At 41.6% G+C, this 144,179-nt stretch overlaps 2 protein-coding genes across 5 annotated transcripts; one reads left to right on the top strand and one right to left on the bottom strand.

The window, feature by feature from the left end:
• The first annotated feature begins 10,386 nt into the window (after positions 1 to 10,386).
• On the top strand, positions 10,387 to 31,540 carry MDM2 (MDM2 proto-oncogene). Of its 3 annotated transcripts, none has more exons than XM_036251453.1 (11): positions 10,387 to 10,499; positions 11,288 to 11,372; positions 13,612 to 13,686; positions 14,022 to 14,155; positions 16,829 to 16,878; positions 19,709 to 19,776; positions 19,895 to 19,991; positions 21,742 to 21,902; positions 25,670 to 25,825; positions 26,433 to 26,510; positions 30,698 to 31,540. In XM_036251453.1, the coding sequence occupies exons 2-11, from the start codon at positions 11,292 to 11,294 to the stop codon at positions 31,271 to 31,273; spliced, it is 1,476 nt and encodes a 491-aa protein (XP_036107346.1). In that variant the 5' UTR covers positions 10,387 to 10,499; positions 11,288 to 11,291; the 3' UTR covers positions 31,274 to 31,540. The 3 variants fall into 3 exon arrangements, with proteins under 3 accessions (XP_036107346.1, XP_036107347.1, XP_036107348.1); XM_036251454.1 differs by lacking the exon at positions 10,387 to 10,499 and adding an exon at positions 10,751 to 11,184; XM_036251455.1 differs by lacking the exons at positions 10,387 to 10,499; positions 11,288 to 11,372 and adding an exon at positions 10,751 to 11,184.
• A 9,812-nt stretch (positions 31,541 to 41,352) lies between these two features.
• On the bottom strand, positions 41,353 to 110,678 carry CPM (carboxypeptidase M). Of its 2 annotated transcripts, none has more exons than XM_036253022.1 (9): positions 110,592 to 110,604; positions 110,115 to 110,277; positions 72,571 to 72,668; positions 62,755 to 62,927; positions 60,557 to 60,741; positions 59,714 to 59,884; positions 56,283 to 56,435; positions 45,593 to 45,741; positions 41,353 to 43,330 (listed from the first exon to the last, which is right to left on the bottom strand). In XM_036253022.1, exons 2-9 carry the CDS (start codon positions 110,272 to 110,274, stop codon positions 43,088 to 43,090), a joined length of 1,332 nt encoding a protein of 443 aa, XP_036108915.1. In that variant the 5' UTR covers positions 110,275 to 110,277; positions 110,592 to 110,604; the 3' UTR covers positions 41,353 to 43,087. The 2 variants fall into 2 exon arrangements, with proteins under 2 accessions (XP_036108915.1, XP_036108917.1); XM_036253024.1 differs by lacking the exon at positions 110,592 to 110,604 and adding an exon at positions 110,610 to 110,678 and having other exon boundaries at positions 42,689 to 43,330.
• Between the last annotated feature and the right edge of the window lie 33,501 nt (positions 110,679 to 144,179).

Raw genomic sequence — 144,179 nt, 5'->3', positions numbered from 1 at the left:
GTCATTCATTTCTGCTCTGATCTTTACTATTTCCTTTCTTCTACTTGCTCTGGGGTTTTCTTTTTGTTTGCTTTCTAGTTCTTTAAGTTATGAGGTTAGATAGTCAATTAGAAATTTTTCTTGTTTCTTGAGGTAGGCCTGTAGTGTTATGAATTTCCCTCTCAGAACTGTTTTCTTTGCATCCCATAGATTATGTGTTGTTTTGTGTTCATTTTCATTGGTTTCCAGGAAGTTTTTAATTTCTTTCTTGATCACCTTGGTAACCCATTCATTGTTTAATAACATGCTATTTAGCCTTCATGTGTTCCAATGTCTTTGTATGTTCTTGTTGCAATTGATTTCTAGTTTCATGCCATTGTGATCCGAGAAGATACTTGATATGATTTCAATCTTCTTGAACTTGTAGATATTTAGTTTGTGTCCTAAAATGTGGTCTATCTTTGAGAATGTCCCATGTGCACTTGAGAAGAATGTGAATACAGTTTTGGGGTGTAATTCTCTATAGATATCTATTAAATCCATTTGGTCTAGTGCTTCATTTAGAGTCTCTGTTTCCTTGCTAATTTTTTGTCTAGAGGGTCTATCTAGTGATGTCAGCGGGGTGTTGAAGTCCCCTGCTATGATTGTATTGCTGTTGATTTCTCCTTTAAAGTCCTCCAGAAGATTTTAATATATTTTGGTGCTCCTATATTGGGTGCATATATGTTTATCAAGGTTATATCTTCCTGTTGGATAGATCCTTTCAATATTATGTAGTGGCCTTCTTTGTCTCTAGTTATGGCCTTCATTTTGAAATCTATTTTATCAGATATGAGTATTGCTACCCCAGCTTTTTTTTCCTTTCTGTTTGCTTGGAAGATTTTTTTCCATCTCCTCACTTTCAACCTACATGAGTCTTTTGTTGTGAGGTGGGTCTCTTGCAAACAACATATATTTGAATCATGCTTTCTTATCCAATCAGCTACTCTGTGTCTTTTAATCAGGGTGTTCAGTCCATTTACATTTAAGCTTATTATTGATATGTACTTATTTATTGCCATTTTGGTTTATTGTGGTTATATTTTTCTTCCTATTTCTATTAATTACAGCAATTCTTTTAACATTTCTTGCAGTGCTGGTTTGGTGCTAATATATTCCCTTAACCTTATTTTGTCTGGGTAGTTCTTTATTTTGAATGATAGCCTTGCTGGATAGATTAGTCTTGGATTAAGATCTGTGTTTTTCATGACCTTGATTACTTCATGCCATTCCCTTCCAGCCTGTAGTGTTTCTGTTGAGAAGTCAGCTAATAGCCTAATAAGGGTTCCTTTGTAGGTAACCTGTTGCTTTTCTCTTGCTGCCTTTAGGATTCTCTGTCTTTAATTTTTGGCATTTTAATTACTATGTGTCTTGGTGTGGTCCTGTTTGGGTTCTTCCTACTTGGGGCTCTCTGTGCTTCTTGAACTTGAATGCCTTCTTCCTTCACCAAGTTAGGGAAATTTTCTGTCACTATATATATATTCTCTAACCCTTGCTCATTTTCTTCTTCTTCTGGCACTCCTCTGATGCGAATGTTGTTACATTCCAGTTGTCCTACAGTTCTCTTAAGCTCTCTTCCTGTTTTTTAATTGTTTTTTTCCTTTTGGTTTTTTTTTCTTCTACCTTGTCTTCTAATTCACTGATCTGGTCCTCAGCTTCCTCTACTCTGCTGGTTATTCCTTCCAATGTGTTCTTTATTTCTGCTATGTCATTCTTCATTCCCACTTGGTTGGTTTTCAATGTTTCTATATCTTCACTCGTGGTGTTGAGTTCCTTACTCATGCTGTTGAGCTTCCTCAAGATCATGGCTCTGAACTCCACCTCTGATAACTTGCTTAACTGCATTTCATTTATCTCATCTTCAGTAGAGTTCTCTTGTTCTTTCATTTGGGATTTGTTTTTTTGTTTCACCATTTCGGCTATCTCAGTGGGTTTCAGAGCCTGCCAAATTTTCCCTGTGGGTGTTGGTGTTTGTGGCTCCCTCTACTGGGTTTGGATGAGTGTGGGAGGACCCACGTTAAACACCACTGTCAAGTCTTACTTTCCTGGGTAGATTTGCAAGCTCAGGAAAGGTTCAGTTATCCTGTAGCTTTTTGCCTGGAGGCTATTAGTTTCAGTTACTTGATGAGCCCTCAGCTGAATGAAAAACTCCCTCAGGTGTTCAGCATAGGAGGATTTCCAGAGGGTGGGGCAAATACTGGTTGTTAATGAGACTCAGTTTGCATTTCTCTGGCCCAGCTGGGTGGTGTTAAATATCTGAGGGATGAACTGCTGCTTCTCCCCAGAGCAAGATGGCCACCGTCCTGTGTGGTCGTGACTCAGCAAAAACTCTGAGCACCCTCCAAATCCTTGGTGTCCCCACAGAGTTTCAGTCCAGTCTGCCCTCCCTCTGCCGGAGCCCAAGGTGAGTGGCTGTAGCTAATCTGTGCCGGCCCTCTGCACTGTGTAGCCAGCCTGGGATTTTAATCCGAAGGGAGCTGCTCACAGCTAAAAAAGCTGCTGTCCGTGGGATCCCAGCATGCACTCTCGAACCTCTGCAGGCCGACCAGGCTTGATTCAGTGACCTTTTTTCCTGTCCCTGGTTATATGGTTTTCTCCAGCTGCATTTCTGTTGCTTTTTCCTATTTGTCTTTATTTTAGTTGTAATTCCAGTTTGGTCCTGGGAGATGGTCTGTGTAGCTTCCATTCACTCCACCACCATTTTGGAATCCCAAGATTGGCTATTTTATTACGAATGGCACCAACCAGGAGAAAAGGAAGCTAGTGCTCAAAAGCTCAAACTTTCTGGTCCAGGGTTTGGGCAGGGTTTTTAAGTGTATAAGTGGAACACTATGGTATGTGGAAGTGTTGGCGGGGCAAGTTTTATCGGGGGACCTTGGAGCTTGGCCATTTATGGTAAGGAGCATCAACACAGGATCTTCCTGGACAACCAGACCTTCTGCTTCTGAAAGGGTTCTAGTGTTCAAGGTCTGGTTATATCTTGGTCCTTTGGTTTCATGTGGGAGGTGGTAGAGGAAGACTCTGGTTACCGACTGGTGGAAACTGTTCTCTCCTTTGCTCATGCTTTGGCTATATGACTTGAAGTTTTGGTCTGTTGTCTCTGAAAAGCAACTTGATATCTCATTGAATAGGATAGGACCATTTTGAGCTGGTTCTGAGGTTACATGAGTACAAGTGTTAGATTTGGTTGGGGGATATGGGAGGTTAAAAACTCCTCATTCCTTCAAAAGATGAACTATATAGTTCCTGGTCCTCCCTTAAAATGTTCCATAGTAAAAATCATCAAACCGATTGGGTTTATATTACCCTTGTGGGAACCAGACTGTCAAATCAATAATTTGGTTTTATTTGAACTTAATTTTGAAGAATAGAGTAATAGTTTTCAGTAGGACAATATCCCCAAAGAAATCCCTGAAATATTTGGTAACCTCTAATGACAGGATATGATATCAATTATGCTCCATATAATCCTACTACATTATTCTGTTTAAAATTTGAGTCATCTGTATCTTAAAAGAAAAAACACCACCCATTATAACTAAGTAGAGTTTATTGCAGTAAGTACAGGATAGTTCAATATTACAAAACCTATCACTATAATCTCACCATCTTAACAAATTAAGGAGAAAAGCCACATGATCATCTCCACATGCATAAAGAAGCATTAGATTGAATACTTATTCATATTTTTTTAATTTAAAAAATCAGGAATAGAAGGAAACTTATATAATATAATAAAAGGCATCTACCTAAACTTACAGCAAACATTAAACTTTAAAAGCATTTTTATTAAAGTCAGAAATAGAACAAAGATGCCCACTATCATTGCTACTATCCTACAAAGTAATAAATGTTCTAATGGTTATAAGACAAGAAAATGACATAAGATATAAGAAAGAAAAGATAATTTGATGATTTAAAAAAATATGTTTTTATTGATTTTTAGAGAGGAATATAGAGGGAGCGAGGGATAGAAACAATGATCGGCTGCTGCCTGCACACCCCCTATTGGGGATCAAGCCCACAACCCAGTCATGTGCCCTGACTGGCAATCAAACTGGCAGCCTCTTGGGGCATGGGATGATGCTCAACCACTGAGCCACACCGGCCAGACTCTTCTTAAATTTTCACCTGAGGATATATTTTTATTGATTTTGGAGAGAAAGGAAGGGAGAGAGAAAGTGAGAGAAACATTGATTGGTTGCCTCCCTTATCTGCCCCAACTGGGGACCAAACCTGAAACCTAAGTATGTGCTCTGACTGGGAATTGAATCCACCACCATTTGGATGCTCCAACCAACTGAACCACCCAGCCAGGGCAGACAAATTAATGATTTTTATAGACGATATTCTTTACATAGGAAATTTAAGAACATCTAGTGAAAAACTAGTAGTATTTATAAAACAAAATGCAGTAGTATTGCTGACTGTAAGATCAAAATACAAAAATCAATAATTGTCCCATATGTCAAACATAACTAAATAGAAATAAAATTTTAAAAAGATATAATTTACAATAGCAATAAAATTATGAATTACCTCCTTAAAAAATCTAGCTAAAGATACAAGAGCTTTAAGGAGAAATGATAAAATATTATTAAAGGATATAAAGTGAAATCAGAAAAAAAAATGGAGCAATATGTCACGTTCTTGTGTGAGGAAAAGTTCAGATGGAAAAGATGTCAAATTAATCCATTGAAAGTTGAATACAAATCCCAATAGGCTTCTTTTTTATGTATTAGACAAACTAATTCTAAAAGTGACATCCAAGAATAGCCAAACAATACTGGAAAAGGTAAGGAGAGCGTTTCCTGTTAGATATTGCAACTGATTATAAAGCTTAAAACCCTAGGGCCCAGCAGTTTCTTTTGTATGTATGTAGCCTGCTGTTTATGGAGTCACAAATTTATAGTCCATGTATAAAATCATGGACTCAATGAATGTACATGAAATTGATAATTATGGTTTCCTCAAGAGAGGGAGAGGATTGAGATTAAGAATGAGAACAAGGGGGGCCCTGGCCGGTTTGGCTCAGCGGTTAGAGCGTCGGCGGTCCTGAGAGACCCGGGTTCGGTTCCCGCTGGGGGCGCGTACCTCGGTTGCAGTTTGTCCCCTGCCCTGGTCGGTTGTGCGGGTGGCAGCCACTTGATGTGTCCCTTTCACGTCGATGTTTCTCTCTCTCTCTCTGTTCCTCTCTCTCCCTCCCACTCTACCTGAACAAAAAATGGAAAAATGTCCTTGGGTGAGGATAAAAAAAAAAGAATGAGAACAGGGGAATTGCAACTTTTTTTTTTATTGAGGTATAATTGACATACAACATTATATAGTTTCAGGTATACAGTAGTTATTTGATATTTGTATATATTGCAAAATGATCACATCCCTCACCATACATAGTTACAGAATTTATTTTCTTGTAATGAGAACTTTTAAGATTTACTTTCTCAGAAACTTTCAAATATGTAATACAGTATTATTAACTTTAATTGCCATGCTTTACATCCTCATGACTTATTTATTTTATAACTGGAGGTCTGTACCCTTTGACCACCATCACCAATTTTCTCCACCCCACCACCACCTGCTTCTCTGGCTACCGCCAATTAGTTCCCTGTATCTATGAGCTTGGTTTTTTCTTCTCTCTCTCTTTTTTTTTTTATGTTTCTATTTTTCTTTTTTTTTTAAAAAGTTAATTAATTTATTTTTGTTATAGATTTTTCTCCTTTTTTTTTCTTCTATTTTTTAAAATGTTTTTTATTGATTTTTTAGAGCGAGAGGAAGGGAGAGAGAGATAGAAACATCAATGTGAGAGAGATAACATCTGTTGGCTGCCTTCTGCACACCCCCTGCTGAGGATCGAGCCAGCAACCCAGGCATATGCCCTGACAGGGAATCCAACCAGGACTTCTTGGTCCATGGGACAGGGTTCAGTCCACTGAGCCACACCAGCCAGGCTCTTTTTTCTTTTTTTAAGAGCCCACCCATAAGAGAGATCATAGTGTCTTTCTCTGACTTATTTCAATTAACATAATACCCTCAAGATTCATCCATTTCACAAATGGCAAGATTTCATTATTTTTTTTATGGCTGAATAATTTCAAGTGTGTGTGTGTGTGTAATATTTTCTTTGCCATTTATCTGTTGATAGATACTTAGGTTGTTTCCATCACTTCCCTATTATAAATAATGCTGCAATGAGCAGGGACGTTCATATAATTTTTAGAGATTTTATTTTCTTCAGATAAATACTCAGAGTGGGATTGCTGGATTATATGGTAGTTCTATTTTTAATTTTTTAAGGAACCTCCATACTGTTTTCTGTAGTGGCTGCACCAATTTACATTCCCACAAACAGAGCACAAGGATTCCCTTCTTCACATCCTTACCATCATTTGTTATTCTTTGTCTTTTTGGTAATAGCCATTCTAACAGTGATAGATCATTGCGATTTTGACGTGCATTTTCCTGATGATTAGGAATATTGAACATCCTTTTATGTATCTTTTGGCCATCTATATATCTTCTATATCAACTTTTAAAAATATGTACCATTGTAAAAATATATCTGAAGCAGAAACAACAAATGTGAATTCTAGGCAGTGGTTACATTGGATATGAATTGTTCTGTGAACGCTTCTGCATATTTTAAACTTGTCAAAAAACAGAAACTTGTGAGGCATGGTACTGAATGTAAATTGTGGTCAAAAAATAAATAAATTAGAAACAAAAAACCTGTGTTTATATTCACCATTTGCTGGGATTTTGCTTTTTAAGTAACACTATTTATCTCTAGATGTTTGGAATTTGAACTACCTCTGTAATTTTAGATGGTCTCATAAAAATTGTGAAACCTTCAGCATTCTAAACATTCTAAACATTGTTTCTGAGATCATTTGTGGGGTTTTTTTGTTTTGTTTTGTTTTTTACCATTCTTTAAAGATTAAAGTTAATAAATACAAATATGAAATGCCCTTTGGACTAAGATAAAATTTTATTGTGGATGTATTTGCAGACTTTAGGTCCCATAGAATATAAAGATGCTCAAGGTATCTCCATCTCTTGGAACAAAGGAGGTGTCAACAATACTGCTAAAAATTAAGCAGAAGTTTACCCCCAAAAAAAGCCTTGAGTAAGCAGAAGGGCAGAGTGACATGGATAACTGTGGGATGCAGAGAAACAACAGCAGCTGGTCTGCATCTTTTTCTTGATGTTGAAGTCATAAACAAGAGCTACTTTTAGAGTGATCAGATCTGAGCTTTAGTGCCACATTTCCTAGCACTGAAGTGCATCCCCCAAAACTCAACCACCAACCAACTTTTCAAGTTCTCCAGACTATTTGTCAGCAGTATCATCATTCTGTTTGGGTGGAAATTAAAGAATCATCATGCTAGGTTCTTTCTAGTACTTAATACATATACATGGTAAATTCTCTTTCTTTCCTTTTTAATTGAATTTATTGGGGTGACCTTGGTTAATAAAATTTTCAACATGTTAAAAATATTTTTAACTTCCACAGTGTAAAGTTTTTTTTAAAGAAAGGGTTTATTAGGTCATTGCTAGCAAAAAAGACTGGTCTTAGCTCATGGAGTCTAAACCACCAGCAGCATGGCCAGGTGGGAAAGACAACATGTCTCATCCCAGAGGAGTTTGCAAAGGTTTTCTACACATCAAGTAGAAGGAAGAAAGCCTTTCTGAAAGAATTTCCATTAGCTATGAACAAAGGGACAGGGGAAGGTGAATTGGGTCTAGTTCTGGGATTGGGGCAGCAGAGTCTATAAAATTCCTGTGTAAACAAGAAGCAGAAGGTCCTTGGATTCTATGGTGCTTGGCTATTCTTGCTTTTTAGATAATTTCAGAAATAGCTACCTGGAGGTTTATTTAATAATTCAAACATATATTAAGGAGTGTTTGCAAGTCTTCTGTTGGTTTTGCATAGCAGTTGTTAATGATTAACTTCTTTTTGTCTCTTCCTTCCATCCTCTGGCCTGCTGTGATTTAATTTAGGACATCTCAGAATTTTCTCCTTGTCAGTGTCATTTCCTTCAAAGATAGAATCCTTGCCTCATCTATCTCTCTCTCTCCCCAACACTCTGAATACTATTACTTCTTCTTTCATTTATGGTTCCACTAGAAAAGGACTAATCCTATCAGTTCTGTCCTTTGTTTTTTGACTTTTGTGCAAATCAAACTCATTTACTGTTTTGCAAACAGGTCTTCACATTTTCACTTTTGGACTTTTTTAATAATATTTTTCTTGTGCCTGGAATATTCTCCTCTGTTTTAAGTCCTACCATCTTTCAAAGCACAAAATACTCTGATCCTCTCTGAGGCCTTTGTGAACTACCCATGTATTCACTGAACAATCCTGACTTTGAACTCTTACAGCACGTACTTGTTCCTTCACTTGGTATTAACAAATGCCAACTTGTGTAATTTATATTTTTATGCTTATTTTTCTTCATCTCTAGTGATTTTCTTTTATCCTGTGTCAAGCACAAGCTCTCACAACCAGAAACTTCATTATATTTGTTGTGATAAAGGTGAGAGCTTATAATTGTTTTAATAAAAATGTTTTAAAAAATAACTTTTACTTTTCAATTACAGTTGACATACAATGCTGTATTAGTTTCAGGTGTACAATAGAGTGATTAGACATTTATATACCTACAAAGGTATCACCCCAGTAAGTCTAATATCCATCTGACACCATACAAAGTTATTACAATGTTCTTGACTATATTCTTTGCTGTACTTTGCACCCCTGTGACCATTTTTATGACTGGTAATTTGTACTTCTTAATCCCTTTCACTTTTTTCACTCCCCTCCCCCAATCTGGGGACCACCAATTTGTTCTTTGTATGAGTTTTTTTTTTTTTTTTTTTTTATCCTCACCCGAGGATATTTTTCCATTTTTTGTACAGATAGAGTGGGAGGGAGAGAGAGAGAGAGAAACATCGATGTGAAGGGACACATCGAGTGGCTGCCACCCGCATGACCAACCAGGGCCGGGGACAAACTGCAACCGAAGTACGCGCCCTTAGCGGGAACCGAACCCGGGTCTCTCCGGACCACAGGCCGACGCTCTAACCGCTGAGCCAAACTGGCCAGGGCTGTATGAGTTTTTGTTTAGTTTTATTTTATTCTCCCCAAGGATACGCTTTTATTGATTTGAGAGAGAGAGAGAGAGAGAGAGAGAGAGAGAGAGAGAGAGAGAGAGAGAGATTGGTTGCCCCTGTACATGCCCCAACTGGTGATCGAACCTGCAACCCAGATAGGTGCCCTGACCTGGAATCCAAGGGCAACCTTTCTGGTGTAGGGGACATGCTCCATAGGAGCTAAGTTTATTTTTGTTTATTTAAACCAAACCGAATCATCCCTGAATAATGCTAATTAAATCAATCGAGTGGCCACTGTGTCTAAGAAAGATTCCTTTCTAGAAAGCTAAGGAGTGTAAGAAAGGAAAGACATAAAAAAAAAATACTTGTTCACAAGGGACTAATTGCTTCTGGCCAAAGAAGCAGCTGGTCTTTGCCAATGACTGTGCTTTCTGGGCTGAGCCAGATCAATTCTTATGTCCTTGTTCATTTTTGAGATCGCCAGGTCTGTGTGCCAAAAAGGGACGAGTAGGTGAGTCAATATTGAGTGTTTAATACATATATGTTTTAAATGTGAATGAATGCATATATTATGTAAACAAAGTCAAACATTCTAGCACCATAAAGTGAAAAGTAACCTGTCTTCTTTATCGCACCAACCTTTTATTTCTGTAACTGGAACATTTGTATGCATCCGTGGTACAAACCTACATTGTACTACTTTTAGTCGTACTGAAAAAACAAAATAAAAAAACAAGTCGTGAAATAACTTATTTGTATACGACTCCAGAAGCCGGCTGCGTAGGCTTAATATATCGCACAGCTGCTTATTTTGGTTTCATTTTTGGTAGCGGCACTTAGATACACATTTGCCTGCAGTTTCAACCGCTGTCGGGAGGTGTAAACACAAGAACTAGCCCAACGGAAAAAATACTCCCAAGCGTCCGGCGCCAAACCAGGCGGCTGCGGGCACAGCCGAGGCCCTGGGGAGCTAGCGACCCGGGCTGGCCGCTCGCGCGTGACAAGCACCCTTTCCCACCTGCCGGTGCCCAGGCCTCAGACAGCCCTGCGCCGAGGCGCCCGCGCCCAGCCCCCTGCCCCAATTGGCAGAGGCGGCGGGTCCCGGACGCGTGCTCGCGCTCGCGCTCGCGCAGGCGCGCGCGCACACAAAAAGGCCCGGATGGTCCGTGACTTCCGGCGCGCTGCCCTCGGGCAGCAGGGGTCGCGATTTCGGTGTCCCTTGTCCTGCACGGCTCCTCTCGGGGCATGTGCGGGCTTGTGTTTCTCGGACGGAAATGGAGCAAGAAGCTGAACCTGAGAGGCAGCCCTAAGCCCGCTGACCGAGGTCCTGCCGCCGCCTATGTCAGGACCCTCCTCCGCACATAGTAAGTTCCAGCGCCCCGCTGGCCGGGCCCGCGAGCGGAATAGTCGCCGAAGCTCTGGGTGGAGGGCTGCCATGTGCCCGTGACGGGAACTGGGCAGTCTTGGAGGAACCCCACCCCACTCCAGGCGGAAAACCTTGCTTGGTGACGAGCCGGTATCGGCTGGGAAGCGCGCGGGCAGTTCTGGGTTTGCGCCTTGACTTGGGTCCCTCAGCTCACAGTCGTTTCCAGCCTTCCCGCTGCACGCAGCCTTTGTGCATTTGGTGGTAGGGGCTGCAGAGCAGATGGGCTTGCGGAAGTTTTGGTGGAAAGAGGCGAGCTTGTCGCCCCCAGGGTTTCGGGCTGGGCGAGCTCCCGGCGGGCTCTGCGGGCATCTGTGTAAAGGTCACGTGGGCGGGGACGCTGCGGACCGACCCCCCTCCCCAGCCCCGACTCCTAGCCGGGGGTTGGAATAATGACAGGTGCCTGCTCTATGGCCAGTGTGAAGCGGGCGGGGAGTCTGGGCGAGATTGGACTGGTTCCGGGGCCAGGTTGACTCATGGGCTGGTCAAGTTCGGACACGTTCCGAGTCTGCAGTAAAAGGAGCTAAGCCCTGACTTGTCTCCAGCGGGGGTATTTAAATCACGACTTTTGCCAGCTGTATTCACTGTGGTAACGGGCAAACAGCACTCATTCTCTGGTGATCCAGGTAAGGACCCACTTGCATATGGCTTTAGCTTTACTAAACGCATTATTATTTAAAGGTCTTATTTTAAGTTTTTATGCTGTTTTATCTTTTTCCCTACTCTTAGGCAGATGTGCAATACCAGTATGTCTGTGTCTACTGATGGTGCCGTAAGCACCTCACAGATTCCAGCTTCGGAACAAGAGACCCTGGTTGGTATTTTTCGTCAAGGTGTAACTTTTAAAAAAATTTTACTTTTAACCAAATTTATTGACAGCCCCCGCCCATCATATCATGGCTCTTTAAGTGAAATTGTATGTGCATAGCTTAATTTTTGCTACACAGGCATAGCTATGTAGAGACAAAGTTAACTGTAAGAAATAGTATTTTCTTAGCTCTTTACCACACTGGATTTAAAAGTGAGTTTCATTATATTCTTAAGCATGGATGCGGAATTTTACTACGTGACAGTTTTTTCTGTTTTGACTCAGTATTTAACTTTTTTTTTTTAATCCTCACCCGAGGACATTTTTCCATTTTTTGTTCAGGTAGAGTGGGAGGGAGAGAGAGGAACAGAGAGAGGAACAGAGAGAGAGAGAGAAACATCGACGTGAAGGGACACAACGAGTGGCTGCCTCCCGCTCGACCCAACCAGGGCCGGGGACAAACCGCAACCGAGGTACGTGCCCTTAGCGGGAACCGAACCTGGGTCTCTCAGGACCGCAGGAGGACGCTCTAACCTCCTGGCCAGGGCTCAGTATTTAACTTTTTAAATGGTTTCTAAAAGTCACGAAAGCAACTTATACTTGTAGAGTTGAGACATTACTAAAATGTTGTAAAGTAAAAATGGAAAATTCTAGTCTTTTGATTGTGTCTTTTATATTTTTAAAAATGTATATACCCACCTGTATATGCGCATATGTGAATTTTAGTGCTATTGTCCTGTTCTAAAAAACAAGATTAAACTAGAGGTACATTCATGTCAAATAAAATTACAGAATTGTTTTTAATGGCTGCATAGTATTTCGTAACAGTATACCATTTTACAAATTTATGCCTTTACTAAGTTTTAATTGCCTTTAATTTTTGAGTATTACGAACAGTACTGCTTTGTACATGTATCCTAACACAAGTGTTACTTGAGTATTTCTTTAAAAAAGGTTTTGTAGGGAAACTCATCATGGGTCTTAAATTATATACATATTTGATTGCTACTGATAACTCGCTAACTCACCAAAAGGTTGTTAACAGTGTGGTGTTAAAAAAATATTAATACTTTTCCTCCCACCTTACAAGTTCTTCTGGCTGGGCTAATAAATGAACAGATAGATTAACAGGAGAAAATCAAAGTTTTAATATGTGGACATAAGTCTTTCACGTAATCATGAAAGTTCCAAAGACAGCAAGGCGACATCTTTGGACAAAGGAGAAAAGGGGTGGGGTCAGGTATTTGAGAAAGAGCAGAACATACTTCCCCTACTTTGAAGGAAAATTCTTGCTAGGCAACTCAGAAATAGTGGAGCATAGGGTGTACCTAGCTAACTGGCCCCTACCTGAAGCCCTCTAATTTACCATACTTAATTCATGTTAGGCTAAGGTGACATCCTATGATCTCCTTACTGAAGCAGGTTTTTCTGTCTGAATCTCTTGAGAAGGAAAGGGTGGGGTGGGGTGTAGAAATTCTTTCTGAATCTTTTGTTTCTTACTAAAACAGCTTAAAACCAGGTAATAAAACTTTGGTTCCCTTCAGTCTAGTTGGCTGGCCCCTGGAATACAGGTCATATATTTTTCTTTTTTTAGCAATACCTGTCACTCTGTTGCATGGTGGAAGCTCAGTAAATATTTATCAAGTAGGTAATTGAAATGGAGACCAACTAAGAGGTGGCTTGATATAGTAGGAGGAAAATGGTGGCTTGTAGTTGAGGGACATAAGTTACAGTCTCAGATCTGCTCTTAGTTATCTTGTCACCTTGGTTTGGCTATTTAAATTCTCCATTCTTCAGGAACCTAATCTGGAGAAGGAAAAATTGGCCCCATACTAAAGATTTATTTCTTTTTCTTGGAGTTTGTCCTTTAATTTACAGAAAGCTCATTGGAGTATTCCATTTATGGCTGAGTTTGTAAGGTAGTAAACAGATGACATTGGAGGAAAAAACATAATTTTTACTGCATTGGCATGGATACTAGTTTTGTTGACAACTGGCAATACTTGAGAAGTCTGATTATTTGCATAATAATTAGGTCCCAGCATTTTTTTCAAACTGTCTAGACTTCTGTGGTACACAGTTTATATAGTCAGTTACACTTAGTGAACACATTATGACTTGATTTTTGAAGTCAAATTGTTAAAAGTAGTATTTGCTACCTTTTTTTAAATTAAGGCATGTTTGCAGTGGGGCTTGTAGTTCTGTAATAATTTTGGAAATGTAATAGCAACTCTGTTTTTTATAGGTTAGACCAAAGCCATTGCTTTTGAAGTTGTTAAAATCTGTTGGTGCACAAAAAGACACTTATACTATGAAAGAGGTAAGCTGAACTAAGAGTTAAAGAGATAACTAATACCTTACTAGCATTTTGCTGTCTTTTCCCTTCCTAATGTGCCGTACCCAGACATCTGGGCAGAGTTAAGGTCTTAAAAAAATACATTTTAAGGTTTTATTGAACTAAATCAGAAGTAGTGTGTCTGCTTCCATCAAATTAAAAGGAAAAGATTTAAAAGCAGCTTTTTAAAGAGTTGTTAATCTAGGTGGTTGTGAATGTGATTGCTGGTTGTTTAAGCCTCTTCAGATTGATGATATTGAATGTATTTGAAACTAACATTTAATTTTCTTTAATACTCAGAAATCATATTTGTATTTCAGGTTATATTTTATCTTGGCCAGTATATTATGAATAAACGATTATACGATGAGAAACAACAGCATATTGTGTATTGTTCAAATGACCTTCTAGGGGATTTGTTTGGAGTGCCAAGTTTCTCTGTGAAGGAGCACAGGTAAATTCTTCAGTTTAGTCCATTGAAAAAAAACCAGCTGGGTAAACGTTTCAGTTCACCTCCACACTCACTCCCTTTTGTCAGAGAAAAATTGTTATATATGAAAGATACTAAAATTTAATTTCTTAGTAATATAGCATACAGGGTGGGGAAAAAGTAGGTTTATAGTTGTGAGTATGTAAAACAGTTCATTCTTGTATTATTTAGTAGTTATTGTATTATTTTTTATGCCAACAACCATAAACCTACTTTTGCCCCACCCTGTCTTAATAACCTGAGTTCAAGGATTGTAAAAACCTGGATTTCAGACCTAGCTCAGTAATTAGCTTTTGTGACTAGGTAAAGTAACTTAACCCTTTCTAAACCTTAGTTTCCCCTATTTGTAAAGTAGAAATAATATAAATATTTCACGTGGAGGTTATGAAAAGACCTTGTGTAAAAAGCATAGTGTTTGGGCACATAGAAAGTATTCAAATATTAGCTCCAGTTACTGCATATTAAAAAATATTATTGTAGTCACTTCCAAAAATTTTTATTCAACCCTGTAGTAAAGGCTTAACTTTGACCTTTAATTTGGAAATCATTTTCTTGTTATATACCTTTATGGTACTTAATTGGCTGAATTTAATTCGTATAACATTTTTAGAATTACTCTACTGGGAACTAAAGACTTTTCTAGAATTATTCTGCAAACTGAAGACTTTTTTTTCAGTTATGCATACTTTGTATTTGAAATTCTTTACCCATTTGGTTTAGCACAGTCTGTATGGGGCCTTAGCATGTGTATAAATAAAGGGGATGAATACTTTTCACCTGAAAGAATGAACTAGATTCTACTGGTATTTAATGCTCAATAATAATAAAGCTAAAAAGATGGCAATTAAATAGGATAATTATAACTTTAAAACAACTTCATTAATATAAGCATAATGTAAATTTATTATTAAACATTAAGAAGACAAAACTGAAAATAGGAATAAATGACTATAGGTTGTCATTGAAAGGTATTTTTACCTATCTTTGTAGTTTTGTTTTGTTTTTAGAGAGGAAGGGAGTGAGAGAGAAACATCAGTGTGAGAGTGGAACTTCAGTCGGCTGCTGCCTGCACGCCCCCTACTGGGGATTGAGCCCAAAACTCAGGCATATGCCCTGACCAGGAATAGAACCAGCAACCCTTCAGTGCGCTGGATGACACCCAACCAACTTAGCCACAGAGGCCAGGCTACCTGTCATTTTTATATTATGTGTACATATGTGTTTTAACCTAGTTGTGAATATAATATATTTAATTTTGCCCTGCATCTTAATGTAACATATAGGCATCTTTCCATTGATAAACCACTTCTGTTTAATATTTATTTATATTATCATTTTGTATTTTGACTTGGACTATAAGCTTTGATTTTATAAATTTAAGAAATAACTATCAGCCTTGGCTGGTGTGGCTCAGTTGGTTAGAGCATCTCATGCACTGGAAAGTCGTGGGTTTGATTTCTGGTTGGCACAAACCTACGTTGCAGGCTTGATCCCTCATTGGGATTGTTTGGGCGGCAATTGATTGATGTTTTCTCTCTCACATCAGTGTTCTCTCCCCCCCCCCCCCTTCTTCCCTCTGGTAAATAAAAATAAAAAAGAAATAACTATCAGTGATTTTTGTACCATTGAGTATTGAATCTTCTGATAATGTTTGGAAATGTAATTTATGGCATTAAAATTATCTTTTGAATTCTGGTGTGTTGAGAAGTTACACACTGGGAAATTACTGACTTAGAAAAAGGATATGAATAGGAATACTGATTTTTGTGAATTTCAGGAGCTGTATCACCAGTCCCAAGGGTAAAAAGAAATAGTTGGATTTGGCACTTTCCCCTTAACCTTGAGAATTAGAATGCTATCTTGTGACCAAAAAACATTCTTTGAAATCATTAGTTTAAAAAAAACATACTATGACATCAGTGAATAGTGGAATAAGTGAATTGTTTTCCTATATAAGGTCCATGAGAGCAGAGATTTGGTTCGATTGTATTCTTTTCTCCCAGTTTCTAGAACAGTGATTGGTATGCAGTAGGTTTTTAGTCTGTATTTATGAACAGAATGAATAGTGCTTTATCTTTAATAATTTTAAGATTAAGAAAGAAAATCCATTAGATGACTGGTCCAAGGTTGATGAAAGTCAAAATTATAATCAAGTTCCTATAGTGGGTTTTCTGTAACACTACTTTTTTTAGGAAGTCTAATTCTAAGCACAGAGCTTGAAAATTTCTGTCTGAAAATAAGTACATATATTAACTGACCTTCATTTATTCCCATTCTCTCAGATTGTTTGGTAAAGTCCAAACAAGGCACATTTCAGGAAATGGAGACATCTTTCAGCTAGAGAGACCTTAGTGATTTTTAAAAGTAGCTGTATGTAGTCTTTTTACAACTACTTGTGATTTTTAAGACCTAGAGGCTTGATATAATTTGAATGCAGTGATTTAAAATCTGGTTTGTGCCCTACCTTCTCCTCCCATCCATTTCACCCCCAACCTCCCCACAAAATAAATAAATTAATTAATTAATTAAAATTTGGTTTGTGTGTAGTAGTTCATATAATAAGGCACTTAAAAGTCTAAGTTCATTTTGTTACATTTTTATTTTAAAATATACATTTATTTTTTTTCTCCCTAAAAGGAAAATATATACAATGATATACAGAAACTTGGTGATAGTCAATCAGCAGGGTAAGTCAGTTTTTGAATGCCATAAATAGATGCCATAAAAATATTTTAGATATTTTGTGTATGTTCAGTTATGTAATATCCTCTTTAAAAGTTGCTTTAATTATATGTTGAATTATAAAAGAATATAATAAATTTTACAGGAAGAAATGCATATGAACTAAAACAACATAATACTAAGGCTCTAATGCAGATTTATGATATATAAGGTTAAATGTCTTGTTACATCAGTTTAAGCCTTGGGATATTAGAATTTGTTTTGAAGGGTAGATCATTTCAAAAATTCCTGCTTAGTAGAGATGTGATCAAACCTGAAATGTATTGAAAGGCTTTGGGAAGTAATATATATACCTAGATAGGACCATTTGAAAAGATGGCTATTTTTTGTTTTTCTGACTTTTATAATAGACAAAGCTTTGTTTACTAGTTTGTTTATGTAAGTGGCATTTTACTGTCCTACTTTTAGACTTGTTCTTAACTAGTTATTTTTGGGTCACTTATCTCTTTAATAATCTGACAAAAGCAATGGGTTCTCATTATAGAAAGATACACATATATAGTGGTATGCTGGTAAATGTTTAACAACCCACTCTGCAGGGGAAAAGACCTGACTTGTAGTGGTTACTGATTTCCATGGTGTAAATACTCCCACCATGGCTATTGTCAAGATACAAACATACAGAATTGGGAAGAGATAACACATTCTGCATTTAAGTGATGCTAGGAGCTGGTTCCAATACACCAAAGATTTCTTAAAGCCCATCCTAGAAAATCAATTGAGAACTATTCTCAGAAGCTTGTTTACTTCCCAGAATGAACTGACCACTCCTTTGTGCTCCTACTATTCTGTATTTAAATTTTATTGTTATATTGCTTTGTTACAATTGTTTATATTTCTTTTCCTTATGTCCTTTTCAGGTCTTCATTCTACATCACACACACACACACCCAATACAGTGTTTTATTAATATGGTGTTTAGTAAATGTGTTCAAGTCTTACTCTTCCAAAGTTAGCATTTAAGATGCAGTAAAGGTCATCACCATCTGTCTTATTCTGGAATAGAGGTGATTATTAGTCTGGTGACTTTAGTGTTTTACAAAGCTCTTTACAAAATCAAGTGAAGGCAAATAAACAGCTATAGTAGTATCTGTGGTAGTATTTTCAGTTTTCTGAAATATTACCTCTGATGTAATCATTCATTTAAATTATTTTGAAAAGAACAAAAAGTAAATAAGTACACCTTGGTAGATTACTGGGGAAATTATATTAATGAGATGCTAACTTCTAGATTATTTATGTTATTTCCATTCTGAGTTTGTTTCAGGTTTCAGTTTAGTAGCATTAGCTTTAGAACTCACAGTGTTCTAAACCTTGTCACACCTAGTGCTTCCTTTTTATTACATCTGCTTTATAATACCTATTATACCAAAACAAAGCATAACCTATGTATATGTACACTGTAAAGTAAATGTAATACTTGCTCATAATATAAAGAAGAAGTAAACTATTATGACATTGTACATACTTTCAAATTGTTAATGCTCAGGCCTTATTTCCCTATTAAGGTGAAAATTTCTCAGAGAGAACAGTAAAGTGCATTTGATTATGATATTTGGTCATTTCTGTACCTGAAACTGACTTTTTGAGCTCCGTGTCTACTCATCCAATTAAAAACTAAACTCTCCTACCTGAATGAGTTTTGTCCCCTTTAGTTCACTGTCTTCTGTAGTTACTGTCTTGGTGAATGGCACCACCCATTTATCCACCTAGGGTACATTCTTGGAATCCTTAACTCCTTTCTTCCTTGCCTTGTATTATCAGACGCCCTGATTTTTACCTTTTTAATTTCTCTGGAATTGATCTTTTTTTTATGCCTTCATTTAGGTTCTAATACTTTTTCATTTGTATTATTGCAGTTACTTTCCAATACTGGTTTTCCTGCTTCTCTCTTTTCCTTCTGTTTTGTCCGAGTGATTTGTCACTCTGTGCTTAACAAGACCATGTTCTTAGCAACATTTTTCTGGTTGACTACAGCAGGCACAGTTTACTTTGCCCCTGGATTTTATAGTTAGCCAGCTTTCTATTCAAGATAATAGAGGACAAGGATATAAACTATGTTACTCATTTCTTAGTCACCTTAGCAGTTAAAGTATTTAATGGTTTTAAATAAGTATTTAATAAGATACAATTATCTTATTCTCTGGATAAAATACTTGCTGTACACTAGCAAGTCAGTTTTATCTCTTGGATTAAATCTTTTTAATGAGGAACAGCTGCAACAGTGCCTTAGGGAAGATTCCGAAGTATCAGCTGGAAAGAGTGCAGTGACATGGGATTCCCAGCATGAGTGCTCCTTGCAGTTCACAACCTTGTGCTGTTTGTAAGACAGGATCCTTTGTGGTCCTGCTTTCATTCCAGTGATATGCTACCTGTAGTCTTCTGCAGCAAGCACTGATAGTTCACTTCTGGATGTTTGTTTACATGGTGTTCTCTCAGTCTGGAATGGCCTTTCCTAGTCTTTCTTTTACATCTTCTATGAAACCTTTCCTGATTCCTTGTTCCTCAGATCCTGCCCCTACCAAATAATCATTGTCCTTTGCCACTGATTTATCTTATACTTTTATTGTGTTTATTACAATTTATACTTATGTATCTTCCATGTTAAAATTGAATTATCTTATTTACATCTCCAGAATCTAGCACAGGGATGGCACTTGGGAGACACATGTTTAATGTTTGTTGAAAGGTTAAATTGTGGAAGGATTTTGTCTTGGACTATCTGTAGAGTAGCCCTTTCTTAGTTTGTGCTTTTCTGTTTTTATTTTCTATCAGAAACATCAAATTCAGGTACATCTGTGAGTGAAAACAGGTGTCATCTTGAAGGTGGGAGTGATCAAAAGGTAATATTGAAATTAAATCATTCTAGAATTCTTGAACATTGGAAAGGCTATTAAAATTGCAAATTAGCTTTTTGGAGTTGCAAGTTAAGTTTGTGTGTCTTTTCCCTTGAATGCTTAGGATTCTGTGCAAGAGCAGCAGGAAGAGAAACCTTCGTCTTCAGATGTGGTTTCTAGACCATCTACCTCATCTAGAAGGAGAACAATTAGTGAGACAGGTATGTATGCATATTTAATTGTCATTTTCAAACAGTTTTTTAGTGTTCATTTTCTAATGAAATTAGTGTAGTTAGGCTTAATGAAATTATTGTGCTTTTTTGGTATAGGTGAATTAATTTTTGAGTTTCATTCTCAGTTTTATGTTATTTATTTGGTTTAAAAATTGTTTTCTTAGCAACATTTTTCTGGTTGACTATAGCAGGCACAGTTTACTTTGCCTCTGGATTTTATAGTTAGCCGGGTTTCTATTCAAGATAATAGAGGACAAGGATATAAACTCTGTTTTACTCATTTCTTAGTCACCTTAGCAGGTAAAGTATTTAATTGTTTCTAATAAGTGATAAAACATCAGTGAGTGATAAGTGATAAAACATCACTAGCCATTGTGGCTCAGTGGTTGAGCATGGACCCATGTACCGAGAGGTCGTGGTTCGATTCCTGGTCAGGGCACATGCCCAGGTTGTAGACAGATCCCCAGTGGGGGAATGCAGGAGGCAGCCAATCCATGTTCTCGCTCATCAGTGTTTTTCTGTCTCTTTTTCTCTCTCCCTTCCGCTCTCTTTCAAATCAATAAAGAAGAAAAAAATAAAAATGGTAAATTGTGTCTTAGAAGTAAAGACAAGTTAAAGAAAATAGCTGAGCATTTTTGCAGAGAAAAGATTGTGGAGGAAGAAGCTGTTGCCTATTCAAAAGTCATCATAACTAAAACTGTATGAATCAGGTGAAAGATCAGTGAAACATATAAACCCAGACTAGAATCTTTTTTTTTTTTTAATCCTCACCCGAGGACATTTTTCCATTTTTTGTTCAGACAGAGTGTGAGGGAGAGAGAGGGAGAGAGAGAGAGAAACATCGATGTGAAAGGGACACATCGAGTGGCTGCCACCCGCATAACCAACCAGGGCCGGGGACAAACTGCAACTGAGGTACGTGCCCTTAGCAGGAACCGAACCCGGGTCTCTCAGGACCGCAGGCTGACGCTCTAACCGCTGAGCCAAACTGGTCAGGGCCAGACTAGAATCTTATATGTAAGGGCAGAGGATGTCTTATTAAATACATGGGACTAGAACAAAAGGGTTAGTTATTTGGGGAAAGAAATAAATTTATATTTGTAACTTATACTGAAGTGAATTCCAGATATGCCTTCTAAGTATATTCAACATTTGTGTGTGTGTGTGTGTATGTGTTTCTAGAAAAAAACTTTTAAAGTTTGATTTATGACAAATCCTAGATTGTCCCAACTTAACACAAGCTGTGGATAGATTAAATTGTGACTTAATTGAGATAATGTTCTGAAAGAAACTTAAAAAGCTTTTAAAAATAGTGTTCTGCTGTTACTCTGGACAGATCCAATAAAAGAGTGTTGACTTTGCCCTGGCCAGTTTGGCTCAGCAGTTAGAGTGTCAGCCTGCAGTCCAGAGAGACCCAGGTTCGGTTCCCGCTAAGGGCATGTACCTCGGTTGCAGTTTGTCCCCTGCCCTGGTTGGGTTGTGCGGGAGGCAGCCACTCGATGTGTCTCTTTCCTGTCGATGTTTCTCTTTCTCTCTCTTCCTCTCTTTCCCTCCCACTCTATCTGAAGAAAAATGGAAATATGTCCTTGGGTGAAGATAAAAAAAAAAGTGTTGACTTTTGAAGTAGCAGTTTAATTTCATTGGAACTAAATTTCAGTATAAATAGGTACTCATGACAGCTCAAGTTTTAAATAAATCTGTAGGAATCTAATTAACTTGTTTTCCCTTACATATCCAGAACCAAACTCAGATGAATTACCTGGTGAACGTCAAAGAAAGCGCCACAGATCTGATAGTATTTCCTTTTCCTTTGATGAAAGCCTTGCGCTCTGTGTAATAAGGGAGATACGCTGTGAAAGAAGCAGTAGCAGTGAATCAACAGGGACGCCATCAAATCCGGTAATCTTCTTGTTGAAATAAGACATAACTTATTTTAATAAGATTTACTTTTAAAATCTAACTTTGGCAGTTCTAATAAGCATTCAGATAGACATGTATGATATGTGGTTGCTGCCAAACAGAGAGGTAAATTTTTTCTTTCTTTCCTTTTTTTTTGGATTTTTATGAGTTTATTTAAGCCAAACTAGTGACATATGCCAGGGAGCAAGATCTTAAATGCTCTCGGTAAGTGTTTTTTGTTTTTCAAGTAAATGTATATAGATCATCCCCACCCCAAATCCAGGTTTGGGGAGAATGGTGTAAGATAGTGGAGTTGCACTGGGGTGTGTTGGTAAAATTAGTACTAATATTGTTATTAATGTCACCCTCTATATTGGAGAATCTTGTGGGCCACTGTACCAATAGTAAATTTAAATAAATTGGAGTTTAGAGTAGTCTAAGAATTTAGAAGCTTTTTAAAAAATAAGGGGCCTGGCCGGTGTGGCTTTGTGGATTGAGCATTGTCCTATGGAGTGAGAGGTTCTGGTTCCATTCCCGGTCAGGGCACTTGCCCGGGTTTTGGGTTTTGGGCATGATCCTCTGGGGGGGGCGTGCAGGAGGCAGCTGATTGAGGGCATGGATGTTTCTCTCTCTCCCTTTCCCTTCCTGTCTCTTTAAAAATCAATAAACTATTCTTTTAAAATAATAGTAATAATAAGAGAACAAAAATGAAAATTGGATTCAGTTAAATGTTTTAGGATTCTAAAGTAAATTTGTCTTGATTATTTAGAATAAAAATATTATTTTTACTATATTTGTCAGCAAATAAGTTGGTAGAGTCTGAGCTTCACATTTGCCATATATAGGTCTAGACATCAGGAAGTTATGTTTACTAATTCTTTGAAATGGGTATTTTATTGCATAGATGACAGATACAGTACTTTTTGGATGATAAAAATTCCAAAGGGTTAGCCAGGAGTAAAATTTTTGAGATGTCACTGAACGAAGTTTTATAAAGACATTTCTGCTAACAAAAGTACTTGAAAAATGGAATATTTTTTTCTTGTCATTAAACATTGTTCTTTAAAATATTACTAAAATTAGAGCATTTGTTTGTGATATGGCAGTGCCTCCTGGTCATTTTTCTGGAGCTGAGTGGTCATTTTTTAGTTCTCTAGAAGATGTATGGGACTGAACCAATTGTGATAGTAACCCTATTCTTTTATGTATTCTTTTTGCTTATATTTGTTTTCCAAAGCAGTGATTTTATGGATAGAGATGTGAACTCTACAGTTAGTATCTAATAGAGCTGTTACTTGTGTAGGCCACTAGATGGCATGGGTAGCACAAGTTTATTCAGTAGATATTTGGCTTTTCTATGCCAGGTTCTATTTGGCACTGGGAGTGCAGTGGTAGTTAAGGTAGATATAGTCCCTGCCCTCATAGGGAGATAGACCATCAACAGTTAAACAAATAATTAAAACATTTAGTAAATGCTATGAAAAAATACAGGTTCTTGAAAGCAGATATGTGTGATTGGAAAATTGAATTAAATAAAAGAAAACTTTGATAATTATATTCTTTACACTGTCCCATTACATTAGACTTAGTCTTTTTATTTATTTATTTTAAATATTGGGAGAGAGCGATAGAAACATCGATTGGCTGCCTCCTGCACGCCTCCTACTGGGGATTGAACCCAAAACCCAGGTATGTGCCCTGACTAGGAATTGAACAGCTGACCTCTTGGTGCATGGGTTGACACTCAACCACTGACCAGGTTGCAGGTTCAGTCTCCAGTCAGGGTGCATACAGGAGGCAACTAGTTGATGTTTCTCTCTCACATCAATGTTTTTCTCTCCCCCCTTCCTCTAAAATCATTAAAATAAAACAGTATACTTTGTTTTATTTTTATAAATGATGGAAATGTATTAGAGATAATTTCTTTCAAACTCCTTTCAGAGATGAAGTAACTATGACCTTTACAGGTTAAATATGTCCAAGGTTTAATAGCTACTTAGTGGCAAATTTAGAATAAGAATGTATGTATCTAAATTTAATGTACTTTGTTTAGTTCTAGCCTTCTGCTTTGCATAAATGTTCCTACCCTTAGCCACTGACAGCAGATACTAAGACTGCAGGGCTTATTAGGTTCTTAAACTATTTAAAAAATTTTGGGATGGGGCATTTCTAATGACTGAAACAAAAAAGATCTAAAACCACAGCTTCTGGAAGAACCCTTTCTTGCCAGTCATCAGACTTGACCTTGGCCCTCCCACGGGACTTGCATTTCAGAGCAGGGTCTCTGAAGATGTCCTTGTCAGTGGCAGTTTTGTCCAAGGGGATATCCACAGAGTACCTTGTGGACATGAGGTGATTGTAGTTATAAACTTTCACAAAAGACTTGATCTTTGATTTCTTGCCTATGGCAGCTGTTACTTTAAGGGGATAACGATTAAGTCCAGCCACCAGAACATGGCTGTGGGGACAGTCTGAGGTGCCATCATCAGTGTTCTTCACGTTGACCACTTTGTGTTTGAAGTAGCTTCTGGCCAGAACTAGCACCACTTTCCCGAGTTTCATAAACTTGCCCATTCCTACAGCAGCCACTTGGGTCTACAGCAGAAAGGAGGTTCTTATACTATTAATTACACAAAATGGGGAATCACATCAGCAGACACAGAGTTTTTTCTGAAAATTTTATCTCTGAAAGCTTTTCCAAAGAAATTTTCAAAGTTCATTATAAAACATAAATCTCATAATTGTTGTTTGTAGTAGCTACTAGCATTCTACCAGTCTGAAGATAAAAAGATGATTAAGACATGGTTTTAACTTTTTTTTTTAATCCTCACCTGATGATATGTTTTTAAATTGATTTTAGAGAGAGAGGAAGGGGGAGAGAGAGCAACACTGATGTGAGAGAGAAACATTAATCTGCAGCTTTCCATATGTGCCCTGACCAGGAATCAAACCCGCCACCTTTTGGAGTATAGGACGACACCCCAACCAACTGAGCAACGCTGGCTTAACTGTTTTTTAAAAACTTTTTTTTCTTTATTGATTTTAGAGAGAGAGGAAGGGAGAGAAAGATAGGAACATTGATGAGAGAGAACATCGATGGCCGCCTCCTGCATGCCCCTCCTCCCCCCCGGGGATTGGGCCCACAACCTGGGCATGTGCCCTGTCTGGAAATCGAACTGGCAGGCAACCTCTGGGTGCATGGGTCGACGCTCAACCAGTGAGCCACCGCGGCTGGGCTGGCTTAACTCATAAGTGTGCATAATTCAGATGAGAAACGTGTGCCTAGTTATGTTTTGCATAATTTATGTGGGAAAATACAATAAATACTATATAAGTAGTAAAAATAATATAAGGTTCAGAGTTCTTTTATTTATGATTTGACAGAGGCTTTAGCAAAAAAGGATGAGCACACTTAAAAACTTATTGCAGTTAGTAAGGGAAAATGGAAGATGAAATGCCAAGTTTGGTTCAGGAAACAATCTAGATCTGGCTGAAAGTTAATATTTACAGGAGGAAGGGATTGTCTCGGAGATAAGCTGAAAATTGTAATATAATCATAATGTATTATATCTTGAATACCAAGGAGATTTGGCCTTTTTCCTTAATGTAACGGAGAAAATAATGTAGTAATGACACAGAATATTAATCTAGTGTCAGTGTGCAGGATAGAACCGAGGAAGAATTAGGGGCACAGGGTTGATAGGAAGCTGGTACAGAGGCCAACAAATAGAGTACAATGTCACTTTCCTCCTTTCTCCCAATTTTAGGATCCTGATGCTGGTGCAAGTGAACCATCAGGTGATTGGTTGGATCAAGATTCAGTTTCAGATCGATTCAGTGTAGAATTTGAAGTTGAATCTTTTAATTCAGAAGATTATAACCTTAGTGAAGAAGGACAAGAACTCTCAGATGAAGATGATGAGGTAGTTTTTTTCCCCTCTAATTATATTCCAAAAATTTTAAATATTTTTTATATTTGTTGACTGATGAGATTGAAATAATGTATTCAGATTTCATTGAAATACTTGAGTTTGATTTGTTCAAACTACAATATTGTTATGTGGACTTGAGGCTTTGTAGTTCCTTGTCTGATTTATATTTTTATAATATGCCAAGAAGTAAGTAGGCTTTAATGAGCATTGTTATAATAGTCAACTCATTTAAAAATATATTTAATTCAGTTCTTCTCTATTAATATTAATTTACTTTTTATAAAAGTGAAGCTTACATAAAGTCACATAATGTCTGTCGATCTGTTGCCTACATTTCTAGCTGTTTCACTGTTCATATTCATAAAATAAGATGCTCGTACTGAATATTTTGCTTTATTCATTTTAAACATCCCATCTGACTTTTTACCATAGTGGCTCAGGATTTCACTGATCTCCATTTCTCCCCTTTTACACTCACTTATTCCATTCGACCTTTGTCTCAGAATTTCAAGCTATTTCAGTAGTACATGCTATTTGTTTAGGATGTATCAATAAGAAGCCTTCCTGGTTGAAAAAAATAATGGATTTATTTTATTAGGTTTATCAAGTTACTGTGTATCAAGCAGGGGAGAGTGATACAGATTCATTTGAAGACGATCCTGAAATTTCCTTAGCTGTAAGTATACATCTATTTTTAAGGTGTCAAAAAATAACATTGAAGTTAAGATTAGAATATGTCTAGTCTGCTTCCTGACATGAGGTAATTTTTATAAAGTTAAAATCTTAAAAATTTTAATGACTTAAAGAATTTTTGTTTTTTTATTTATTGTATTGGGATATGTTGCTACATTTTTTTAGTTTTTTGAGCTGGAATTTGAACTTTTAAAGAACATTATTATGGAAGGAGATTCAAGATGGTGGCAGAGCAGGTGGAAGCTATAGGCACCTCCTCCAAAGACCAAACTGGAATTACAACTGAAATGTAGAACAATCAACCTGAATAACCAACCGAAGACCAGCTGGACAGAAATCTTATAACCACGGGTTTACAGAAGAAGCCACATCAAGACTGATAGAAAGGATGGAGATGCAAAAAGAGCTGGTCCTGCTCCCACAGGCGGTGGCTGAAGTTCTGGAGTGATATCTCAGCTTCAGGGGTTTCCCCCTGATAAACATAGGATCTCAAGCCTAAGCTGGGCTCCCCAGCCCAGAACACTGGAGCCTGGAAGAGGCACCCACATAACTTCTGGCTGTGAAAAGCAGTGGGGTTTCTATCTGCCATGGAGAGGTGGGAGTCCACTAGGAACTCAGGCACCCTCTTAAAGGGCCAACACACACAATTTTGTTCACAGCCACTCACTCTGAGCTCCGGAGGAGGGACAGTGGAGTAGACTAGAGTTGTGCAAGGAGACAGGGGTTTGTGGCTCTGGAGGAGAGCTGAGGGGACCGCCACAGTAATCCCATGTGCAGAATCCCTCTCTCACACCGCAGACCCCATCATTCTTGAGTGGAGCATGCCCCTCCATGCGGCATCTGCCTGGAGGAAAGCAGTTGCCCCACTCTCTAGTCTCCCTGTCCACCCAACCTGTGGAGCTTCTGCCTTGCTAACGAGTCAGTGGCCTGGGCCGGGTCTTAGAGGTCTGGGCAGACTCAAGGGGTATCAGTGGCTGAATTGTGTGGCTTGGGGGCAGGGGCCGTTTCCCTCACTGTCCCGTGATCCTGACTGGTGCCTCCCCCTCACCGTAGATCCGCTAGCCCCAATCTCCAAGCTCCTGATGGCCCAACCCTCTTGACTCTTGGTGGCTCCAGCCTATTGAAGTCTGGGCATAATCTAGGACAGTGAGTTGTATGGCTCTGGGATGGGGGCCACACTCCCCAACTTTCCCCAAACTTGATTGGGAAGCCCTGTCTTGACTCCCAGTGGCCCCTTCCTGCTGAGATCAGGCTTCTGGCATAATCTGAAACAACAGACTGAGTTGTATGGCTCTCGGACAGGGGAAGTTTTTCTCTCACACGCCCGACTGGTGCAGAGCCTTCCCTTCACAGAGCCAAATCTTGGTCTGTTTCGGCCTGATCAACTCTGTTGTCCTCACCCTGACAACTGCCTGAGACTCTGCCTCACCACTAGGGTGTGTGGCACCCAGTGGGGGGCAACTAAATTTAGTATACCCTGGAACATTTGCTGAGTGGCACCAAGATTGAATCATATAAATCTGGAGAACACTTCCCGTCCCTATTTGGTCACTCATTGAGAACCTGTTGCATGCCACTCAAGTACTGCCAGAGGGCTTTCAGTGATCGAGCCAACCAGGCAGGTAGAAGCTGAATTCACAGTTCGTAGGGACTTTTGCTGACCTGCCCTTGGGTCCAGTGCTGGTAAAAGTGAGCCTTGGTGCACAGCTTGATCCTTCCAGCACACCTAGATCCAGTAGAGGCAGCCACAAACTGGATCGCTTTGCAGCCCCAAAGAGGTTGCCCAGGGCCAGTCACAGGTAGCCTCTGACATTGACCTGCATCCAGAGACCCTCTCAAGAGGCCCCAGATCTAGTAACCCAGTGACAGCTTCAGACAACATCAGAGCCAGATCCAGTTAGCTTCACAAGTGGCATATGAAAGACAGATCTCTGCAGGCACTAGATTCTGCTGAGGCAAATTCCACTCTGGAGTGGTCAACACCTGCACAGCAGCTCGTATACCGTGGTTGGAGTTGATCTCACAATCAGCCAGCCTGAGGGTTGACCCCACACATGAATGGGCCAGTAGCAATCAAGACTCAGTTACAAAAGCAGGGCCCACATAACACACACAAGAGACATTTCTGGATCACCCATTGCAGGTGATCAAGGAGACTATGCCATGGGGTCCCACAGGACACCTACATAAGGTCACCCTACCAAGACTGGTGTCCTAGCGGATCTACCTCATACATAGAAGCAAACACAAAGAGGCAGCCAAAATGGAGAGACAAAAAAATACCCCAAATGAAAGAACAGGAAAAATCCCCAGAAAAAGCTAAATGATATGGAGGCAAGCAATTTATCAGATATAGAGTTCAAAACAATGGCTGTAAGAATGCTCGAGGAACTTAGGGGAAGAATGGATGAAATCAATGAGCACATCACCAGAGTTAGTAATGAAGAATACACTGGGAAGAATAAACAGTAGCTTGGATGAAGCAGAGAATTAAATCAGCAATTTGGAAGACAAGGTAGAAGAAAACACCCAATCAGAGCAGCAAAATTAAAGAACATTATTATGGAAAATTTCAAGTATGTACAGCATACAAAATATCTCAAGTGTGCTTATCACGAACCTCTAATAGTTACCAACATTTTGCCAATCTTGTTGAATATAAACACATTTGTATTATTTGTACCAGAATGTGGTAGGATATGCCATTAAAGAAGTCAAGACATAAGTATTGCATGCTTCACTGGGTTCCTGAGGTATTGGAAGTTATTTTTAACTATTTGCTTTAATTTCTGTTAATGTTGCCTTTTATATTTAACTAGGAAATCTCATTTTTCTTTTTTGAGTTGAAAACAGTTACTCAGCTACAAAAGTGAAATTGTAAAATTTTTGAAAACTTTTTTGCTACATTAGAAAATAATTCAAGTTTCTAGACACATTTGATGTCAAGTGTAGTGAAATGTTTCAGACATAGGTCTTGAAATTTTGGGACTTTTGAAGCACTCCCAAACTCTAGCAAGACCTTTCTTTATCTTTGGTTTTTGTCAGTTATAAGAAACCTACTTAAACAACTTGAAAGAACCGATGTGGGAGAATGAACTTTCTCCACCCTCCTTGTTAATGTCTAATGTCATTTGTTAGGCAAATTAAAAATGGTTACATTAGCCCAGTTGGTGTGGCTCAGTGGTTGAACGTCAACGCATGCACCAAGAAGTTGCCAGTTCGATTCCCAGTTAGGGCACATGCCCAGGTTGTGGGCCCAATCCCCAGTGGGGGGCATGCAGGAGGCAGCCAACCATTGTTCTCTCTCATCAATTTTTCTAACTCTTCCTCTCCCTTCCTCTCTTTCTAAAATCAATAAAGAAAAAATTTTTTTTTCTTTTTTTAATAAAATGGTTGCATTACTCATGGCAAGATAGGCAGGACCTCTTATGGCAAGTGTTATGTATACAGTGTCCTTAGGCAAGAACATGCTTCAGTCAAGGCAGGGAGATAAGGATAGGTTCAGTAAAGAAGCTGAGGATGTGAGGGGAGTTTTTTTTTATCTGAATTGCATGGTGGAAAGGTTTGGGGAATAAGATAAAGCAAAAGCAATTAGCAGTGACAGAGTTGAGAACACAGGAAATAATAAGGTAAGAGGCATACATTTTGGATAGTGACAAGGATGACAGATTTTAACTGGCAGTGATTGAAGAATGTTTCAGCATTGCTTTTGTGGGTGAAGTTGGGGAACACTCAGCTGAGCCTTGGTTTTAAGAGCACTTTTAAGGGAGTCAAAGGCAGATTGAGTGGTTGTAGATTGTACATCTAAATTGTAGATTGATTAGGTGGACTCTGGCATAGTATCCTTTAAGGGAGTGGAGTGGGTATAGGTCTCATTACAGAGTAGATCGATCCCAAAGCACTTGCTTCAACTCATTGAACCAACTGTATATTGTATATGTCTTCCAACAGATAACTATAGGTGCATGGTTAAGAGTAGCTGGGAAAAAAGTACTTAAAATCTCATACTTGAAGAAAGATTGTTTACATGTTGAATGTTTTATATAAAACATCAAATGCTAAAAAATTGAGCTGCATAATACATTTTACCTTAGACATTAAAGTTGTTAGTGTTAACATGACTAGTCACGTTAATGTTAATATGACTAACTTGTCTTTATCTCACTGAAGGACTATTGGAAGTGTACTTCATGTGATGAAATGAATCCTCCCCTTCCATCACATTGCAACAGATGTTGGGCCCTTCGTGAGAATTGGCTTCCAGAAGACAAAGAGAAAGAAAAAGGAAACATGCCTGAGAAGACCAAACTAGAAAACTCAACACAAATAGAAGAGGGCTTTGATGTCCCTGATTGTAAGAAAAGTACAGTAAATGATTCCCAAGAATCCTGTGTTGAGGAAAATGATGAAAAGATCACACAAGCCTCCCAATCCCAAGAAAGTGAGGACTATTCTCAGCCATCAACTTCTGGTAGCTTCATTTATTACAGCCAAGATGATGTCAAAGAGTTTGAGAGGGAAGAAACACAGGACAAAGAAGAAAATGTGGAATCTAATTTTCCCAATAATGCCATTGAACCTTGTGTGATTTGCCAAGGCCGACCTAAAAATGGTTGCATTGTTCATGGCAAAACAGGACATCTTATGGCATGCTTTACATGTGCAAAGAAGCTGAAAAAAAGAAATAAGCCCTGTCCAGTATGTAGACAACCAATTCAGATGATAGTGCTAACTTATTTCTCCTAGTTGACTTATAAACGTCAAATTATATATTTCTATCACCTGAAAAATTTAGACGATATGTAATTTTATTTTTTTACATGTATTAAAATAAGAAATTATCTTAGTGCATGTAGATTTGTATTGTGTTGTGTGATTTACCTACTTTGGGGGAGAGCATAGTGAGTACAGTAGGCCGTCGTTTATCGTGGTTAATCAGTTCCAGACTACTGCGATAAATGAATTTCCGCGAAGTAGGATTCTTTATTTATACACAGTCATCCCTCACCACTTCGCACTTTGACTTTTGTGGCTTCACTTGCGGTTTTTTTCAAATATAGTATAGTATAGTATTTTTAAAAACCATGACATAGTGAAGCCGCAAAAGTTGAAGCTCAAAGTGGCGAGGGGCAACTGTATTTTTACTTTAAGGAAAATTTGTCACTCGATTATATTTTATATTTGGGTTTTAATGTAATTTGAATCATATGTAGCTCATTCTTTACCCTTGCCCTTCATTTTAAAAAATTCCCACTTTTTAAAAAACATATATATATATCTATTTTACATTTCTTTTGTTTTTTTTCTTTTTCTTTTTTTTTTATCCTCACCCGAGGACATTTTTTTCCATTTTTTTGTTCAGATAGAATGGGAGGAAGAGAGAGGAAGAGAGAGAGAGAGAGAGAGAGAGAGAGAAACATCGATGTGAAAGGGACACATCGAGTGGATGCCACCCACATGACCAACTGAGCCGGAGACACACTGCAACCGAGGTACGCATCCTCAGTGGGAACCGAACCTGGGTCTCTGTGGACCGCAGGCTGACACTCTAACCGCTGAGCCAAACCGGCCAGGGCTTTACATTTATTTTCATAGAGTGGGAGGAGAAAGAGAAACATTGATGCGAAAGACACACATTAACTGGTTGCCTCTCGCACAACCTGACCAAGGCCGGGGGTAAACCGCAACCAAGGTATATGTCCTTGACTGAAATCAAACTCGAGACTCTTTGGTCTGAGGGCTGATGCTCTAACTGACTCGAGACTCTTTGGTCTGAGGGCTGATGCTCTAACTGCTGAGCCAAACTGGCCAGGGCCACTTTCTCTTTTATTAATCCTCACCCGAGGATATTTTTTCATTGATTTTTCAGATAGAGTTGGAGAGAGAGAGAAACATCGATGTGAGAGACACCTTGATTGATTGCCTCCTGCACGATTCCAACCAGGGCCAGGGATCTAACTGCAACTGAGGTACATGCCCTTGACCCGAATCAAACCCCAAACCCTGTGGTCTGAGGGCTCACACTCTTAACTGCTGAGCCAAGCCGGCCAGGGCTTCCTACTTTCTCTTAAATGAGAAATATCTGATCTTTTAAAAAATACTTTGGTGATCCAAGATGGTGGCGGACTAAGTGGATGTTTCATTCACCTCCCAGGACCAACCTGGAATTACAACTAAAATATAGAACCAACTTGAATAACCAACTGAAGATGAACTGAACCAGAAGTCTTATAACCAAGGACTTACAGAAGAAGCCACATCAAGACAAAGAAAATGATTGACTTCAAGAAACCGTCAGCCGTGGTCAGGTGGCTCGGTTGGAGTGTCATCCCATACACCAAAAGGTGGTGGGTTTGGTTCCTCATTGGAGCAGGAGGCAACCAACCAATCATTGTTTCTCTCTGACATCAGTGTTTCTCTCCCTCTCTTTCTAAAAATCGTTGAAAAGAATCCTCAAGTGAGGATTAAAAAAAAAAAAAGTGACCTATTTCATAAAAAAGCACCAGAATGCTGCTGTAAGTTCCCATTTCAGGGAAATGGTGTGATGTTTGTAATCGATAAATTTGAAGGGACAGCCAGTATTCTCATTTGTGACATCATTTTTGCTCTCACATGATCTTTTAAGAAAAATAATCTTTTACCTTTTTTAAAAATTTTAACTCCCTACAACTATGGATACTATTTGGTAATAAATGCAGCTCCCCCGCCCCACCCCAGTACTTTAAGGAGACCATTTAAATATAACGTGTTTAGTACCTTTTATGCAAGGAGAAGAGTTTGTGTGAAAGATTTAATATTTAAATTTTAGACATTCTTATTTTTATTTTATTTTATTTATCCTCACCCGAGGACATTTTTCCATTTTTTGTTCAGATAAGAGTGGGAGGGAGAGAGGAAGAGAGAGAGAGAAACATTGACGTGAAAGGGACACATCAAGTGGCTGCCACCCGCATGACCAACCAGGGCCGGGGACAAACTGCAACTGAGGTACGGGCCCTTAGTGGGAACCGAACCCAGGCCTCTCTGGACCGCAGGCTGACACTCTAACTGCTAAGCCAAACCGGCCAGGGCAAATTTTAGACATTCTTAAACCTTTTGATCCTTAGGTTCCCTAGTCTTTCAGAACCTGTAAAAATACTCTTTCCAGACCTCCCTCCCCCCAAAAAACTGGCAGTTACATTTACTGTCAGTGAAAATGTTTTTATCCAGCTTTGGTGTAGTAAAGGATAAGTAGTAATGTCACTTTGAGAGTAACCATCATTTACCTGCAGACAGAACTTTAAGCCTCCCTGTAGAATATGGACTTGTCGTAGGCATCTTGACCTGTATATCTGGCTCTTATCCACACACAATTTCAGGATTTAGTGCAATCTGTTGTTTAAGATGAAAAATTCTAAGACACTTTGAAGTGCCTTTGTGTGCTGGGTTTCATGGTTCTTGGTAATTACCTAGGTTTCAGACCTTTGCTTAAGGCCGGTTTTAGAAACCAGTGAATTCACAAAGAGTAATTGAGAATATTAATAAAACAGAAGGACTGTTTGTTTTTAAACTAGCAGGAAATGTCATAACTTTGCTCAAAAGTGTCCAGAAATGTTGCATTACTTTTCATTAAGAATGATAGGGTTAGAACATAGGATTCTAAAATTTTTCAAACTGCGTAGATTAACATCTTGATTTATATTTAACTATGAATCTTCAGCAAGATGGTGAAAATAACCACTTAATGGAAGGTGCCAGTGTTGTACTCTCATGTATGACAGTTGTATACCCTGAGGTGAGGACAATAAAATCAGCTGCTACGTTTAGAATAGAACTGAAGGATAAGGTCACACAGCAAGTTCATGCCAGCTACTAATTAAACTTTAAAAACAAAACCACATGTAACTTACCTGTGTATACAAATGTAAATAGGAAACAATTGGCTGAAGCAATGATTACGGTAGCCAAAGAGTGGTCCTCAAATACAGTGAGACTTTGTTAATTTGGTGTTTATAATACTTCAAGTATAGAACTAAGTAGAATTAATCTTTTCTGAGGAAAGTCAGTAGTAAAATAGGATTATAAACACTACACTTTAGAGTTTGTTAATGCAATAATTATAGTATTTACAAAACAGACCTGTACAAACAGTGTCATTTGACGGTATTGCCAATGTAGTCTTTATCGTCTAATAAAGTTTTGATTTAATACGCCTAAATTTATTGATTTATAAATAAACGATTTATTAAATGTTTAAGAATTGTTCAAAGAATGTCATTATTGGATCTCATAAACACTTAAAATTTTCCCATGTTTTTGTTAAGATAGAAATTATATTTGAATGTCATATATTTGTATCATCAAAGGTACAAGTCTGAATGTGGTTGCTTTTGGAATGGCCACACCTGTGACTTTGGAAGTACACATATAAATGGGCAGCCTGATGCAGTCGGGAGCCTCCAAGGCGCTGAGTAAGGCCAATTTGAGAGAGAGTTAAAATTTACTAGGGCCGGGAAGTGCGTTTTCCCTCCCCCTGCTCACTTGTTACCACGGTTCAGGTTGTCTTAAGGGTTTCTCAGTAAGGAATAGTGAACTGTCTTCTGGAAAGGATGTAGCCTGGGCACGGAGGGGAGTTAAGGCTAGTCACTGTGCCTCTTGCCAGCATGAAAAATCCCTATTTTGATTGTAATTTCTTTGCATCATGTATGAAACTTTATTCCTGAGGCCAAGAACCTCTTCTTGATTGACATATATGTATAGGTGCTCAATAAGAATCTATTGAATGAATCAGAGCTTTGGGACTTGAGTCTTGAAGCTGGCTTTAGAGTCTTGAAGATTGTGGGCCCCAAAGCCAGACCAGGGTTAGCTGTTGGGATCATTTAATTTAGATTTTAATTTTTAATAAGGGTTCTAAGGACAATGATTAGTGTGTAGGTCTGTAGACTTGTGACGATGACTGCAAGTTATGCGGTGTATTGTGAGAAGTTTGTAATCACACTTTCTGGTGGTTTCGATTCTGAATTGGGTTTTTATTTACTATTTGCAAAAATTTCCTCAGTTTAAAAAATACCAGTTGTTTAGATTGTGACCTTATTGTCTAGGCTATAGCTAGCTTTCGATTGTATTTGGTAGGGAATTTTTGACATTCACAAGTGATGCTTTAAAAGGGTAAATACCCCAAAGCACCTGCACATTAGAAGGTGCTCAGAAGTGTTGTAAAATGAACTGTAAACAATAAAACCCAACAGAAAATAGAACAAGAGTAGCGGGACGTGAATAAGCAGATGGAAGACCCCATGTGTTCAGTAATTGATAGGTAATGTAATTGGAATGATATATAAAAATTTTGTAGAATAATACTTTTTTGGATAAGAGAACCATAATCAGTTGTTCAGTTTTCCCATTGACGTCATATTAGATTAATTTTATTTATTTCTCAGCTAAATTTTAGTACTTTTGTGTGTTTGATTCACACCCTAACCCAGGCCACACCTGGTATTAGGCCTTTCTTCAAGAACACAGTAACATCTGCCTAAATTGACTTCACTCTCTTTGGTCTCTTCCATTTTTTGGTTCATTTATGGAAAAAACTTTAATTTTATTGATTGTTGGGAATTATTTCAAATGTTCTGCTAGATCATTCTAGACTTCTAGAGCTCTGTAAAGTGGGCGCTTTTCACCATTCTCTCACCTTTTTCAGTACAACAAAGTTCATTTGCATCCAAGACTTAATTTTCATCCTGTGGAGTAGGAAGGGCTAAGTTCTAATAGCAGATCTGCTACTTACTTAGTGCCATTTGCATTAGAGACAATAATTGTCTAATAGAGCCTAGGATGGGGCCTGGCAGGTAGTGAAGACTACTGATAAATCCCAGTTGTTTAATCTCATTGCCTCCGTTCATCACAACTTCCAAAACTCAGCCGAGGTAACCTTGAATTAACCCTATCTTTTTTCGCTGCATTGTCTCAACTCTGAGTACTCTTCACAGTTGCTGAAGTGTTGCTTTGTACTCTTCCACAGCAGATGAACGTAGCATCCTTTCATGCCACCTTCCCCCAGCTGCCTAGTATAACGCATTGTGTGTACAGTAGGCATTCAGTAGAAGATGTTGATTGGCAAGGAAAGCAACTATGCAGTTTTTCCAGGAAAAAAAGGCAGTTGTAAAAAATCTTGAAAATAAGGAAACGGTGATCTTAAAAAGTTGATATAGTGTCAGCATTGTAACAATTTGGAGAGCTTTTCTTAAAAAACAAAACATCGCCCTGGCCAGTTTTGCTCAGCAGTTAGAGCGTCAGTCCACGGACCAGAGAGACCCGGGTTCGGTTCCCGCTAAGGGCATGTACCTCAGTTGCAGTTTATCCCCGGTCCCAGTTGGGATTGTGTGGGTGGCAGCCAGTCAATGTCTCTCTCACATCGATGTTTCTCTCTCTCTCTCTCTCCCCCTACTTCTCTCATTCCCACTCTATCTGAAGATAAACGCAAAAATGTCCTCAGGTGAGGATAAAACAAAAAACATCCCTTTGTATTACTTTTTCACTTTTTTCACAATCATATTTTTAAAGAGGCATGGGAAGACCAAATCTTTTTAGTTATGCATTTTTTTTTAACCACAAGGTGGAGGGTGACAGAATGCTCCCAGGAGAGAGATTGCTGGGCTAGAGAGAAAAGAAATGATGAGAGTTCTATTCCCAGTTAAAACAAGCTTCACGTTTTAGTCCTGCAGTCCTGCACAGTTTCGTGAGACACCCACTGTGCATACAAATACTATGCTTTAGTGTTGACAGATCTTTGATCAATTAGGAAATTTATTAACTTTGACCTAAGTTAATTACTAGTAAGAAGTCTGGAAATCTTTCGTGAATATGTAGAAAGGTGTAGACATTCTGTAAACTGGTGCTTCCTTTTTTTTCATCCTCACCCAAGGACATTTTTGCATTTATCTTCAGATAGAGCGGGAGGGAGAGAGGGGAAAGAGAGAGAGAAACATTGATGTGAGAGAGACACATCGAGTGGCTGCCACCCACACGACCCCAACCGGGGCCTCGGACAAACTGCAGTGGAGGTACATGCCCTTACGGGGAACTGAACCTGGGTCTCTATGGTCTGCAGGCCGACGCTCTAACTGCTGAGCCAAACCGGCTAGTGCTTCCTTTTAAATTTGGAGTTCCATTCTTTAAATAAGTTGCTTTTCATTATAAAACTGGTAAATAGAAATTTTCAAAAAAATGAACTAACTAATCACTTGTTTATACTTCATTTTGTTACCTTTCCCCCTATGTTTAATATTTTAAAATTTAGTTGATTTAAAAATTGTACCTTTTTAAAAAAATGGATGCTCTGAGTTACAAATTTAAATATCAAAGTCTGTCTAAATTATATCAGGATATTTCTGCAAATGAATTCGCTTTTGAAAATAGAAAAATGGTTCCCAATTTATTATTTATTTATTTATTTATATATATATTTTTATCCTCACCCGAGGACATTTTTCCATTTTTTGTTCAGATAGAGCAGGAGGGAGAGAGAGAGAGAGAGAGAGAAACATCGATGCGAAAGGGACACATCGAGTGGCTGCCACCCGCACAACCCAACCAGGGCCGGAGACAAACTGCAACCGAGGCACGTGCCCTTAGCGGGAACCGAACCCGGGTCTCTCTGGACCGCAGGCCGACGCTCTAACCGCTGAGCCAAACTGGCCAGGGCCCAATTTATTTTTTAAATTGAAATAGTTATCATTTTTAGAAATTGGTGCCTATAAATTAGCTGTTTCCTACTTGGCCTTTTCTCATTTAAACTTAGTTTTTTCAGTATGTTTCAGAGGGCAGACATACACTTGAGCACAACTTCTCTGTGACTAGAAATTTAGTATCAGGTTGCATCAACAAAGGGTAAGGGCTATTTTCCAATTCTTGTAGGAGGCAAATTATAAGTATGCTCTGTGTTTCAAAAGCACTTTATTATTTAGGACATTTATTTATTTAGCAATTAGGACTAAAGACTTCTCCCTATATCAACATTTCCCAAAATATGTTTAGAAATCTAGGTAGGTAAGTTCAAAGGGATGGTGCTAGGTGACTAGGCTAAATTATTTAAGAAAATGGTTCCATGGCTAAGTATGGTTGAGAAATGCCATTTCTTTGTTGCATGATTTCTTAAACCCTTTAACTGCACTCATGTGCACTGTGAAAGTTTTTGTTTTTGTTTTACCGGAAGGCACAGTTTTCACTTTCTACTCCCATGGTACAAATTAATTTGGAATACAACATTAGTATAAGTATATATCATAAACTTATGAAAGAACTATCTGGGCTTTGAAGAGTTATTGCAATATTGACTCATAAAAGGTCCTTAAATGTGGTCTTTCTCAGGCTTTATTCAGTGGTAATTCGTTCTCTAGCCTGTGGACTTAGCTGCACTTGCATAAATATTTTTTTTCAAGGTAATGTAATGGAAAGAAACATCATTCATCATTTACATGAATATTAATTTATTGAGAATAAGAAACATTCTAGATTTACTGAGTTCAGAGGTAGTCACGGCCAATACCCAGTAAAACTTTACAGTCTTAATTTGTGCACTTAAAGTTCTTAATTAGAAAGTCACTGAGAAAACTTTGAAAATCATCGTGAAACATCTATAAAAGGCTGTAGATAGTTCATATGCTAAAGCGTGATAAAACAGTTTGAAGTTTCTTTCCCCAAACTTCCGTTTTAGGTGTTAACTTTTTTTTTCTCTTTAACCATTTTCTCCCTCTCTCTCCATCTAAAGTCACAAGATATAAGGAATCTGTCATAAAATAGACATTAACTGTATTTTCACTGTGTACAATAAGAATCAGACTTCTCAGCAACTTATCCTGGTGCCATGAGACTGTATGCTATACTCATTTTTTTGGATTCCATAGGAAAAGATATTTCCAATCAAGTGTCAGACATTTTTACTTTCTAAGGGTATAATGTGTAAACGTGCTTCTGAAACCAAACCTTGAGTACATCCAACAGCTCTAATGTGCATGTGATAGATGCAGCACCAAAATCAACACGCAGGGATTTAACTTTTTTTTTATCCTCACCCAAGGACGTTTTTCCTTTTTTTTTTTCACATAGAGTGGGAGGGAGAGAGAAACATCAACATGAAAGGGACACATCAAGTGGCTGCCTCCCACACGGCCCTGACCCAACTGGGGCCGAGGACAAACTGCAACCGAGGTACGTGCCCTCGGCGGGAACCGAACCCGGGTCTCTCTGGACCGCAGGCCGACGCTCTAACCGCTGAGCCAAACCGGCCAGGGCAGATTTAACATTTCTTTACAATCCTCCCCACCACTTAGATTCGCTCATGGTTACATAATTCGAGTAGGCACGTCAGAAAAATTGTCACTTCATGAAAGTTTCCTTAAATATAATTAAATGATCATTCTAGCTAACTAATGTTTCATTTCAGTTTTCAGACCAATATCTGAGGCGAAAGGTTGGTCCTGAAGGTTACACTACCTTTAAAATATTTACCACCTGTTAATTACCCTTCTTCCGCCTGGCACACCCCAGCAGCACCGGCGTGGCTCTCACACCACCGTGTCTGACAGTCACAGACTCAGTCACGAGAGGCCTTCATGGTACACGTAAGGAACCATGGTACACGCTCTCTTTTCTTCTGTCTTAAAAACCTTTACCATATTGGTTTCTCTATAAAGAAGATATACCTTAACTCAGAACCTGAGAAACATACGGAGGTGGGGAGCAGCAGCACAGGTGCTGTGCAGGCAGATGCGGGGGTCTGGTCGCGGTTGTTTCTCCTCTTTGGACTTCACTGGGTTAGTGGAGGCTGGAGCTGGACTTACCAAACCCTTGCTGCAAGCTGTGGGGCACAGGGCCACTGCCGAAAACACGGACCCCAAACCCTTGCTGCAAGCTGTGGGGCACAGGGCCACTGCCGAAAACACGGACCCCAAACCCTTGCTGCAAGCTGTGGGGCACAGGGCCACTGCCGAAAACACGGACCCCAAACCCTTGCTGCAAGCTGTGGGGCACAGGGCCACTGCCGAAAACACGGACCCCAAACCCTTGCTGCAAGCTGTGGGGCACAGGGCCACTGCCGAAAACACAGACCCCAAACCTACTCCGAATTAAATTCAGGTTTGGTGTAGGGTTTGGAGATTATTTTAATTGTTTTGCTCATCTCTAATTTTGCTTCTGATAAAATTTCTGATTTTAAAAACATTTCTTTAACATGGTGGCTCATGAGCCAATTCAGATTTTGGTTCATGATTCTTCAAAAATTGCCACCTTATAATTTTATTAACCAATGTCACCCCAATAAATTAAAAATTAACAATAAAAGAACAAAAAATAAGATTAAAAAAAAGGAAAACAATTTCTATCTTGGAAAAGGAAAAATATACTCAGAATGCCTGATTGAAAAATTGTTTTGGGCTTAATGGTAAATCAAGCCAAATTTCATATACTTTTATATGTAATATACCAAATCATTTTCTGCAACATATTAACATATACTTTCAAGAATAATAAATTATGGTTTATTTAAACAAAAGTGATCAAAATATTTAGGTTAATACTAGATTTAAAAGAAGTGATTAAAAGATTATACATTTTGTTTATATTAAACATGTATGAATTTGTGCAAGTAGAATAAGCTTGGCACAAGAATGGTTCCTAAATGCCCACGTTATCTCCTATTCACGTGTGGTTCTCAGGCATTCACCATGTGCCAAGTCCAGGATGGTTTCATTTTCTGTTTGATACTTCCCCTTAATTCTTACATATAATGTTTTACGTTAGGTTAACTCTCAGTATAGTGGAGAATAATTGTTTTATATTGAGTACTAATGGTTAAAAATAAAGGTAGCTGTTAAGAGCTAACATGCCTTTACTATGAATCTTAGGATGAATGCAAAGTCTAGTAAAAGCACCATATTTGAATTTATTTCTTGATACATATATGAAAACACTCTTCTGTCAGTGTTACTAGTGAGCCAGAAATGTCCAAAGCATGAGGTCTAGTTTCATGAAATGACTCAAAGCCCTAGACAGTTTCTGGGGGAGACTGGAAGTAGCAGATTGCTGGAGCCCTTTGTTCCTTCATTCCGTTCCTAATATGTTCTCTGAGGACATAAAAAATGCATTTTTCAAACAAATTAAATAGCCTCTGGTCTCAAAGAGCTCATGCTCTACTAGAGAAGTCACCCAGGGAAGTAGAAGATCTTAATACAGTGCTGTAAATCCAGTAACACAGGGAACCTGCTTCTTTTGGGGAGCCAAGAGGAAGGGCCCAGGCTGACTGGGAGGGGCCAATGGGAAGGAATGGGGTAATGGTCAGCAAAGGCTTCCTGCAGGGGTTGATGCCGGAACTGAGTTTTCAAGGAAGAGGGAGAAAGAAAATGTGGGTCAGGGTGGCATTCCAGCACAGGACACAAACAGGACATCAGGTGTGTAGGAGTGACAGGCAGTAGGTTGTTGCTTTTTGTTTCGAAGAGACCCCTTCCCCAGTGCTGTGTGGAGGAGGGATCTGCAGAGGAGGAAGGTGGGAGCGAGAGACCTGGCAGAGCTGTTGCAGTGGCAGGTGAGCTGTGATGGCCTAAACCTGGTGGTGTTAGCAGCCATGGAGGGAGGGTAGAATCAATCAGCATTTATAGTTAACATCAGTCTTCAGTGACTGACTGAATATGTTGGAGGAAGGATGAGGAGGGAGTGTCAAGGACAACTCCCAGGTTTCTAGTGTGGTGGTACCAGTCACTGAGACCAGAACAGAGGAGAAAGAAGATCTAGGGGGATACGTATGTTCAGTCTTCAACATGAGTTAGAGGTACCTCTTCGTCTCGTCCAGGTGGATGCATATCCAGTGGGCAATTGGGTGTGAGTCTGTAGCTCAGACAAGAAGCTGGGATTACACTTTGGGGGTTATCAGCATGACAGAGGACTGTGGCATCCAGGTACAGAAAGGCAGGGACACTTAATTGACCCATTATTTTGGGACTCTGTAGGCACCACCTAGTCATCCCATTAGGCCCATATTTTCTTGGGCCACTGAGGCATGGTTGCCTATTTTCTCTATTTCCTTAGAACATCTGCAAAGCTAAATATTCCCAATCCTGTCATCGTTTTCCCCTGCCCTGAGAACTGACTGTACATGGCACTCTCTCTTCATATATAGCACTCGTAGCAAGGTCTGTATATAATAGGTGATCAACAGATGTTCATGTTCATTGCTTATATTCATCTGGCTCTCTGTTTACAGAATTAGCTTCCTTTTTTTCTTGCAGAAACTTCTTGTTTTGCTTCTCAAGTTTAACTTCTTACAAATTTCTAAGACTACTTTAAAATGAAGTGGAAGTGGGCAGTACTCGATAGGTGGGTGTCTTCCATTCATCATCAAGACTTAATTATTCCTTTCATTACCACCACACATTGCTCGTTGCAGGACTTGGAAACAACCATTTATCTTCTTAGGGAAGGACGGTGGAGTGTGTCCAGTTATCCCACAGAGGGAGTTAGATTTGCAGTAACCTGGCATGAGTAATCCCTGATTCCAGATGGTGATGGGGTTGAGTTTCACATTTTGCTTTATTTGAGCAATATGTGAAAAAGAGTCACTAAAAATAAAAACAGACTAGGCTTTGTTGCAGCTGAGTGGCTTGGCAAAGTACTGTATAGAGGAATCATAGGGCATGGAGGATTTGATACTAGGATAGAATCCAATTTCCCTCGGAGTGGAAATAAAATATCCTTTTTAAGAGCACTGAAGTCCTGGGATTTTTTTGGAATAATCACCTTTGTGAGGTGTGGCTCATGTCCAGGGACTGTAACCTGAGAAGAAACAAGAAACAATTATCTGAATGACTTCAGATGTTTTGTGGTGCCAACACTGCAAACACAAATATCCATCACTAAAATGCAGCCTTTATGAAACGCATGTAACAATCTGCCAGGCCTCGCGGGCCAGTAACCACTCGGTTCAGCTCATTGAAAGAGTTATCCAGTGTCTGTTGATAGGGACCATAGTTGTTAATGCTGTTGCCAAGAATTACAAAATGAAAGAAAGACAGGTCCTTTATCTGAGATGTATAAGTCAGGAGAAGGACACAATAGACGGATCCTGCCCCATCATTTTCATGGAGAGTCAAGGTAAAGAGCTGACTGTTTCCCTTGTCCCAAGTCTGTACTTAATATCCTGATTGCGTATCAAGATTATTTATAAGTGGGATTCTTTTCTCAGTTTATTCCACTTTCCTTGCAGCTGACCTAAGAGTACAAGTTTATTGCTTCCTTAAAAAACTTAGATTTTACTTGGTTTTGTTCATATGAATCTGACTCTTCAGCTCGATTTTTGTTGTGGGAAATCATGAGGAAAAACAGGACAAATGCTAAACTAATTATATCTCATGTCCACTGAGAAATGTTTTTATTAGATATGGTGAAGAGAGGAAAGAATGGTGAATAACATTAACATCACAATTCATTGGTATGTATTTCAGCTTCCAAAGTCTTGCCTTCCAATCTTGTCCTAGAACTAGTAGCTAAAGCAAACATGTACTGTGTTAGCCTAATTGGAAATGAACTATTCAAAACTATTCTATAAAGGTGTGGCTTATTTATGGGATAACATAAAAATAATTTAGATTCACTACAAGGAAAATCCTTTTTTTTTTTTTTTTCATAGAATGGAAATACCACAGTAAATAACAGGAAAATAAAGGGCCTTTTTCATCAAAGAGTCACAGTGAGTTGAGGTTTTCCAGCTCTATCCAACCAGTAGGAGGAGAGATTCTTAAGAAGAGGATTAGCAATTGATGAGTTCTGTTGCTGGGCGCTGTAGTAATAACCTATGGAGCAGGGAGGTTCTGAATTCTATAGTGTTTTATAAACTGAAAACCATGCCTTTATTATGTTGTAAAGATGAAATAATGGACTACAGTGTCAGTTTTTCCTACAGAACAGACTACGTTCTCCGAGGAGTAGCTCCACTCACAACAACTGCCATGGTTGACATTAGACCCATTAAGCAAAGAAGAAGAACCTCGAACTTCTTAGAGAAAAGTCTTATCATCAAAGAGTAAGAGGTACAATCTGGCCAACTAAATCAGGTACTTTTTCATTTATTTCATTTACATAAACCTACTTGGACTCAAACCAGTCCATGCTTCCTACCAGGAAGAAAGGACTCAGAAAGATGCATCTTAAATTAGAATTAAAACCTGGAATTTTACTTGTATTGATTAGAAAAGTCACCATCATTTACTTATGAAAGGACTGCAAAATATGTATCACTTGCTTAATACAGTGGTAAAATTTGTGCATCAAGTTTTACTTATAATGAATCCTAAAGAAATTGTGTCCAAATCTATTTCTTAATACCAGAAATTATATTTCATGAAATGGGCATTAAAATGGTATTTCATAAAGCTTGCAAGTACTCTGGCCCCATTTTAAAATAATTCTTCTTATTAATAAGGTTTGTTCCTTTTTTTTTTATCATAAAGATATCACAAGAAATAGGATTTGGCCTTTATTAAAAAAATTAATTGCCAGTTGGGAAAAAACATTATTTTTTTGTTTGTCTGTTCCAATCATGCTCACCTCTCTCAGTCCCATGTACTATTTTTGGACTTTCCAGACTTGTATTAGATTTCTTCTGGGTATTGTGAATTTTGTAATATTTTTATTTTATTTTATTTTATTTTTATTTTTTGGTGGTACGCGCTCCTAGCGGGAACCGAACCTGGGACTCTCTGGTCCGCAGGCTGACGCTCAACCACTGAGCCAAACTGGCCAGGGCAACTCATTTTTTTTTTTTTATCCTCACCTGAGGACATTTTTCTATTTTTTGTTCAGGTAGAGTGGGAGGGGGAGAGAGGAAGAGAGAGAGAAACATCGATGTGAAAGGGACACATCGAGTGGCTGCCACCCACCCGACCAACCAGGGCCGGGGACAAACTGCAACCAAGGTACATGCCCTTAGCGGGAACCGAACCCGGGTCTCTCGGGACCGCAGGCCAACGCTCTAACCACTGAGCCAAACCGGCCAGGGCTGTAATATTTTAATAATAGTAACTAGAACTGTATACTTACATTTAATGTATATGACCCAGGCAAGAGAAGGAGGTAATACTCTCCAAATTTGTTGGTTTTATAGGGGCATATATGTCTTCTGTCTTGGACTTCTACAATTACATTGGGTAATGGGTTTCCCTTATAATCAAAAACTTGACCCTTGACACCTGTATGACAAAAATAATTCAATGTTAATAACATTTTATGGCATGTGAAAACATTTTCTTGTAATTATTTAAGTAAAATATGCCCAATATTTATTTATTAGCTGTTCTGAGTTAATAAAATGTTTGAGAAGGAAAACTTGTTCTTTAAAATTGAGATATAAGTGACATATAACATATTAGTTTCAGGTATGCAACATAATGATTTGGTATATTGTATATATCGTGAAATGACCACCACAATATGTCTAGTTAACAGGTTTTTTTTATGATGAGAAATTTTAAGATTTATTCTCTTAGCAAATTTCTAATTACAATATTCTTTTTTTAAATTTTCTTATTTGTTTTTGTTACAGATGTTTCTCCTTTTTCCCCCACTGACACCCTACTTCTCATCCCTCCGCCCCATCCCCAGCTTTGTTGTCTATGTCCATTGGTCATGCATGTAAGTTCTGTGGTTTATCTCTTCCCCCCAATCCCCCTTCCTCTGAGGCTTGTCAATCTGTACCCCACCTCTATGCCTCTGGGTCAGTTTTGTTCATCAGTTTGTTTAGTTCCTTATATTCCACAAATCAGTAAGATTATATAATATTTGTCTTTCTCTGCTTTGCTTGTTTTGCTTAGCATACTACTCTCCAGGTCTTTCCATGCCATCTCAACGGATAAGAGATCTTTCTTTCTTACAGCTGCGTAGTATTCCATTGTGCACATGTGCCACAGCTTTTTAATCCACTCATCTACTGATGGGCACTTGGGTTGTTTCCAGATCTTAGCAACAATACAGTATTCTTAACTATATTCACCATACTGGACGTTACATCTCCAAGACTTATGTATTTTAGAACTGGAAATTTGTATCTTTACACCACTTCACACATTTCTCCCACCCCTGCCTCTAGCAACTACCAATCTGTTCTCTGTGTCTCTGAGTTTAAGTTCAGGGTTTTTGTTTTTTAGTTTCCACATAAGTGAGATCATATGGCATATGCCTTTCTCTGACTTATTTCACTTAGCATAATGCCCTCAAGGTCCATCATGTAGCAAATGGCAAGATTTCATTCTTTTTATATGGCTGGATAATATTCCATTGTAAATATATACACGTTTTCTTTATTCATCCACTGATGGACAGTTAGGTTGCTTCCATGCCCTGGTTATTGTAAGTAATGCTGCAGTGAACCTGGGGCGCAGGCACCTTTTCAAGTTAGTGTTTTCGCCCAGAAGTAGAATTGCCAGATTATACAGTACAGTCAGCCCTCGTTTATCGTGGTTAATCAGTTCCAGACTCTACCGCGATAAATGAATTTCCCCAAAGTAGGATTCTTTATTTATACACAGCTGTCCCTCGTCACTTCATGCTTGGACTTTCGCAGTTTCACTCTATCACGGTGTTTTCAAATAGCATTTGCAAAATAGCCGCGCCCTGGCTGGTTTGGCTCAGCGGTTGGAGCGTTGGCCTGCGGACCAGAGTCCTGGGTTCAGTTCCCGCTAGGGGCACGTACCAAAAACATAAACAAATAAAAAAAATTAAAAAAGAAAAATAATCGCAAAAGTCGAACAGTGAAGTGGCGAAGGACAGTTGTAGTTCTATTTTAAGTTTTTGAGGAAGCTCTATGCTGTTTTCTGTAGAGACTGCACCAGTTCACATTCCACCAACAGTGTAAAGGGCTCCCCTTTCTCCACATCCTCACCAACACTTGTTATTTCTTGTCTTTTTGGTAATAGTCATTCTAACAGGTAGGTGTAAGGCAGTACACTTCACTGTGGTTTTGATTTGCTCTTCCCTGATGATTAGTGATGTTGTGCACCTTTTCATGTACCTGTTGGCTATTATTCTCCTTTGGAAAAATCTCTATTCACATCCTCTGCCAATATTTTTTTTTTAGTTAGATTGTGTGTGTGTGTGTGTGTGTGTGTGTGTGCGCGCGCGCGCTTCCTATCGAGTATGGATTCTTTAAATATTTTTAATAGTAACCCCTCACCAGATATATGGTTTGCAAATATTTTCTCCCATTCAGTAGGTTGTTTTTTAATTTTGCTCATGGTTTCCTTTGCTGTGCAGAAGCTTTTTAGTTTGATGTAGTCCCAGTTGTTTAAGTTTGCTTTTTCACCTTTGTTTTTGATGTCAGGTCAAAAAAATTATGACCAAACTGATGTCAAGGTGCCTACTATGTTTTCTTCTAGGAATTTTATGGTTTCAGGTCTTGCATTCAAGCCTTTAATCCATTTTGAGTTCATTTTTGTCTCTTGTAGGCAGCATCTGGATGAGTTATGTTTTTTGTTTAAAAAATTTTTTTTTTCTTTATTGATTTTAGAGAGAGAGGAAGGGAGGAGATAGAAATATTGATGAGAGAGAATACTGATTGGCCACCTCCTGCATGTCCCCACTGAGGATTGGTCCCACAACCTGGGCATGTGCCCTGACCAGGAATCAAACTGATGACCTCTTGGTGCATGGGTCGATGCTTAACCACTGAGCCACATCAGCCGGGCTCTTGTTGTTTTTTTTTTTTAATCCATTCATCCTCCAATGTCTTTTGATTGGAGAATTTTGTCTGTTCTGCTCTTGCTCTCTTCTTTATGATTTGATGATTTTCAAAGTGAGTGGTATGCTTAGATTCCTTTTCCTTTATCTTTTAGATATCTACTGTACATTTTTGCCTTGTGGTTACCATGAGACTTACATAAAACTACTTATAACACTCTATTTTAAGTTGATAATAACTTAAGTTTGAATGCATTCTAAAGCTCTACATCTTTACTCCTCCACCTATATTTGGTTTGATACCACAATTTACATATTTTTACCTTGTGTATCCATTAACAAATTATTGTGGTTGTAGTTATTTTTACCACATTTGTCTTTTAACCTTCATACTAGCTTTCCAACATTAGATTACTTTGAATTTTACTTAATATTTACCTTTACCAGTTATATTTATACTTTCACGTTTTCCTATACTTATTAGTGCCCTTTTGTTTTAGCTTAATGAAATTCCCTTCATATTTCTTGTAAGGCGAGTATTCTGGTGATAAAATCCTTTAACTTTGCTTGTCTGGAAAACTCTTAATTTCTCCTCCAATTCTGAAGGACAACTTTGCCAGGTAGAATATTCTTAGCTGGTAGTTTTTTTCTTTCACCACTTTGAATAAATCATGCCTCTCTCTTCTCACCTGCAAAGTTTCTGCTGATGATCTTATGGGTTCCCATGTAGGTAACAAGTTATTTTTCTCTGCTGCTTTAAAGATTCTCCCCCCTTAACTTCTGACACTTTAATTATAACATGTCTTGGTGTGGGTCTCTTTGGTTCATCTTCTTTGGAACTCTCTGCATTGTCTGGATCTGGATGTGTTTCCTTCCCCAGGTTAGAAAATTTTTCAGCCATTATTTCTTCAAATATGTTTTCTTCCCCCTTTTTTCTTCTCTTTCTGGGACCCCTATAATGTAAATGTTGGTCTGCCTCATCTTGTCTTGTTAAGTCCCTTAAGTGCTCTTCATTTTTCTTCAGTCTATTGTCTTTTTGCAGCTCAAGTTGGATAAGTTCCATTGTCCCATCTTCCAGTTTGCTGATCTTTTCTTCTTCTTCTAGTCTGCTGTTAAGCCCTTCTGTTGTATTTTTCAGTTCATGAATTCTATCTGGTGCTGTATTTTCTATCTTTGTTGAAATTCTCATTTTGTTCATGCATTGTTTTCCTGAGTTTGGTGAGCATCTTCATGATTGTTATCTTGAACTCTTTATCAGGTAAATCACTTACCTCCATTTCTTTTCATTCTTTTTCTGAGGTTTTATCTTGTTCTTTTGTTTGGAACATTTTCCTTTGTTTCTTCATTTCATTTAACTATCTGTGTTGGTTTCAAGTTGTACCAAGACCTGTGAGTATCCCAATTGGGAGAATCTGTCAGCACCTAGATTCCAGCTAATTGGAAGCCAGACCCTCAGGCAGCAGCTTTTAAAGTATGCAAACATACCTCTTTCAGAGGAAGACTTGGGGATGGGTGTGTCTGTCTGCTCCCACTACACTGGAGCGGGGGCAGAGATAGCCAATTAAGAACTGGTTTGTTTGTTTGCTAATATCCTATTGAATTCGTGAACACAAGACCTGCTGGCCACTAGAGCCAGGCAGTTAAGGTGACAGCCGCAGAAACTAAGGCTCCAGTGCACAGGCTCCTTTCTGGGAGATACTGGCAACTTGGAAGGAGGTGGAATGATGGTACCTACCCACCTCCATCTTTGAAGAATATTTCAGTAGGCACCTAGATGTGGGTTAAATTAGAAGCCTGTCCTTCAGGTTGAAGCTTTAAGACAAGCAAGTAGGCCTCTTTCAAAGGCTGGGCACTTTTCAGTTGACTGTCTCTGTGCTGGGCCCTGGGGGGACAGCCAGGTGAGTCTGTGAATCCTTTAAGAACTGTTTCTTAGTTTGCTACATATCTTTGTGGGTCTCATGAATGCAAGACCCATGGCTTTCAAAGTTAGATGTTTTGGGGGCTCATCTCTCCGATGCAGATCTTAAAAGTTGGGGTGCCAGGTGTGGGGTTCAAACCCTTCACACCTCAGGTAAAAGCTCAGATTTGGGAGTTCCTGACTGTGGGTTGCTGTACCCGGAATAAGGTTTATGGCAAGACTGTGTCTCAGCCTCTCCGATAGTTTCGATGTGGGTTTTTCTCATGCATTTGATGTGTGGGAGGTTCTCAGGTAGTTTTGGGGTTTCTTTCAGAGGAATTTGTTCCATAGGTAGCTGCAGATTTGGTGTCTGTGAGAAGAGGCTGGGGATGAACTGCAGATGAGTACATGCCCTTGGCTGGAATTGAACCCATGACTCATTGGTCCATGGGCCAGTGCTCTACCACTGAGCCAAACCAGCCAGCGTGGTAAACTTATTTTTAATGTAACTTAAAATACATTGATTAATAGGTTAAATATGTTGTTATATCAAAATGAGAATGCTAAACAACCTAAATCCATTACTGTCATTACTCAGTCCCCAAACTTTGCCCAGGCAGAATCCATAAAATCCTAAACAAAATTCAAAAATACCAATCTATTATTTACAATGTATTATTTGCATTATCTATGCAAGGCGTTCAATAGTTTTGTCTTGCAGTCAGGCAAACTACATGAAACAAAAATTATAATCACAGGGTTTCTTGGAAGCATGGAATTGATTGATGGGTCTTCTTATTACTAATAATAGGGAATGTTTATTGATCAGTTAGTATATTTCAGGCTCTATGCTAAGTGCTTACTGTGCATTTTCTCATTGAATCCTCACACCAACTGTATGAGGTAGGCAATGTTATTATCACAGTTTTACAGGTGAGGAAACTAAGGTTTCGGATTACTAAATAACCTTCTCAAGCTCACATAACCAACCAAGAGGCACAACCTAGCTGTAAATCCATGCTAGTCTCCAGAGTCCACACTGAACCCAACACCAGGATTTCAGGACCATGGTTAGTTAATAAAAGGCCATTGACATTTGAAACTCTTCTCATTTTAAATCCTATATTTCACATTCCAGTTTGTTCAGTCCAGTGACAAATCATGTTATCTTTTTTTTTATTATTATTATTCTCACATGAGGACATTTTTTGCATTTATCTTGAGAGAGAGAGGAGGGAGGGAGAGAGAGAGAGAGGGAAACATCGACATGTGAGAGACACATTGAGTAGTCGCCACCCACACGACCCTAACCAGGCCGGGGACAAACCGTAACTGAGGTACATGCCCTTAGTGGGAACCAAACCCGGGCCTCTTTGGTCCATGGGCCGACGCTCTAACCGCTGAGCCAAACCGGCCAGGGCCAAATCACGTTATCTTAATGACACGAAGGAGAAGGAAGAGACCACAATGAAAAACGACCCTGAACTATCCCTGAAGAGTTACACTTAGGAATTATTTACTAGGACAGAAAAATATGAGGCACACATTACATAGCTTCCTTCAGAAAAGTTAAAAAAAGAAAGAAAAGGTTAAAATGAAATGCAAGTTTTGACATTTCCAAATAATCTTTTTTTCTGTCCAGAGAAAGAATTATTAAATGCCATAGTCCCTGCTCAGTTTTTCAATGTAGGTCAACTGTGTAAACCTCTGTTTTCATTTAAGTTTCTCTTCTTTTGCATCTTTAAGAAAATGTTTCATTTGTATTTATTCCTGTTACTTGCTATATATCCTTTTTATCTTTAGGTAGTACCCAACCACAAACATCAGTCATAATTTAGTAACCCTATTGTACATTCATTTGTTGGGTTTCAGTGACATTATTCTTTGAAAATATATTTCTATCATGCCCTTCTTAGCAGGTCCTTTGATACGTTAGATAAAGACACCATAGCTTGGTGTGACTGAAAGAACGTGGTCAGGTCTCAATTTGAATCCCAGCTCCTCAGTCACTAAACATCCTCAAGCCTCAGTTTCATCACCTAGAATTTGGGGATAACATGTACCACCTTCCAGGATGGCGTGGAGATTAAACACAAGTAACACAACAGGACATTGAACACATATTAATCCTGTCCTTTTTAAAAAGTAGCCTTGATCAATCCACATTCTTTTCTTAATCCTTTTCTTACATGGGTAAGAAAAGAAACTGTTCAAAGGAATAATGTAGCTATGTAAGTTTGGTATTTAGACAAATACTGGGTAAGTTTCTGGAATGTCAGTTCAACTTTGTTCCCACAAGGACAGGAATATGTGAAGGAAGATGCTATGTATATTTCTTTCTTCTTCAGTCTGAACTAGCTTATCATCCCGCCACTTAGAAGTCTGCATTTGAGCAACATAGCTGGCGGGGTGGGGGGCATCTTTCGTATTTTTCACTGACTTCTACAAAACCAACCAAGTCAAACAAAACAAAAGCCAAACTAAAAAAAAAACTATCTTTGAAACTGACTTAATACCATCCTTTAACATCTAAGATAATGCTGAAATAGAATTCAGGATGCTAATAATGAGTAGTTAGTGGAAGACACCAAGAAAAAAAAAGTCATATTTCTCATATTTCTTAAAAAAAGGTAGCAAGTTCCTTCTTGGCTAGAATTGGTTATACTTTAACAGAACAGACTTCAGTTTTCACAGGAACAGTGTTTTGCGGTGGCCTTAGGTACCCATATAATGCCCACGTATCAGTACGTGTCACAAATGAACAAGGATTTCAAGTGACTTGTAGTCTGCCTGCCCTCAAATACAGGAAAAGAGGAATAATTTGGATTTAGGGGAACCACTAAAAGTTTTCATATTCTAGTTTGACCCTCATTAACTATCCTCTAAAAATCCAAAGATTCATTTCCATATGACCCTTACCCAAACCTAGAGACAGTTCTTCAAGCTAGGGAAGGCTGGGGTTAGAATGTCACTGCTGCTGAACAGTCATAGGCCAAGCCTAAATGGAGAGTCTCTATTACAGGGAAACCCCATACCATCAGCCAAATAAAAGCCGTCTTCATATCATACATGTCTTTACAATATTCCGTCCAGGCACCGCCAAACCTTTCACTTAGAGGGAAGTAACTGTTTTACCAGAAGACATTATTTATCTTTATATGTTAAGTTGAAACGCTGGAAAAGGACCAATAGACCTAAAGAGATGCAGAGAGAGCCGGTACTATTACATCAGGGGAACAAAAAGTCAAATTTTGAATAAAGCTCAGATAATACACAAAGGAGAATAAAATCTGAGACTTACATTGTGTGGCCCCACCTGAAAACGAGGGAGAGAAATGTAAAGCTCCCCTTCCCCTGGAAACATATCAAGCTTCATGAATGAAAAGCTGTGTTTGGCAAGAACTGGAATTCTGCATCTGTCAGGCACAATGCAGAGTTCGGGCTGAGTGGCACTTGGAGACTGCTCCTTCACGCCCTCGTTCCCACCTGATGATGCCACCCATTCTGTACCTGATGACAGATACGTGTCAATCCCACAGGGTTCTGGAACTTGGCACATACCAGATCCTCCTAGGCCAGGTTGCTTAGATTTCTGGGTGCTGTGGGTCATCCCCCAAACCTCAGGGTTCAGATCTGCTTTGAGGAGGGAGGACAGCAACAGGTAACATCGTGTCTTGCTGATCTCTGCTTCTCCCCGGAGAGGGGAACAAGCATTCCAGGCCCCTAGAACTCAGACTCTCCCTCCTCTGCTACCTTGGCCTTTGTGTCTGCAATCCCTATTAAAATACCAACGGCAATCTTCTCAGAACTAGAACAACTCTTCCTCAAATTTATATGGAACCACAGAAGACCCTGCATAGCTAAAGAAACCTTTGGAAAGAACAAAGTGGGAGGTATCATGCTGCCTGATTTCAAACTGTACTACAAAACAGTATGGCATAACAGATATATAGATCAATGGAGTAGAATGGTGAGCCCTGCAGTTGACTAAGACTGCTGTCTGGACAATTGGCTTGTTCAAGGTTTTGCACAGAGGCAGGTGACAAAACAGCCTGGGACTTACCCAGACTCTGTCCTCTCGGTCAGGCCCTTCCAATAGAGTGAGAGGCCTTTCCTCCCAGATATGATAGGCCAGAGACTTTAGCTGGGTCAAAATCTCAGAGACTCGGAGGCATCTTAGCAAGTGGTGAAACTGGACCAGTGAATGTGATTTTGACAAATATCAACAATTTTCTTAAACTAGAACAATACCAATTAGGAGGTGTTTGCCCCTGTCACCTAAAAACAAAGATAGTCTTTGGCTTTCTACTGGGCATCAGTATTAAAAGAACCTTTCTTTCTATCAAGTAACAATAACTACACTGTATGTTGAAATAGGGTTTCCTGATTAAACTAGAAAAAAAAAATGTCTCTTTCTTAAACCACAAGGGGGCAGGGTGGATGTGCTAATGTATATATTTTTAAGTGAGTTGTGCATAGCCGATTATAGGGACAGGCAGACAAATACAGATTCTTTACAAAATCTAGCATACCTGGATTTTAAGCCTTCCAAATTAATAATGAGAACAGTTATGCTACAGTTTGTATGTTATGTAAAGTTTGCAAAGCCCCTTCATTGGCAATATTGTGTCAGTGTGATACTTCGAGCCTGCCTTCATTCAGTGCTTAGTAAGTAACCTTCACAAGTAGGCTGACATTCCAAAGACAGCAGTGCGGTTCGGTGGAGCACATGGCATGTTCAGTTGCTCTCCGCTGTGGATGCTGAAGCGGACTAATTTTAGAGAAGAACAAGCACACACACTAAAGGATAGATACAGTAGGAAGGTTAAATTAGTAGGTGCCTCATGAGGAAAATCTAGTGGATAAATATCAGAATATTAAGTAAGAGAGGGCCCAAAACAAAGTTTGATGACAATGAGAAAGGAGAAAGATGCAATAATAAGCTTAATAAGTGTTATTAAGATGCTGGTGAAAAAGAAAGATGAAATTTTGTCACATCTGTCGTAGGAATCAACTTCCCCCTAGATGTCGCAGCCTGTTAGACACAACCCTGTGAGTTCACCAAAACTCTCTGTGTACTTGTGTTGGTGGGGGAGTAGGTATGAAAGCAGGGAGGGCATCCTTTTGGGGGATGTGTGGTCAAGGAAAGCTCTTAATTCTCCTTGTTCTCAGCCCTGTACCTCTGTGCTTCTGACTTTTCCCTCCTTCAACCATCGCCGTCTCTTTCTAGCAGGTGTGCAGCACACAGAAAATTCCAGGAATTACGCCATTATGTAGCAGGCACACGATACAAACCTCTTCAACACAAACATACACCCTCCACTTTGGCTTGCTGTGGTAGCATAACTATTATACCAATTCCTGATGTTTCTTCTCCCAAGCTGTTCTGAATGGAGAAAAGTAACTTCAACTCTGCAGTACAGAAGAGCCCTCCACACCCTGCCCAGAGACACAGGCTGGTCAAATGAACCTGAACTGTGTGTGAGTCCGTCATCATCACCAGCAGGGTGTTTCTCTGGATCAGCACATCAGCATCACCTGGGAAGATGTTGCCCATTCCAGACCCACTAACTCACACCCTGGGGCTGAGACCTGGCAACCTGTGTTTTAACAAACCCCGGCGGGTCGACTACTCATGTTTGAGAACAACCACTCTCACCACATGTAGTCTGTTCAGACAGCTGTCAAAAAAAAGGGCTGGGAAAATTCCCAGGGCCAGTCATTTGGCAGAGTGGAGGGGTGGGAGAGGTTAAAGCTGATGGTGCTGGAAAAGTGTAAAACAGCCTGTCCAGTGTCCTCTGAGTCTGTGACATCGCATGGTGGGTGACAAGTAAAACTGTCTTTCTGAGTGATGATATAACAGTAGCAACCCGTTTTTCTGATCTGTTGCCAGATGTCCAGGTCATTCCACATGTACAGTGAGAAGTCTCTGGATTTCACATCCCCACATCGAAGCAGCGCACTCCGAACTTTCTCTTATCTGAACCCCTGCGTTGCTCACACGCCACAGATACTCACGCACAGAGAAGTCTCACCCGCTAGTTCTGGTACGAAAAGGAGGCTGTACTTAGAAGACACAGACAGGGCCTTGCATTTCTCCACCCAGAGGTTCTGCTAGATCTTATATTTTGTAATAGGAATTAATAAGAAAACCTTACAAACCTAGGTGCACCTGTTTTATGTATTCAATCAACGAGGCTTTGTTCGAATCCCAGAAGAATGGAAGCTTCTCCTCTCGAGGGTATTTACAGCATGACAGCTCCAACGTAATTTCAAAACACTGGGCCCAGATGTAGTTATAGTCTTGCATTCCACCTAAACACAAGCATATTTAATCTTTGTTAAGGTCTAAACTTGGAGTGGAGCCAAGCGTCCCATACCTCGAGGACACGTGAACCAGGCAGTTGCAAGGAAAATACATGTAAACAGGAAAAGATGAATTTGACATATTAGCATATAAAATCGGGGCTTTAAAATTTATTACCCAGGCATGACCAGGCAATCCTGAATATTCCCATGTGGGTAGCTTGATCACAGCTGATTGACATTCAACTGTGCATACAGTTAAGTGAAGGGTGGGAGAAGGGTCCTATTTGGTACTCATACATTACAAAAAGGATTCTTCAAATTATATTTCTTCCCTACATTACATTTTAAACAGATGTACACTACTGTGAGATTTCTTAAAAAATATTCCTACGAACCATTTATGAATACATTTATCATATAAAGCTAAGTACACTAATTCAGAGGAATAATCATGGCCAGCGTTGACTGACGTTCACTATTGCTAAGTACTGAAGAGCTTTGTAGCAACTCAATAAAAGTCTCACAGCAATTACTGCCCATATTTTACAGATGAGGAAACTTTTTTTTTTTTTTATCCTCACCTGAGGACAGTTTTCCATTTTTTGTTCAGGTAGAGTGGGAGGGAGAAACAGAGGAACAGAGAGAGAGAGAAACATCGATGTGAAAGAAACACATCGAATGGCTGCCACCCGCACGACTGACCAGAGCCGGGGACAAACTGCAACCGAGGTACGTGCCCTTAGCGGGAACCGAACCCGGGTCTCTCAGGACCACAGGCCGACGCTCCAACCACTGAGCCAAACCGGCCAGGGCCAGATGAGGAAACTTAATCACAGATGGTGAGTAACATGCCCAGGGATTCCCGCCCGGGGATGATAGGCCAGGGCACAGGCTCCTGCTCAAGGCCCCGTGCTCGCACCCCGGACATCAGACTGTTTCTAGGAAGGAAAAGGCGCCACGCTGCCTCCCAGGGAAAGGCCGAGGCCGCGGCTGCCGGCTCGCCGTGGTCCGCGCTCACCCTCCCGTTCTCCCCTCCGGAGAGCCTGTTTGCAAAGGGCTGTAATCCTGTTTCTGATTTTCTAAGACACAGAACTTTTCCTATTTTAAAATCTCTGAATTGGGATGTGTCTTAAATTTGATGGCTGAAAAACACCATCGTGTCACCAGTTTGGCTGGAAACAGTTTTTTCTTTCTTGATAGTACATCGTAGTTTACAAATCAGTGCCATTTTGGATTTGATCAAAATATGGTAACTTTGAAGGAAATAGTTGCTGCCCGATTTTAATTTATTTTACTTGATATCTGCCCAATAAAATGCATATTCCCAACTCCATCAGGATATTTGGGAAGTACTAAAGTAGAAAAAACTTTTATGCTTAAAAAAATGGTTAAAATAACCCAGCCAATGTGGCACAGTGGTTGAACATCGATCAAGAGGTCACCGGTTTGATTCCCGGTCAGGGCACATGCCTGGGTTGCGGGCTCGATCCCCAGTGGGGGGCGTGCAGGAGACAGCTGATCGATGTGTCTCTCTCACATTGATGTTTCTCTCTCTCTCTCCCTCTCCCTTCTTCTGTCTTTAAAAATCAATAAAAATATATTTTTAAAAAATGGTCAAAATAAATCAAAATATTATTTAAATAGTATCTGTGTAGGTCCAGATTACAGCCAGGAAGAATTTCCCTGTCCTTTCTATATATGTTTTTTAAATAAGAGTTTTGTATTTCTCTCTGATCTCATTTTCACCGTGAAATAGAGGAGGGAAAAGTGGAGAGAGAAACAAAACACAGTGCTTGGTGGATGGCCGTGTCTCCGGTAGATGTAAGTGGTAAAGCAGGTGTGCAAAGCATGCAGGACTGAGCATGCCAAGTGTGGAGAGTGTGCACCTCCAGGTAAGGCCAGTCAGGCGGGCTGACTAAACCGCTCGGCTGCGCCTGAATGCTTTGTTGTAAGCTCCTTAAAGGAACTGGCTCTGTATGCTTTTTTTTTTTTTCTCAGAAGGCTACACAGCTTGCACACAGGCACACTTGGGAACAATTCCTGACAGCAAGATTGGGTTCCTAGCTAATTCCCCACACATCTGGATCTGTCTTGAAATTACACACAGTGTACATGAAGGACAGCTGTGCCATCGGGCAGGAACAGTGATGAGCAGGGATTAGGCTGAAGCACTGGGGCAGAGGGGAGGCTGTACCTGGAACAGCAGAGAGAAGTCTGGATGCCATGGTGGCCAGCTGGCCCTGCTGCCTATCACTGTGGTCTACGCTTATGTCTATTACCTGGAAAACTGGCCGAAAGCTGCCCAGACACAACAGACCCAGCGTATACAAGACTACTTCATGGCCTGTGCACCCAAAGTAACAATGGGAGAAGTGGCCTGTATGCAGAAATGTGCTGTTGACAGGGTCAGGCAAACCAGCCTGCAAGGGGGCACTTTCCACTGCGGCCGTGGAAACCCAGCTCCAGCCCGCTGTCTTCCCTCTCATCCTTCCGTCCTAGGTTCCTCCTATAATCTTAGTTCCCAGGCGAGGCCGAGTTCGACATCCCTGGGCTTCTGCTTATATTACTCTTTCTGATAAGAGCATCCCCTGTCCCTGTTCCTACCTGGCAGTCTCCTTACCTCCCCTCCCTCATCTGCTCCATCCTGTTCCAAGGCTCAAAAACTGGAGGCCCCCTTCCTAGTGTGTCCAGCCTACAGAGCTCTTTGGTTCAACCTGCTAAGTGGCTTTAAATCAGCAGACCTCATGTACAGATCCGGCTTGTTTTACCAGCTGGAAGATCGGGCAGTACTGGGACTCACTGAGGCATGGCAGTAATTACCTGGACCTAAGGAGCAGCCGTCCCCATTAGGGGAGACATAAGTATTACATTTCTCCAAGGTCTTCACTGCTCCCTGTTGTATTTTGGCTTTGTACCCCAGTACTCAGTACCTTTTCTAAATCTCTACTTTTATTCTAATTATACTGCTATTGCAATTATTTATTTGCATATCGCTGTTCCCTATTAAACTTGGGGTGAGGAGCTATGTCCTGTTCATCTTTCTCAGCACAGTTTCTGACTCGGTAGAAAAGGCTGAACAAGCATCTGAACGAAGGCAGGCAGCCTTGGCAGTGAGGAGCACCCCTGAGCCCCTCTCAAAGGACCAGTCACCCGCACTGCTCTTGTGATCGAAGGGACCACTCTGTGCCTAACGAACTTATGACGACTGCTGGGGTCAACAGACACCAGCGGGTACCTCTGGGTGCAGACAGTAAGAAGCATGGTAGAAATGAAGAGAAACTCACCTTTGAGTGGATACCAAGAGTATCCATTTGTAACCCCATTAGGAAAATTCATTTTGTTTTTACACTGATCTCCTTTTCTCATGTTGAGATTTCTTGAAGCGTAGGTATTTGCAAGATATTCAAAAACATCATCATCCGGGGTTAAGCTCCGGGAGTATGACGACCCAGTTGCTGTATATGAAAGACAAACGGAGACCTTTGTGTTGACAGTAGAGTACGAGGGAGCACACAGGGCAGATGTCACACACAAAGCTCCCATTTCCTAGAGAGAGTCCTCCGCCCACTTCCGGGTGCTCCCTCCACTGTCCTTCCTAGTGTTTAAGGAACACAAGGTGACATCACACAAAAGAAGCCACCGACATGTCCAAACTCCTCCTGAATCAGCTTAACAGTTACATTTCCTCTTAGTCACTCGTGCTAATTTCTGGAGGTCAGTCAAGTGCCCTGAGGTGCTGTAGGGGTTAAATGAAGCCACCATCATACTGTATTTGAAGTCCCTGGTACATACCTCATCCTGCAGAGTTTTAAGAGGAGTCAGCAATTATTACCCACATGATTAGCAAAGAAAGGTAAGTTGTTCTAGTTTTATTTTCTTTTAGCCACGTTGCCTCTTGTGAGATCATCAAAATCCCAATTTTACTATCTCACTGATGAATGTCAAGTCATCCTGCTGCTTGTCAAGTCAGCCCCATTGTCCACCTACGGTTTATAAACTGCAGGAAGGATGGCTCAGGGTTGAGAAAATGAGGCTCTTTCTACCCTTGCCAGGGAAGTTCAGTGGGGAGAAGAGTTTGCAGTTTCACTCTGGACTTACAAAACCAGAGCCAGCCCGTGTTTGCTTACCTGCAACACCATTATCAAATGGGTAACTGGCCACCAGGGCACCACCGTGGAGGTTTGCAGAGAGGACAAATGTCTCTGTTTTCAGCCATTCCATGATTGCCACAGTTTCAGGCTGCCTTGATACATTATTAAATTCAAAAGCATCGGGGAAATTTCTATTCAGGTCATAGAAGTTATTATTTTCCCTTTAAAAGAAAGAATTTTTTTTTAGGGTTTACTGGTAGTCTGTGAGGGGGTGGATTTGTGCAATGTGTAAACCTTTTGTTTGGGCTCCAGGTGGTGGCTGGTTGCCTTGGCAGTCCCCAGTGAACCACCTGGCAGTCACACAATATGTGGTCCCCCCTCGTGTGACCTGCTCTCACCAACGGGACAGTCACTACTGTGACGTAAGCAGGGTGTGATAAGTGTTTCCATTTTGGGGGTTTTGCTCTTGGAACACTCCTTTTAGAATCCCGAGGTCCCAATGTTAGCCATGTGGGGAGTCCACACAGAGGAATGAGGAACCCAGGTGGCAAATGGAAGTGAGACTCCAGACATACGGTCCCAAGTTAGTTGTCTGGGCCCAAACCCAGCTGCAAGCCCAGACATCGCGGCACAGAGGTTAGCCATCCCTGTGCTGCCCTGCCCAAATTCCCAACTTACAGAGCTAAGAGTAAATAAAAAGGTTGTTTTAAATCCTGAAATTTTAGGGTGGTTTGTTACAAAGTATTTGATAGCAGAATCCAAGAGAATGTGCTGCTTCATACAAATGCATCTCTGAAAAAGGGACTGACCTTGTTTAAATATGCTAGAAAAACTGGAAGGGAATCCAACGGTGAGATTTTATTTATTTTTGGTAAAAGCAACCAAATTTTAGTTGCACAAATATAAATGTATACTAGACATTTGAGAAATCCCAAACTTCCCGAGGCAGCTTGAAACAAAAGAAACTGTTTTAATTAGAAGTACGCTTCCCACGCTGACAGCGCTCTGGCAGACATAGTGAGCATCCCTGAACCGCCGCACTTTCTGCAAGGAGTGTGGCCAGCAACAACCCCACAGAGCAACGGCACAAGAAGGGCAGGATTCTCTGTGTGCACAGAGACAGTGGTGCTGCGACAGGAAGCCGAGGGGCCGTGGTGGGCAGACGAAGCTGATTTTCCATGAAAAGGCTGAAACTGCACAGAAGACTGTGCCGAGGCTCGGATGCATCGAGCCTGACTGCAGACCAGAGAGAACGCGGGCTGTTAAGAGAGGCAAGCGGTTTAAACTGGAAGGAGGTAAGAAGAGAAAGGGCCGAGTGATCCAGTTCTATGCTTCATAGTTGGTTTTATTGTGAAGACAAAATCTTGAGGATCTATTCACTTAAGAAAAAAACCAAAAAAAAACTACAAGACTCACTCTTTTTGGTTAGTTTGTGTACTGGCTTAATACATCAAGTGTAAGTATTGAGGGCCTAGGTACTATGCTAGGCCCTGGGGATTTAACAGTGAAGAGCAAAATGAGCAGTATTCCTGCCCTCGGGTAGCTTACAGTTTAGACACTGAACAGGAAATGAGACGTTAAAAATTGTTCTGCGCAGCCCTGGCTGGTCTGGCTCAGCGGTTAGAGCGTCGGCCTGCGGTCCAGAGAGACCTGGGTTCGGTTCCCGCTAAGGGCATGTACCTCGGTTGCAGTTTGTCCCCAGCCCTGGTTGGGTCATGTGGGTGGCAGCCACTCGGTGTGTCCCTTTCACATCGATGTTTCTCTCTCTCTCTCTCCCTCCCACTCTATCTGAACAAAAAATGGAAAAAATTGTTCTGTGCATAGACAATGCTGGTGATGGGGTTGGATGGGGAGGAGGGTATCTATGGGGGGAAAAAGGAGAAACATCTGTAACAAAAATAAATTAATAAAAATTGAGAGAGGAAAAATCGTTCTGTGAAGGTAAAGTGCCAGGTAAGGTGACATGAGCGTAATCAGGGACAAAGGCCCGCCAGAGGACTAGCACAGGAGCAGGAGGGTGGGCGCAGGAGGAAAGCCACCTCACTCAGGATTCTACTCTCCATCCAGAAAGCAATGGGCAGCGGCCTGAAGTTTTCAGCACGGCAGTGACCTGGCCCCGGGCTATGAGATGGTCGGTCCCCTAATCCTCGCACAGGGCCAAGGGATACTCTCTCACGAGAGCCTTTCCGCTGGTTTGTTTTACTTTAAATAAAGATTGATTAGTCCATCCTTACCTTCCGTTAGTGTAAAAACAGTCAGGCTTTCTGACAGCTTCGAATCCATCTGGGTTCATTGTAGGCATGATGTGTATCCGGGTACTATTGATTAAATTGGTGATTTCGGGGTCTTTTCCATCATTGGTTACAAGATAGTCAATTAAATGTAGCAGCAGCTCCCGCCCTACAGTCTGCATGTGGGAAAGGGGATATTATTAGGTCAGAGGAAAACAAGGAGAATAGTCCCCAAAGCACAAATTCCCCAACAAGGCACGCCACACATGGGACATGATACCAAAACCAGGTGCGACAGAGACCTCTGCTACTCAGGCACACTGACACTCCGGCAAGCGGCAGTCAGTCACGGGCTGCTGAAAATTACTTGTTAGTAAAAGTTCTTTTAAAAGTTAATAAAAAATTACCCATCTGTAAATAATTTCCTTTTTGAAAAATAACTAGAGTAAACCCAAAACACTAATTTGAAGACTATATGTACCCCTATGTTCACTACAGCATTATTTATAATAGCCAAGCTATGGAAACAGCTCAAGTGTCCATCAATAGATGAGTGAATAAAAAAGCTGTGATACATTTACACAATGGAATATTACTCAGCCATAAAAAAGAATGAAATCTTACCACTTGTGACAGCATGGGTTGACCTAGAGTGTATTCTAAGTGAAATAAGTCAGACAGAGAAAGACAAACACCATAAAATTTTACCTATATGTATGTGGAATCTAAAGAGCATAATAAATGAACAAACAAAGTAAAAACAGACTTATACAGAGAACAGACTGATGGCTGCCAGATGGGAGGGGTCTAGGGGGCTGGGTGAAAAAGATGAAGAAATGAAGACGTACAAATGGTTGTTACAGAATAGTCACAGGGATATAAAGTACAACATAGGAAATATAGTGAATAATATTATAATAACTATGTATGGTGTCAGGTGGGTACTAGAAATATCTAGGGGAACACTTTGTAAAGTATATGACTGTCTAACCACTATGTTGTACACCTGAAACTAATATAAAATAATATTGAAAGTAAAAAAGAAAATTAAAAAATGGAAAACTTTGTGTCATTACCATTTTGCTAGATATGTTTCTAATGTTCATGAAAATGAAAGCATGAGTATGAAACGAAATGGTCATCACATCCACCTACAATATTTCTGTACCCATGATTGGTAAACTGAAGGCCTGTGAGAGTCTTGCTTTACAATTCCCAAGGGAGAGATTTACTACTTTTCTTACTAAAAAAAAAAAAGTAATTCACATTTCAGCCTTATTAGAGAAAAACGTGATTAGGCCATATTACTTTCTCCCTGTGACCCAGGCTCAGAGTGTTTCTGAGTAAGGAATGTCCGCTTCTTCCATAAGGTCAGCGCTGTCGGGGTAGGAGATCGAGGTTGCAGCAGGGGCTGAGGGCCAGAGCCGCAGAGGCAAGGCTGTGGGCAGTGGAGGAAAAGAACCTAAATTACACCTCCCCTGCGGGAATTCATGGCTGTGACAAGAGATGAGTAATTCTTTTATGCCTCTCACTGGCAAGCAAGCAAGGAGACCACATTTTATGAATTCATTATCTGAATAAACAAAGTAATTGGGACTAAGTAAGTTGGCAGATGCGAATTGTATATACACTGGGTTTCCAGTTCTGTATTTGGAAGCAACCTCCATGAGCCATTTACTGGCTCCTCTAAAACCAGCAGAAAAGGGGCTGGATGTTCATTTCTAAGGGTGACTTTAAATGTAGAAATGGTTTATTCAAGGAGCTCTCTGGAAGGGGTTGGGGAAGAGGAAAGGGAGGAGGAATCACAGATGCTGAAAATTTCAAATGCTGGTTGGAGCCCGTAGGACGGTTCAGTTAGAGGGACAGATCAGGAAAACCCAAGGCCCATCTGAGTTCCAAGTCAAGCACAGAGGGGAGCCCTGTCGTTCCCATGTGGTTCTGAGTGTGAATCTCCTGCCCCCTGTCTGAGCAGACATCCTCAAGCATGCCACAGCTCAAGATAGGAGTTGGCACTGCACTCCATTCAACCACAAGCAAATGAAAACAAAAAAGAGTAAAAAAGCTATGATTAAGCTATAAAACTAGGCTAAGCAACTGTGGTAAAACGGGAACAGAATAGCATGTAAAAGTTAAGGTTTATAATTAACAGAGAGGGTAGAGGCTGGGGCAAGGAAAATAGAGGCGAGGGGACTCAAAGCACCAGTTTCTTCACTTTTCATAGCAATGGCTTGTAAGATACTATCAAAAATTTTAAATGTTTTATTATTTTTTTTCTTTTTAAATTTTTTTTCTTTATTGATTTTAGAGAGGGAGGAAGGGAGAGGGAGAGAGAGATAGAAACATCAATGAGAGAGATCATCGAATGGCCACCTCCTGTATGCCCCCCACTGGGGATCGAGCCCCAAACCTGGGCATGTGCCCTGACTGGGAATCAAACCGGTGACCTCTTGGTGCCTGGGTCAATGCTCAGCCACTGAGCCACACTGACTGGGCTTAAAATATTTTAAACGATTACAGTTTCAAAGATTTTCATAATGGTTTCGTGACTTTAGAAGAATCTTCTGATACTTAATTTCTTATTTTGAGAAAATACTTATCAAGTACACCAATTATTTTAGTGTCACTTCAATTTTAATGTTAAATCCAAGTAAAATTAAATTGCACACTTAATTATCTATTTAAAAATAACATGTAATATGACACATTGCATTTTATATCCTTTTTATCCCTTTCTCTTATTACAGGGATATATAGATGTCTTGAATGATGTCTGGCAAATAATATGATGGTTATTTTTTTAGTGATAGTATTCTAAATAATTTTTATTCCCTCTTATTTTTCTAGTGTCACTTTTAAATTAAAGAAAACCTATGCTATTGAAAAAATAAAATCATGGTTTTTTCCCAAGGAAAAAAGTATGTAAAAAAGATATTTTCTGTTTGTCTCCATATGCCAAAACAAATCCCAAGTTCTTTACTGCAGAGGGTAAATAAAAATCTTGGACATACAATAAAGCACTAACGAAGAGTCGGATCATTTTAAAATGCTGAGGTAAACAGATGAAATTTCAGAGGAGTTCAACAAAGTCCTCTCTTTTTTGGTTGGGCCATATTTTTGCTGCCTCTGTATTAGCAGATTTATGCCAAATAATATTCAAATTAATTCTTCCCAACCTTAATATAAATGTCTCAAACACTCATGTTTTATGTATAAACTTCCCTTCATTTCAAATTAAGTCTTTGAATATGAAACCTCAGAGAGTCCACATTTTAAGAAAGAATGTGGTCAAAACGGTGGCCAGCAGCTTAGCCAACCTTTAGTTCAGCACGTCCCCTCCCTCTTTGGGGGAGCGCAGAGTCCCTGGAGGCTCCCCAGGTACCGGACCTGACCAGAGGGTGCACACAGCCCCTCCGGGGGCCTTGTGCTCACAACAGCCGGCAGGGGAACCAGCAACAGCCCAGGACCCAGAAGGTAATGCTCTGTCGTGTTCATTCGATTCAGTCAAGCCGGAGTTTGCTAGGTAGATACATCTGAGTGTTTGAGCTCTGTGGGAATGTTTATAAACATGCAGAAGTGTTTGCAGCCGCGTCCACGACCTAGGCAGCGTGCTCCGGAGGGGAGTGCTCCGCGAGAAGCGCCCGAAGCTGGGTGTTTGGAAAGGCCTCACCGGCTGCAGCTTCTGCGGGAAGGAAGCCTGTGGGCTCTGAGGCGCCCGGTGGTGGTACAGATTTGATTCATTTGTCTGATTGATTAGCTAAACCCTTCTTCTTCAAAGAACCTAAATATTACAGTATCTAGCACACTTTGCCTGGCCTCCCGGAGCCTGGGTTCCATCAGCTGCCCCTGTGGTCCCATAACTGCACCCGGGGCTCTCCCGACACTGCTGCACACTTACCAAGGCTGCCCGACCCTGACTGGCCGCCTTCCCCTCTCCACCATCTAAGCCTGCGCAGCAGGGCCTGGCGGCTTTCCCTGCAGCCCTGGAATCTAACCCAGCTCCTGGTGCATCATGTACTCAAAAACTAGTGTTGACAAATCCATACAAGGTGGACTATTCCAAGGAGGAACTTTCGGAAAATATGAGGACTTCAGGCCCTTAGTGAGGGGAGATGTACAAATGCTCAGGTTATTTCATTGGAAGGATTTTCAATACTGAACAAACTTTATAGGGGTGGGCTAACAAGTCCCGTCATGCCGAGGACTCGGGATTTCTGGTCGCCCCAGCCCAGCCTTACCAAAAGGAAGTTAAATAAAATAATAATAATAAAGAAAAGGATAGTTATATGAGGAATTAAATACATGTCTAAAAGGAACTAGATACTTCATCTGGAGTAAAGATTAGTCCTGTCTAAATCCAAAAAGAAAGAATTAATGATCCAAAGCCTCACTGCAAAACTGAGGACATTCTGCCCTCATCTGGGATAGAGGTGAGAAATAAAAACCTGGGCCCTGGCCGGTTTGGCTCAGCGGTTAGAGCATCGGCCTGCAGACCAGTGAGTTGTGGGTTCAATTCTGGCCAAGGGCACGTACCTCGGTTGGGGTTCAGCGTCAGCCCTGGGTCATGCGGAGGCAACCAGTCAAGGTGTCCCTCTCACATCTATGTTTCTCTCTCTCTCCCTCCCATTCTATCTGCAGATAAACAGAAAATATCCTCGGGTGAAGATTAAAAGAAAAAACCTGGAAGAGGCATTTGGAAAGACAAGCTGTAGTGCTTTAGTTTTTTGTTTTGTTTTACCAAGTTTGGAACCTCAGCACATTGACTATACACGCAGATTGTCCAGGACAGGCGCAGTTTCAGATACTATGTTCATGGAGACATTAAAATACCCTCTAATACAAACATTTAGACATACAAACTACATCTCATAAACTGTCTCATATCTAGAAGGTGTGTGAAAATCATTTATATTTTCAAGTTGAGAAATATGGTCACTATTATCCAGGGAATGTTTTTCCCTTCAACCTATATATCTGAAATACACTTAACTATATAAATTAATGCCCCCAAATGTGAAATTCTAAGTGTGATGTGGATATTTCAAAAGTCTATACCCAATGTTTAAGAAACAAAAGCTTTAAAAGAAAAATCAGAATTGGCCATTCAGTCAAGCTTAACAAACATATGGAACACCTACCCCCAGGCTACTTACGACCATGGGCCCTGCGGTCAAGGGCACCTTGTGAACTCGGCCTTTGTCCCTTACTTTGCCTATTACTGGATTAGTTTAAATCCATTGGCACTCAACTTTTAAAGCACATAGTCAGGTCGCACTTTAATATTTCCATTAAAAAGGAATTAGACATGTCTTAACAATCTACACATTACCCAAGTATAAGGTTTTTTTTTCTACAAAGTTTTAAAATAACGGGGTGGAAGATAGGCACAAAATGAAGGGGGGGGCTTGAGGAAGGAAGCAGCAGCGACTTCCCAGTTCCAGGGCATGGTCCCAGTTTTCAGTAGAGCTCAGATTGTAGATATTGGGTTACAGTTTACTGCAAAGCCAGCCAGTAGCAGAATGAGGTGGGGGGCAGGTCAAGGACCCCGCTCCCAAACACCGTGACCGTTTGCAGCACGAGGGAACAGCCCGTCAGTGCACAGCGGTATCATCCCTGATGGTTAAAAACAGTGACTAGGTTCCAGGTGTGGAACCTAGTTTGCATAATTCAACCTAGAATCATGGCATCTACAATATAACGCCCAAGGTACGTGCAAAGAGGGACTGGATGGTCTGGAGAAACACCTGCTAGTCTTATTAAAACGAGATAGGTGGAAACCCAGAAATATTTCTCCCCGTTCTGAAACAGCATGAACATCAGGTGACAAAGCTCATCGAATGTCAGCTAGCTACCCAGTGTGGCCCCCAGCAGTCAGGGAGGGGGAGGCAGGGGCAGGAAGAAGAAAGGGACAGAGACAGGTGACTGGGAAATGTTTATTCCAGTGTTTCTTGAGCTTGCTACCTTTGTATATAATGAATGAGCCCAAATCCTGTCATCAAATGGCACTAGGCATCCATGCAAACATAATTAACCTGATCTATATGTAAAAATAAAAATAATACAAACAGAACATTCCAAAAGCAGCGGAGAGAGTACAGGAGGCAGAGCTCAGGGCTTCGGCTCTGGGTTCAGACAGCGTATGACCAACACAAGCCTGGACTCCCTTCCAGGTAAATGTACTAACAACCTGCCTCCTGCAGAGCTGAGCAAAAGAAGCGACACCCACAGAGCACTTTGTGTAGTCCGTGCTCAGTGCATTTGGCTACTCGCCAGCCTGGTCAACGTGCCATAGCGAGCCAGTGTCATTGAAAAGACGTGAGCCAATGGCAAGGTGACTGAGACAACAAGAAAAAGATCATACAGACAAGAGTAGATTTAACTTCACTTCTTCTGGGACACTACTTGTTTGCAGATGGGCCATTTTAAGTTGATTTTGCTACTGTTTGCTTTTTGCCTCACTGAGTGTGGCAGGCTAATTAGCCTGAACCCTCGGCATCAGCCAAATTAACCCATCTTCACAATTCCTAAGATGTATACTTGCCAAAAATAGTTCACCTAAATCCAACAAACCTTTAGATCTAACTTCTTGTTGAAGGAAACAGAGGAACTAGAAGTACAGGTTCAATGAGACAATAAGGAAACAAAATATCTGGGACGTGGGGCGTTCTGCAGGACAGTCTAGACATCATGAAAACATTCCTTAAATCCTAGATTAAGAGAGATTCAAGGGCTATATCAACGGAATGTGATACATTGTCCTAGACTGGATCCTCATTTGGGCAATTTGGGGGACATTTTGAGGAGAAACTGGAGGAGCTAGAAAGTGAAGTGTAAGGTAAAGATAGGACACAGACTTATTGACATAAAAGGGGAGTTAGCATTAACTTTTAAAATATTATAAATAGCAAATTAGTGTAGCTCATTTGGTAAAAGTACAGGCACGCACTTGGCATGTAAATATCTGGAATGATGAATAGTGAGGAATTACCAGTCCCAATTTTGGGGTGGTCAGTACACAATGTTTCTTGTTTGTTTATCTGTATTTTTTCTAAGGAGCACATATGTTGATTTTGTAATAACAGATTATTTTTAATTTAAAATGATCGGATTCTAAAACCAAGTATAATGAGATAAGGTAAACATTCATGGCAGGTCTAATCAACAGAATCATGTCTTCCTGATGCTGCTGAGGCCACTGTCATGTGGTGTGGCATCACACACACACGCACACATACACGTGGGTGCAGGGAAAAGAGGAAACGTGTATAACACTGTGGTTAATCCTGTCCACCAGCCTACCCTAACCCGTGCACATGCGCCCCCTGCTGGATTCTCCACACGGCTCCTAGGAAAGCATGGACCCTGAGGTCAGCATTAGAAGTCTGTGCCAGAATAGAAAGGACTCCATCCAAAGAAGGTTAAGAAGCACTGCCCTAAAATGTTAACTTTTTGCTTTTTAATAGTGGGTTTGGAAAATGTTCTTTCGATTCCAAAAGATGTGGGAGAAGAAGGACGAGTCAAGTGGCACCTCGCCTCGGTGACTCCTCCGCTCGGGGTGGAGCCTCCACTTCGCCAGCTCCTCCGATGCCAGGAGGGCAGGCTGTCAAGATGACAAATTCAGAGTAACAAGTTTCTCAATGGCCCCAGCGCCCGCAGACACTGCTCCCGGCTGGGACACACAGGGGGTAACAGGACTTTAGGTCCCTCCACCCCAAAACATACTAAGACTTTTGCGCCTGCTAATCTCAGCCCTCAGATCGCAGTGAACCAGAGAGCCCTCATCAGATGGGATACATTAACTCCCTGGAGAGCAAGATGCCAGACATTTGGGGAAGTGCATGGAAGGAGTAAACACATTCAGAGATGAGTGAGGCAAAGAACTCTTGCTTACCTTTGGAAGTTTTGGTTCAGAGAATTAATTTTTGAGCAACAGGCTGCAACCTCTGAAATACCACAAATTGAATGAATACACGACTGAAGTCAATGAGTGTCATATGTCTCATTAAAAATGGATTCCAGGAAACCTTGATCAATAGGCCAGATAGTGAAAGGGAAAGGAAGTCTGGCTGCTGTCTGTTATGAATGGTGGTTTTATTAAAAACAACTTTGGTCAGATTCCCAGTGAGATTGTCTTTTAAAGCACTGCCCATTGTGCTCAAAAAGTCACGGGGGGGGGGGGGGGTTGAACTTCTACCCACCTACAAATCAAGTTCAAAGATCAGCCCCTTTCCTGGGGCTCCAGATGCAAGCAGCACCCTCTCTGGGCAGGACAGGTCGGGCAGCATGCCTGGGAAGGGTAGGCTGTGTGTGTCACGGGGGCGGATCCTGTTCCTGCAGAGACCGGTGTAGGGGCGGGTCCAGCCAGGACTGGAGCCTCAGCAGTTGACTAGGGCACGCCACTCACACTACTGCAGCTTCAGAAGTGTTTCAACAAGTTAGCTGGTTGGGTTTACTGGAAATGCATTTACTTTGACATCACTTCAAGTTCAGTGTGTTTCACAGGATGTTACACATTATTCCTATGTAAACTTTCTTGAATGTGATGACTGGGAACTACCTTTGCCTTCTATTTGATCGCCTAGTTGTATGGAGTCCTGGTGAACAGAAAAGACTACAGTTGTCGTATTCTTTTTTTTTTTTTTAATCCTCACCTGAGAACATTTTTCCTTTTTTTTTTTTTTTTCAGATAGAGCGAGAGGGAGAAGAGAGAGAGAGAAAAACATTGACATAAAAGGGACACACCAGGGCAGAGGACAAATTGTAACCGGGGTACGTGCCCTTGACTGGAATCAAACCTGCAACTCATTGGTCCGCAGGCCAAGGCTCTAACCGCTGACCCCAACTGGCCAGGGCCAGTTGTCCTATTCTTAAATACTCTGAGGAAATAAGGGAGCATTTCCAAATGCCTAGCAAGAATGACAGGGCCGGTAGGAGCGGTAAAAGGGTATTTTGAAAAATACAAAATAAACAACAGAAAACAAAAGAAAAAAATGGAATTCATTCCTGCTAAGTTGGAAAAGAGGCAAGAACTGACAGCATTCGCGTGTTTGTAGAAAGTGGATATGACAGCCCTGGCCGGTTTGGTTCAACGGTTGGAGCGTCGGCCTGCGGTCCAGAGAGACCCGGGTTCGGTTCCCGCTAAGGGCATGTACCTCGGTTGCAGTTTGTCCCCGGCCCTGGTCGGTTGTGCGGGTGGCAGCCACTCGATGTGTCCCTTTCACATCGATGTTTCTCTCTTTCTCTCTGTTTCTCTCTCTCCCTCCCACTCTACCTGAACAAAAAATGGAAAAATGTCCTCGGGTGAGGATAAAAAAAAAAAAAAGAAAGTGGATATGACAGAACCCTAACTTTGTCTACACTTGAGCACTGAAAACATTGAGTATTAGATAAAGCGCAAGTAACAAAGGCACTCAAAAACCCAGATATTATGAGTTTGGACAGCTATTTGCGATCTTCTGGTTCCTTTGAGTTGAAATGAAATGTAGCTTCTTTGCTGGGTCCCCTTGATGCCGACCAGGAAGGGGGAATGGACCAGGAAGGAGCTCGGGTCCCTGGCTGGCAGTTGAGTCTGGGCACGGTTGGTCTTCCAGCCCGGATACAAAAGAGGCTCCAGTTACCCTCAAAGGACACAGGTAACAGCCAAATGGCTATGATGGTTGTTGGGCCCTGGTTCCTGCAGTCTCTCAGAAGGCCCAACAGGAAGACCCTTCCAGGTTCTTCCTGTAACCAATGATGCTGCCTCCTTGGCAGGTACACAGAGCTCAGAAGACCTGAGGGGAAGTTTCCGTCGTGACATTTCACATATTCAAGCCCCACACGTACCTCATCTCCATGCATATTCGCCACGTATTTGAACTCTGGAATCCCAATTCTGTGTTCTTTTGGTGAGCGTCCCACAACAAGAACCCACAGGTGTCTGCCTTTATAGGGAAGAAAAAGATCGAAAAATAAGCTGTCTTTTCAAATGACAAATGAACTCTGGGAGAATGACCAAAGGAAACAACCGATGCTACTTCTCCCCCCATGAATGTCTCATGATGACTCAAGTTCATGACTAACGCCTCTGTGCTCAAAATACTCCCGGTCGACTGCCAGCCAAACCCTTTCAATTTAGCACAAATATTTACCTTACCATTTCAGAATGCGATCCTTAGAAACTGAAAACTTGTTACACTACGTAGATCTTATTTTTCCAAAATGCTTATATACTTTGCTCTCAGTTTCTAGTGCTTTATAGATACGATCTTGCTAACTTACACAATTACACAAACTTAAATTGTCGTTGATGGTTGACTGGGAGGGTGTCATAACTCTCAGGGCAAGGAGAGTCGGGGGTAGAGGGAGGGGGAAGCAACAGCCAAGACACAGGTAATTCAGAAGGGAGCTTGTCCTTAAGGTGAGAAATCCTGAACTTGTATTCAAATGCTGATGGGCCACAGTGCCAATGTGCAAGAGTCTTGTAAGGTAAACTGGGAACCAGTGTATCCTAATTATACCTCCAGGAGAACTCCTAGGTCCTAACTCTGTCACGGATGGTGTGACTTGGGTAGGAAGGGCAGAGACTACAGATGACTGGGGATTCGCTTTGTGCAGACATCCCAGTTGGTACCCCGGTTCGTATGATTTCACTGAGATGGGTTTTTAACCAAACTTTACAAATGAGAACGCTGATCTTCATCCTCACCCGAGGACATTTTTCCATTTTTTGTTCAAATAGAGTGGGAGGGAGAGAGAGAGAGAGAGAAACATCAATGTGAAAGGGACACATCGAGTAGCTGCCACCCACACGACCCAACCAGGGCTGGGGACAAAGTACAACCGAGGTACATGCCCTTAGCGGGAACCGAACCCAGGTCTCTTTGGACCGCAGGCCGACTCTCCAACCGCTGAGCCAAACTGGCCAGGGCAAGAACGCTGATCTTCAAAAAATATTAAGCAAACTGCTTATGATCACACAACCAGCCAGTAAGAGGCTGTGATTTGAGCCCCAGAGCCAAGACCTGAATCCTGCCTGGTTGACTCGATTCTAGCGCTCCTTCTAACAAAGACTGCCAGCCTCACAGGAGGCTTGGTTTCCTACTCAGGAAAATGAAGCGCTCCCTCTCAATTCTATAAACAGCTGGCTCTTGTAATGCAAATTTCTTAGAATTAGAGACTGGGGATTGTATGTTTAATATCTATCACATATATACAAACTTCAAATATCTGATATCTAAGCCTTCTGTGGAATTCAAGAGCCCAGGAAAGGGATTTACCAGCTGCAAATGGGCTAAATATAGAACAGGTTTCCACAGAATTTCAGGTCTATTCCTTAAGTCAGGGGTCCCACAGGCTGGGAACACTCAGTTCCCATGAGGAACCCAGTGAGAAGCAGATACAAACTTATCTTTTCACCATTTATTCTTAGTGGAACAGAATTTTAGGGAAATTCATCATGATAGGGTGATGGCTTTAAATTTAGTAACTGCAGGAATTCTTAGAAAATAACCCCAGAATGCAGTTTATCTGATTGATGCCACCTGTTCAGCTCAGAATCTTCATTCATACATGCACTTTCTTATTACTGCTCTACCCAGGCATGTCCCCAGGTGATCAGACCTACAGATAAGGAGGTCACACTCTATGCCCAGTGTGCACCTGACCTAGTGGAGCAGAACAACATGCAAACACACCTACACTAGGCTGAGACAGATGATCATGGAATGGTGTGTAAGGTACTGTTGTGGATGTAGAATAAAAGAAATGGTTAACTTTTTCCAAGGATGGGGATCATTTAAAACTTTATAGGTATAAGGTATGTTTATTTTAAATCCTCACCTGAGGATATGTTTTTATTGATTTTTAGAGACAGAGTAAGGAAGAGAGAGAGAGAGAAACATCAACATGAGAGCGAGACATCGATCGGTTGTTTACCAGCCCCCCACACGAGCCCTGACCAGGGATTGAACCCACTACCTTCTGGTGCACAGGACAACGCTCCAGCCAGCTGAGCTGCCCGGCCATGGCTACTGGTGTACGGTTTTAGATCTGATGTCTGAACAGGGTCCTGAAGAGTGATTCTGAGTTTGCCATGTGGACAAATACAACCCACCTGTGCTCTCGTGCCAGCACCCTTTTATTAACCAGAACTTCCCTTCCCCAAAACCCCAGTCCTCAGGTCCTCTGGAGTTAATGGCACAAAGTTAACATTTGCAAGTGAGCAAGGAAGAGCTTTCCTGAGGAGCGAGCTAGCAAACCTAGTTTCCTTCTGAGGAATTCTTTGGGGTGGGTATTAATGCTTTCTTTTTGTATCCTCACCTGAGGACATTTTTGCCTTTATATACAGATAGAGCAGGAGGGAGGGAGGGAGAGAGAGAGAGAGAAACATCGATGTGACAGAGACACATCGACTGGTTGCCACCGACACGACCCCAACCGGGGCCAGGAACAAACCGCAACTAAGGTACATGCCCTTAGCAGGAACCGAACCCAGGTCTCTCTGGACCGCAGGCTGATGCTCTAATAGCTGAGCCGAACTGGCCAGGGTGGTGTTAATGCTTTTAAAGCTAGAACCATCACAGGTTTGTACAGAATATGGTCTAATCCCCTCATAGGCAAGGGAAAAAAATCCAATATCATCTCAATATCATAGTATCTACCAATTGTTATATTTATCACTCTATTTGTGACAGCTGGCCTGCCACACAGAGGAACATGTAAGCCAACAGAAACCTGCCCTGACATGGACAGCCAATATGATCTGGTTTATGGAAGAAGCAAAACCAAACCAATAAAACCTAAGCAGTACTTTGATGGGAAACTAACTTGAATTTTAGCACAGATGGCCCCTGAGTGAACTGCAAGATGAGGAAGTCACCTTGAATAAACCTCACTGGCTCAAAGTTTAAGAAAGAAACCAAGCAATAAATCTGGAAGATATTCACGCAATGCTTTCGGAAGACAAGCCTCTTGGAGGATGTTAACCCCCCTCTCCAACAAACACTGGTTGTCTCTCGCTCAGACTAGAGTTAATACACAAAGGACAAACTATTTACTTTTCACAGCCTGATTGCCAAGGTAAAGGTAATTTTTTTTTTCTTTATTGATTTTTTAGAGAGAGAAAGAAAGAGGATGGGAAAGGGAGACAGAGAGAGAGAAACATTGACGAGAGAGAACACTGATTGGCTGCCTCCTGCATGCCGCCCACTGGGGATTGGACCCACAACCTGGGCATGTGCCCTGACTGGGAATTGAACCAGTGACCTCTTGGTGCATGGGATGACACTCAACCACTGAGCCACACCAGCCAGGGTAATTTAAACAAGATTTTTTTTCTATCAAGGTTGGAAAGGTTACCTTTATTTCCCAAAGTTCTTGCTAATACCAGCAGGACTAAGAGTTCTGAAATGCTTGGTCTCTTTCTCCTCATTACAAAGTAAACAAAATTGGATTTCAAATATTTCAGTATGTGTATTCAGGAACTCACTTGGGGCTTGTTACAAATCCCAGTGATGTGACAGGGGTGCCCAGCTGGGTTTGCTTGGAGGATTGGAAAAGATTCACAAAGATCCACAAGACAAGAGAGCAGGCGTTCTAAAGGAGTTAAGAAAGTAGGAGAAGCTTGGGGAAGTAAGTATAGCTTCAGCGGGTGGAAATGGGAGGCGCATCATTCCCACATCAGAATCACCTGGGTTCCTATAAAACCAGGGCCGGGGACAAACTGCAACCGAGGTACATGCCCTTAGCGGGAACCGAACCCGGGTCTCTCCGGACCGCAGGCCAACGCTCTAACCGCTGAGCCAAACCGGCCAGGGCTAGAAACATACATTCTTGAGCTCCACCCCTCAGGTACTGAATCAGAAACTGGGGGTAAGGAATTTGTGTTAAAAAAAATTTTTTTTTTAAATTGATTTTGGAGAGAGAGGAAAGGAGAGGGAGGGAGAGAGAGAAACATCTATGTGAGAGAACATTGATTGGCTGCCTCCTGCATGCTCCCCACTGGGGATCAGGCTCACAACCTGGAATTGAATTGGTGAGCTCTTGGTGCATGGGTCGACGCTCAACCACTGAGCCACACCAGCTGGGTGTGGAATCTGCCTTTTAATAAGAATCCAGGGGATTCTCATTCGCATTTGTTTAAGAACCACTGTAACCAGGAATGAAGTTGAGTAGTCTACCCACAGACCCTGCTCTTTTCTTACCCACTATACTGCACTGCTCCAGTCACCTAAGAGCAGGAAAATACCAAAGACAGCCCTGGCCAAATTGGCTCAGTGGTTAGAGTGTGGACACAAGGACTGAAGGGTCACTGGTTGAATTCCCAGTCAAGGACACTTACCTGGGTTGTAGGTTCAATGCCCAGTCCTAGTTGGGTTGTGCTGGAGGCAACCAACCAATCAATGTGTCTCTCTCACATCGATGTTTCTCTCTTCCTCCCTCCCTTCCACTCTATCTAAAAATCAATGAAAAAATATCCTCAGGTGAGGATTAACAAAAAATAAAAGAAAATACGAAAGATAAAAATCAAAGAAAATTCACAGAAACATGACCCCAAAGACAAAATCAAAGAAAATTCACAGAAACATGACCCAAGCTTGCTATGTACCATTTCTGGTGCTGAGATATTTTTCTTTCTCCTCACCAAGAATTGGAGGGAAGAAGCTGAGAAGACACTGTGAGGAGTCTTTGAGAATTTAAAGCTATTATTGGCTCCCTTTGGTGTGCAGACCCAAAACTGGTTTGCAGAATGGTCTACCAGCTTGTTTCCAACTTGCTCTCTACTTAAGGACACAGGCAAGCCCCAAAGCTGTGGAGTCTGGAGGAGGTGCACTTCAGGGAATCTGGCCGCTACGTGTTTTCCCTGCAGTATGTTTGGCTACCGGTCAACAAAGAGGCTAAAAAGTAGGGTGCATGAAGTGGCAACAGAAGGAAAGACATAGACAAAATGCATCTGTTGCCTACATATCCTGTTTCTGCAACACGAAATTCATGCAAATACCTTTGCTTCGTGGCAAACTGCCCAGTGTTCACTGTGGCGTCTGCACAGAACTGAAGGGTTCTGGCCACTGTGAACACCCAGGCTGTTTCAGTCCTTGCAAAGCCGAGAACCCACACCTGGGCAGATGCAGTGACCTCCCCGCAGCCCCCGAAGTCAGCCACGTAATCCTCGTGAAGCTTAACTGCCATTTCCTGCGCAGTGGGCCGGGGATTCCTGATTTTGTTCATGGACACAGGAACTTGTCAAGAAGGGGTCTGGAAAGGAATCGGGGGTCCCAGGAGTCCTGCTGCTACTGTTATAAGAGCTGGTGCTCTGCTTCGCCTGGAAGCAGTGTGGGGCTGGGCTGTTTCGTGGGCCGAGGGCAATTCCATCGCACGTTATCACCGGCTACACATGTACAGTTTTGTTCTTCCAGCGCTGCCTGGTGCCACGCACAGTGGCGACTCCGGTAAACTGATCGTGGACAGAATACATTTCTATGACATGTACTGAAGACACTGCATTAAGAGGGAATACCATAGTGAGATGCACTGGCAAGGCCTCTCTCTCGGGATTTTCCCTGGGTAGTCTCATTACACCTGCAGGCGCCATCAAATAGTATCTGTATGATTCCAGAGCTGAAGTAATGCTTTGAATTCTAGGAGGGCAAAGTTGGGCATGAATAGGAAAAAAAAAAGAAGACAACAAAAGCACCTACATGTTTGCCACGTGGGAAGTACAGGGGGGCAATCTGGCGCGAGGTGAGCAGGGGAGGCCCTGAAACACGGTGGTAGACTAGGACAGTTCGGAAAGGTGCTGGAACCCGGCCCGGGCCAGGAATCAGGAACCGGACCGCGGAGGCTGGCGAGACCACAGGCCAGCACTCTAACCTGCCACTGAGCCCTGACGCATTGAGGGCAGCTTCCCGAGGCCATCAGACTCATTCGTCCATCTGGGTATGAATTTTTTTAAAAATCAGACACATCTCCATTGTGTAAGCCACCGTCCTACACAAAGGTTTAACTGCGTTTTCTCACTTACTCATTCAACAAACAGGCACTGACTACCTGTCCTGAGCCGGGTTTCAGGCAGCTGAAACCAGTGTAAATCCCTCACTCATTCTCCTGCCAAGAAAAACACTCATTTTGTGTTTCTGACATCACTTTCATCATTTGCAGAAAATGAAGTCCAAAAGCAGTACAGTGTTTGCTCAAGTTTCATTATTTGGGGGTTAGTCGGATGTGACTCAGATCGCATGGCTCCGCCGCTCGCCCCGCAGTGGCTCCCAGGGCTGGAGACCGAGCAAAGCCGGGCTGCTCGGGGCTGTCCCTCCTGCCCCAGCCCCCCAGTCCCAGGCACCAGGCCCTGGCCATGCTTTTTCTTTATTTTTTAAATGCTCAACAGGATCTCACATTTACTGAGAAGTGATTAATGTGGGAAAGAAAGGCAATGCCTTTTCTTCGTTGGCTGAACAAGAAACTGTTCGTGTTTTACATGTTTTACAGTATTTTTCTCTTCCGAACGCGTTTCTGTAAACAAGTTTTTACCACTGTTCTCAGATGTGAAATAAAGTTAATCCGAACTCAATCAGTGTAACGTACAAGAACAGAACGTTTCTGAGGAGTAACCAAGGGTCAGAGAAAGCAAACCACCCTTAAAGACAACCTCGGGTGACGCGGTTACATTCTCCAAGACAAAAAATTCCTCATAAAAATGTTCTTCCAGTTCAGAAGGAGAAAAACCAAATCCCCACTTCCCGAGGTGGAGGCCCATACCTTGGAAACGCAGGTGCTCTCCGAGTGCAAATGTCCAAACAGGGCTTTCCGAATTAGAGCAAACTGTGTGTACTTACAGAGTTTAAAATCCGAAAAACATAGTAAAATGACACACGCACACCCACAACAAAACAGTATGCTCTGAAATCATAACCAAAGCCAAAATAAAAGGGACATTTTTTTCATCTAAACTACCTAGAAGGATTCCCCCCCCCCCATTTTCCAGCTAAATCCTATGTCTTTTGTGAAATTCCAATACTTAAACTGCAAGTCTGCAATCCTCTCTGAAGTCAGTGAAATCAAGAAAAAAAGTCCTAATTCTCCTGAAGGTCATTGTTTTCCTTTTAGGATCTGCAGATGCAACCGCAGTACCTGGGTAGGTGGGGTTCTGTCCCGGCAGCATGTGCATTATTGGGCCTCGCCTGTGGGCTCAAGGAAGGTTCAAAACCATCATCCTTTATCCCCCCTTTTGGTGCAGACAGACAGATCCATTTGTACTCTGTGTCCTCGACCTTATGGTATCTGCTGCGAGAGGCTGCTGGCCGACGTGGCTCTGGGATCCTCTGGCGACAGTGGCGGAGAAGCCCCGTTGGTGGCAGCTGGAGCAGGTGGGGAGCGTGGCTTTTGTTCTTTTGTTGCTGACACTGGGAGCTTGCCATTCTTATTTATGTGTATTTCCAGAAAAAAATACAATCACCACCTTATCTTCAATGCATTTTTTTTCCTTTGGCAGGAATAGTCCTTAGTCCACCCGACCAAAGGGGTCAACCTCCACTTGCCTTTTCAAGGTTTAACCAAAAGCCCCCTCCATCCAACACCGTTCTTACCTTTCTCCTCCTAGATCAGGTCGAGAGCAGATGCCCCTTCTTGGAGGATTTACATATAGAGAGCCAAGATCCAAACCAGCTATACGGCTTCAGTGAGACTCTTTGGACATGGGGAGATGAGATTTCTTAGCGTACACTTTTGCCCCATGGCACTAATGTTTCTAAATACCTGAGAAATATAGATGCTGGTGCTGGGTTCCATTTTATTTCTTCCTGAACAAGTGAGTGGTGGGGAGGTTTGGAGAATCTCAATTTCTAAATCAGGAATTCTTTTTTAATTGAAAGAAGGAAAGGAAAAATCTGATGATGCATTGAGCTGGAATACATTTTCTTTTCTTCTTTTTTGATTTCAGGACAGTCAAGACTCCCAGAGAAGCAGAGTGGCTTGTCTCATTGATCACCAGCCACCAACCAAAACAGGATTCTAAAAAATGCCTCTGCCTTTCTCCTCTGCCAGCCCTACCCTCTCCATCCCCAGGTCAGAGGCCGAGGAATCCATTCCTCTTCCTCTAAAAGTTTTAATTTTTAAGCTATAAATTATAAAATTATAAGTTGAGTTCTAAAAACCAGCCATAATTTCATGTCCCAACCATCGGAATTTCCCAATGCTCCCTGTTAGTCCTTTTTTCCTATAGAGACAGGAAACTTGTTTTTAAATCCCCAGAGTGGAAATCTCTAGAGGCCTCTTACTATAAAAAGCTAAGAACTTCCCGTTTTGGTCCCTGGGGGGAGAATTCAAACATAATTAGATCATCTTATCTAAAAGTACAAACATACTTAGAGATTTTTAAATGTAATTTTAAAAGATATGACAATTATAGCCAACACTACACGCTTCTTGTCGTCCATTTAAAGGTTCTCTTGCACGGTTGGTCAGGGCTGGTTCAATGTTGACGTTTTGGTTCTTTCTCCCCGGCTGGTGTTTTTATTTCTTATGAGTCCCTGAAGGGGTCGCATGGCTATAATTTATGACGAGGTCGAGTCGGATCCATTTGACCCAAAGGAAAGACCGTTTGTGGGAGGCCTGCTTGTCCTCATCGCCTATTTTTGCTGCCGTAGGACTCATCTTTTAGTGGCCAAAAACCATGGTAATGTATTTTCCAGTGTCCTCATATTTGGAGAATAAAACTTTCTCTTTCCATCATCCTACTCCCCAAGTCTGTGCCCTAAAGGCTTTCATTAGAAAGCTAAGCAAAGGAAGTGAAGTGGCCAGATAGGATGCTGAGCTCCCAACAACAGGAGTAGCCCTGAGCTTCCTTCAAGAACTGAACTTAACAAAGGTGGACTTCTCACTAGTATCATTGTTCTGAGATTTGAATCTCACAAATGGCTAAGTAGTTTAGTAATGACATCAAAACCAGCCCCAACACAGCATCTGAAATGTCTTAAAGAATGCGGTACCCCTTTAGCGGCACCTCATAAAAAGAGGTAGTATGCGGGTTCCGGAACCAAACTGCCAGGGTTTGAACCCCTAGCCACGTGGTAGTGGGCGACTCGCTTCATCTCTCTAAGTGAACTGGTTTTCTCATCTGTGGCATGGGATTAATTTTACCAGTACATTATGGGGTTGCTATCTTATTTACTCCTCACAATCTTTACAAACAGTGCCAGGAACATGGTAAACTCATACTTGTTTGCCGGCTTGAGTGAACAGAATCGGCTGATGACAAACTATAGGCCCTTTGCAGACGACTCAGTATTAGAGCAGTTACAGAAAAAATTCAATATGAACAGTGCCTGTAAAATATAGACAGAGGCCTTATGCCAACAGCCAGCAGAAATGCGTGTTCCAGGGGATCTGCAGATCAGTTCAGATAGACCAGACACACGGGAAATCTTTTAAAAATGGAAGTGTGGCCCTGGCCAGGTGGCTCAGTTGGTTGGAGCATCATCCCATACACCAAACGGTTGCAGGTTCGATTTCTGGTCAGGGCACACACCTAAGTAGCAGGTTTGATTTCTGATTGGAGTGTATATGGGAGGCAGCCAGTTGATGTTTCTCTCTCACATCAATGTTTCTCTCTCTCTCTCTTCCCCTTCCTCTCTCTCTAAAATCAATAAAAATATATCCTCAAGTGAAGATTAAAACACACGCGTGCACGCGCACACACACACACACACACACACAAAGCTAAAGTGTAGATTTAGAAAGCAAAAGGGGCTACCTTGAGAGAACATGTCCTTCAAAATCTATTTGCACAAAAACTGTCACAAACATTCATACCACCAGACATCAGGTGAATTTACTTTTTAAATCCAAGGGCTGAATCTCATTCAGAATTCCTAGGACAAAATGCCTGAGGATGGTGCTTGGCTAATATTGCTGAAACATTAACCATAAACATGTCTTTCACAACATTTTCCTACATGGTCTGTTGCCAAAGTGACTGAAGCCATCACATAGATTTTAACTATCTCCAGGCTTAACCATGTTAAGATTTCCAGTATGGCCCTGCCAGGGAGACATTTCAAGTCATTACTGTAAGAGGGCAACCTGGGAAATTGTCGATGAGAAATTGGTTCATTAGGAATCAACCAATGACATAAAACTGGTTTAATGTGAGCCGGTCAATGGCAACAAAAGGCAAAGGGACTGTCCCAGATTACAAGACTAAAGAGATATGACACCATATACAATGTGTTTCCAATCCTTGATTGGCTTCTAAGAGGTAAAAAAGGTTATAAAAGGCATTCTTGGAACCACTGGGGGACTTTAAAATGGTTTATTGAACAATCATTATTTTTCTTAGCTTAATAATGGTGCATTGTGGTTAGGTAGGAAGAAGTCATTTTTAGATGGTACATGCTGATGTATTTAGTAAATAAGCACGATATTTACCATTTCTAATAGTTCAGCTAAATCTGTAGATGGGGCTCAGGAGAAGGAGAAAGCAAATCTGGCCAAGAGAACTGATGGATCTATTTATTTTACTATTTTTACAATTTTTCTAAAGGTTTGAAATTTTTTTAAAATAAAAAGCTGGTGTGGGGGAGCAGCTGTTAAAAAAGGTAAAGGTAAAAAAAATCATGGCCTGACCTACTGGCTTCTGGCTGTGGTAGCTTGTAAAGGTGAGCTGCAGGGTCAGGAGAAGTCAGAGCTGATCACCTGCACTGAGAGGTGAGGCCATGAGGAGGGAATGGAGGCCTCAAGGTCAGAGATGCATAAGCTCCTTCTTCCCTCTGCACACAGAACTGTACAAGAGAAGGTGTTAATCAACTACTATGTACACTATCCAAAACTACAGCACCTTAGCTGATTAAATCTCCCTGTAGATTGAAAGAAAATCATCTTGATGCAAATGTGAATGTTTACTAAAGGATAGACATTTTTTTTATTTTTATACAACCAGAAAAAAAAAAAACTACAAAAATATTTTGAAATTATATGATCTATGGGATCATTGAGCCTTCTGGTCACCAAGTCATTAATTTATCCAAGTCCAAGCGATCAACCTAGGGTAAGAATAAGGAAATCAGTAAAGCTTGAGTGTTGGGCAGTTTAGTCATGACTTGCATCTCTTCCTCAAGATTGGACTTTGGGTCAGGGAAAGAGACATGTAAATGGCTGAAACTGTTCTCCCTGCCTCAATCCAATCACCACTCCTTTGGGCTTTGGGTAGAACAGATCAGTGAGACTGTTGCCGGAGAGGGAGGGGAGGCGAGGCAGGAGCAGTGGCTACTGAGGAGAGAACGAGAAAGAAGGGCTGAATGTCACCCAGCCTGTGAACAGTCTCAGGAGCAGCCCTGCTTCACCCAGTGGACAGCGGTGAAGAACTGTATGTTTGTGCCTTTCAAGGATTCTTTCAATTCATCCCTTTACTAAGTCATAGCCTATATTTGTTGTCAACAAACTTAGGAAGCTATACGATAATTACTCTGCCTCCTTCAAAGGAGTGGAAAAAAATGAGATTTACTTCATTTCTGTTGGCGTTCACTTTTTTTTTTTTATCCTTACCTGAGGACATTCTACCATTTTTTGTTCAGATAGAGTGGGATGGGGGGCGGGGGGGGGGGGGGGGGAGACATCGACGTGAAAGGGACACATGGAGTGGCTGCCACCCGCACGACCAACCAGGGCCGGGGACAAACTGCAACTGAGGTACATGCCCTTAGCGGGAACCGAACCCGGGTCTCTCTGTACCGCAGGCCGACGCTCTAACCGCTGAGCCAAACTGGCCAGGGCTGTTGGTGTTCATAGCCAAGAATATGCTATAGTTCTAGACAACTTAAACCAACTGTAACAAAGTAGCATGTTAAATTTGCTGTACCTACTGTTGCCAAGTCAATACAAATATATTTACATAAGAAACAAAAAACAAGAACTGGTGCATTCATATCATTGCAACACCCTACCTTCAGAAATTATCAACAGATTTCTCAGGCTCACAAAGCAATCGGCAATGATGCGTTCAGCAGACCCCTGGCAATGCTCACTCACTGAGGAGGTTTATAGGTTGAACTGCTTTAGTAGAAATTTCTATTGATTTGGAATTTTTCCTGCATTTCACTGAGCATTTGATTATCAGCATTATGAAGAGGGTAGCATATTTAAATGATGTCGTAATCGGGGAATCATATAATTTCAGGAAATTATATCTGCTTAACTGTTGATAGTTTACATAATTTCCAGAGTATTTTTATACACTTCATCTTATTTAATCTTCAAGAGAAACCCTGTGAGATAGATAGGTAAGGCCGGTGTTATTATCCTCATTTTACAGGTGAGAACATACGCTCAGTCAGCTTGGGCTTTGAACTGGTTTTGTTGTTGTTGTTGTTAGTTTTACTCTAAGATTAATGTCTGTTCCACATTGCTCCAATGTTAAACAGAACTTCCTCTGTAACCACCTTAGGCGTAAAAGATACTTGCCTTTCTGAAAAAGACCTGAAGCATCTAACTCCTCAAACAAAGCAAGAGCTTCACCTCCCATGTCCCTTCCCCCAACCCGACAAAAACAACCTTTACTAAGTCACTTCTCCAGCAGTGGCATTAGGCTCATCATGGAGAAGATGCTTTCTGGAATGTCATGTGTTTACACTCTTTTGTGTCTATGAGACTCTGAGACACTAACAGGTTACCACTCAAAGCCAGTGTCATCAGCAAAGTAGGCCTGTACACGCACAGACAAAGAAAGCAGCATTTATTTTGGAAGTCGTTAAGTTTCCCAACTGTTTCTCTAGCTGTGTATTTACAATTGATTGATCATAAGTCTTTCCTAGGCTGAAGGCCTTTGCTTGAACGATGCCATCTTGCACCCACAATTGCAGCTGTTGCTTGAGCTGTCTCAGGCAGCAACAATGGATGTTCAGGCTCTGAACTCTCCGCCATAGCAGACCCAAGATTACACGGGCCACTGCCAATGAGCATCCTGAGGTCAAAACACCTCCCAAGCCTAACTCTTTAGCTTCATCAAACTGTATAATTAGCTTCATCTCATATCAGCTCCTACCTGAAAATATGGGTTGAGAAATGCCCATTTAGGAAGAAGCATGAGGAAACGCATCTGTTAATAAGCCACCTGAGCTTACTCATCCATTAAAGCACACTTTATCTTGATCTCGGCTAGTTTGTATATATTTAATTACTGATTCATGCCCTGCCAATTTCACAAAGAATACGCAGCAGCTTGGTCACCAGCACATTGCTCACTGGCAAACTATTCTCAAGAAAGAGTGGGCCAGATGCCTGGAGTTGAGTTCATTCACATAAATGTATGATGCAAGTCAAGCCTCTTGAAAGGCACCTATGTTTCCATGGGCTGTGGCACAGGAACCTTAGTGAAAAGGCCAACTAATTATTAGGAGCCATTCTAGTGATGCTTTTGGACTCTATTAGAGTGTCTATTAGACACTTTCTCACAATGGGTCGAGGTAGCCTTGGTTCGTCTCACATTGACAGCTCTGCACCTGGCCTTATCCTTTCTGACAGTATGCCTCGATTTACTTCAAGTGAGTTTCAGAAATTCATAGACCGGGACCTTAGTGATGCTCTCATCTATTTCACTTCACTACACTCAAATGGTTGGACTGAAAGGAGGAGGCAGATTCTTAAGAGAGGATGAAATGACAAGATTTGCCAGGGTTTTCTCGTTGCTCAACAAATCAGCAATACTCAGCCAAAGAATTACTAATAGGGCAATACCTGGAGACATGCCCAACCATCACTAGAATTAGATGCACTCTTACAGGCCAATAATAATGTATGGTTCAAGCCACCTTCTCCATTTAGCACACGTGTAAGTTGGCATGAAATGGTATGACAAAGGCCCAGCAGAAAAGCTGGGGAGGAGCAGTTTAACCATGACTTTTGCATCTGGGTGGAAGGGGAGGAAGAGACAGTAGAGGATGTGAATGGTGATACAGTCACATAGGGATGACTTCTAGCTAATGGAGATAAACTTTGGTAGGACAGAGCCACCCCTGGAATTTATCCTCTTTCTATTACAATGCAGGAAGATTTTTCAACACCTCTCATTCAGGCATCAGAGGAATTCAGAGAAATATTGCTGCAGGTATTTTATATAATGTTTCTGCAGTTTTGTGGATTTTTAAAGTCGTGTAAGCTGTATTGTATAGTGTGAATTCGGTCATTCTCAAAAAACCGTTTGCTCCGTTTCTGCAGTCCTGCTGCTGGCCACAGTTAGGCTTATCAACGGCAGACTAGCAGCATCACTGTGCTTCTCCCAAGCATATCTCTGGACTACCTGCAGCGGGATCATCTGAGGTATTTATCACAACGGCAAACTCCTGGGCTCCCCCCAGAATGGGAATCTCTAGATGTAAGTTCAGGAGTTTGAATTTTCCACAATACCTCAGCTAACTACAGTATACACCATTAAAAAAAAAAAAAACCTTTTTTTTTTTTTATGTAGTAAAATAACATACATATAGAAAATTGTACATTATACAGCTCACTGTGGATTTTGTAAAGCAAACATACAATTGTGTCACCAGAACCCTAGAAGCACCTTTGTGCCTACTTCCAGGTACCGCCCCTATTGTGGACTCATTCGTACTATTGTGTAAACACAAATCATTCATTCTCAGGGCTGTATAGTATTCCATCGTATGATGCAAACCCAAATGAGAACCACTGCCTTCCAGAATGAAACATAAACAGAGCTGTCCTGCATGAATGTGCCACCACTTACATCAGAAGGCACTTTCCTCCGACTTACCACAAGGTCAAGCTTTGCCAGGAACTTCGGAACTCACACTGTGACTGAAGTCAGATGGGCCAGAGCAGCAGCTGTTTTCCAGCTTCACAGAGGCTCCTTCCAGGGTGGTCTGATAACCCCAGAGGCAGTACAAATACCTTTTCCTGACACAGGTTTCAGCTCGGCCTCAGGAGAGCTCGTCAGAGTAGAATTCTTTTCTGACCACTGCATTTGCTGGAATAGCCGGGCAGGAGGCAATGACACAGTGGCTCTGCTACCTGGTGTCAGACTGCCTAGATCCAAGTCGTCATTCTGCTCCTTCTTATGTGGCCCTGGGGCGCCCTGTTGACCTCTCTGGAGCCTCCACATAAGTAAAATAAGACTATGATTTATATCTCAATAAAACTTGGGGGGGAAAAGGCAAAAAATAAAATAAATAAATAAATAAGGCTATGACTGTACCTCATGGGGTTGTATAGGGAGTAAACGAGCTAACATTCGAAAAGCACTTAGAATGGCCTGGCACGTATGAAGCCGGCCAACGTGTCTGATCGATAAATTGGTATTTCTAACTCAATGGTACAATGCAGACACTAAAGGATTTAAGGGTCTCATGCCAAAGGAAGAAAGGTACTGAGGTCATTTTGCGTGGATTAGCCCAGACTAGTTCCCACTTCACCCCCTTTAAAGAATTATCTCTACAGAAGTTCCGTTCATCTGTTACTCATATTTCTGCCACACAACATTCTCTTTCTTAAATCTAAAAGGTGTTAGTTAACATGCCTACATGCTTTGCTAATGCACTTTTATTAACCTCTGGTAGCCAGAATTAATGGGAATCAAGTCAATCATGAATCTAAGGTTGGGTTATTTTTAAATAGGGTGTTGTCCCAAACTCGATTGTGTCCCAGATGATGGATTAACAATTCAGTTAGAACTAGAAATACTGCAGAATCCAATCTCTGATTCATTTTAGCTTGTTTTCTGAAGCTATGACACTTTTTGAGAGGTTTCATGTATTTCCTGAGCTGCTGTAGCAACCGGGACACAAGGTCAGCCACGGGGTCATCTTTCTGCCTCTCGTCCTTATCTAGAGTCATGACCCAAATCTATTCCACAGGCCCAGAGCCTTCTTTACCTTTTATCCCCTGGACAGTCACTCTCTAAGGGTATTTTAAAAATCTTCATGACTCTTTCTGCTTACAGAAATCATACATGCTTTTAAAAAATGTGAACATTAAAAAATATATACCATAGGATGTGAAACCTATCCACGCTCCACTCCACTAACAAAAAATAGATTCCAGATGGATTCAGGTGCTAAATATAAAAACGAAAACTATAAAAATATTGAAAAAAGTATAGACTATATTTATGACCTTGGGGGTAAAGAAGGCCTTTTTAAATGAGACATAAAACATAAAAGCGTAAATAAAAAGACTGATGAATATGACCTCATAAAAGTTAAAAAGTTCAGTAAGACAAATGATGTTGAAAATAAAGTTTAAAAGACAAGCCACAGAATGGGTGAAAATAGTTGCCACATATATAATAAAAATGTGTAAGAAGACCTACAAATTAGAAAAACAGGCACAGGGCATGAGGAAGTAGAAATGGCCAATAGGCAGTGTGTGTAAGACCCACAAGGACAGGGATCTGTGCTTGTTCACTGATGCATCTAGAGCACAACTTCTATGTTTACAGAATGTGAAATGCTGTAAAAACATGCCCATTCCGATTTTTAATGATGAAAATAAAATTTTAAATGGAGACCCCACCCCCACCCCCACCCCCACTCCCACCCCCACCCCCACCCATTAGATTAGAAATCAGAATGTGGGAAAATGTACATACTCATGTGGTGCTGGGAGTTAACACATCTCACTGAAGGGCAACTTGTCGGTATCTACCAAGGACAAAAATGCATGTACCTTCTGGTTTAGCAGTGCCTACCTTGGGAAATTACTGAGCTCAAGGGCTTATTCAAGGGTGTGGAACCCAGCATTGCCGGAAATACTTAAAGTTGTAAATGCCCTAAACACTCATTACTATAGAAATGACTTAATAAGCTATGATAAAATTAAACCAGGAATAGTATGAAGCAGGTAAAAACAGTGAGGTATGGCTACACGTATCAACCCCCAACACAGAGAGAAAAAGGCAAGATGCATGACAGTATGTATGAGTGATACCCATAGAATGAAACTGTATTCATGCACAGCCATGTAAATGCATAGAAAAAAAAAATTTACATATGAACTTTTTTTCCCCTTTCTTTTAGAAAGGCTGTATAAAGTTCCATTTGCTGAGTGTAGTATAGACTAATCAAATCTCTATTGATGACTGTGTTTTCTTATAACAGCTTTATTGAGATATAATTCACATACCATACAATTCATCTACTTAAAGTGTACAGTTCAGCCTGCTGGTGTAGCTCAGTGAGTTGAGCGTTGTCCCATGGACTGAGAGGTCCCAGTTCAATTCCCAGTCAGAGCACATGCCCGGGTTGCAGGCTCGATCCCCAGTGTAGGAGGCAGTCAATCAATGTTTCTCTCTCACATGGATGTTTCTCTCTCTCTCTCCCTTCCTCTCTCTCCTAAAAAAAAAAAAATCAATAAAAAATTTTTTTAAAAAAGTGTACAATTCAATGGTTTTGGTATGTTACATTAATTGTTGTTTTTTTTTAATCCTCATCCGAGGATATTTTTTTACATTTCTCTTCAGAGTGGAAGGAAGGAGAGAGAGAAAAAGAGAGAGAGAGAGAGAGAGAAACATGGATGTGAGAGAGACATATCAATCGGTTGCCACCCACACGCCTCCACCAGGGATGAACCGCAACCAAGATACATGTCCTTGGCTGGAATCAAACCCGGACTCTTTGGTGGGCCAATGCTCTAACCGCTGAGCCAAACCGGCCAGGGTTACATTAGTTTTTAAAAACTGTGTAAAACATATAAATTGTCATTTTAACCATTTTAAGTAAACAATTCAATAGCATTAATTAGATCACTATCATTTCCATTTCTGATTATTGCAAATAATGCTCTAAATCTACATCCTCATACATACTTTTCCAAATGTGTTTCTCTATAGGACAGAAAGCTCTCATCTGCTGAGGACGAGTGATAAACAGTGATAAGAAATATGGACTGGTCTTTGCCTAAGATTACTAGGCATGCTGAACATGATTTTTAAACCTCTTAAAAAATATAGGGGATTTTCCAAGGCAAATGCACAAGTGGAAAAACAAAAAACTCCTATTTTTCTCTGTTTATTCACATTGTCAAATGTATAAATACAAGTGTATAAATAAAAACAAAAGATGATTTGTTACCCAGTATCTGAGTGTACATATGCTAGACCCCAATGGAATCAGTTATCTGGTATCTGACAGCTTATCTCGGGTCTTTGTTGCCAACCTTACCACAAGCAACTGGACCCTATGGAGAGATGAAGCCTTAATATTAGATTTGGTTTCCTAATCTGGACTTCACAGTCTCATTAGAGGGTGACCTTTGGCAGTTCACTTAAGCCAGTGGCCTCATGTTCCCCTTCTGAAAAGTGGAGGGTCTAGGCTGGATGCTATAACTTGTATGACCCAGGCCACAAGGTGAGCTGACGGGAGTGAAGTCAGCCTACACCTGCAGGTGTGGTGGGGGTCGGAGCCACGCCCTGCAGACTGGGAGCTCAATTCTGAATCTGCCAGCTACTTGCTTTATGGTCCTGGGCAAGTTTCTAAACCACTGGCAAGTCAGCCTCTGAAGTTGTCAAATGGTACTTATCTTACAGGCTGTTGTGAAATTTAATAAGAGAAAGCATAAATCCTGCGTCTTTTCTGCCTGACCCCAAAGGTGCCCTCAATAAACAGCAACTTCAAGAATTTTAAATACCAGAGCATGTGCCAGCGCCACACTGCCAGGTTGCCAAATACCCCAATTCCTATAACAGCAACAGTAGTAGCAGAGACTTCTCTATAGAACTATGTGCCAATCACACTTTGCGTACTTAACCTCTATTAACTTAGTTAACCCTCTTGTTAACCTATGATGTAAACACTATTATTTCCATTTTATAGAAGAAGAAATAGGCATACAGAGGGCAGGAAACTGGCTCAGGAAAACAGTTACTAAAGAGCCAAACCAGAATTTGAACCCAGGTTATCTGTACTCTTAAGAGTTGGTGTTCTTAACCACTACTAAACTGTCATATTATTGTTTCACAAATATATGTGTATTTATGGGTGTGGGCATAAATATAGTATTTTTCCCTTTTCTGAAAGCCCCTCCACACACACACACACACACACACACACACACACACACACACACAATTTCAACACCTGATACCAAGATCTCCTTCTTACGAAGATTTTTAAAATTAAGATTATTTTGCTAAACACTCAATATTTAAAAGAACTGTCAGAGGATAACTTGTTTTAAAGGTGGCTATATCAGCCTGGCTGATGTGGCTCAGTGGGTGAGCATCAACCCATGCACCAAGAGGTCATCAGTTGATTCACGGTCAGGGCACATGCCCAGGTTGTGGGCCAAGTCCCCAGTGGGAGGCATGCAGGAGGCAGCCAATCTATGATCTCTTTCATCGATGTTCCTCTCTCTCTAAAATCAACAAAAAAAAGAATTTATTTTTAATTATTGAAAGGTGGCTATATCAAAATAATGAATACAAGAATAGACATTATTACACTTCTCCTGGCTACTTATGACTTCTAAGACCACACTGTGATTCTTATGAGCCTAAGATGTTTGAATTTCAAATGTTTAGAGAGTTACCATCTCTCATAATGGGCAGCACTATGGTCCATTAGCTGACTCTATTTCCCTAGAGTTTCTACCTCAAAATTGAATAGTTTCTCATTAGACCACATGTACCATTATACCAGCTCATAATATGTCCCTTAGAGAAAATATAGTCTGCACTGCTGATGAATGGAGCACATCCCAGTGTTGGGCAGCCTGGGATTCTATTAGTTTACCCAATGTAAAAGGTTATTCTCTCTCTCTCTCTCTCTCTCTCTCTCTCTCTCTCTTTCTTTTTAAATCCTCACCCAAGGACATTTTTCCATTTTTTGTTCAGATAGAGTAGGAGGGAGAGAGAGAGAGAGAGAGAAACATCAACGTGAAAGGGACACATCGAGTGGCTGCCACCCACACAACCCAACCAGGGCCAGGGACAAACTGCAACCAAGGTACGTGCCCTTAGTGGGAACCGAACCCAGTCTCTCTGGACTGCAGGTCGATGCTCTAACCGCTAAGCCAAACTGGCCAGGGCTTGTTTTGTTTTGTTTTCTTTCTTTAATTCATTTCTAGCTCCATTTCTAGCATTCAGGGAAAAGCTTTCCCCCTCTAGCAAGTGGGACCCCAGTGGTGAGGAATGACAGAGTTACGTGCAAACCCTCCCATCTGATTCACAGGATCCACAGGAGTTGAGGCTGGTCAGCATAGCTCACATGTCCCTACACTGTGCCACCTTCTTCTCTTCCTAAATATAAGGATGCTGAGTGGACTTTGTCCTAACAATCAAGTGGCTTGATGTCTTATGCATAATCTTCCCTCAGGGGTTCTGCAGTCTTAGCATGTAAGGTATCTTAGTTTGTGCTCATTGGAAAACCCAAAGTTCCCTATGGCCAGATCCTGCCTCCTACCTCCAGTTCCACCTTGTCGATCAACAGAGTCTGTATAAGTCTGAACCTCAGCTGTGAGGAGGGAGCTCCTCAGGCCAGGCAAATCAGGAGAGGTGGTGAGGTGTTTCTGAGCATTTCGAGATGTATCTGCCCTAGCACAGCAAGGATGTGGGTGAGGGGAGGATCAAGTGATCTTTTGCCTAATTCAACATATAGGTGATCAGCCAAGACACTCTGTTGTTTACTCAAGCTCCTAGTATTTGGCTTGACATACAGAATATATGTGGTATTTTCTAACAGATACAATCTTGTTTCGTTCAGTTTCAGAGGGCTCTGAACCTTTGTAAAGCATTTCTTACACCTGTCCCACTAGAAAACTGCATTCCAAAGGGTGGGAACTGACAACCCTTGACACATGCCAGAGCACCTTACACATGGCCTTGCTCATGGCACATCCTGAGTCGGTCCTTGCACAGGTACCATGGTCAATGAAGTAGTTTTCATGCTACCCACACCTGGTCAGGGAACCTTTATACAATAAAGTCTGTTTTTTTTTTGCTTATTTTTTATTAAAAAATTTTTGGGCCACTCCGACCTGCGTTCCGGCCCTGGGCACCCGTCGTCCCTGGGCCCCCATCCCCCGCCCGCCCCCCCCCCCCCGCCCTCGCCCTCGCCCACTCCGCGCAGCCCTGCCCTATACAATAAAGTCTTATGTGAAAATCCACTGTAAAAAGTTAAAGCTGATTGGCTCTGGTTTAAGGAAGGGGACCCCAAGCTGCCAGTCTCCTCACCCACTGAAGTATCCCAAGTCACCTCGACAGAAGCCTGTGGGCTCTAGAGACCATTTGGAAACTGAAGGAACTGGGGCATTGAACCTGACAGACCTGGGTTTGAGCTTCTGCCCTTTCTAGCTGAGTTGTCTGGGGCAAGTCACCTCCTCCCCAGACTTCACTTTCCCATCTGTAAAACCGGGATAACACTTCTTAATGCCCTGATGTCAGGGTTTCAAATAACGTGCTGAAGTAGCTAGGACACAGTAAGCATTCAATAAAGTGTCCAACTTTATTACTAATCCTCAAACACCTCCTTTGGTTCCCTTTTAAACTTAATTTTCCCAAGGACAGAGAACAGCATGTCCTATGGAAACAGTTCTCTTGGGGCTACAAATATTGCATTTTTAGTGAAGAGTTACGTGAGTCAAAATATTTTCCCTATTTATCACTGTTCTTTGAATAATCTGTTTAAAACAGCATGATGACAAAAATCCTTCTAAAACTCTGTGTTCTCCAGTGAGCACAAACTAAGCTCCCTCGATGCCAAGATACATTAGAAACTGCCGTCCCATCTCCATCCTTGTCCACAGGTACAGGGTGGTTCTGTCTCCTCCTCACGCAGGTTCCAGGAGCTTCCTGCGCACTCCCCGCCCCCCCCCCCCCCCCCATCCCTTTGGCTCCAGTCTCTTTCCCTTCACTCTGCCTGGAATTCCGATCCCCTCACCTATCTGCCTGCGAACATCCAAAGCTTTGTTCTAGTATCAGCTTCCCTGATAAGACCTTCTCAGCTTTACCAAGCACCCCAGGGGCCAGGCCTGTTCCGGCACTTTTCCCACTCAAGTAATTGTGCGCAACGCTCCCAGCCTTACTCCCCAAAGAGAAGGGCCAGGTCATGCTCTTCTCTGTGTCTGCCACACAGATTCTGGTAGGCAACGGGAGCTCAACAAATGTGTGTTGAACAAATATATAAATAAATTTAAAAAGACAAATTTGGGCTAATGGCCCAAATCTATCAGTCACCAAGACATAGTTTGGATCCTTCATTTCTTCATCTATAAAATCTATGTTTTTGGCTCTAAAATGGGACTGTAAATAATAGGTCGTAGAGTTTTTACATAGCCTAAGGGAGAAACACTTGTACAGGGCGCAGCTCGGTGCCTGGCACCTAGCAGGTACTCAGTGAACAGTCGTTGCTTTTCTTTCATTTTCCCAGCCTCGCTACCCCTGTGGAAAGATAGCTTCCCTAGAGCATGGGACTAAGATTAACTTCACTCTCAGGGCTGCTACATACCGCCTGAAAACACAAATAGTGTATGCCGTAATAACAATGTTCCACAATTACTCTTAAGTAGAAAGTATCTGTTCCTATCTTGTGCACTGATGGTAGGAATGTACAGCCACTAAGGGAAATAGTATGGAGACTTCTCAAAAAAATTAAAACACACTCTCTCTCATATCATTCAGCCATAAAAAAGAAGGAAGTCCTGCTATTTGCTACAACATGGATGAAACTTAGCATTATGCTAAGAGAAACGAGTCAGGGAAAGACAAATACCATATGATTTGACTTACACGTGGAGTCTAAAAAAGCTGAATTCATAGAAACAGAGTACAATGGTAGTTACCAGGGGATAGGGGTGGGGCAAATGGGAAGGTATTAATCAAAGGGTACAGACTTCAGTTAAAAGATGAGTAGGTTCTGAGGAACTCATGTACAACCTGGTGACTGTAGTTGACAATACTGTGTTATATACTTGCAAGTTGCTGAAAGAGTAGATCTTTTTTTTTTTTTTTTTTTTTTTAATCCTCACCCGAGGATATTTTTTCCATTTTTTTGTACAGATAGAGTGGGAGGGAGAGAGAGGAAGGGAGAGAGAGAGAGAAACATCGACGTGAAGGGACACATCGAGTGGCTGCCACCCGCACGACCAACCAAGGCCGGGGACAAACTGCAACCGAAGTACGTGCCCTTAGCGGGAACCGAACCCGGGTCTCTCCGGACCGCAGGCCGACACTCTAACCGCTGAGCCAAACTGGCCAGGGCTGAAAGAGTAGATCTTAAATGTTCTCACCACAACAACAAAATAGTAACTATGTGAGGTGAAGGATGTATTAACTAACCTTATTATAATCATTTTATAATATACATGTGTATCAAATCACCACATCATACACTTCAAGCTTATACAACTATATCTCCCTATAGCTGGCGGAAAAGAGTATCTGCTCCTAGATATCTGGCATTTATCTTTGAATTATAGATTTAGTTAATATTTATCAGTTTCTGTATGGTTGGCATACACAGAATTTGTCTCCAAAATCACTGATTAAGGCATCTTTTTCTTTTGGTTTTTAGTGATCTGTGTTCTGTGAGGGCAAAAAGAAAGACACTATGGCCCTGGCCAGTTTGGCTCAGCGGTTAGAGTGTCGGCCTGCGGTCTGGAGAGACCCGGGTTCGGTTCCCGCTAAGGGCATGTACTTCGGTTGCAGTTTGTCCCCGGCCCTGGTTGGTCGTGCGGGTGGCAGCCACTCGATGTGTCCGTTTCACGTCGATGTTTCTCTCTCTCTCTCTCCCTTCCTCTCTCTCCCTCCCACTCTATCTGTACAAAAAATGGAAAAATACCCTCGGGTGAGGATTAAAAAAAAAAAAAAAAAAGAAAGACACTATGTGTAATAGACTATTGAAATGTTTCTAATAAGTTCTCATGGTAAAAATAAATTATCTTTAAGGTATAAGTGAATAACCTGATCCAGTTATGGTATTTAAATCAGAGCTATTCACACTGATTGTTCCTAGGAACTGTTATTAGTTCCATAGAATTAGTGTGACATTTTGTTGGTGCTCTGGTTTACTCACCTTGGTGTGTGTATTTTCTCTTTTTTGAAATTCCAAAAATGGATGTTTTGCCTTATTTATTAAAGGGACTCTTGATTGTAATGCAAGATGAATGATAAAATTATTAGAAATATTTCCACCAGAAAATTTTCCCATTGTCTGATCATGCATGAATCCCTAGGATGAGCATGGCTTCCCTTGGATGAAGCAAAAAGTCTTTAACAATGTACAAGACCTTCCTTCCATGATCTGCCCACCTTGCCTGCCCTCCCCCCTCCCCTCTGCAGCCACACTGAATTTCTTTTGTTCCTCAAGGTCAATATGCTCCTTCAGTACCAGGTTTTTGAACATGCTATTTATTGCCTTTCTTCCTCTCATCTGGCTGGCTTCTATCTGTCCTACTGGTGTCAGCCAGGGTAAGCCCCCTCCCCAGGGCCAATCACATCCGTATTTATTGAATGACTCTTCCACCCACCCACCCCTTAGACTGTCAGCTCAGCCCCGGCAGGGACCACATCTTTTACCTCCACATTCCTATGCCAGCACATGCCACACACTGTGTCAGGCTTTCAATAAATGTTGGCTGAGGAAAGTGAATCAATCTGTCTAGTCAGAAAAAGAATTTAACTGTCCTTGGAGACATTTCACTTAACTTTATGGCTCTCAGTTTTCACTTACAGCAGCATTCAGCATGATTAACCATGACCTCAGCAAGGAAAGAGTTAACAAAGCCAGTCTGTTCTATCCACTTCTTGCTTATCTCTGGGAACACCTGCAGTCCCAGTAATGACCCTTAACCAAACTGCGCACTCCACTCCTGAAATGTTCACTAATTGATGATGTTACTGTGCACCCCCCAGTCAGTGGGTCAGGATGTACCAAGCTGAAAGCACCAAAAGTAAACATGAAGATTCATGAGGCGCACCTGGTACCTAGTGTGGGTCCGCACCCGGCTGCTCTCGCGTAAGTGTCCAGCTCCCTTGGAGAACTCTGCACTGACTGGAGTTGGTTTCCCTGGGTGGAGGCACAGCGCACAACTGGAGAGAAATGTGCATCTGTGGGGTCCTCCCTGGGAAAGACGAAAGCCTGTGCCGACTGCTCCCGTCTCTGCCTGTGTGTGTCATTACCCTGCTGTTCCTGCACTGCACCCTCTGCTTAACTCTGAGCCGTGAGGATGACTTTATGTTGAGTCGTTAGTCCTTCTGGCAATTCACTAGTGGGTGGTCACGGGACCCCGAAACAGCCTCCTTCTTGAACTGCTGCCCGTCCTTGATGTCTGTGACCTCACTCTTTGTTCTCCTCCCTCACTGCTGATTTTCTATCTCCTTTGTCGGCTTCTATCTCTACCAGACTCTAAATAGGATATTTTCCTACAACTCTAATTCTGGTCTCCCTTTGTCTCCACTCTCTAGATTTCTTTATTGGTCTCATGGGTTTCAATATCATCTATATGTTGATGACTCTCAATTTTATTTCTTCTTTTTTTTTTTTTTTTTTATCCTCCCCCGAGGATATTTTTTCATTTTTTGTACAGATAGAGTGGGAGGGAGAGAGAGGAAGGGAGAGAGAGAGAGAAACATCGACGTGAAGGGACACATCGAGTGGCTGCCACCCGCACAACCAACCAGGGCTGGGGACAAATTGCAACCGAAGTACGTGCCCTTAGCGGGAACCGAACCCTGGTCTCTCCGGACCGCAGGCTGACGCTCTAACCGCTGAGCCAAACTGGCCAGGGCTCAATTTTATTTCTATAGCCCAGCTCTCTTCCAAACTCCACACACACACACACCCACTGACTATATTCCCAATATATGTCTATGAAGGATTTCAAAATTATAAGAAGCTGTCAATCAGAGCTCTCAATTTCACCCTAAGCACGTCCTCTTCTAGTTTTTCCCATCCTGGTAAATAAAACCTCATACGCTCAGCTGCCCAAGCACGACCCTAAAGGTCCTCCTGGATTTTTTAATTTTTTCCTGCCCACCCACCTTCCAATCCTTTAGCAAGTATTGTTGGTTTTATTTCCAAAACAATTCTCCAGAAGTGGAATCCCTGCACTTCTCCCCTTTTCTAATCCAAATCGCCATCAACATTTGCCTGGATGACTCTGATTGGCGTATCCGCCCCCTCTTTACTGACCCCCAAGTAATTCTCAGTCAGCAGACTTACATCGAATTGCATCATTCTGCTTAAAACCCTTCCTCAGAACAGAATGCAAACTCTCCATGTGTGACTGGCTTCTCAGGCACCCTGTGAACTGTCCCCAGCACACTCCCACGTCAGCCGGTACCTCTCTCCCGGCTCACCGGCTCGGCTGCTGTGGTCTGATCTCTACAGAACACGCAGCGTCCTCCCAGCTCCAGGCCTCTGCTCACCACCCGCCTCTCCACTTGGAACCAGCGTACGCTGCAGAGTCCGAAAACACATTTCGTTCACTTAGAAGTACATGTTCTTAAAACTCAAAAGATGACCAAGCCCAGTTAAATGTTCGTTAAGGCTCAAATGTGGTATTTCCCAACTTACCTTTCTGTTTCTTCACAAAGAGAAAGGACCTTACCAGTAACAAAGGACAAACCTGCTAGGCTTATCTCTAGGGTTTTTCTAGTCCAGAAAGATTATCTGAGTACCTAAGTGTTCTAAGAGTAATAGAAAAAAAATAAAATGTATTCCCAACAGAGCAACCTTTATCTGAAATATAACTCATGTGCAGCTGGTATTATTATTAAGGTGTAAATAAATCTTTTTAATTAAAAATAATGGAAAGGCTCCTGTGGAATGACCACATGTTAAAATGATCTGTGTTTACTACTTGTCTCCAGGTGTCTATACTTTCACAAATGAATAACACCCCCCCCCCCACACACACACACACACAGACATTAACAGAATTTTAATGGCTGGGCTCAACTGAGTTACCAATAATGGCAACAAGGTGAATATTTAATAGGGGCTAAAAATTAAAGTTAAGCTACCTTCAACAGTCTATCTGCCTGGGTATTTCCAAAACCCATGTCTTTCTGAACCACTTGCAGCAAGGATAATTAAATCTGCTGACTGCCTTCACCTTAAATCTGTACAATGTTGCTAAGTATGGAAGGAAAAACGACACTTAAAATAGAGGGTTTCAAACCTCTGTTTGGCTCTTTTGGGAGAAAGTCCTTATCCCATGATCCATTTCTCTCTTTTTTACATTCTCTAAATAGACACTTGAATTATTCTTGCGCTGTTCGAATAAAACCAGGAATATTTACTTAAACTCTTCTTAATGGAGGTGTGTGTGTATATCCTGTATTTACCCTGTCTTCATTAGATAAACGTTTGGTTAGGTTTGGGGGCTGAGGGAAGGGGGAAAGAACCACTTTAGACTTGTCAGTGAGTAACTGAACTATGCCCTTTACTGCCTGAAACACACCAGCTTCCCTGTTGCCTCTTCCTCCACTCCAGGCGGAGCTGCAGCATAATGAGGTCCTCCAGTTCTACCTCCCCAAGTTATCATATTAATGACCATAAAATAGCGTCAGCCAAAAGAGTTTACATTGCAAAAAACAAGTCCATTTTCTTGAGAGACTGAAGTGCTTACTATATACGATATGTGTAACTATGTAAAGTAATATACACAAGTTACATACAATATATGCAACTATATAAAATTATATATAAAATTATACACCTTATATACTTATACAATATAATAACACACTATATACTATACACATAAAAGTATATTTACATTCACGTTTCATTTACTATGCAAGGAAAAACTTCAGCTTTGACCCTTAGAGTATCGGTTACATATAAGCACACATTGGCCCAGGACACAGAGATGAATAGAGCCTGGTCCCTGCTCTCCAGGTGCAAAATACAGTGCAACTGGAAGATGCTCAGGAAGAGGACTGCGGGATTCTAACTCTGCCCAGGGGGCTAGAAAAAGGCTTCCAGCCCTCGCCAGTGTGGCTCAGCGGTTGAGCGTCGGCCTGCGGACCAGAGAGTCCTGGGTTTGGTTACCCGCTAGGGGCAAGTACCACTAAACAAACAAACAAATAAATAAATAAAGACAGACTTCCAGGAGGAGGAACCAATATGAACTAAGCTTCAAATAACTGAATAGCTGATCAAATGGTCCGTCACATCCCCATCTGCACTAACAGTGGACACTGTGCTAAGTTGCCCCTCTGTATCCGTACTATACCTGCACACTTCATCGGGAAGGAGTCTCAGGTATGCATTTGGGTAACTGTCAGCTCATGTGACTTAGTTGTGCTCCATAAGTGTGCATCTAATTTCCTCACAGAGATTTCTGTCAGAGAAATTTAAAAACTGGAAAAGCGATGAATTGGCAGCTCTTTATTTAAACAAATAGAAGAGTTCCTTAGTTGGTTTCATCTAGTGAGCTCTGTGATAAACTCTCCAAATATGTAAGCACTATTGTGAATGCCTTTCTACCCCACCAAAAAGGCCGTTATCTTCATCTCTGAGTAAATTCATGGTAAGTCCGTGGGGCCAGTGTGAAGGTACCTTGTTTGAAGTCGGCCACACTTCTCCTGATGCAGTAAAGACAAAGCCCTCCGGTGTGAAGTTATGTGTGTGAAAGGTCACAGACTAGAAAACTTGCACTTTCATTTAAACATCTGACATACAGAGAGGAGAAACATTTTGAATGTGCAACTCATGTCTGTTTAAACACGTACTCACGTTAGGACTTACAAACCTCTCAGCAAACTGCTTTACTATATTACATTGAAATTCTAAGAAGTTCGGGAGCATATTAATTGTTTTAAATCACTAGATGAGAAGATCTGATTTAATCTCCTTCCCCTAACCTAAATGCATGGTGGTATTTAATATGATATTTTTTAAAATTTTATTTTAAGATTCTTTTTAAACTTTCTTGCTTTGTGCTCTTAGAGAAGGGAAATTCTAGACATGCAAACTTAATAGAAGGAAACAGAGTTCATGGCAGTTACTATGTCTCAGCTCCAGATACTGCAGTCACCACGTTACCTCCAGATGCACACTCAACTGATTAAGAACAGAGACCTTTGGTTGCTGCCACATAAATTTTCAGTGGGTCCCTATCAGCTCTCTCTGCCCATGACTGTGGACTAACAGTTCCTAACCCTATCAGTCTATGACTCTTCATGTCCAATATTTTGCAACTCTCCCTTTACCATACTGGCATTAAATTAATAGAAAATATAACACATTTATATACACAATTTCAAAAAGATCAATTTAATGTCCAAACTGTATATAAAGGAGAAATAAAAGGAAAGCAACTTATTATAATAAAACATGGCATCAAAAATTTGGGCATGGTCTAGTCGAAGACATAATGAAAAAGTCAGATGCTTATATCTTTAGAGTCCCCCCTTTGTATTGTGGGGGGCTGGTTCCAGGACCCCTGAGGATACCAAAATCTGAGGATTCTCAATCCCTCATATAAAATGACGTAATATTTGCATATAACCTACGCACATTCCCCTGAATATTTTAAATAATCTCTAGATTACTTAAAACACTTAATACAATGTAAATACTAGGTAAATAGTTGTTATACAGTATTGTTTAGGGAATAATGACAAGAAAACATAAGTCTGTATATGTTCAGTACAGATGCAGCATGGTGGGCCTAACTATATACTACACATCAGAAACAATGTAACTTTTTAAAAATATTTTTTAGCCCTGGCTAGTTTGGCTCAGTGGTTAGAGCGTCAGCCTGTGGTCTAGAAAGACCCGGGTTTGGTTCCCACTAAGGGCACGTATCTTGGTTGCAGTTTGTCCCCAGCCCCAGTTGGGGTCATGTGGGAGGTAGCCACTCGATGTGTCCCTTTACGTCGATGTTTCTCTCTCTCTCTTCCTCTCTCTTCCTCCCACTCTACCTGAACAAAAATGGAAAAATGTCCTCGGGTGAGGATAAAAAATATATATATATATTTTTTTTATCTGTAGTTGATGGAATCTAGGAATGTAGGACCTGTGGATACGGAGGGCTGAATATACTTGAGAGTCAGGGTACATGGATCTATTACAAATGCAGACCATGTGTGGTCAGTGGTGTTAGAATTTTATGAATTTGAAATATCTCTTAATCAAGTTTAGAGAAAAACAAAATCACATCTTTCCTCATTTTATCTAGTTACATTCCTGGAAAGTTCCGTATATATAAAGATTATGGCCCTGGCTGGTTCGGCTCAGCAGTTAGAGTGTAGGCCCATTGACCAATGAGTCGGGGTTCAATTCTGGTCAAGGGCATGTACCTCAGTTGTGGTTCGTCCCCGGCCCTGGTTGGGGTTGTGCTGGAGGCAGCCAGTCAATGTGTCCCTCTCACATCCATCGATGTTTCTCTCTGTCCCTCCAGCTCTATCTGAAGATAAATGGAAAAATATTTTCGAGTGAGGATTAAAAACAAAATTGTAGGAGAAAGTATTTTGTGTTTGTACATAAAATAGTTTGATTTTAGGCTCAGCTCATTGTAAGCTGGTCTTTCCCCTGTGGAGGGCATTAGAAAATGCAGGACAAGTTTTCACTATGCATGACTATTCCGTGAATTGCTAACAAGATCGGGAGGATACATTAGGAGCGAACCGCCACCCCCAAGACTTATATAGCCCAAATCTCCCCTCAATTTCCAAAATTCCCTCTAGGGTAGACTACTGCTCTTAATGAGATCCATCGTTTTCAGAAGACGGCACTTTGGTGGATGGGTGTCCTGTACACCAGAATCTCTGCCTTCTTCTTCTGTCATAATCCAGGAGTTTTGCATATAGAAAAAAATTAGATTGGCACCCAAAATTGGAATTCAAACTGCTTTGGATAAAACTGTGAATACCAAAAAGGGTTCAAGAAATCCCACAGATCACTCAGAAAAAAACCAAAAACAACCCCCCCCCCCCCAACACACAAACATTTAATCTAGGCTTTTGCTTGGATGACAGAGGACGCATGTCGACTTTTTCAGAATCACAGGGGTTAAGGGCAACATGTGTAGGAGAGGAGGGTAGGCAACAAGAACAGAGAGAAAAGTAACTGGAGAACATTTCTCTACAGCAAGAGCTTAAGGGTTTATTCATTGTTTGGCACTAGACAGACTGGTTCCAATCAGCAGTCTGTCATTTACAAACTATGGACAATTCATTTTATCTCAATTCTGCACATGTAAACATGGGGGTAATAATGGTATGTACCATTGGTAATAATGGTATGCCATACCATTATTAAGATGATTAAGCAAAACATATATGTAAAGTGCCAGGCAAATCGTAAAATTCATTTGATGTTGGCTGTCATTTTTTTTTTTTTTTTTTTTAAGATTTAAATGCCACTTGCACCTAGAGTATTCTGTTTAGATATATTTGAGATTTGGAATAAAAATGGTTACTAGATAGAAGAAGCAGAGTAAACTTATGTGTTAATTTTAGAATATTCTGTTTCAATTTTCTCTTTTAAATTATACTAAAAACAAGGTAAATCTAAATCATTTCCTAATAAGAAAAGCAAAACAAAACCCTGAATGGTTATAAAACAAGGCCAATATACGTAAGATGTTTCAGGAAAAATAAACACTTTGTATTTCAAATTAAAGAAGGGGAAAGTCTTTCTAAACCAGTGTAACTTTAAATCACAACAACTGAAAGTCTTATATTTTATTGGTTTTCTTGCTATTTAGTCCTCAAAACATCCCTCTCTTTTATATCACAAAAAACATTTTATACAGGATCTCAAGCAAACTGGCTTCATGACCACACTTGAAAAATGAACATTTTGTAACAGAAAACTAAATGTGGCAAAATTTAACATACAATGTTTTTTGTTTTTCCTGAGGACAAATCGCCAGCCAAAATCTGCACAGTCTAGGGCAGTAGACAATGAGAGATCCGTGTATGTGAACACAGTACATGCCTCTTAGGCTCAGGAATCTAAGCCAAATCTAAGAGACCTTTGAGCATCTGAAATTGTATGAAGACACCTGACAGAGGAATTAAATAAAAACCTGTTGAATGAATACATGAAGGTGAGAGTTCTTGAGGGGAAAAGCATGAGAAATAAATTCTCCCTCATTCATTAAACACAATGGAAAATTGATAGTACAGTAATCTTTTTCTTTCTTCCTTTTTTTTTTGGTTAATCCTTACCTGAGGATATTTTGCCATTGATTTTTAGATAGAGTAGAAGGGAGAGAAAGAGAAACATTGTTGTGAGAGAGACACATCAATTGGTTGCCTTCTATAGGACCCTGACCAGGGCCTGTGATGGAACCTGCAACCGAGGTATGTGCCCTTCACTGGGAATTGAACCCAAGCCCCTTTGGTCCACAGGCTGACACTCTAACTGCTTAGCCAAACTGGCCAGGGCAGCATAGTAATCTTTCTTCTTCTTCATCATCAGCATCATTATCATCATCACCTCAAACAAGATCTATCTTCTCAGCAACTTGTTAAGCACACAGTACAGTACTATTACCTACAGGTACTATGCTGTACAGAAGATCCCTAAGACGTACTCATCTTATATAACCGAAACTTTGAACTCTTTCACAAACACTACAGTCATTTTTCAGACCATTAATGCCAGTACTAATTTATGAGTAGTATAAAATTTAGAAGAGTTGTTTGTTTTTCTTAGCATATATTTCTTGTGAGATTATAAATCAATACAATCCTTTTGGAAGGCAATTTGGTTATATGTATCAAATACATAAAACTGCTTAACACCCAGTAATTTCCTTTTTGGAAATGTATCCCTAATAGTAGCCAATGTATCCCTAACAGTAGCTCTTATGTAGTACTTATTATGTGCCAGGAATTATTCTAAGAACCCAGGTTCACACTGCCTACAAAGTAAAGAACCTACAATTTGAACTTGGGCACTGTGGTTCCAAAGCCTATGCTCTGACAACTTTTGCTGTCTTGGCTACAAAGACATTCACTATGGCACTGCTTATAACAGGAAAAGTTTAGAAGCAAACTAAATGTCCATCAGTGGGGTATGAGTTAAATAAACAATAGGACATCCATTGATAGGACACAAAGCAGGCATTAAAAATCAAGTTTTCTAAATAGTATGTTTGCATGGATAAGCAAGATATTTGACTCAGTGGGAGAGGGGAAAGGCATATGTTTCCTTTGGATGATGAGATTTTAATTTTCTTTTTGGTGCTTTGTTGTATTTTTCTAAAAAAACTGGAATTCTTTTTGTACCCAGAAAAATACTAAGAAATTTCTCTCTAGATCAGCATAGTCCATCAAAATATAATGAAAGTCACATACGCAATTTAAAATGTTCTAAAAACCATAACCACAAAAAGGTAAAAAGAAACAGATTAATTTTAAGTATTTCTTATTAACATATATTTTTTTTAATAAGTTTTTATTGATTTTTTTGGAGAGAGAGGAAGGAAGAGAGAGAGAAACAGCTGCTTCCTGCCCGCCCCCTACTGGGGATCAAGCCCAAAACCTGGGCATGTGCCCTGACCAGGAATCAAACTGGGACCTCTCAGTCCATGGGGCAACACTCAGTGCACTGAGCCACACTGGCCAGGCTTAACCTATATATTAAAATATTATCATTTCAACATTTAATCAATATAAAATATAAATGGAGTATTTTACTTTTTTTGTATTATGTCTTCAAAGTCACTTTAGGACATCTTAGTTCGTTCTAGTCTCATTTCAGCTGCTCGATAACCAAGTGGCTAATGGGCACTGTCATAGACAACGTAACTACAGATCCTTGGCAAAAGCTGTACTTCCAGATCAAATGTGCCCCAACCATGACTGTGAAACCCTCCACTTACAACCTCAGTCTCCATGTAACCATCTCCATCTGCGCCAAGCCGCTTATTTAAAGGGAAAGAGATGTGCTTGGGAGTTGGGTGAATCTGAGTTTGACTCCTCCCTCTAACACTTGTCAGCTGTGTGCTTTTTAGCACGTTAGATAACTTCTCTGTGTCTTGTTTGAGCTGTTCTGTAAATGAGGATAATGTCGAATTTGAGTTGTTGAGATTGAAATAATGTATTAAAACACCTAGTACATGAAAAACACTTGATAACAGATATTTTTATTATCTACCCCTTGCCCTTTGCAACCTTTCTCCATCAGATAAAGAAAAGGTTCTAAGGCAAGATATGACTCTTAAAACAGAGATGGCAGGAATTCTCATTTAAAATGGTCCTAAAACTAATTTTGGTAGGTGTGAAAAGCCAAGCAGAGAGAAACCACAATAAATACATTTGTATTTTATTTTATTATTATTTAAAATAAAAAATTTTCTTTATTGAATTTAGAGAGAGGGAAAGAGAGACAGAAACACTGACGAGAGAGAACATCATTGGATGTCTCCTGCATGCCCCCCACTGGGGATCGGGCCCACAACCTGGGCATGTCCCTGTCTGGGAATCGAACCAGCAACCTCTTGGTATATGGATCAATGCTCAACCACTGAGCCACACCAGCCAGGCAATACATTTGTATTTTAAAGCAGGCTGATGGCAGGGAACAAATGACACATGTCTTTCCTTGCTTCACACAGCATCTACTCAGCAAATATGCAATCCATTAAACAAATGTATAAATTACTGAATATGTCCCAGGTATTCTGCTACACAGAGAAAGTTAGGAATAAAAAAGGGGGGCGGGGCGGGTAGAGAAGCTTCCTTAACTAAATAGAGGAATGAACCAATGTCCATTGAATTTTTACTATTTTTCTCAAATCAGTTGTCAGAGTTAGTTTGTTTTTGTTTTTTTGTTTTTAGTTGCTTCTCTTGTTTCATGTACATTTTCTTTACTACGTCATTAGGTAGCAGGGTTTCTCCAAAAGATTCAACTGAAATATGGTCAGTCTACTATGTCTGAATCTTGGTAAAGGGTATAAGAGCATTAAAGTTTTGTGTAGTTTTCAAACACTTCAAAATTCAAGACTGAAAAAAAAATCACCAAATACAATAGAAGGTAATTATCATGAGATGCATCAATGGTTTTATAGCATCACTGTTTATAAAGAAAATCATCAGAAACTATACAGATGCCCCAAAGAGGCAAATGACTAAAAAAATTCAGATAATCAAGAGGATAAAATACTATATAGTAACCAATTCACATCTGCAGACTTTGTCAATTCATGGAAATATGTAATGAAATAATGAGAATTGCGGGTGGGGAGAAGAATAGAATCCATGATTACAACAACGAAAATATATGAAATATGCATTTACAAAAATTCAAAGATGTATTCAGCAAGGTAGGAATATTACTTTTCCTTCTGGGTAGGTTGCCCATGTTCATAACAGAAAAATAAAAATAAATATCACTTATGATAAATCCTGTTTGCTAAGCAAACTTATCTTACACTAGAGGGCAGGTTGGCCAGGAAAATTTGCCTATCTAGAGAAGAGTGTCAACAGAGGAACACTGCCTTTCAACACTCACACTAACTCGCAGAGATCCCATGGCAACCGACTCCTAGCTACTAGTGTGTAGTTTAACCTACCACATGGAACCTAATAGCAGATTTGGGATTTTTCTTAATCTGAGTAAATTATTCAGAACATACTCAGGGCAAACATTTGACCATGAGTGTCAGATTTTATTTTTATATGATAACGTCTCAGTCACTTAACCACAGGAGTGCATACAAAGTAAAAAAATTAAGCCTGCTGATCTAGGTCTGATATCACGCAGGACAAATCAAAATAGCTGGCTTGCATTAAAAGAATCCCCAGCTTTCTTTCACAAGCATTTTGTGCTTGAAGAAATAAAAACTTGCCAAATCTAGTACTTAATTCAGTACTTATAATTAACAACATCCTCCTCATCTTGTGGTTTAAATGAAGACTGAACAATAACTCAAGCTAGTTGTGTTCTATATTTCCTTTATTAATATAATAAGTATTCTTAGATCTTTTAAAATTGTTCCTCTCTAGCCTTAGGGGAAAATGATTTCAAAAGGATGAATAGATATGCTGATTCAAAATAATGATTTCTCATACATCCAACCTCTATAATTTTGGATTATAGGGCAATATAGAGTAATTCTGGCACCAACTTTTTGGCAATGTTTAAAAACAAAGGCACCACTATACACATGAGCCCAGGATTTTTATTTTGCATTGCACATGAGTAATTTATGTAATACTTCTTCTTTAATATAAAAACCTTGACCTTAATTTGAGGGGAAGAATAAGAATATGGTAATTAACAGACTCCCAGTTGGCTGAAAAACTCAGAGCTAAAAATCAGTTAGGGTTTTAAGATATAAAGAGTTGAGATCCAAACTGTGTAAACTGGACAAAACTTTTGATTTAAGCATTAGGTTTTCTGGTAATCTCTTTGTGGGTACCAGTACAATAAAGAAGGATTAAGAAGTAATAGCTAATAAAATTAATTGCCTTGCTGCCAAACATCCCAGCCTTAAAGTACTGATCTCAGTGACAATCCTGGTTATAAAACTTACCATCTGGTGATCTTGGGCCAAATTCTTAATATCTTTATGATTCAACATTCCCATCTATAAAAATGATAACTACTTTATATAAACTTACATATTTATACTTAAGTTATAGTTTCTAAATTAAATTAATAAAGCAATTACACGATAAACCTGAAAATGCTAGCAGTGCTAATAACTGTTAATGTATATTTATTATCCAGCAGTTAGTCTTATTTGAATGGATAATTTTAAAAACAGTATCAGAGCATTGTTTTAGGTGCTTTTTAATCTTCACCCCAAGATATTTTTCTACTTATCTTCAGAGTGGCAGGAAGGGAGGGAAGAGAGAGAGAGAAACATCAATGTGAGAGGGACACATTGACTGGTTACCTCCCACAGGACCCTAACCAGGGCTGGGGAGAAAGGGCAACCGAGGTGTGTGCCCTTGACCAGAGGTTGGGTGCCCTTGACCAAAATCGAACCCGAAACCTCATTGGTCCGCGAGCGGACGCTCTAACCGCTGAGCCAAATCAGCCAGAGCTGCACTGTTTTAGTTTAAAAGACATGACACTAACAGTCCCAATCATATTTAAAGAAGTCAACAAAAAGGGAGACCTGCGTTGGATAAACGGACTTCCTTGGCAGAAGCTTATCTAGAAAATTAACCAAAATATACATCCCAGGCAACCAATGTCTGCAAGATCCAAAAAGACAGAACATCATTAACTCCTAGGACTGAATGACATCGAATGACGGTGGAGACACTTAGGAACTAACTCAGGTCGTCCTGTTACTACTCCTCTGACAAAACAAAACACAACACAACACCCAAAAGCAGAAACCAACCAACCAGCAAGGCACTGATGTACCCGTCTGGAGCGCCTCTGAGTAGCTTCCTAGAGAGGGGACGCGAAGCTAAGGTCTATTTAATGAATGACAGCAAGGTTTGGAAAAGTGCGTGAGACGGACCCTACCTTTCACAGATTTCCCAATACTGTGTAAGTGAGTGATAGAACTGTAGTTTTGGGCAACATCCTTCAAAAACGCTTCCATCTCTTCCTGGTGGTGGTAGCCGAAATCCAGCGCGGCTACCAAAGGCAGCAGCAGCCCTAGCCAGAGGAGGGCGAAGTCCATGTTCTAGATGAATAAAAATGATAATAAAGCTGAGACCAGACAATTGGGGGGAGGAGGGGCGCTGGGGGCTGGTATGGAGGTTCCTAGCTCCGGCACAGACACTCTAGTGTCAGGTCCTGACACTATCGTTCCCTGCTTCCTAAGGAGGTAAAAGTTGGAAGCAACACCTTCGGAAGTTAGTGCGACCGGAACACGGGCAGCCTGGGGTGCCTTCCATCCCGCCACCCGCCCCTCCCTTCCCTCCCCGCGTGTCCGCTGCGGGTCGCCGCCCGGCAGCTGTGGCAGCTGCACCCGGCCGCGCGCGCCCTCATCCTCACCCCGGCCCAGGCGCGCACCTTCACCGCCCGTGGCTGCGGAGCGAGCCGGCGATTATAGCCCGGCCAGGGGGCGGGCGCACCCGGGACCTGCCCCCGTCGCCTGACTGACGTCCCGCCGGCCCATTCAGGCGCCGGAGTTCCCTCCTAGGTGGGACCGAGACGCGTGGCCCGGGCTCCTCCGCCTCCTTCGCACCTGGGCGAGCTGGCGCTCGCGCGGGGCTGTGCGGGCGGGCGACAGTTTTATTTTTTGCAGGGCTTCGTGGGTGTTCTCGCCTCCGCCACTCCTCCCGCCGCTGGCGGGGTTCGGGGCGCTCCGCCGAGGATCCCTCCGGCATTTGGTGTCTCCAGATGCTGCAAATTTGGAGATGTTAAAGTTGGGCGGGCTTCCTGCGCTGGGCTTTGCGGCGCGTCCCCCGCTCACCTGGAGGCCGAATGCGCCGCGGCTCGGGCCCGGGCGCCGCAGTCCCGCACCGGCCCTGGAGGGTCTCGGCGGCCGGAGTGGCCGGGACCGCGCCGGCTCCCCAGCCCTGCTCTGCAGTCGCGTGGGATTTCAGAAAGAATGCCGTCAAGTGTGGAGCCCAGGAACATTTCCGACAAGTATATATGGTGTATGAGTTTGACTAAATCAGAGGCAAATTTAAAACGGAAAATCACATAGAAGAAAGTAGAGCCAGTATTTGTCAAGCCAGTGCTGCGTCCGCTGATCCTCTGGGTCGCTCTCCGTTCTCTCTTCCTACAAAGCCTCTTTCCGGGTGGGCTGGGCGGTCTGAGTTTACACTGGGGGAGCAAGGACTTCCCCCAAACCCCAGGCAGTTTGTGGTGGGGGCAGAGACCACATACACCTGTCGCGCAGGGCAATGAGGACTCGTGCCAAGGGTCTGTGAGTGTAAAAAGTTTAAAAACCACTGATTTGCGATAACATTCCTCTTCGCCAGGTTAGAGATGGTGGTGCCAGCCCCCCCCCCCCCCCCCCCCGGAAGAATTAAACAGGATTTCTTTCAATGCGGCCCAGGGTGAATCGAATGTGCCCGCAGGGCTTGCCGGCCCCTTTTGTTGCAGATAGATAGATACCACTGTGGAGCTGAGCCCTGAGGAACCCCGAAGCCACCTGTGACTCCCAGGCAGCAGAACAGGGGGATTTAAGAGCTAAGACTATAGCGTCACGTGATCTGGGTCACTGTGTGAGGTGTTTATTAAAGAAATCATCTAGTTTAATTAATACTTCTGTAAGCAGAATTTTCTAAGAGTTGGAACATTTTAATAGGATATTGTTGGATTGGTTTTTTTTTTCTTTATTGATTTTTAGAGAGAAAGGAAGGGAGAGGGAAATAGAAACTGATGAGAGAGAACATCAATTGCCTGCCTCCTCCATGCCCCCAACTGGGGGGTCAGGCCCACAACCTGGGCATGTGCCCTGTCCAGGAGTCGAACTGGCAACCTCTTGGTGCATGGGTCAATACCCAACCACTGACCCACACCAGCCAGGCATATATTGTTGGATTTTTGAGTGGATTTTTAAAGGTATGCAGCAGTTAAATGTGACTTCTAGATGGTGTGAAAAGGTTCTCCTCTCATTGTTCACTGAGTCCTGAAAGGAGGGGGGTTCAGGCTTGAGGAATTAGTTGAATGTAGGCAAAACTACAGTAAGGAATGGGAAAGAGAACTGACTCGTGAAGAATTGTAGATTTGACTTCAGAAATCACACATTTGTTATAGAAGCAGTGGCAGTTGGATGGTTTTCTTTAGCGGTTCTGTGGCTGGAGGCTGGAGGTTTGACCTGCACAGGGATGGAGATCGCCAGGGCTATTGTTCCAGAAAGGCAAAGGGGCAAGGTGTAGGCTGCCCCTGGAGTTCGCACTAGGTAGGAGGGAAGCAGATCAGGAGAGTCCATCAGAGAATGGAGGTAGGGAGCACACAGGATTGAGGGCTGAAGGGCTAGAACCTAGCCACTCAAAGTGTGGTCCAGGGACAGCATTGGCATCACCTAGGAGCTGACTCTTTGTCTTCTGTAAAATGGGGATAATCATTGTATTGGTGATTTCGCATTTATGGTTGTAGGGATCTTATAGGGTTGTATGCAATATTTTTTCCTTTCTTATTAAGTTGAGAACTTTCACCTTTTCAATTTAATGAAGCACTTATAACAGCTTTTCTCTTTTGCATATCCGAATCGCCAGCATCACAGTTCTTGTGCTTGGGGCCACTATTAGGTGAAATAAGGGTTACTTGAACACAAGCACTGAGATACCACAACAGTGGATCTGATAACTCTGAAGGCTACTACTGAATGACTAATGGATGATGGTGGACAAAGGGATTATTCACATCCCAGGCAGGACAGAGTGGGACAGTTCAAGACTACTCAGAATGGCATGCAATTTAAAACTTATTAATTGTTTATTTCTGGAATTTTCCATATATTATTTTCAGACCACGGTTGACTGCAGGTAACTGACACTGCAGGAAGCGAAACTGTGGATAAGGGAGAATACGGTAGTTGATACTTGTAAGTTCATGGAATCATTATCCTTTCAGTGATCCTTTGGAAAACAGCCTAGAGCATGTCCATTCAATAATACTTCCACAAAATGAAATTATAAATATACTCAAACAGCACCCAAAACAAATTATTTTGTCTCCTTGTGATTGATTCATTTAGCCAGTCTGTCAATAATTATTAAACATCCAATAATAAGCTAAGCACTGTAAATACCGTGGTGGAAAGGAGAAACAGCCTTTAATAGAGTTAAAATGCTCTTGGGGAAGACTCAATGATAAACAACCACTCAGTTGCCATTTTGATGTATATTACAAAATGGAAGTCTGGTTGGGGTTGGTATGAGTGGAGGCCAGAGAAGACTTCTTGAAGATTTGTCTGTTCAAGGATGGAGACATGGAGGGCCCAGGTAGAGAGAATAGTATGCTTTATTTTACATTCTCATGTAGTTCTCATTATACTTCTTTACACATATTAGAAACAATATTGAGACAATGAGCAGTTTCATTTTTTTAAATAGATGCATACTGTTGTATGTTCTACCCATTTCTAGCATCCCTATATTCCAGACAACTCTAACTGCTGTTCCCCATCTAAAGAAGTTCTGAACACCCAAATTCTGTAGGGGGTGGTTCTTCTACCACCGCTAAGCATTCTCCAGATACCAATCTGTCCTGGGGGTTCCAGCAGGTCCCCACAGGCTCCCGTGTGTCCTTGCTCTCTCCCACTTCACATCTGTCTTTCCTTCCCAACAACCTGTCCTGCAGACTGCAGGCCCCAGCACTAGATGCACAGACCACTCGACAAGCTCCAAAAACTGCTGGTTAAAGGTCCAATTCTCAAACCCCTCATCTATATCACTCCTAAGGGTTCTGCTTCTCTGATTGAACTCCAACTGGCGCAGGGAATTAAACATAGAGACTTTAAAGTCTGACAACCTGGTGACACCATTTCCAACTGTGTGACCTGGAGCAACTTAATCCCCCCGAACCTTACTTTTCTTTCTGTTAAATAGGAATACTAATCCTTTCCTTCTAGAATTGTGGTGAGATAACGAATATCACTTAGTGTCTAGCCTTCAACAGCATTTAATAATTTTTTTTTTTTTTTTTTGGTGGGGAGAGCAGGTTTTAGGAATACAGAGGAGAACAAGACAAGTGAGTCTCTGTTCTGATCATCGTGGGATTGAAGGGGGATACAGGCAAGTTAGCAAGAATGTGGTAAGTACAGTGTGGCAAGAATTCCTATATGGGGAAGAAAGAGTACAGTGGTAGGACTGGCTTAGTCTTGGTGGTGAGGGGGGATGGGAGGGTGAGATATCAAGGAAGGATTCCCAGAGGAAGTGACATCTAAACTGAGACCTGAGGACAGGTAGGAGTCCTTGAGCAGTCTAAGAGGGCACTGTGTGCGCAAACCTGAGAGGTAAGAAAGAGCCTGCCGATTGTCATTATTGTCAGAGTTCCCGTTGCATACGCTGAATATTGGCCCTGCCAACCCCACCACCCATAAACCTGTGTCCAGACAGGGAAGAGGGATAGAGACCCAGAGGTGGTATGGAGCCCAGGAGAGCAGAGCCCCGCCAGGACCCAGGACGCCTAATCAGAAGCCAACTAGCCCGACTGTGAGGGTGCCTCTAGACTGCGAGAGAAAATATAAAACAATTTTAGGGCTGTGTTCTAGCAAGTAAATGTAAGGTTCTTTATTGGAAGAGGGAAAGGAGAGCAAAAAAAAAAAAAGGAGTCAGTTACCATGAGTTACATAATGTGCCTATGAGGCCGCAGGGGGAGGATGTGAGGACAGAGAGGAAGTTGGAGTCCCATAAAGGGGTACTTGCTGAATGGGACCTTGGCCTCGCCTCCCCTGGCCCTGTGCGCCCCTCACTGCTACAACGAGGGAGGTTTTTGGCAGGCCAGGAGACCTTCATGCCCCAGGGGTACAGAGGGTATATCTTTTTGAAGTGTCAGTCGTACTTAATGAGTTTTTCCCGGAGGGGAAAGCCTATCTAATTTTTTAAATGTATCCAAAAGATATATTATGGAATAGCATGCAATATCACTTTCTTTTCTTCTTTGGGATAAAATATGAGCCTTCAAAGAAATGTCACAATTGAGGAGAGCTCTTTTCTGTTTTTCCCTCAGACCCAGGTTAGTGAGTCCAAGCTCCCTTTATTCTGAATTACTTGGTGATAGAAAGTATTTGACCAGAGACTGGTCAGGAAGCACCAGTTAAAGGCCCAGTGAGGGCCAGGCATGAGCTTGCTTTTTCCTGAAGGCTAGTTCTTGCCAGCTCCCAACTCCAAGACTTACTACACAATTTGTAGGCCCCGTACAAAATGAAGATGTGAGGTCCCATGTTCAAAAAGTATTGAGAATTTAGCCTGGCTGGTGTGGCTCAGTGGTTGAGCATCAACCCATGCACCAAGAGGTTGCCAGTTCGATTCCCAATCAGGGCACATGCCCAGGTTGTGGGCCCAATCCCCATTGGGGGGCGTGCAGGAGGCAGTCAGTTGGTGTTCTCTTGCATCGATGTTTCTATCTCTCTTTCACTTTCCCTTCCTCTCTCTCTCTCAAATCAATAAAGAAAAAAAAATTATTGAGAATTTCAAGACAGTGAAACTATGGCATTAAACCAAGGGCCCGAGTGACTGTGCAGGTCCCCACCCCTCGAAGCTGTCTCTGCACACTTCTCACTGCTCTTTCAAGCACACATCTGGAATACAGTGATACCTCGGTTCTCGAACGCCTCGGTTTTCGACCAAATCGGTATTCGACTAGGAGATTCGAGAAACTTTTGTCTCGGAATCCGAACAAATATTTGGAACTCGAACTTCCGAGATGAGCCGAGTTGAGCCAAATGGCGTTCATTCGGCCCAGCGCGCCTTGCTTGCGTCATCAGTGTGCGTGCAGAGAGAGAGTCACGCTTTCCTATTGGGTTTCATTGCTTCGGTTCTCGAACAATTCGGTTCTCGACCGTCCTCCTGGAACGAATTATGTTCGAGAACCAAGGTATCACTGTATTTCTGAGCCAGAGCACCAGCTAAAGAGAGGGGAGAGAGAGACTCTATCCAAGTTTGTCCTATTTATAATCTTTTCACACTTCTAAGAGTCTTTGCCTTCTCCAATTGTTGGGAAGAGGACAGGCAGGGCAAGATTCCATGGAGGTCCCATCTGGCCCATCAGTCTTGCTGGTGCCCTTGATGCCTGCCTGTTTCCCATGAAAGTAGGTAGGGAGAAAACCACTTGCTGTTCTAACCGTATACTCCTCGTCTGTGAGCATGGGTGGGTCAGAAGAACATGAGGCTTGAGCTCCGCTCCCTGTATTATACCCTGGTCTATTTGCATGATGCTGGCTGAGGTTGAATGGTTGATTATCTTCATCCAAACTTTGTAGGTGACCTAGCCAAAACAGCTATTTCTCCAGAAGATAAGTTCAGGCAGGGGTGGTAGGTATTAATTATAGAAAACATGTTTCTCTGCAAGTTATCACTGTGGGCCCAGTCCAGGGCATTGATACACATTGAATGCCCCACGGAATATTTGGCTCAATGTTAGATAACAAACTCAAATTGCTGTACTTCACATGACTGGGTGACAAGAAGCCTCCTGCAGCATAGATATACTTTCTCTCTCTCGCTCTCTCCTTAAAGGATATTCTTTTATGGTTAAAAATCTCAAAGAAGTATTTCTTTCTTGTTTCCATACTGGGATTATCTTTCCTTCTAATGCCACCTATTAGAATTCTGTTGCGCCTTCAAGGCCCATTGAGAAACCATAATCCTCTCAAGAGTCTTTTCTGACAATACTAGTCCTATGTCCCTTTAGTTTTCGTACTTATGTTGTAATATAGCCTAAGATGTTTGTTCAGTAAATATTTATTGAACACCTACTATTTGCCAGATATGTACTATCTCTATTTGGAATTCATCTATTTATTCAGAAGTAAAGATTTGGGAGCTGCTCTGGTCTGAATGTTTGTGTCCCCCACCAAAAATTCGTATGTGGAAAACCTAATGCCAAAGGTGATGGTATTAAGAGGTGGGGCCTTTGCAAGATACCTAGGTCATGAGGATGGAGTCCTCCTGAATGGGATTAATGCTCTTCTAAAAAGAAACCCCACAGTGGTCTCTGAAGATGGCTGTCTGTGAGCCAGGAAGCCCTTACCGAACACCAGATCCACTGGCATCATGTTCCTGGACTGCCCAGACCCTGGAACCGTGAGGAACAAATTTCTGTTGTTTATAGTATACGGTGGCCTGCACGAACTAAGACAAGTGCCTTCCTTCTGACGCCTGTGGGTTACAATGGTAACCAGACAGACTCCGGTGGCAGCCGGGAGGCAGAGACAGTGCTGTTAGCTTTCTTTTTTTTTTTTTCCATTTTTTATTCAAGAGCAGGAGGGAGAGAGAGGAAGAGAGAGAGAGAAACATCGACGTGAAAGGGACACATCGAGTGGCCACCACCCACACGACCCAACCAGGGCCGGGGACAAACTGCAGCCAAGGTACATACCCTTAGCAGGAACCGAACCCGGGTCTCGGTGGACCGCAGGCTGACGCTCTAACCGCTGAGCCAAACCGGCCAGGGCCTGTTAGTTTTCTGAAGGCACGACTGCTCGTGACTCATCTCTGTGTCCCCTTCAGCAGCCGGCACAACCTCTTTGCTTTACTATCTGCTCAATAAAAACAATTGTTGAATTAAATGGAACATGATACAATTTCAGCAGCACTTTGTGACAAGTGAAATACAAGTCTGTCACCATTGTAGACAAAGTTTTATTAGTCGTGGGATTTGATGTAATATGAATGCCTTAACCACAGAAGTCAACACCCTGTGTTTACATTGGCTTTGTTAGCATTACAAGGTGGACATTCACCGGGCTCCAGTTATTCCCAGTCAGGTTTTCTATTTGTGTTAGACTTTTTACAGTTGCATTTATTAGTTTTTTTCTTCATAATGTCTTGGAGAGCTACCCCATAAAATTATTCATGCTGGTTATTTAGGAGCTATTTCAGGGCACTTCAGGATTTATGAGCTATGTAGGTGGCAATGGAAACTTCACCGCCTTTTTTGTTGTTGTGTATATTCTGTGTGCCACATAGTTTAGAAAAAAAATCTTTTTAAACTTTGAAAATATCGTATGCTCCTAGACCAGCACCGCTTTGGGCACCTCACAGAGTATGGCATGTATTCCTTCAGTCCCTCGCTCTGAAACTGTCCTGTCAAAGTCGCCAAAGGCCTCCAATGGCCACACATCTGTCTGCATCTGGTGCAGCCTCCCCTCGGCATGTGGCACAGTTTATACACTCTCTCCTCTCTTGGCTTCTCACACACACAGTCCAGATTTTTATCCTTTCCAAGGACTCTTTTGCTGACTTTTCTGCTCATCCTTTAAGTGGTGGCGTCATGACTCTCTTCTCCATTCACCCTCTCTCTTTAAATAGTCTCATCCAGCTCCATGGCTTTACTTCCACTTATATGCCAACAACTCCCCGCTTTAATTTTTGTTTTTTATCCTCACCCGAGGACATGTTTGCATTTATCTTCAGACAGAGCAGGAGGGAGGGAGAGGGAGGGAGGAAGAAAGAGAGAGAAACATCGATGTGAGAGAGACACGTCGACTGGTTGCCATCCACACAACTCCAACCAGGGCCAGGGACAAACTGCAATTGAGGTACATGCCCTTTGTGGCAACCGAACCCGGGACTCTCTGGTCCGCAGGCCAGTGCTCTAACCACTCAGCAACCGGCCAGGGCCAACTCCCCACTTTAAATTTTTATCCCTGACCTCTCCTCTGTGCTCCAGATGTTCACATCTAAACGCTCAACAGACAGTTCTACTCGGATGTCTAGTAGACCTCTCAAACTCAACATCTAAAAAATGTAAATTATGATTTCCCTCGAAAAACCTGTTTCACCAAACTCCCTCCCCACCCCCAACCCCCAGCTTTCCCATCTCAGGAAATGACACCACCATACATTCAGTTACTTGAACCAAAAATCCAGAACTCATCCTTGACTCCTCTCTTCCCCTCCCTCCTCACCGTATCTAATACATCAGTAAATTCTATTGACGAGCTGCAAGATGTTCCTTCTCTGTCTGCTGCTGACACCTCGCTGTACCATCCTGGCCTGAGCACCATTATTTCAGCCCTAATTGCCCTCCTTGCTTCCTCTCTGGCATCTGTAGTCTAGTCACAGGTCAAATGCCAGAGGATATTTTGTTGTTTTTTTTAAAATATGTTTTCATTGATTTTTTAGAGAGATAGAAACATGGATGTGAGAGAGAAACACGCCTCCTGCATGCCCCCTACTGGGAATCGAGCCTGCAACCCGGGCATGTGCCCTGACCAGGAATCAAACCAGGACCTCTCAGTCCATGGGGCGAACCTCAATCCATTGATCCACGCTGGCCAAGTCCACAGGGTGGTTTTGTTGTTTGTTTTTTTAATCCTCACCCGAGGACATTTTTCCATTTTTTGTACAGATAGAGTGGGAGGGAGAGAGAGGAAGAGAGAGAGAGAGAGAGAAACATCAATGTGAAAGGGGCACATCGAGTGGCTGCCACCCACACGACCAACCAGGGCCGGGGACAAACTGCAACCGAAGCACGTGCCCTTAGCGGGAACCGAACCCGGGTCTCTCAGGACCGCAGGCCGATGCTCTAACCGCTGAGCCAAACCGGCCAGGGCCACAGGGTGGTTTTAATTTTTTTTTTATCCTCACCCGAGGACATTTTTCCATTTTTTGTACAGATAAAGTGGGAGGGAGAGAGAGGAAGAGAGAGAGGGAAACATCGATGTGAAAGGGACACATCGAGTGGCTGCCACCCGCACAACCGACCAGGGCTGGGGACAAACTGCAACCGAGGCACATGCCCTTAGCGGGAACCGAACCCGAGTCTCTCCGGACCGCAGGTGGATGCTCTAACCGCTGAGCCAAACTGGCCAGGGCCACAGGGTGGTGTTAAAACATAAACAGAGCCCTGTCCATTTTGGCTCAGCGGTAGAGCGTTGGCTCACATACCAATGAGTCAAAGGTTCGATTTTGACCAGGAATACGTACCTCGGTTGCGGTTCAGTCCCCAGCCCTAGTCAGGGTTGTGCGGGGCCGGGGGGGGGGGGGCAGTAACCAGTCAATGTGTCCCTCTCACGTCAATGTTTCTCTCTCTCTCCCTTTCTCTCCCTCTCTCTGCCTCCCACTCTATCTGAAGATAAATAGAAAAATATCCTTGGGTGAGGATAAATATATATATATAAACAGAACATGACATACCCCTACTTAAAGCACTCCAGTGGCTTCTAGTCATAGTCAGAATCAAATCAAAGCCTCTTCCCCATCTCCAAGACCCCACATGAACAGGCCCCTGCCTACCTCTCTCTCATCATCTCCCTTGATCAACCTACATTCTGGCCACATTCCCTTGAACACAGAATTGCCTCTCATCTTAGGGCCTTTGCATGAGCTCTTTCTCTGCTCCAGACACATTCTTTTTCTAGAGCACTGCATGTGTGGTTCTTTCTTGTCATTCAGGTCTCAGCATCGAGGACACTTCCTCAGAGAGGCCTTCTTTGACAGCTCAGCTTGCTCCCAGCCCACGCCCTGGTAGTCACTTCCTTTTACATCACCATGTCTTATTTTGTTCAATATTATTTTCATCATAGCACTTATTGTTACTAAATGTTTTGGGGTTTTTTTGTTTGTTTTGTAGCTGCTCTCCCCACATGCCTAGGATGTAAACTTCATGAGAACAGGGACTGGATCATCTTGTTCAGTGTAACCCTGGCACAGGCTCAGTCCTTAGTACATGTTTGATAAATAAAGAAACAAATAAGTACCTTTTTGAAGAGCCAGTCCTGACCATAGGCTGCCTTCTAAATTATGAGACTCAAAGTTGTTTCAAAGTCCCAATTGCCCAACCAGAAAAATTCAACTTTTAGAGTCATGCCATTTGCTACTGTCTTAATGTATCATTGTTATTGTAAAAGTATCACCTAAAGGACAATAGAAGTCTCATGCTACCTTGTTAATATATTAATTTTTCAAAATATGAGCCTGAGTTAGTCATCAGATTATTTTCATTTTTGGGGATCAAAGGGAGTAGGGATCAGGGACACATAAATTATAATGCACCTTTGAAAGAGAGAACACGAAAAGTTGGCTACCTGGGAGGACAGCTCAGTCAGGACAGATCTGTGTGCAGAATTAGCAGGAGAAAGAAGGTTGTTCCTGAGAGGCCAACATTGGAGAGAGGGACGAGAGAGGATTTGCTGAGTACTACCATGTGCTAACACTGGGTGCTTAGGGATAAGGAAGACGTGAACCCCAGACTTTGGACCTCAGTGTCTTCTGAGAAAGCCAACTCCATGGTGATTTCTGGTGAGAAAGGATGATCATATATATATATTTTTATCCTCACCAAGGACATTTTTCCATATTTTGTTCAGATAGAGTGGGAGGGGGAGAGAGAGAGAGAAACATTGACATGCAAGGGACATTTCGAGTGGCTGCCTCCCACACGACCCAACCAGGGCCGGGGACAAACTACAATTGAGGTACGTGCCCTTAGCGGGAACCAAACCCGGGTCTCTCCAGACCACAGGCCGACGCTCTAACCGCTGAGCCAAACCGGCCAGGGCAGGGTGATCATATTTAATAAATAGGCACAAACACTTCAGTTCTGATATATCACCGGTCTTGTCTCCCAACATCAGTTTATGTCTCGACTTTACAAGCAAAAGTCAGTTAGCATCAGGGTTTATAAAATTCACCAAAACATACAAATGTAAAGTAAATGTTACTTCGCTAATTTGAAATGGATACTGGCAAGCATTCTGAGATAAAGATACAAACACATTCTTTGTTCATTTCCATGAATGGCCTTTTTATGGCTTTTGAGACCTAGTCTAAATTGGTAAACGTACAAATTAGTGCTTCTGATAGGTGTTGGCCTTATAAAACTGGAGAAAAGGGATCACATTTTCTATAACATATGAATGCACAAGTGATTCATTCTTTGACTCAACTTGGAAATGTTTATTTTTGGCATTCCTGATTCTTCTTTCTGCATTGGCTTCACAGACTCTCCTCAATAAGATATAGACACTGGATGGACTTCATTCACAAGGAAACACCAAAAATAAAGGGAGCAACTAATGTGCAAGAATTTAAAAGTTGTAAATATTTATGAGAAAATTATATTAGTCTTTGTGAGGATTTCTCTCTGAAACTTGGTTGCAACTATTTATTCTGTGCCCTGAATTCTCTTTAACTTGTGAATACTCTTCTTAGTTTTGCAATTCCACATGGCCAAACCAATATGAAAATTGTGTATAAAATAGCACATTGGATCTTGAAGAAGAGGAATAGTACTCATATAACTCATATAACCTTTCCTCCAGGTGAGTCTAGAACATCGCATTTTGGAATCAGTGACCTAAGTCGTGGACCAGCTAGATTTGTGGGGCCCAGTGCAAAATGAAAATGCAGGGCTCCTTGCTAAAAAATGATTTAAACATTTAAGATGGCAACAACAGAGCATTAATCCCAGCATAGGACTCATCTAAGCATGGGCCCAATGTAACTAAAGAGGTGTGGAGCTCAGGAAGCTGGCCCTGTACATCTTTATTTTAAATCCTCTTAGTATGACTTGTTTAGGTGAGCTAACCATTCTGAACCTACCTTTTCCTTCCTGCAGAACAGGTAAGAAGAATTAAGCATACTGTTACCTATAACAACTGAGGGAGGAAATCATAGTGATTATGTAATTATAATATTCAAGTAAGAGAAAATAGAATTCTAAAAAAATTTTCCAGTGTATTTCTCCTGACAAGGGTCCTCTATTTATTATTATTATTATTAATTATTCAATCCTCACCTGAGGATACTTTCTTCATTTATCTTCAGATAGAGTGGGAAGGAGAGAGAGAGAGAGAGAGAAAGAGAGAGAGAGAGAGAGAAACATTGAAATGATGCTTCCTGCACGACCTCAACCAGGGCCAGGGACGAATTGCAACCGAGGTACGTGCCCTTGACAATAATCGAACCCACGACTCTTTGGTCCATGGGCCAACGCTTTAATGGCTGAGCCAGACCTGCCAGGGTGGAGTCTTCTATTTTAAACTTGGAATTCTTTTAGTAAAAGCTTCAGAATCTACCCCTGGCCGGTTTGGCTCAGCGGTTAGAGCGTCGGCCTGCGGTCCAGAGAGACCCGGGTTCGGTTCCCGCTAAGGGCACGTATCTCAGTTGCAGTTTGTCCCTGGCCCTGGTTGGGTCGGTGGGTGACAACCACTCGATGTGTCCCTTTCATGTCGATGTTTTTTCTCTCTCTCTCCCCCTCCCACTCTATCTGAACAAAAAATGGAAAAATGTCCTCGGATGAAAAAAAACAAGCTTCAGAATCTCTTCAGAATATTAGTCTCAAATATTTACTAGCCCATGCAAAATTTTAATGCTTTCCCTCTAGTCTTGTGGTTCCCGGGCTGGTCTGATCATCAGAAATACTTGGGGACCATTTTAAAAATACAGATTAATGGGCTCACTATAGATCTATACTATACAGTCAGAATCTCCTGGGTCTAGGTTCCCAGTAAGAAATCATATAGGATGGGTGGATGGATGGATGGATGGATGGATGGATGGATGGATGGATGGGAGGGAGGAAGGGAAAACATCTTTGGCCTGCTTATCTTGACTTTTTACTATACTCTGTCAGGCAAGTGGAATCATACAGTATTTATCTTTTGTGACTAGCTTATTTAACTTAGCATAATGTCATCAAGGTTCATCCATGTCATAGCATGTATCAGAATTTCCTTTCTTTCTTAAGGCTGAATAATATTCCATTGTATGTGCATACTACATTTTATTTATCAGTTGATTTGTCCTCGACAACGTGGATTGCTAGTCTTTTGTTTTTCACTCCCAAAGGCCTTATCAAGACATTTCTTTAAAACAAGTGCAGTGCTCTCCCCACAAATAATTCTGAATAAAATTTCTCCATCATTACCAAGAGCAAATTAGTGTTTTTGGCTACCAGGTTAAAAAAGGAAATAAAGCCACCATTACGTAAATGTTATGCTACTGCTTGAGGAAGTTATCATCGTCTATCTGAGAGTTCCCGGATCCCCACTGGTAAATTCTGGCTAACTAGTGAACTTGTCTTTGCAGCTCATTTGCACATGGTAGTTTGAAACCGGAAGAATTAATAGAAGGTTTGGCAAAGAGGGACTTGATTTTGAAGACCACTTTTCTTGCCAATATGACTTCATGGAGAAATGAAGTTCATCGAGTTCATGTAAACTCAGCTGGAATCTCTATATACATGTGGTAGAGTTGAGGAAACCATGAAGTTCCCATAAACATCCTCAATATGCTGTGTTATGAGGCTCCCAGGCAGTTCCCTTGCTTCCTTCTCCCTCTACCTGGTCCTCTTCGGTCAGAAACACGTGTGACTTCATTGTATCGGGCTTCTGCTTGCTTTGTGTAAAGGAAATGAACAAATATAGGACAGGCCTTATAGATGAGTAAGGAGAGAAGATGTGGCTCATCGAGGGTAGAAGGACTAGGACGTACGAGAGGGGAGTTCTCAGATCGGAGGTGCACAGAGCATGTGAAAGACCTAAGGTAAGGAAACAGCTATGTCATGTTTGAGTTGATAAATGGGGCCAAAGAGAGACTGTCAAAGGGAACTGGCAGAAGTTGGAAGCATAGAATAAGAGACGGGATAGATAATCAGCTCTTCGCTTCTGTTTTTTAAGCTGAGCTAACTTGGACATGGATTTGCTCCCATGAGTCTACAACCAATATGGAAAAGTTTATTAAAAACAAAAAAAATACATCAAATGCAGTAACTCCCACCTTCTCCTCACTAAGCTCCTAGAATCTGACAGTTTGCCAGAGTCCACCTTCCAGGTGGGAGATTGCAAGACTCTTCTTGGGGAAATTTTGATTGGCCCAAGGAGAAATACTTTAAAATACTAATATGAAGGTAGAGGGTAGAGAGGAGAAGAATCAGCAAATAATCCACCCATATCACCTTGGGCCTGGAGTGAAGATCAAAGTTAATCAGCCTCATTCTTGAACCTCCAATCCGTTTTTAGTCTCCATTCTTAATTGGGGGTGTTGGTAAGCAAAACAGACTATAAAGTCCTGTTCTCTATGAGCTTACATTCTAATGGGGGGTGGGCGCAGAAAACAAAGGGTAAAATACATAGTATTTGAGAGAGCAATACATGTTTTGGATAAAAATTAGGTGGTGGGCCCAGGCCAGTTCGGCTCAGTGGTTAGAGCGTCGGCCTGCGGTCCGGAGAGACCCGGGTTCGGTTCCCGCTAAGGGCACGTACTTCAGTTGCAGTTTGTCCCCTGCCCTGTTTGGTTGTGCGGGTGGCAGCCACTCGATGTGTCCCTTCACGTCGATGTTTCTCTCTCTCTCCCCCTTCCTCTCTCTCCCTCCCACTCTATCTGTACAAAAAATGGAAAAATATCCTCGGTGAGGATAAAAAAAAAAAAAAAATTAGGTGGTGGTGGTTATGAAATGTCATCCCCGGAAGGTATTGCAATAGATTACATTGAGGAGGGAAATGTCATACCTCTGTTTAATCTGCCCCTTCACTTGGAAGCTCCGTATCTGAATGACTGAGTGCCTGAGAACTCGCCCATGCCGGCCTGCAGGACCTTCTCCATTGGCTCCTGTGGTCTGGAGCACCAGACCGGTCTCTGCTCTACCTCTCGTGCTAGCTTCTGTGGAAGAATGAGACTTGGGATTGTGCTTAAAATTACCGTAATTAGTTTAGCCTCGCCTATTTACTTTTATTTGCATAATCTTCGCAAAGGAGGAAAAGCTTTGGCTATTATCCTACACCAGGAAAACCCAGTCTTTTATACTGGTTGCGTTCATTATAACATTATCAGTGAGGTCTCCCTGGTTAATTGCCACAAGGTTGGTGAGCTAGTTTAACTTCCTGTGACAGTTTACAACTTCAAGTGAGGAAATAGGATTCCCCACAATGACATCCTAATATGGCGCATGTAGTTCTGAGTACAGACATTCAGAGTCTCAGGATAGGGATCAGCAGCCCCTCCAACTATAAACACATACCTCTGGCCCTGGCCGGTTTGGCTCAGCGGTTAGAGCATTGGCCTGTGGTCCAGAGAGACCGGGTTCGGTTCTCGCTAAGGGTGCGTGCCTCGGTTGCAGTTTGTCCCCAGCCCTGGTTGGTCGTGCAGGTGGCAGCCGCTCGCCGCTCGATGTGTCCCTTTCACGTCGATGTTTCTCTCTCTCTCTCTTCCTCTCTCTCCCTCCCACTCTATCTGAACAAAAAATGGAAAAATGTCCTCGGGTGAGGATTAAAAAAAAAAGAATATCTCTGAATATTACAGGAACCCCTGTTGCCCTTCTTAGTAAACAGACAGCAACCTAACTTTATGATTGCAAGACAAAAAAAAAATCATTTTAGACTTAAATTTCATGGAAACAGGTATGTAAACAGTCTCTAACCTCCTTCTGTATTTTTTTTAAGAAGAGGGTAATGACTAACCCAGGGCTGTGTGAAGTAAAAGCGTTTGTGTCTCAACTCACAAATCCTCATTAAGCACCACAGCAATACCTATGGCCTCAACTATGATTTTAAATGAGAGTGAGTAAAAAAAATTTGAAACAGTAATTTTTGTTTCACCTTCTATATCTCAATGTAGTCATCATTCCTCTAGTAAGCTTTCCCTGTTCCCCCAAAAAGAGACTTGCAATCTACACTTCCTGGTTTTTTACTTATCACATTGTGATTGCCTTTGCCTGAGTCCTCTTTTTGAATATTCAGTCAACCGGCCACCTCTCAGAACAGGAACTAAGTTTATCTTTTTCTCAGTTCAATCCCTAAGGCCCAAGACAGTGGCCAGCCTTTGGTAGGGACAAAAGAAATGTTTTTGAGCAAATGACTAAATATATAAATGAACAAAAAGTTAAACATCATACTAGGAAATTAAAATCATTGCTATTCTGTATTCTCAGCAACTGTTCACTTAGTTATTAAGATGGTCATTTGAATTTCAGGTAACATTTTTAAATGTTAGATTAAAAAATCAAAGGTTGAACCCTGCTGAACTGTCACCTTCTTGGCCATGCCTTCTCTGACCATTCTGTCTGAAACTGCGCCTGAGTCACTGGTCCTCCCTTTACCTCCTCCGCCCCACGTTCCTGGTAGAACCGCCTGATGCTGTACATCTGCTGTCTCTCTGCTCTGTGGGAGCTCTGTGAGGGGAGGGAGGAGGGACCTCACTTTGCTAGCACTGTATCCTCAGTGCCCAGAAAAATGCCTAGCATGCAGCAGCAGCAAATAAATAATCCTCTTTAAACAAATTTAAATTATTAATGGAGAGTACAGCTATAACTCCTTTTATTGCCCTTCACTTTATTGTGTGTCACAGATGTAGCATTTTTTTTTTTTAATCCTCACCTGAGGACCTTTTTCCATTTTTTGCACAGATAGAGTGGGAGGGAGAGAGAGGAAGAGAGAGAGAAAGAGAAACATCGATGTGAAAGAAACACATCAAATGGTTGCCACCCACACGACCCAACCAGGGCCTGGGACAAACTGCAACCGAAGTACGTGCCCCTAGCGGGAACCGAACCCGGGTCTCTCTGGACCGCAGGCCAACGCTCTAACCGCTGAGCCAAACTGGCCAGCGCTAGCTTTTTTTTTTTTTATAAATTGAAGGCAAGACCCTTCACAAGCAAAAAGATTACTACTCGCGTCATTGCGACAGTAGCTTTATTGCAATACTAGCTTTCTTGTGGTGGTCTGGAACTGAACCCACAGTATCTCCCAGGTATTCCTGTAATTGCTAGAGTGAGGATAGAGTTAAGTAAGTTTAAAAAAAATTGTTTTTCTTTTATTTATTTTAGAGAGAAAGAAAGGGGGGGAGAGAGAGAGAGAGAGAGAGAGAAACATTGATGAGAGAGGACATTGATTGGCCGCCTCCTGCATGTTCCCCACTGGGGATCGGGCCCACAACCTGGGCATGTGCCCTGACCAGAAATCGAACCTGCGAGCTCTTGGTGCATGGGTCAGTGCTCAACCACTGAGCCACATCGGCTGGGTGAGGTTTTTTTTTTTTGTTTTTTGTTTTTTTTTAATGAGAAGTACACTTATGTAAAGTCCTGTGCTTTTAAACCTATTAGACCTCAGCCCATAGTCGGGGTTCATTTGACATAGCAACCTGGCATAGCATATGAAGCAATACCTTTATTACATGCAATGCTCTTTTTTTGTTTTTTCCTTTCTTTTCCCTTCCATTCTACTTTTTTTTTTTTTTTTAAGCAGAAGGAGAGAGGGAGGAAGAGAGAGAAAGAAACATGGATGTGAGAGAGACACACTGAGTGGCTGCCACCCACATGACCCCAACCAGGACCGGGGACAAACCACAACCGAGGTACATGCCCCTAGCGGGAACCAAACCATGGGCTTTCCAGTCCGCGGCCCATGCTCTAGCGGCCGAGCCAAACCGGCCAGGGCCCATTCTACTTTTCTAAGCCAGTCCACCCACTTAACTGATTTCATGGCCCACTCGCAATTTGGAAAACACTGATCTAAAGTGCTTTTATTTAATAAAATACCCAGCTCGTGTAAATACATGACGGTCCTCGCTATGGCATTACAAATATGTCCTGAAAGTTCCATGATAACTCTGTTGATTGCTGAAAATACACCAAGAATCAGTTACAGCTCAGTAAAAAATTTTTTTAGGTTTGTTGGAAATAATACAATATTTTTTTCTAAACAATTTTATTTATTCAATGTTGTTCATAAGGACATTTTATGCTGTGTAAATAAAATTTGTTAAAACAATGGCCCAACATATTAATTAAATTACTTTTGGGGGCACATTTAGAGGTGGGGAAGGGAAATTTAAGAATTATTATATTGGAAGTGTACAGGATAGATGAAAAATGTCTTTGGCAATGAATTATCAAAATAATAAATAGAGGGTGTGTGGGTCCTTAGATATCTTAAAACTTTTCTTCATTTTATGATGAGGTAGGACTTTAGCTAGGAGATTTTAGACCTTGAATTTTGATGTGAGATTATATAATAGTTTATTCACTAGGAGGGGAAAAAGTTGTGTCGTAGTAATCGTCATGGTGTTAATGTTCATTGTTACTCAAAAGGAAGTGGTCCAGGCAGAAAGTATTTGCAACAATACACAAAAGAGGAAATATAAATGACTAACATATAGAAAAGTGTTAAATACACTGGTAGTAAAAGAAATACAAATTAAAACAACAGTGAAAAATTTTACCCTATCAAAAAAGTAAATACTGTTTTAATATTTTACATCTGCTCGTTTTTTAAAACGAGGTGCCTAATATAAGTATGAGTACGAGAAAGTGGCCACTCATATATCACTGGGAGGAATGAAAATTGCTACAATTCTTTTAGAAAATAATTTTGTGACCTGGCTTTCAAAATGCTTATTAAGGTAATTTTACTTCTAGGACTCTATCCTAAAGACAGCAACAGAAATTTGGGAAATGTCTTTTTCATAAAGTTAGTAATCATAACATTATCTAAAATAGCAAAAAATTGGAAATAAGGTTTAAGCTAAAGAAAAATGGACTAGGACTTCCGGTCAAGATGGCGGCGTAGGTAAACGCGGTATCGCGTCCTCCCACAACCACATCAAAGTTACAACTAAACTAAAGAACAACCATCATTCAAAACCGCCTGAAATCAAGCTGAATGGAAGTCGTACAACTACGGAACTAAGGGGGGGGGGAGAAAAGCAGCTACATCCAGACCGGTAGGACGGGCGGCGGCGCGAGGGGGGGCGGCAGCGGCGGCGCAGCGGTAGCGGAGCGCGCAGCGGGCGAGACGGGCTGGTCCCACACCCAAGTGTGGTGGATAAAAATCAGGAGGATCCCGCGGCTGGGAAGGTCCTTCCTGAGGACTGAGGGGTCCCCGTCCCACACCAGGTGCCCCGCTCAGGGTTCCAGTGCCAGGAAGAGAAGTCCCCATAACTTCTGGCTGGAAAAACCACCGGAAACTGAGGCTCAGGGAAGCTGAAGCGGCTGGAACCCCAGGCAGCTCCCTAAAGGGCCCGCGCACGGACTTATCGGACTCTCTCCCTCTAAGCTCGGAGGGGAGGCAGCTCGAGGGGCACCAGAGACATACAGGGCAGAACTGAGCTGTTTGGCACTGGAGCGAGCGCTGGAGAGGGGGCTTTCTCCAGAACAAACGTGCTGTCAGAGGCCTTTGTTCCTTTGGTGAGCCCTTCCCGGGGGCGGCAGACAGCCCCCATATCTGGGACTCCAGCAACCTGGCTCACACTGGTAGCCCCGCCCTGCTGACTCCCTGAGGCCCCGCCCCGCCCCACACAACTTTCAAGCTGTTGCCACTTGCTTAACCATAGGATTGGCCTGTCTTGGATTCTGCTTCAGGTTTTTCCTAAATTCTTTCAAACGAGCAGCACCGGGTCTCAGCGAGCCCCATACCTCTCATTAAGTAATACACAGAAACAAACACAGGGAGGCAGCCAAAATGAGGATACAAAGAAACAGGTCCCAAATGAAAGAACAGAACAAAACCCCAAGAAAAGAACTAAGCGAAAGGGAGATAAGCAACCTAACAGATACTGAGTTCAAAATACTGCTTATAAGGATGCTCAATGAACTTAGTGAGAACCTCAGTGAACTTAGGGAGGGCATCAAGAGCATAAAAAAGGACCAGTTAGAAATCATGGATACACAGTTAGAATTAAAGGAGGCATTAACTGAAATAAAGAATAATTTACACAGCTTCAATAATAGAGTATGTAGATCCAAGGAGCAAACCATCGATTTAGAATATAAGGAAGCAAAAAATCCCCAATCAGAAGAGCAAAAAGAAAAAAGAATCCAAAAAAATGAGGATAGAGTAAGGAGCCTCTGGGATAACTTCAAGCGTGCCAACATTCGCATCTTGGGGGTGCCCGAAGGAGAAGAGAGAGAACAAGAAATCGAAAACCTGTTTGAAACAATAATGGCAGAAAACTTTCCTAACTTGGTGAAGGAAACAGACATACAAGTCCAGGAAGCACAGAGAGTCCCAAACAAGATGAACCCCAAGAGGCACACACCAAGACACATCATCATCAAAATGCAAAAGGTTCAAGACAAAGAGAGAATATTAAAAGCAGCAAGAGAAAGGCAGCTAGTTACCTACAAGGGAGTACCCATTAGGCTGTCAGCTGATTTCTCAAAAGAAATTTTGCAGGCCAGAAGGGAGTGGCAAGAAATATTTAGAGTGATGAAAACCAAGAACCCACAACCAAAATTACTCTATCCTGCAAAGCTGTCATTTAGAATCGATGGACATACAAAAACTTTCCCAGACAAGAAAAAGTTAAAGGAGTTCATCACCACCAAACCGTTATTATATGAAATGATGAAGGGTCTTTTTGAAGAAAAAGATAAAATGTATGAACAAACAAAATGGCAGTGAATGCATATCTATCAACAATGGAATCTACAAACAAAATGAACAGGAAGAACAGAAACATTCTCATAGATACAGAGAACATTTTGTTGGTTGCCAGTTGGGAAGGGGATTGGGGGAATGGGTGAAAAAGGTGAAGGGATTAAGAAGCACAAATTCATTGCTAGACTGACAAACCTCAAAGGGAAAGGGGTTGGGAGGGTGGGAAGAAATAAACCAAAGAACTTATATACATAACCAATGGACACAGACAATAATGTGGGAAAAGGTGGGAGGGGGGCGGGAGTGGGGAGGAGGGGGTCAATGGGGGAAAAATGTGGAACATCTGTAATACATTTTACATCCAACAATAAAGATTTGGGGAAAAAAAAGAAAAGAAAAAAAAAGAAAAAAATGGACTATAACTCATTAACATATTAGCATTTATCTGTGCATGTTTTTTGTCTGCATATATACGCATGCTTTTTTGTGGTGTTCTTTAAAAATGGGATAATTCTAGTAAATTTTTAATTATCCACATATTGTCAAACCTTTTCATGCCAACAATCACAGTTCTACCACATTATTTTAAGTAACTGCATATATTCTGCATTAACACTATACTGAAATAAGCTGAACCTAATTGCCCATTTTTGTTATCTGTAAACCGCTGTTTCTCAAAGCGCAGTGCATGGCCCTGAATAGGCCATGAAATAAATTTAGGGGGTCATGGCTAACAGTCTTACTTATTATATTTAAATGTTATACCTTTATAATATGATTTGTTAAATAATTGATGGGACAAGTCCTTCCTTAACCATATTTTTCTAAATTATATGGGTTGTTCTTTATTTATTCTTTTTTTAAGAGAGAGAAGAAGGGAGAGAGAGAGAGAGAGAGAAACATCAATTCGTTGTTCCACTTATTTATGCATTCATTGGTTGCTTCTTGTATTTGCCCTGACCACAGATTGAACCTGCAACCTTGAGCTACCTGGCCAGGGCTAGTCTTATAAATTTAATCTAAAAAATTGATGCTTTAAATTATTTTAAATAGGTCCAAGAAAAATACTGTAGAAAATTTCACATTAAATTTATAAATTAATTTGGGAATATTTATAATAATGAAACGTCTCATCCAGAAATAGTGTGTCTCTTCATTTAATTATTTCCTTTTATGTCGCTAAGTAATGTTGCAAAGGAGTCTTCATATAGGCCTTCATATTTCCTGCTATGTTTATTCCTTGGTGTTTCATATTTAGTTTTGCTTTTGCAAAAACATTTCCATTATTTTTTTTCCCAACTGAACACAGCCCTCTTTAGAAAGGATACCAATGTTTACACACTTATTTTGTAACTAAGCATACTGAATTCTAAAAATATTTTCCCACCCAAGTTGTGTAAATCAAATGAGAGCTACAAAATGTAACTGAAAGGTTTTGCTTCCATCACATTTTGAGTCATTTTAATTTCATTAAATGTAAGTGGCTGGCCTATGACAACAAAAATAAGAGTGTAAGGGACATCTGTATGATCAAACCTTGAAAGAGCCGAGTGAATTTCCAAGTAAACACGATTAAACAGCACATAACAGGACCCACCTGCAGTCGCTTCCCCGTCCCCTTTGTCAGCAGCTGGACATCCTGAAACCGCACTCTCCCCTGAACAGGAAGAACATAAAGTAAACCCTGGTCTTGCATTTTGACGCTGGTTGCTACCTTTACATCAAGTGCTATTATTATCCTCACTTTACAATAAGAAAATGAGGCCCAGAGAGGTTAAATGCTGCGTTCATTCACTCAATCAGTTAACACTGAGCACCTACCATGCACTAGGCTCTCATCTATGACCGTGAAATAAAGTTCCTACCCTTATGAAAGCTATAGTTTTTGTCGTTGTTAATCCTTGCTGGAGGATATTTTTTTCATTGATTTTTAGAGAGTGGAAGGGAGGGCAGGAGAAGGGAAGGGGGGAGAAAGAGGGAGAGAAACATCAATGTGAGAGAGACTCATTGATCAGTTGCCAACTGCAACCCAGGTACTTGCTCTTGACCAGGAATCAAACCTGGGACCCTTAGGTTTGAGGGCCGATGCTTTAACCACTGAGCCACACCAGCTAGGGCGAAAAGTATATTTTAATGGGGGAGACATGCATAAACAAAAAATGTACCTTGTTTAAGGTCACATAGCTCAAATGTGAGTCTGGCTGCAGAGCCCATGGGCTTGACCACTACACTATGCCACGTGGAGAGAGAAGAGAACATGGGCCTTGGAGAAGGTCACCTGCCACCTCCTGAAGAGCCTTATAGGGTGGCATGGCTTTGGTGAGCTGACCATCGTCCAGGGTGGGATCTCATTCTACAGCTTCCGCTGAGAGGACATCTGTCTCTCTGAGACCGTTGTTTTTTGACTGTTTTATATGTTCGTCTTTCTGGACCCCTGTAGCCTTCCCGAGTTCTCGCCTTCACATCCTTCTAGCTCAAATGCCAGTTCAAACTGAGATATTCATGACTGACAAAAAGCCATGTTATTTAGCAGAGCCCGGTATGAGGCAAGATTTTCACATCCGTTGTAGACCAGTACATAGAAATAGTTGAGTCATTAGGTAAAAACTTTCAATATCATTAAAAATTAACCTTAAAAATAGAGCAGTTGGTTGGAGAGCTATTACCTGAAGCTGCATAAATTGATTTATTATTATTTTTTAACATAGATTAACTTTTACTTAATAAAATTTCATTTACCAGCCCCTGTTATTCCTTTATTAATGAAACCAAGGCTCTTCTTGCCTTACATAGACATGTGATATGATATAGATCTTTTTCAAATATCCAGAGTTAATCTTCACTTACTAGTTTCAGGATTCATCTGGATTTTAATTTTCTTTAATAAAAATATTTATGTTGTTTAACTCCTTTGAACTCTTGGGAGTTGAGCAGGCTTTTTATCTTAAGCCACGTTTTATTTGAGAGCCCTAGAACGTTTATGAAGGGTTTAAGTTGCTTTTATTAAACACTCCTGGTAGTTTAAACACAGGAAAAAATATTTTCTCTGCTATTAATTTAGTGTGATGTGAGATAATGTTAGTCCCTCGGAAATAAGTTTCAAATTATCAACTTTAATTAAAGATTAATGTGTGGGATTTTTTGTTGTTGCTGCTTTTGTTAATTTTGGGTCTGGGAAAGCCATCGAGGGAAAAGGAGACCAGGAGGGAGAACAGCCCGACGCCCGGTACCGGTCCCACTCGCCTGCACAGGAAGGCGGTCTGTCCCGGCGAACTCTCCATGATTGAGTGGTTCACACAAATTTGGTGAGCACACTTGCTATGGAAAACTTTGCACGCCTTTTTTTCTCTTTCCTTTTTTTAGTACATCATGTGAAATCCTTGCAAACACAAGGACCTTTTATTTATTGACAAAGGGAACAGTGATGCTAGACAAGCCGCTCTCTTGTCTGTCTCAAAAATAAGAAAGAGAATCTGTCCCATATTTTTGTGCAGAGGAACCAGAATAAAAGCTGCACATTGTGTGTTATTTCTTCTCTAGTTTGTGAATGCTTTCTATCCAACAGTGAAATTTATTTATGTAAACTAGTTCGTGCTTTCTGCAAATGACCTGAAAAACGGAAATATCCTTAAGTCATTCAGGGTCAAGCATTACATTACTGACCAAATTGGATAAGGTATTAACTTACCTCTCCTTGGAAATTTGAGATAAAATAAAGAAACGGGTGGAATGGTTTTCCTTCTTGCATACATTCCTGGATGGGTGACTAGGTACTCATCGTGAAACGTGGATCAAGAGCCTGTGTGCTGGTCTGTGTGCCGGGCACGTAAATGAGACAGGGCCACTGCCCTGGCACAACTCAGCTTTGTAAGGAAGACAGGCAGGTAAACAAACACTTGCAAGGCTGGGAGACTTGCTCTAATCAAGAACACCTGGCAGGAACAAGGGACCTCCTCACCCAGAGGCCCAGCAAAGGAAGAGAAGATGCAAACCTATGGATGGTGTCAGGTGGGTACTAAACTTACGGGGGGAATCATTTTGTAAGTTACATTAACATTAAAACATTATGCTGCACACCTGAAACTCATATAATATTGAATGTCAACTGTAATTGGAAAAAAAATTTAAATAAAATAAAAGAAGATGTGAGAGAGAACTTTCAGCCAAGATGGCAGGTAGGTAAACGTGGTCTCCCCTCCTCCCACAACCACATCAAAATTACAACTAAACTACAGAACAACCATCATTCAGAACTGCCTGACATCCAGCTGAATGGAAGTCCTACAACTACAGAATTTCAGAAGGAGCCACATGGAGACTGGGTGGCCTGCTGCCATGTTGTGAGCTACTCTTTGGAGAGGGTCACACAGCAAAGGACTGAGGGAGGCTTCTTGTCAACAGCCAATGAGGAGCTCAATCCTGTCAAGTGAGTGAGCCCACGGACAGTTGAGTGTCCCCCAGTAGAGCCACCAGATGAGCACACCCTTGCTCGGCTTCATCCCTTTCCCCACCCAGGTTCTTTCACCCTTTATTGGCTTTTCCTGACATGAACCCTCATGCCGGTCTCAGGCTGACAGTGCATTCACCTGCTGATGCCTGTGTCTCTTCCTCGCAGGAACGTCAAGAGAGCAGACACTGGATCTGTCTTGCTCACTGCCGTATCCCTACTGCCTCATGGCACGTGGTGATTACGATGACATGGGTGAGGTTGCTGAACGTTGAATAAATATATAAGTTCCAGCCACTCCTGCACATATTTTCTCTAACCCTAATGACAACCCTGAGAGGTAGATATTGCTTCTTTCCATATTATAAACAGGGAAGTGAGACAGTGTTTTGCTTAATTAGAGGATGCTTCTGTGCACTCTGAGCCCAGTCCTCCGGCAGCGCCTCTGACCTGCAGAGAGGCCACCCAGCGTTTCCCCAGGGCACTCTGACCAGCGTGGGAAAAGAGCCCTCCCTGATTCCCTGCAGGACAGGCTGTATGGATGGCAAAAGGACACATGACGAAAAGACAGGTGGCACCAAGAGGGAGTCAGAGATACTGCAGAGTCAGGACCTACCCTGAGGCTCTTTCCTCTGCTCATTCCCTGTCTCCCTCTTGAGACATCTCCTTGTGACAAGATACAGTCATCTCCTGTCAATAGAAGTGCCCCAGGTAATTCCAGAACTGGGGACTGGGACAAGTGTTGGCCCGGCACAGAGCCAACTCCTTCCCTAGAGTCTGTCCCCTACTCTTTTTTTTTCCTCACCCAAAGACCTTTTTTTTTTTTTTGCATTTATCTGGAGATAGAACAGGAGGCAGAGACAGGGGAAGAGAGAGAGAGAAACATCGACTGGTCACCACCCACACCAATTGGGGCCGGGGACAAACTGCAACCAAGGTACATGCCCATAGCGGGAACTGAACCTGGGACTCTAGTCCACGGGGCGACGCTCTAACTGCTGAGCCGAACAGGCCAGGGCTGTCCCCTACTCTTGAACTGAACTCTTCCCAGGGTAACTGAGTGGGGAGGAGATCATTTCCTTCAGGGGATACCTTCCCCTCTTTGGGACCAACAAGATAAATGCATATTGGCAGTATATTTCCAAAGTCTATGTTATTTACTCTTAAAATTTTTTTATTGAGTCACAATTGACATATAACATTGTATACATTTAAGGTGTACAATGTTGGTTTGATACATTTCTATGTTGTAATAAGATTACCAACATAGTATTACCTAACTTGTCTATCAGTTCACATAATTATCATTTCTTTCTGTGGTGAGAACAATTAAGATCTAGTCTCTCAGCAACTTTGAAGTATGTAATACAGTATTGTTGATTATAGTCACTATGCTGAGCATTGAGCGCCAGAATTTATCTACCAGTTGCAAATTGTATATCATGAAATAACATCTCCCCAGTTCCCCCACCTCTCACTCCTAGTAACCACCACTCTACTCTCTGTTTCTCTGAGTTTGGCTTTATTAGATTCCTCACATATGTGAGATCATACAGTATTTGTCTTTCTCTAACTTATTTCACTTAGAACCATGACCTCAAGGTCCATCCACGTTTTTGCAAATTGCAGGATTTCCTTCTTTCTTATGTCTGAATAATGTTTCATTGTATATACATATACCACATCTTCTTTATCCATTTACCCCTTGACAGATACTTGTTTTCATGTCTTGGCTATTGTGGATAATGATGCAATTGAAATTGGTATGCAGATAGCTCTTTGAGATACTGCTTACAATTCCTTTGGATGTATACCCAAAGTGAGGCTGTTGGATACATGGTAGTTCAATTTTTAATATTTGAGGAGCTACCACACTCTTTTCCATAATGACTGCACAACTTTACATTCCCACCAGCAGTGTTAAGGGTTCCCTTTCCTCTGTGTCCTCGCCAGTGGTTATTATCTCCTGTCTTTCTGATGCCAGGGCAGGAAAGCATGATGCACACCCCGACAGGTGCCGCCTTGTCATGGGGATTATTTTGAACTGAAAGCAATCAAGGCCCAACAGACTCAGGAAAATGTTTTACCTCTCCTTTAACTACCAAAAAAAGTTTAGATAGTGGCCTGTACCAGAAAAAGAGCTATTATCAGGAAATCAGAGATGACTTTTTTTTCTTCTCCCTCTAGAAGACCTATCTTTGTGGCAGGATCAACTTCTAATCACCAAATATCTAATCTTCTTATCATCCTGTGAATTACCCTCCTCCCCCTTGAAGCCTCAGGTCCCTACTCCACTCCTTAGCTCAGGATGGCACGTAGACCGTAAACCGTAAACCTCGGTTGCCCAATTTACCCTTGAGTGTTTTGTCTTTGGGGCTCTCGTATATACGCAATTAATCCCCCCCCCCCATTAATCTGTCTTATGTCAATTTAATTATTAGATCAGGCAAATAATCTAGAAGGGAAGAAGAAATTTTTTTCTGTCCCTATAATAGCCATCCTAGCAGGTTTGAGGTGATATTTCATTATGGTTTTTATTTCCTTTCTCTGATTATTATTCATGTTGAGCCTATTTTTTTATATACCTATTGGCCATGTGCGTGTCTTCTTTAGAAAAATGTCTGTTCAGGTTCTTTTTCCATTTTTTAATTAGATTTTTTTTTTTTTTTTGCTGTTTTTTTGTTTTTTTTTCTATTGAGTTCATATATTTTTGATATTAACCCCTTTATATATTTTGGATATTAACCCCTTATCAGATATATATGGTTTGTGAATATTTTCTCCCATTCTGTATGTTGCCTTTTCAATTTATTGATTGTTCCTTTGCCGTGCAGAAGCTTTTAAAATTAATGTAGCCCCATTATTTCTTTCAGTTTTTGTTGCCTGTGCTTTTGGCATCTTATCCAAGAAATCAATGCCCAGACCAATGCCAATGACTTTTCCTCTGTTTGCTTCTGGGAGTTTTATGGTTTCAGGTCTTACATTTGTCTTTGATCCACTTTGAGTTCGTTGTTATGAGTGGTGTGCGGCAGGCCACCAGGTTTCATTCTCTCGCATGTGGATAACCAGCTTTTCCAGCGCCATTTACTGAAGAGATTGTTCTTTGTCCATTGTATGTTCTTGGCACCCTTGTCAAAAATTAGTGGACCATGCATGTGTGGGTTTACGTCTGGCCTCGCTATTCTGTTGTGTTATTTATTCTTAAAATAACTCTCTCTGCCCCAAGCTCTATCTTGTGTTTTCTTAGTTTCTTCTTTGAAAGGTTTCATGAAACTCAGTAGTGTGTTTTCATCCGTGACTACTTTCTTACAGAAGAGAAAACCAAGCTACATGCTCTGAGTGTCTTATAGTCTGGTAATGGGGATGAGATGAACCCATATGAGACCATTACTGGGTAGTAAAAAATTAAAAAAATAAAAATAAAAAGACAGAAGGCTAAAGTACTTCTGCCTGAGCCTCTCCAGGAGAGGGCGAGGTCATTTGCTGCCAGCTGGAATGGTTGGCAAAGCAGACACCATGCACTTACTGTCGGAACTAGTTCACACATCACCTCAGGTGATTAGGGGAGCTCAGGGCTATTGGAGATGGGCTTGGAGAAGTCACCCTCCCAGATTCCTCCTGCTCTCTTATCTCTCCCTCAACATCTGCTTCTCTTGTCTTCCTCCTTCCCGTCTTTTTCTCTTCCTTCTCCCTTTTCTATTCATCTAACACTGCTCCCCTTTTCCTTTGGGATTTTGTTTAGAAGATTTGGTCATATGTTCTACTTTTGAGGCTCTATGATTTACAGAAGAGGAAGAGCTCTGGAGCTACACAGACTGGGGGCAGAATCAGATCTGTGCCTTTTGGGCAAATTATATAACCTCATAACCTTGCAAAGCTCTGTCTGCTCATCCATAGATGCGGGGACACTGATTTCTCATTACATTATTTGGAGGAGCAAATGAAATGATATATGAAAAGTGCCTGGCACATGGATGCCCCCAGCACATGCTTATTTATTCACTACTCTTTTCTCTTATTTTGTTTTTGCAGTACTATGCGCGCAGTAGCCATTAAATAGGTGCCTATTGGATAAATACTGAGGCTTCATTTTGTCTGAACTTGAGAAGGGCGAAGCACGCTAGACCCTTGAGATTGCAGAGCTCTTCCCTGGACGAGAGGAAAGACTTCGCACCACATGTGCCTGCACATCCCCACGTGTCTGAACAGCCCTGCAGTCCAGTTGACAGTTGGCTGTGAAATCTCTACAAACAGAACAATCCTTCCACTTTGCTTTGATGTTCAACTTGTACTAAGAACCACCACAACACGAAGGCACTTAAGGACATGTATTCTGGGATGTATTCTGGTCAGCCCTGCTTGAAAGTCCTGTGGGAGTAGGCAATTCAACCTGACAAGGTTTTCATAAGTAAGACTACATTCTAAGTTTTCTTTAGTGAGACTTTTCAGCATGGTGTAGGCTTAGTGGATGCATATACCCATTTAAGCATTGAGCACTGACTGTAGGCCATATGCAGTCCTGGGCAGTGAGAATATAAGAGTGATTAAGATAGGGCACTTGGCCCTGGCCGGTTTGGTTCAGCAGTTAGAGTGTCGGCCTGCGGACCAGAGAGTCCCGGGTTTGGTTCCCCCTAAGGGCATGTACCTCGGTTGCAGTTTGTCCCCGGCCCGGTTGGGGTCGTGTGGGTGGCAGCCACTTGATGTGTCTCTCCTACATGGATGTTTCTCTCCCTCTCTCCTCCCCCTCTCCCTCCTGCTTTATCTGAAGATAAATGCAAAAATGTCCTCGGGTGAGGATAAATAAAAAGATAGGCACTTGAGTTGCTAGAGGAGAATATAGGCAAGAAACCGATAATTACAATGCAGTAAGAATGAAACGGGCGGTGGGCAAGTGAAAATCAGGAATCTGTAAGAAAAAACTATCCCCCAAAATTACTGCACTGAAGTTCATGACTTACTTGTGTCTCCTAGGAGACTGGGAGGCTGCTACCTCGTCTTGCTATTACTATTCTTTATAGTCCAGATACTTAGCAGTGTCTGCACAGAGTAGATACTCAATACTATACATCACTAAGTCTAAGACACCATTAAGATTATAGCATTGTTTTTTGTTTTTCTTTATTGATGAGAGAGAGAGAGAGAGAGAGAGAGAGAGAGAGAGAGAGAGATCAATGGGAGAGAACACTGGCCACTTCTTGCATGCCCCCACTGGGGATTTGGCCCATAGCCTGGGCATATGCCCTGACCAGGAATCAAACCAACTGTTGTAGACCAACGAGACAGACCAGACTCAGACTCCGAACTGGGTTCTAACTAAGAGCTTTATTAGCCTCGCAGCGACTGTCCCATCCTACAGAGGAGAGAGCAGTCCTAAACTCAGGGGGTGGGTTGCTTATATAGTTGTCTTAGCCCCTGTTAAGGAATTTGGATTAAGGGTATGGGAGCAAGCAAGCATGTACAGAAGCAGATATTTGCAGTTAGCTGTTATGCCTGAGGGAACAATCAGCTTCTGTGTACACAAAGCAATGGAGTGGTTATCTATTAGCAGGTAGTTCTTGCCATTCCCTTAAAATCCAGGGGGCGAGGTCATGTGTTTGTCCTTTACACAATGACCTCTTGGTGCATGGGTCGACGCGCAACTGAGCCACACCGGCAGGGCTATAGCATTATTTTTATGTCCCACCAAAAAGAAAAGAAAAAAAAATACTGCTAATTAAACTACAACATGACAGTCACAGATTTTAGTTTCTGAGATATTAAAATGTGGGGGAAATGATCACCTTAGAATTGATTTACAATAAGTAATCACTGAACTATTTTGTTGAATTTCTAAAGGGATTATGGGCATAACAGAGTAGAGATTTCTGAGTGGGTCTCAAAGATATGATGTATGCTCATGGCCTGTTGTCCAGCACGGAACACTTCATCTCAGTCCAGGCTGTCCTGAGTTCTTGACCACAAGGCAGACAAAGCTACATGAGAGATTTTTAAATACCTCTGAGTTGTAAGGTTCTAAAGCTATGAAAGAATGCAAGATCTCATAAAGTTTAAAAATTTTTTAATTATCAGGTAGAAAACACATTTACTTATATTGGGAACCCATCTAGTTCAAAGGTCTTTAGGGTTAGACAAAAATAGAAAGCATCTTCTGTTATGGGTTGAACTGTCTGCCACCCTTCAAATTCATATAATGAAGTGCTAACCCCCCTGTGAAAGAAAAGGGGGCTAAACAGGCCTGACAAGCAGAGTGACCAAAAGTAAGCACAAGGATGGTCTGAGCATGAACTCCTAACTGGGCAGGTCACGGTGTGTAGTCACATCCCAGGCCTATAGCTTCTTTAGTAAAAGGTTACTCTTTGCTTTAAGAGAGCCCTGTCTATTGTTGTGCACCTAGGTTAACATACCTTTGAAGTGTTAGGATAGTTTTCTCTTCCAGGCCCCCCCCCAAACAGACACACTGGCAACAGAGCACAATGACACGGAATTCCTGCCGTTATCTCGTGCTCACAAACCATCTCCATTCACTGTTTACTATCCTGTGCTCACTGGTTACAAAAGAAGTTAAGTATCTATCTCTGTTATCCTGCTTATCTGTCCTAGAGATTCTCCTGCTTTGTTTTCTTCCAACTCCTTAATCTACCACCAATAGATTTCATGTAACCTCTCTTACTTTTCTCCTTTGATTCTAAATGTATAGAAAGAACTGTAAAATGACCTTTCTCTGGAGCATTTCCTCTATTCACTGAAATCTTGCATCCTGGCATGTCCTCAACATCTTGGCTCAAGTAAATTCATGTTAAGACTTTCCACAGATTTGGCTCTTTCTTTTGTTAACACGCAGCACCTCAGAATGTGACCTTGGAAATAGGGTCATTGCCAATGAAATTAGTTAAGATGAGGTCATACTGGCGTACGGTGGGTCCTACTCCGAAATGCCTGGTGTCCTTACAGAAAGGAGAAATTTAAGCACAGACAGGCCCTTGGGGAGAACACCGTCTGCACATACAGGCAGAGGTCCAGGTGCTGGGCCCACAAGGCAGGGGACGTCCAGGGTTGCCAGTGAGCCACCAGCGCTGGAAGAGAGGCACTGAGAGCTCTCAGAGGGAACCCGCCGGTCAATGCCCCAGGTGCCCTCCTGGCCTCCAGCACTGAGACAGCGCAGCTTTGTTGTTTAAGCCACCCACCTGGTGGCACTTCGTTACAGCAGCCCTCGGAAAACAATACCTCGACGTATCTTAAGAGCTAAAGGGAGGCCACGGCCAAGCACATGACTAGCCTGGGAGGAAGTCACAGACTTCTGTGAGTAGGCAGAACTAAACAGCGTGAGTCAGGAGACTACTACCCTTTCGACATTTTGAAACCCATGACCCGATGTCTATGGAAAAGGACAACATGACAGGGAGAAGAATTGCTCCGATGTCTACAACTCCAGGTCTCAACTCTGACCAACACCTCTGATCATTAGAATCGTCAAATAATAGGATCAAAAAAGGATCTGTATATATTTGATATTTGCCCAATGCCCTTCGTCTTCTCATAGAACTTACCATCCAAGCTGAAGAGGGGCAGAGCTTGTCTGACCCGGGGGAACAGATCCACACACTTCCAGGAATTCTGCAAGCTGTTAATAAACAATGTTCCATCCTTGCAACTACACAAAAGTCTAAAATGATGGCTAGCCCCACTGCAGCAGTATTGAATCTGAAAGAGGTGACAATTTAGTGACTATCATTTGTATGAGGATGAGAAATAATTTTAATAGTGCAAGAATGAGGTGGACCGAGGCGGTGCAGGGTCTCCAGGAGCGCAGGTTTACTGGGAATCAGCCTGCCGGCCTACCTCGAAGGGGAGAGTAGCAACCGGCTTGTACAGACCAAGGATTTTTAAACTCAGGGCTGGGGGGTGGTCGTTCAGTGGAGGAGACATGGTCGTCTGACTGGTCGGGTCTGGGTCTCCCCAGTTCTTGATTGGTCAGGGGCTGGGGTCTCTTGAAACTTGTTTTTCTTGTCGATCTACCGTTTGCAGTTTTGGGTGGGTTAGGGTGGTTCCATCATTTCCTTCCTCTTAGCTGGAGTGATGGGTTTTAGTCTTCTGGAATGAGAGGCTTAGGGAAAGGTTAAATGATAAGAGTGATGGGCTTTGGTTTCTTGGAATGAGAGGTTTAGGGCAGTAATATGGAAATTGAGAGCTAACAAAT

Source organism: Molossus molossus, unplaced genomic scaffold (genome assembly GCF_014108415.1).
Source record: "Molossus molossus isolate mMolMol1 unplaced genomic scaffold, mMolMol1.p scaffold_m16_p_10, whole genome shotgun sequence".
NCBI lineage: Eukaryota > Metazoa > Chordata > Mammalia > Chiroptera > Molossidae > Molossus > Molossus molossus.
This window is presented reverse-complemented; position numbering and strand designations above follow the sequence as displayed.

Bases quoted from the DNA above. Each gene is read 5' to 3' on its own strand.
- MDM2 (XM_036251453.1), top strand. From the start codon at position 11,292: ATGTGCAATACCAGTATGTCTGTGTCTACTGATGGTGCCGTAAGCACC. The intron at 13,687-14,021 runs GTAAGCTGAACT...TTTGTATTTCAG, and splicing joins ACACTTATACTATGAAAGAG to GTTATATTTTATCTTGGCCA. The intron at 25,826-26,432 runs GTAGTTTTTTTC...TTATTTTATTAG, and splicing joins TCTCAGATGAAGATGATGAG to GTTTATCAAGTTACTGTGTA.
- CPM (XM_036253024.1), bottom strand. From the start codon at position 110,274: ATGGACTTCGCCCTCCTCTGGCTAGGGCTGCTGCTGCCTTTGGTAGCC. The intron at 62,928-72,570 runs GTACGTGTGGGG...TCCCACATGCAG, and splicing joins CGAATATGCATGGAGATGAG to ACTGTAGGGCGGGAGCTGCT. The intron at 59,885-60,556 runs GTAAGCAAACAC...TTTCATATACAG, and splicing joins ATTTGATAATGGTGTTGCAG to CAACTGGGTCGTCATACTCC.